This window comes from Furipterus horrens, unplaced genomic scaffold, assembly GCF_987537825.1.
Source record: "Furipterus horrens unplaced genomic scaffold, mFurHor1.1.pri manual_scaffold_17, whole genome shotgun sequence".
NCBI classification, from domain to species: domain Eukaryota; kingdom Metazoa; phylum Chordata; class Mammalia; order Chiroptera; family Furipteridae; genus Furipterus; species Furipterus horrens.
In genome coordinates this window covers 82,742,939-82,884,374 of record NW_028327187.1, presented here as the reverse complement: position 1 = coordinate 82,884,374, position 141,436 = coordinate 82,742,939, and the positions used below count along the sequence as shown (strand labels likewise).

Genomic DNA, 141,436 nt, shown 5'->3' with positions numbered 1-141,436 from the left:
GAGAAAAGGGAGATTTGGAGACAGATTCAAGGAGTTAGCCTGCGAATAGCTGCCACTGCTCATTGCTCCCCTGGTTGCAAGTCTTGTGGGGTTCTTTAGAGTTTAGTAGATGTGTGCCTGTGGGAGAAGAAGTAGGAGAAGTCAAGTGGAAAGGGAATGGCGCAGGCTGCTGGGAGATGCTGGGTCCTTGTCTTGAGACTTTTGTCTCTCTTTTGGAAGTGAGAATCTTAGGGGAGTTCTCAGGGGAGGATCTCAGCAGAATATTCATCAGTTTTCCAGGTGTGATCTTTCAAGGTTGTGGTCTCTACTGATGGGTCAGTGCCAGGGCAGTCAGTCACTGCAGCTGGTCCTAGCAGCACCTACCTGATTTTGCTGCTTTTCTGGGCCTGGGGCTGAAATACAACTGAAGCCTAGATGTTATCCCTCAGGAGGTTACCTTCTGTATCTGGCTATAAATTGCTCAGCCAGTTTGTTCAGCTATCTGTCTCAATTTCCTATTCCACTTGCCAAGGAATTTGCCTAGTTTCTTATCCTCACTCAGATTTAACAAACATCTATCTAACACCTACTGTATGCCAGGCCCTATTCTATGTGCCTGGCAGGTAGAAGTGAACAAGACAGAACAGAAATCTCAGTCTAGTGAAGCTTACATTTCTAAGGAATGATGAATCAATTGTTCAGTTCGTTGAATATTTCAGGGTCTTTGCACTTGGTGTTCCCTCTGCCAGGAATGCTCTTTCTCCAAATATTGGTAGGGTGCACTCCTCTTCAGGTCTCAGCTCAAATGTCACCTCCTCAGAGAAGACATCCCTGATGCATAACTGAAATAGCAACTCAATACCTCTCTTACTCTGCATCCCTTTCATCCTACCTTTTATTCTTCATAGTTTTTACACCACCTGATGTAACATTACATATTTACATATTTAATATTATATTGCCCTTGCTGGTGTGGCTCAGTTGGTTGAGCATCGTCATGCAAACCAAAGGTCTCAGGTTCAATTTCTGGTCAGGACACATGCCTGGGTTGTGGGTTTGGTCCCCAGTTGGGGCAGGTACAAGAGGCAACCGATCAAAGTTTCTCTCTCACATCGATGTTTCTCTCCCTGTCTTTCTCCCTCCCCTCCCTCTCTCTAGAATCAATAAAAGAAAAAAAAATTACATTTAGTACAGTTACTTTAGTAAGTAAATGTATATAGATACTAGCATGTTTATATATCAGCATATGTACTTATAGAAGATAACATATTTTATATATATACTACAAAATGCACAAATATATACTATTATATATTTTCTTATATTTATATATAATAGCACATTTATATTTATTATAATTGGTTAACAGTATGTAATTTATATACTAGTAAATATTATATATCACTATATTTCTATATAACCACATACATATTAAATAGCATATATGTTTATATACCTAATATATATATTTGAGGACAAGTGGTCCTCAAATAACATCCTTTTCTTCCTCTTTTTTTGTTTAATTTTTAGTGAGAGGGGAAGGGAGGGAGAAAAAGAGGGAGGGAAATATCAATGTGAGACAGAAACATCCATTGGTTGCCTCTTGTATGCACCCTGACTGGGGACCAAACCCACAACCTAGGTATGTGCCCTGACCAGGAATCGAACTGGTGACCTTTCACTTTGTGGGACTATAACCAACCAACTGAGCCACACCAGTAAGGGCTTAAACAGCATTCTTTTGTTCAAAGTTGTTTTGTTATACCATTGATGAGAAAAACAAATCAATTCCCAGCCAGGGCCATTGTGTGTAGTTCGCATGTTCTCCCCACATCTGCATGGGTTTTCTCCAGGGACTCCAGTGTCCTCCCATATCCCAAAGATATGTACACTCAGTAAATTAGCATGTCTAAATTGTCCCAATCTAAATGAGTAAGGGTATGTATGTGAGTGTGTCCTGTCATGGAAAGGCATCCTGTCCAGGGTTGGGTCCCACCTTCTACCCTGAGCTGTTGGGATAGGCTCTGGTCACCTGTGACCCTGAACTGGAATAAGTGGGTTAGAAAATAATTATCTTACTTATTTTTATTAATTTTCTCCCCTTCATTTAGAAATTAATTTAGTAATGTTTTTCTGACCAGAAATACGCTGTAGGAACTTAATTCTTGTTTATGTCAGCCCATGGTAAAATGTATTTCCTTTGTTATACGTCATTTTGCTTAAAGCTCCAGTTTCCAAAAACATATCTATGATGTTAAGTGAGAACTTATTGTATATCCTTCGTTGTCTGTTTCCTCATCTGTAAACTGGTGATAATTACAGTAACTACCTCATATGGTTGTTGTAAGGATTAAAATGAGCTCAAGGAAAGTATTGAGCAGTGTGCTGGAGCCTACTTGTACAGGTGTGCAGACTGGTTTACAATTATCAGGAATTTTGTGAACTGATTGTTAAACACAGCTAAAAAAATAAAATAAAATGACAAAGTTACAATTAAATAAATTAAATTTTTAAAAGATGATAAATACTCATCACTTCCTTACTTTATTATTACAATTCACTATTTTCTATGCTCTTGAGGCCATTTACCCCTATTTTAACTATATGGTAGAAATACAAGTTAATGGTGCAGTACTGCATCTCTTCTAAATTCTGTGTTCCATGACTACATATTGGTAACCTGAAATCTAACAGGATGACAGTGTGTAAACCATGGACATTGGCAAATGTTTGAAATAAGGCTTCCTCCCCCATTCCCCTCAAAGAGCTGGTTGTTAACCATTTACCAGCACGCCACTGAGAGCACTTAGAACAGTGCCTGGCACATGGTTAATTCTATATTTGCTTTTGCACTGGGTGGGGATGTATAGAGGGTTTTTTTGTTTGTTTGTTTGTTTGTTTGTTTTTTTGTCGGTTGGAGTTAAAAATGTTTGAAGAACATGGAATTAATCACACAAGGCCAGTTGGTAGTCATGCCCTAGGCCTTTAACCTTTTTAGTGAAAGGTTTTAAGCCAGCCTTGTCCATTATTTTTGTGCATCTAGGTTAACACAGCTTTGAAATATCAGAAGTAATATCCTTCAAAGGGGGTATTAGCCCTCAAGAGAGCACATAATCTTAACTATCCTGTAATCCAATCCCTGCCTTGCTTTCTCCAACCTTCCATGTATGTTTTCTCCTTAATATCAAATATATAAAAGAAGGTGCCGAACACTTATCCTCAGGAGCATTTGAGATCCTACACCCCAGCATGTTGTCATTTTGACTCAAAGTCATAAAATCCCCTACAGGTTTGGGTGTTTCTTACGTGGACACCTGTTTATTCCTCCCAATAACGCTGAAACCTGTAGTACTTATTATCCTCATTTCACAGATGAAGAAACTGAAGTTCTACAATGGTACAGTTCAGACAGCAATATCACTTTGAGGAAGGGAAATTCAAAATTGCAGCCTAGCGTGCTAATGCACTTTAACCCACATTCTTTCCTCTCACGTTCAAGACTCCAGTCGTAATTTCACTTCGTAGCACGCCTAAAATGAATGGGTGCTGTCGTGCTTGTTGTATTTTGGGAAATGTAGTCCACAAGCTCAATGAATACCGTCGTCCGAGAAGGGAGGAGCAGGGAAGTAAATCAACCTTAGCCTTGGAACAAAAGAACAGAGCCCGTTTATTGTGCCTCGCGCCGTTTTAACTACGCATGCGCGAGCTCCCCTAGTGTGGCAGTTGCTTACTGGGAACTGCAGTTCTCCCGGCCAGCTGCGTCCATACTAGGTAAGTGGACTCACGTTGTTAAGTTTGGGTCAGGTCCGGACCTCGCGCCAGCCTCCGCATTCCACGATGACAGGCTTGCCACGCTGCAGCGGCCCTTAGGAGTGCGCTATAAGCATTTGGATCAACTAAGAACAGAAACTGAAGCCCTAAGATTTCTCAACGGTTTGCGCTCTCGCCAAGGCTCGGGCTGCTGGCGGACCGGCCTTCATCGTCCGGCTTCTCCCTACTCCGAAAACTAAGGTAGGCCCTGGGGCTCGGAGGACGTGGGTCCAGGCCGAGACAGTTGAGGCACGACTGCACTGTCCTGCCAGCCAGGGAAGGAGGAAAGAGCTACGTAGTCTGGGCGGCTGACACCGTTGAGGCTGCAGACCCACGGTTTGTGTGTAAAATGGGATCACTATTGTGGGGTGGGCTGGGGAAGGCAGGGGTCCAGATATCAGTGGAGCCGCCTTGAGGGCGCTCTGAAGGCCCCAGTAGAGACACGATCTTTGCGTTAATGTCAAGGAGGGAACGAGGTTGTGGGCAGAGGGCTGTTAATGGAGGGGAAGGCGCATGAGTGTATGGATGTCTGGTGGAGCTTTATAGAGGAATCAATAGGGGCTAATAATGGTCGACATGATCATGGGGACCAGTGTGGGTCTGTTCATTGATTAATGAGGGGGTGGTAGAGTGGGCAACTAGAAGGTAATAGGCAGATGAGAGTGTAATCCCTGAGGGATTGATGGAGGTATGATTTCAGCAGGTTAATGAAGAGTGGTGGGGCATAGTAATCGAAAGGATAATCTTGAGGTTATGGAGGGAATAATAGAGGCCAGTGGAGGTCATGATCAAGGAAATAACGGAAACAGTAATCAAACAAGAGAGAATGAGAGGCAGAAGACATGTAGTCAAAGGCTTTTAATGAGTGATCTTGGCATGATCATCAAGGAATTAATGCTAACAGTGAGCAAAGAAAGGGTAATAGTAAGGAGTTGGGGTGTGATCATCAAGTGATTACTGGGAGTCAAGGTGGGCTTGAGGGTAGAATGGGAAACTGATCATTCAGGATTAACATGAATGTGTGGTAATGAAGGAATTTCAGGGTACTAATGGTGTGATCTATGAAGGATCAATGGGAGGGCTGAGTTAGTGGAGGCTGATAAATCATTGTAATTGAGAGCTTAATGGGAAGCTAATAGGCCATGATCCTCCAGACATTAATGGGAGTTGGTAACAATGTAGTAATAAAGGAATTACTGGGGGCCTAATCATTGAGCCCTGGCTGGTTTAGCTCAGTGGATTGAGCGTCGGCCTGCGAGCTAAGTGTCGCTGGTTCGATCTTCCAGTCAGGGCACATCAGAGAAGGAAAACTCTGACTCCAAAAAACCTCCGCTGCCTTGCGGCATACCTCTTCAGGGGAAAGGCTAAGGGAGTAAACCCCGACAGAAAATCCGGAGCCGGAGTCCCTAAGGCGGTTTGATGTTGTAGTCAACACCGGCAACTCCTGCGGCGCACCTGAACCCAAGCTGTATCGACTCCGTCTTTCCCTTGGACCCTTCAGCTGCGAAGAGAGGGGGGGTCTGCTGCATGGGCAACAGCAGACCCTCCATATTACCCTGCCCAGGCTCTGTAGCTTCAGTGTCATCGCAAGATGTCGATTCAACACGGGAGGAGACAAATACCGTGTCACTCCCGAGTCGGACTGCACAGCCATTCTCGGCGGTGCAGATAGACTCTTAAGAAGCTACACCATCGTCTCTCGAGACGGACGGCTGCCGACGAATCATTGCAGGGATTAATGGTGAATGGGGTAGGGAGAGAGAGATTAAGGGGGTGGGGAGTACAATGAGGTTGTATTAAGATAATGAGGATGAAAGCAAGGGATTAATGAGGAAGTTAATAGGGATATATGAATCTAGGGGCAATGAAGACAGGTGGGAAAACAGTGAGATGTTAATGGAGATAAGATGGGCAGAGAAGAGTTGATAGAGTCGCAGGGTTTAATATGCAGAGTGGGGGTGATAGCAGTGGAGTTTGACAGGGCCACTAATGTGTCATCTATGAGATGAGTGTTGGATTTGGGGGATCTGTGGGGTGAGTGATGGGTTCTGTGGGGGTTCTGGAGGGGTGAGTGGTGGAGCCTGAGAGTTCAGTGCTGGGGTCCTTCAGGCCATGTGAGTGGAGTCAGTGACTGGGTTCCAGTCTTCCGATCTTTTGTGTGAACTGTCATATGGGTCAGGTGAGCCCAGCTTGGTTTGTGTGTTTTTGGCTGCCCTGCACAGGTAGGTGGTGGCCCATTCTGCCAGTTACTGATACAGGGTGGCATCAGCTTACTGTTGGCAGGTCCCTGGGCAAACAGTGTGTGAGATGGGACGGACATCTAAGGACAAGCGGGATGTCTACTACCGCCTGGCCAAGGAGAATGGCTGGCGTGCCCGCAGTGCCTTCAAGCTGCTACAACTCAATGAAGAATTCCAACTCTTCCAAGGTCCCTACCTGGCTGGCGAGTCACTGGGGGGTGGGGCAGGCACAGGGAACAGAAAAGTGAGCTAGGTCTGCAAAATGACCTGTAGTGGGTGGGCTGACTTGGGGGTCTGTGGGGCAGGGGCCAGAGAGGAAGGTGTACAAATACTCAAGAGGAGTTGGGCCTCTGGGCAGCAGATAGATGTGGGTGCTCCCCAGGGGAAAGGAATGAATTTTGCAGAGTCCCAAGGTAGGAGAGGTGAGTGCAGCTGACATTACATCTTCCTGTGTGTGCTCAGGTGTGACACGGGCAGTTGACCTGTGTGCAGCCCCGGGCAGTTGGAGCCAGGTGCTGAGCCAGAAGATTGGGTGAGTGTAGAGTCCCAGATGAGGGCACCTGGGAGGGCAGGCTAGGTGGAGGGCAGACCAGGAGTGAAAACTGGGTTGACATGGGCCATGTTGTCCACAGGGGCCAGGGGTCCGGCCATGTGGTGGCCGTGGACCTTCAGGCTATGGCTCCACTACCAGGTGTGTTACAGATCCAAGGGGACATCACCCAGGTAAGAGCATGATTGGGGGTGTTGAGGTGTTTCCTGGGCAAAGATCCCCTGACCTGGGGCTACAGAAAGTGCAAGAGAAACAGTATAAAGACAGAAATAGAGTAACTGAGAGAACCCAAGAGAGTATAACAGAGAAGCAGAGAAACAGAGCCAACAGGTTGTCATCCCAGAGAGACAGCAACAAATTATGGGACTGGGAACCCAGAGACGGAGTGCGGGCTTAGGCCAATCCTGAGAATTTGGCTGACACAGGGCCTGCAGGCCAGGGCCATGGGCAAGTGGGGTTAGAGGGCCACAGCGGGGATAGGGACTTGGGGTCACTCACCCACCCTCTCTTCCATAGCTCTCCACTGCCAAGGAGATCATCCGGCACTTTGAGGGCTGCCCCGCGGATCTAGTGGTGTGCGATGGGGCTCCCGATGGTAAACATGGGTTGGGAGGCCAGGTGGGGAACCCCATGTGTGTCCTTTCTGTATCTTCCACGTTATTGGCTTCTTTCATCACTTCAGCTCCCTGCCTCTCCTCCTCTGTCATCTGTTTCCCACATCAGGCAACTTTTCCCTTCCCTGTTGCCTGCTCTCTGCCCCTGCCTTCTCCCTCCTCACTCTCTACCACTTCAGCTTTGTCTCTTGTCCACATTTCCCTCTTCTCATATTTCATCTCTATTCTCTCTGCAGCTCTTAAGTCCTTCTTACTGCCCATTCATTTTTGTCAGTCAGTCAGTCATCCACTTAACACATGATTACTGAGCACCTATCATGTGTCAGGCACTGTTCTACATGTTGGGGAAACATTTGTGAATAAAATTTCACTAATCTCTGACCTCATAGAGATGGTGTTCTAGTGGGAGCAGATGGAAAAGAAGCATGGTTGAGCTCTGTAGCATATCAAAAGGTAATAGGCACCACAGGGAAATCAATGAAAAGAGGAGGGAGATGGGGAATACCTATTGGAATGTTAAAGTGGATGGGGAAGGCCTCACTGATGTTAGCACAAAGACCAAAGGAATACCTGCAAGAAGAACAATCCAGGCAAAGGAACCAGCCTGTGCAAAGGCCCTGAGGTGGAAGGGTGCTTGGCATGTGTGAACACAAGCATGGAGATCAGTGTTGTTGGATCAGAGTGAGGGGGAGAGTGATAGGAAGTAAAGTCAGTGAGGTGACAAGGTACAGATCCTTGTGTGGATCCTTACAGGCTGCAGTGAGGACTTCGGCTTTTTCACTGAGATGAGAACTCAGAGAAAACCATGAGAGGGTCATGAGCAGTGGAGGGCCATGCCTGACTCTGGGTTGTGACAGGATCCCTCTGGCTGCTGTGAGCAGTGCAGGGGCAAGGGTGGAAGCTGGGGGGATGGGGAAGAGGAGGCCACTGCAGTAGTCCAGGTGAGTGATGACAGTAGTGATGAGTAGAGGGTCAGTTCATTAGATCTTTTGAAAGTAGAGCCAACAGGATTTGTTAATGTCTTGAATGTGGGTAGGAGGAGAGAATGGAGCTTGTCAAAAGTAGCTAAAGTTTTTGGCCTGAACAACTGGAAGGATCAGACAATATACATAAGATGGTAGGAAGAACAGGTTTGGACAGGAAGGTCAGGAGTTTGGTTTTGGACAGGTCAAGTCTGAGATGTCAAGTTGGATCTGAAAATCTGGACTGCAGGTAGAAATAATAATAAAGAGACTTGCAGATATGGTTGTTTTGAGCACTAAAATGAGCTCCTAGGAGTTAGGAGCTCCAAATAGCATCTAGTTGACAGATATTAATTTGCATGCAGAACTTTAGCAATAAAGGAGCCTGGGAAATGTTTTTAGCCTTCTAACCTCTCTGGGACAAGGAGATAGCTAGAACTGGATGGCTCCCCTAATTCCATTCCTCTTGCCGCAGTAACTGGCCTCCATGATGTTGATGAGTATATGCAGGCCCAGCTCCTCCTAGCTGTGAGTAACCCTGGCTGCCTCTGCCTCAATTTAGCCCCCTCCTGGTTATCTCCACTGAAGCCTTAGTTATCTGTCCTGCCCACAGGCTTTGAACATTGCTACACACGTTTTGAAGCCAGGGGGCTGCTTTGTAGCCAAGGTAAGCCTTGGGAAACCTGATGGGGGACAGAGATGGATCCCTGAGGGTCGCCCTCATGCCTCTATCTCTGCCTCCCCACCCTGCAGATCTTCCGAGGCCGGGATGTGACACTGATCTACAGCCAGCTGCGTGTCTTCTTCTCCAGTGTAGTCTGTGCCAAGCCTAGGAGCAGCCGGAACTCCAGCATTGGTCAGTAGGGTGGAAGGGCCAGTCAGGCAGTGTGAATCTCAGGGACCTGTCCAGCCCCAGAGTGGAGGTGATAGTCGCCCCTTACACCACCTTTCACCCACAGAGGCCTTCGCTGTTTGTCAGGGTTATGATCCCCCTGAGGGCTTCCTGCCGGACCTGACCAAACCCCTGCTGGACCACTCATACGGTGAGAGCCAGAGCCCTGGGCCCTGTCCCTAGAGAGACTCTGCCTCCTTGTGGGATTTATGTCTCAGCAGGGCTCTCAGCCCCACCCCCTGGTGGAGATTGTTCCTTGTGGAAATTCTGTCCCTAGAGGTTCCTTGCCCCACCCTCTGGTGGAAATTCACCTTGCCCTGCCCCATATGGATATTATATCCCAAGAGGATCTTCAGCCCAGTCCCCTAGTGGTAACTATACTTGGACCTGGTGAACTTCTGTCCCAGGACGGTCTTGAGTTCTGCCCCAGCAGAGACACCCGCCTAAGGAGATTATAACCTAGGGAGATTCGATCACACCCCCAGGTGAAAACCTTACCCATGTGGGAATTTTGCCTCATGAGATTCTTTCACCTGACTTTTAGTGGGAAAAGGTACAGTGCCTGCTTGTGTAGCGAGCATGGTTGAGACAAGGTCTAGGCTATATAGAAAGGAAGGTAGGCATAAAAGTGTGGTGTGATGCCCTGACTGGGTGTCTCAGTAGGTTGAAGTGTCAGCCTGTATACCAAAAGGTTGTGGTTCAATCCCCGGTCAGGGCACATTACCTAGGTTGCAGGTTCAACCCCCAATCTGGTTGCATATGGAAGGTAATTGATCAATGTTTCTCTCTCTCTTTCTCTAAAATCAAAAAATATATCTTTTGGTGAGGAATTTATTTTTTAATTTTTTAAATGTGGTGCGAAAAAAGCAAGGGGGGTGGTGATGTTTTAAAAGAAGGTGATTTGTACCAAATGAAGAATTTCCAGTGTAGGAGCATGAGAGTAGCTGGTGGATACATGGTGAGGCCTAGGTACCCATGCTCCAGCCTGAGTCATGACTGGGCCCAGGCATCCCAGCCCTGTCCTGTCTTATTTCTCCCTGTTTGTCAGATCCAGATTTCAACCAATTAGATGGTCCCACCCGCATCATTGTGCCATTTGTGACCTGTGGGGACCTGAGCTCCTATGATTCAGATCGCAGTTACCCACTGGATGTGAGTGCCTAGTCAATAGAGGCAGATTGGGGGAGGGGCTACCCTAGGTTCCCAGGTACTCACCATCTTCTTACCATGTGTTCCTGCAGCTGGAGGATGGCTCAGAGTACAAATACACTCCACCCACACAGCCCCCCATCTCACCACCATACCAGGAGGCCTGCACATTGAAGAAGAAGGGTCGGCTGGCCAAGGAGATCCGCCCCCAGGACTGCCCCATCACCACAATGGACACATTGCTCCAGCCCCTTGCTGCCCCACAGTGCCACACCCTGCTGGCCTCTGAGGTCTGGAAACATGTGGCCCAGGGCTTACAGTGCCCTTTCTCTGCACCCAGTGACCCCTCCAAGTACTCCTCTTTCTGCCCCCAAATCACATGGTTTCTGGGATCAAAATTCTGTTCCCTGCCTCCCATAACTATAAAAATCAATGGGTAAAACCAAGTATAGTGAATGGAAAAGCTTAACCAAGTATCTGAGTCCCTTTTCTTTTTCTTGAGTAGGTGGAAGACAGTGAAATGAATTGTTCAACTTAATACATTAAGGTAAATCTGCCTTTTTATCAAAGAGTTTGAGTAAAGGACACCTTTAAGAAAAAGATCAGTAAAATTTCACCTTTGACATTTTTACATCAACTGATAAGATTTCAGTCAGCAAACCTTTACTAAGCATCTGACATTGTGTATTAGGAACTACTTTAAGCATTTTACATATTACATATTATATATTGAGGTATTTGGTAAACATTTATTAAGTCCATACTGTGTGCTGGGCATTGGTTTAGGTTTAGAGGGAGAGTGGGGAAAACAGACAAATATCATGGCCTTCATAGATCTTCTAGATTGGGGAAGAGGTAATAAACAATAACACACTCTGAATGCAAGAGTTTCCCCACACACGCATACATACACAGATATACTCACACTTATAGCTTGCACTTCACTATGTATTTATATATTATATATAATATGTAAAGTAATATTGGACATGAAAATTTTTAAATAAAGCAGGGTAAAGAGAATCAGAAATTATGGGGGTGGCAGTGTGCACTTTTTAAAAGGGTTGTCATCTATTAGAAGGCCTCACTTGAGGTCATGTTTGAGCAGAGACTGGAAGGAGATGAAGGAGGGAATCCATATATTTACCTAGGGGAGAGCATTCTAGAGAGAAGAAATAGCAAATGCAAAGACCCTGAGGTAGAATTGTGCCTGGTGTGTGAAGGAGCAGTTGGGGGCCAGCTTACCTGTAGCAGAGTGGGCTAACCCTGGCAGTGCTGGAGGGCTTCTCATCCTCAGACCATCCCTTTCTGAAAATGGCTTATAAATGAGTACTAGAATACTCCTAGCTGGCACTATTTGTAGTACCCCAAATTAGAAACAGGCCAGACATTCTTCAACTGTAGAATGGATCATTTAATTGTGGTATATTCATGGTGGAGAATTTATCAGCAATAAGAATGAACGTCCTATATGAAATAACACCCTATTATTACTCATTAAATGGGACATATATATGTTATATGTATTTTTCCTGTATGTCAGTTTATAATAAAAGTAGGGGGAAAACTTCACAAAAATGTTAGTAGCCAAGTAAACAATGATTAAGTAGAAAGAAGTGGGAAAATTCATTTTTGTTTAAAACTTTTTCTTTGACCTTTTAATAGCAGGTAGTTTGAGACAGCTCGGAAGCTGCTTGCTGTCAGGAGAGCCAGAACTTGCACTGATGAACTTGTTTTTCAAATATGATCTCATTATTGGGTCCTGCACATGAGCTCCAAGTGGGAACCTGCAACAACCACCATGAACACAGCCAGGAAAGAAACATCAAGGAATGTTCGTTTCCACTGCAGAAGGGGTTCTTGAGTGAGATCTTGTCTCTTCTCTAAATGTTTCAAGGGCTGTCCTATGTCCAGAATTTACCCCAAAGTCTGGGGTTCTTAACCTGGACAGAAGTCAAGGGTATTCCCAAATACAAATTCTAGCAGTAAACCATGATTGTAAATGCAGTGCCTATGAATTTTCCACCAATACAAACCAGTTGTTTTTTTTTTTCATTTTTATGGTATGGTTGTTGCAGGCATCTTGAAAAACTCTTCACATTTGTCACTAATAAAAAAGTTCATATGTTACTGCATCCCAATGTTGTTTCATTTTCCTATAGATGGTCGTATTTTTTTTCCAGTTTCATTGAGATATAATTTATATAATATATGAATTTATTTTTTCTTCTTTTTTTCACTGTGTGATTGCCTCTCACTCGTGCCCCCAACTGGGGACCTGACGTGCAACCTAGTAATGTGCCCTGACTGGGAATCGAACCAACGACACTTGGCTCGCAGGCCAACAATCCACTGAGCCACAGCAGCCAGGGCCTATAATATATGAATTTAAAGTGCACAACATAATGATTTGATATGTGTATATACTGTGAAATGATCACTACATTAAGTTTAGTTAACATCCATCAGCTCACATAGTTGAAATTTTTTTCCTCTGATGGGAATTTTTAAAATCTACTCTCTTGGCAACTTTCAAATAAATAATGCGGTATTATTAACTATAGTCACCACACTATACATTACATCCCCATGACATTTGTAACTGGAAGTTTGTCCCTTTTGACCATTCACCCATTTCCCCCACCCCACGTCTGGCAGCCACCAATCTAGTCTCTGTTTCTCTGAGTTTATTTTCTTTAGATTCCACATATAAGTGAAATACTGTATTTGTCTTTCCCTATCTGACTTACCTCCCTAACCCTAACCCTCAAGGTCCATCCATATTGCCACAAATGGCAGGATTTCATTTTTTATGGCTGTACATTCTAGCTGTCCGTTCTTAGTAGAATTGGTATACATGCAGCTTTAACATTTCACTGTACGCCACATTCTCTGTATCCATCTGTTGACAAGACACTTATGTTGTTCCCGTATCGTGTCTGTTTTGCGTAATGGAGTGAACATAGTGGTACAGATTTCTCTTTGAGATAGTGATTTCATCTCCTTTGGATAAATACCTAGAAGTGGAACTGCTGTATCATATGGTAGTTCTAGTTAACTTTTTGAGTACCCTCTACTGTGTAATTGATTTTTGTAGTAACCCTCTGTATTTGAGTGTGTTTTTGCATATGCATGCGTTTAAAAATATTTTGTTAAGTCCTGGCTGGTGGGTCTGTGACTGAGGGCTAAGGTTCCTGAGCTGGGGGCCTAGCCAGAGGCTTTCCCAGTACACTTGACAGTACTCAGGACCTGCCTGTCCATGAGCGCAGCAGGTTTTGGGTAGGAGGGCAGGGGGGAGGCTCATCTGGCAAGTCCCTTGGCCCTTCCGCAGTTGGGAAGCTGAGGTGGCTGCCGTCTGTCCAAGGCCCAGACCAGTGTGGGCCTGCTGGCTATGGCCCCAGCACAGATTGGAGGCGGAGGGGGTGGGGTTAGGCCTGACCTGGACACTGCTGGTACCAGCACTATGCTTGTAAGAACAGGGTGGTGGGAGTGGGGAGAGGAGGCTTGGGACAAGCCCTGCGTGCCTCCCCCATGTGCAAAGCCACCCACCAGCCACCTGCATGCTCTTCTGGTGGAGGAGGGACATCAAGAAATCTGCTGTGTGTATATATATATATTTTTAAGATTTTATTTATTTTTAGAGAGAGGGGAAGCAGGGTAGAAAGAGAGGGAGAGAAACATCAATGTGTGGTTGCCTCTCATGTGCCCCCAGCTGGGTACCTGGTCCACAACCCAGGCATGTGCCCTGACTGGGAATCGAACCAGCGACCCTTTGGTTCTCAGGCCAGTGCTCAATCCACTGAGCCACACCAGCCAGGGCTGCTGTGTATATTTTTAAGTAAATAAAAACTTCCGTTTTCATTTCCACCATATAAATAAATAAATACAATATTCTGTTTAAGAGGTCCACAGGTTTAACCAGATGCCAAAGTGTTGCACAGAACAATTTTTTAAAAGATTTTATGTATTTATTTATATTTTAGAAAGTTTTTAAAAATGTTTTATTTATTTTTAGAGAGAGGGGAAGAGAGGGAGAGAAATATCAATGTGTGGTTGCCTCTCATGCACCTCCACCTGGGGGCCTGGCCCACAATCCAGGCATGTGCCCTGACTGAGATTCGAACCAGCAACCCCACTGAGTGACACCAGCTAGGGCACCACAGAACAATTTTTTATGTTAAAAGCTCTTCTCTGAGAGAAATGTCAGGAAGTCTGTCTTGACAACAGTCTTGAATTTCTACAGTTTAGCAAACAGGAGCTGACAAACTCAGCAACTACCCTGGCAGAACTAGTTTCTGCAGCTCACTGCCATATCTTTTAGAAACTCAACATTCTTTGCCTACATCCCAGCCCAGTAACCTCAGGACTCCCTACATCCCAGTTTGTGACCCTAGGTGATTCTGCACCAGACTATGTGATCCTAGGAGTGTCCATACCAAGTCTCTGTAACCCTGGGACTTGCCGGGGGGAGAGCACACCACAGCATATTAACCTAGGATTCTTACCACCCAAGTCATTGTGACCACAGGAATGTATGACAGAAGTGTTCACACAAAAGGCTCTGTGACCATGGAAGTATCCATGCCCAATACCAAGTGAATTCAGCAGTATTAACACTACAGTCTCTGAGGCCCCAGTAGTGTGTACACTCCAGTCTCTGTCACCACAGGAGTGTTCACATCTAAATTTCCAGGAATATAAACACAGCCTTTGGGACCCCGCAAGTGTACTCACCTTAGGTTATGTATTTCTAGTTGTTCCGTCCCAATTTTGTGTGACATCAGAAGTATACACATGCAGATCGCTGTGACAGGAGCAAGGTCTAATCCCCAGTTTGTGTGACCCAGTGGGTCTAGACCTCCAAGTGTGTGGCCCAGGCTGCCTCTGACCTCAGGAGTGCCCCTCTCCTTCTGTCTGGCTCTGGTAGTGGATGACCTAGTCTTGTGATTCCAGGAGTGTCCACACTTCTCTGTGCGACTCCAGAACTTTTCACACCAAAGTCAGTTTGTCCACAGAGGTATGTATATCTATGACCAAGTGTCCTCAGTGGAATACTTACTTTAGTCTGAGTGACTCCTGGAGGGCTTCCACCCCAGTCTGTGATGTCAGAAATATTTATTCTCCTGTGTATGACCCCAGGCTTTCCATAACCCAGCCTGTGTCACCCCAAAAGTATATGTGCCCCAGTCAATTTGACCACAGGTTTGCCATTTCTTTAAACTATATAAGAACAATGGGTATCCATCGCCCAGTCTTTGTGACCCAAGGGGTTACCACACCCCAGTCATTTATCACGCCAGGGGTATCTATAGCACAGTCAATGTCACCACAGGAGCTGTGATGTCTGTGTGTCACCGGAAGTATTCAAAACACAGTCTGATGACCCCATAAGTGTCCATATTCCAAAGTTTGTGACCACAGAGTTGTGAAAACTCCAGTCTATTTGACCCCAGGGATGCCAACTGCCAAATATGTCAGTGTGTAGTAGTACCCACACCCCAGTCTGGGTGACATCACCAATGGCTATATGTCAACCTTTGTCACCACAGGAGTGCCCACTCAGTCTGTGTGACCCCAGGAGTCTCCAGACCCCAATGTTTGTCCTCAGGGGAGCATATCCATAGTCTGTGTTACTGCAGAATTGGTCACATCCCAGTGTGTCACTGTGGGCTTTGCATCTCCCTGTCAGTGTCCCCTAGAAGTGACCATTCCTCAGACCATGAAATGCCAGGTGTGGCCATACCCCAGTCTATGTAACCCTAGGAGGGCCCACAGCCAAGCTTTGTCTCCAGAAGTGTCCACACAATAGTCTGTCTGCACAGCTCCAGAATGATCAATTTTCTATGTGATCACAAGGATGGCCACCACCCAGTCTGTGTGTCCCCAGAGTGATATAGCCTTGACTGTGTAACTTCCATGGTTTTACACCACAGGCTATGTGATCAAAGAAGTCTTCATGCCCCAGGCTCTGTGACCACCAGGGTGTCACTCCCCAGTCTGCAAATCCAGAATTTTCCACCTGGTGTGGGACCAAGTAGTGGCCACACTAGTCTCAGTGGCCCCAGACTCATTCACTACGTTGTGTGGCCACAGGAAAGTGGCCAAACTCCATTCTGTGTGATGCCAGGAGTGTCCACCTCCCAAACAATGTGTTTACACTCCAATACATGGGACCACAAATGTGTCCTCCCCGGTGTCCCTATGGCCCCAGATGGGTCCAGAAAGTTTTACCTTGGCTGTATCCACAGCCCAAAGTTTGAGAACAGAAACATCCACAGCCCAACCCGTGTGACCCCAGGAATGTCTGTCCCATGTTCAGTGAGAGTTCAGAAGTAACAACAGCTTGGTATGTGTGATTGCAGGAGTTTCCCCACCATAGTCTCAGTGTCACCATGAGAGTGTGCATCTCAAACTGTGTGATCACAGAGGTGTCCACACTTCAGTCTGGGTGACCCCTGCATGTGTCCGCTGCTCAGCCCATGGTGCTCCAGGAGTGGTTTTGCCCCAGTCCAGCCACCTCAGGAGTGTCCACTCCATGTCCTCTGGCCTGGTAGCTCAGTTGGTTAGAGCATCATCCCGGTATTCCAAGGTTGCAGGTTTGGTTCCTATCCCAGTCAGGACACATACAAGAATCAACCAATTAATATATAAATAAGTGGAACAACAAGTCTCTCTCTCTCTCTCTCTCTGTCTCTCTCTCTCTCTGTCTCTCTCTCTTTCCCCCCTCTTTCTTCATGTCTCCCTCAAATCAATATTAAAATATATATTTTTAAAAAGGACCCTCAGCCAAGATGGAGGTGTAAGTAGACATGCTTCACCTCCTTCCACAACCATAAGAAAGATTACATCTACCTCAAAACAAAAAAACAACCAGAACTACCAGAAAATCGAACTGCATGGAGGTCCAAGAAACAAAAAATTAAAGAAGTAATATTCATCTAGACAGGCAGGAGGGGCAGAGCCAGAGAGCTAGGGCAGAAATGATGTGATGCAGAGGTGGCAAGGCAGTGGCTGTGGCCAGCTGGTGGAACAAGCAGTCACATGTTATAAAATCTGGGAGGGACATCTAGGGAGCAATCCCAGTCCCAGGCCAGACCACGCAGCTCATGGTTCCAGCACTGGGGAAATAAAGCCTCAGTGTCTCTGGCTGTGAAAACCAGTAGCAGTTGGGGCAGCGGAAGAAACTGCCTGCCTCTCAGGAGAGTCCATTTAGAGGCTTCCACAGTCCTAGAACATATGCAAACCCACCCACTCTGGGAACCATCACCAGAGCAACAACTAGAGGGGTGCCAGTCGCATAGGGGAAGCAGGTGAAGTGACTGGAAAGGGCGAGTGCCCAGAAAGCAGCATTGTTCCCTCTCTGACCCCTCCCCCACATACAGTGCCATAACGTGGTGAAATGGGTGGCCCTGCACTGGTGAATCCTTAAGGCTCCACACTTTAAACATAACAGGTGAAATAACTCTACCTAAGACACAGAGGCAAACACAGGGGGCTGTCAAGTTAAGGAGACAGAGAAGTATGGCCCAAAAGAGGGAACAGATCAAGATTCCAGTGGGAGAACTAAGCGACAAGGAGGGAGCCAACCTAACAGATGCAGAGTTCAAAACACTGGTGATAACAACACTCAGAGAAATGATTGAGTACGGAAAGCGCATGAGGGAAAAAGTGAAGGTGACACAAAACGAAATGAAGAAAAATCCACATGAAACCAAAGATGAAGGGAGGGAATCCAGGGTTCAAATCAATAATTTGGAATATAAGGAAGAAATAAACAGTCAACCAGTACTGAATGAACAAACAAGAATTGGTAAAAACAAGGAGAGGCTTAAGAACCTCGGAGACAACTTTAAATGTTCCAACATCTGAATCATAAGGGTGCCAGAAGGAGAAGAGGAAGAGCAAGAATTGAAAACAATTTTAAAAAATGAAAAAAATTGAAAACTTATCAGAAAAAATTATGAAGGAAAACTTCCCTAATTTGGTGAAGGAACTAGACATACAAGTCCAAGAAGCACAGAGAGTCCCAAACAAGCTAGACCCAAGGAGGACCACACCAAAACACATCATAATTAAAATGCCAAAGTTTCAAGATAAAGAAAGAATCTTAAAAGCAGCAAGAGAAAAGCAGAGAGTTACCTACAAAGGGGTGCCTATAAGACTTTCAGCTGATTTCTCAAAAGAAACTTTTCAGGCAAGAAGGGACTGGCAGGAAGTATTCAAAGTGATGAAAAGCAAGTACTTACAACCAAGATTACTGGATCCAACAAAGCTATCATTTAGAATAGAAGGGCAGATAAAGTCCTTCCCAGACCAGGTAAAGCTAGAGTTCTTCATCACCAAGCTATTCTTATATGAAATGTTAAAGGGACACTTTTAAGAAAAAGAAACAGAAACTATGAATATTAAAATGACAACAAACTCACAACTATCAACAAATCAATCTAAAAAGAAAACAAACTAAGCAAACAACTAGAACAGAAACTGAACCATAGATATGGAAATTATCAGTGGGGAGAATGGGGGAAAAGGTGTAGGGATCAAGAAGCATAACTGGTAGGTACAAAATAGATGGGAATGTTAAGAATAGTAAAGGAAATGGAGAAGCGGAAGAACCTATATGGACATGAACTAAGGTGGGGGGTGGGAGATTGCTGGAGAGAAGGGAGGTACCAGGCAGAGAAGGGCAAAAGGGAAAAAAACTGGGACAACTGTAATAGCATAATCAGTAAAATATACTTTAAAAAAAAAGAATGTTAGGCTCTGGCTGGTGTAGCTCAGTGGATTGAGCGCCAGCTTGCAAACAAAAGGGTCACCTGTTCAATTCCCAGTCAGGGCACGTGCTTGGGTTGCGGGCCAGGTCCCCAGTTGAGAGTGTGCGAGAGGCAACAATACATTGATGTTTCTCTCCCTCTCTCCCTCTCTTTCTCCCTATCTTCCCCTCTCTCTAAAAATAAATAAACAAATCTTTAAAAAAATAAAAATATTTTAAAAAGAATGTTAACCCTGATCAGTGTGGCTCAGTTGGTTGGGCATCATCTCATAAAGTGAAAGATCGCTGGTTCGATTCCCAGTTGGGGCACATGCCTGGGTTGCAGGTTCAGTCCCCAGTTGGAATACATATGAGAGGCAACCAATCAATGTTTTTTTCTTTCATCAATGTTTCTCTCCTTCTCTTTCCCTTCTCCCTCCCTTTCCCTTTTCTAAAAAAAAAAAACAGTGTTAGGTGGGAGTATCTGAGACCTCCTTATTTGGCCCTGGCCAAATACCTCAGTTAGTTAGAGTATTATCCCAATATGCCAAGAATGCAGGTTCAATCCTTCATCAGGGCACATACAAGAATCAAACCAATTAATACATAAATGAGTGAAACAACGAATCAGTATTCTCTCTCTCTCCCTTCCTCTCTCTCTCTCTAAAAATAAAAATTAAAAAATATATTAAAAAATGAGTGTCCACTCCCCAGTCTCTGTGGCCCCAGGAGTGTCCAAACTTAAGTTTTTTTTTTGTTACAGAAGCAATGTCTATTCCCAAATATATGTGATTCCAGTAAAGTTCAAACTCACAGTCTCTGGCACAGTGTGTCTACATCCCAGTCTCTGTGGCCCCAGGAGAGTGTACCCTGTCAGTGTGACCACAGCTGTATGAATCTCCCATTCCTGTGACTACTGGCAGGTTCACACTTGAGTCCAGGTAGCCCAGGAGAGGAGACCACCCCATCTCTGATACCAAAGAAATCCTCATATCCCAGCATCTGTGACCACAAGGGTTGTGATCCCATTCGGTTTGGCTGGAAGAGTCCCCACACCAAATTCTACATGACCACAAGAGTGTCCAGCCCCATCTGCGTGTCCTGAGAGGCATCTCTGCTCCAGTTGGTGCGACTCCAACAGAGTCCACACCACAAGCAGTGTAACTATACGGTTGCCATAGTGGAGCCTATGATAATCCAGGAGCATTCACATCACAGTCATCTGACTGCAGCAATGTCTACTCCCCATTTTACATATCTCCAGTCATGTCCTTGTCCCAGCCTGTTACCCCAAGAGTGTGCAGACCCCAAAGTTTGTGACTCTGAGGTTGTCCAAAGTTGAGCCTGAAACCCAGGGGAAGCTGGACCCAGCCCCGGCCAGAAACCCAGTGCCGAAGCAGCAAGGATGTGAGCAGTGGACACCCAGCTCTCTCTGTCCATCGTTGCCCAGTCACCTTCCAGGGCCAGTCATTGGCCGACCTGGCTGAAAGCCACTTGGGTCAGAGCACGGCTGATAAATCCATATGGTCAATCTTCTGGGGCACAGACCAGGATAGGGAAGGAGCGAGAATGGATCAGGGGGACAAATAGAATATTTGACAGGTTAGCTTAGTGTTTTCCAGTGTCTATTGAATAATATCTTCCCCTGGCTGGTTTGGCTCAGTGGATTGAGCGTCGGCCTGCGAGCTAAGTGTCGCTGGTTCGATCTTCCAGTCAGGGCACATCAGAAAAGGAAAACTCTGACTCCAAAAAACCTCCACTGCCTTGCGGCATACCTCTTCAGGGGAAAGGCTAAGGGAGTAAACCCCGACAGAAAATCCGGAGCCGGAGTCCCTAAGGCGGTTTGACGTTGTAGTCAACACCGGCAACTCCTGCGGCGCACCTGAAACCAAGCTGTATTGACTCCGTCTTTCCCTTGGACCCTTCAGCTGCGAAGAGAGGGGGGGTCTGCTGCATGGGCAACAGCAGACCCTCCATATCACCCTGCCCAGGCTCTGTAGCTTCAGCTTCACTAGAGAGGACACTCCAGCGTCATCGCAAGATGTCGATTCAACACGGGAGGAGACAGATACCGTGTCACTCCCGAGTCGGACTGCACAACCATTCTCGGCAGTGCAGATAGACTCTTAAGAAGCTACACCATCGTCTCTCGAGACGGACGGCTGCCGATGATGATGACGATGACGATGATGATGATTGAATAATATCAAGTATAAGATGTACCAAAAGACAGGGGGACCTGTCTGTTGGGTTCTTTTCTGTGTTTTTAGTACCTAGAGCAGGGTCTGGCACACAGCAGGTTCTTTATAAATATTTGTTGAAACAATAAATGAAGCAAAATAATAGATATAAAAGTATAATACAAAAGTGAAAGGATAATCCACAGAATGGGAGAAAATATTTTCATAATGCATTATGTGGCAAAGAACCCATATCCAGAATATATAGAGAATTCCCACAATTTAATAATAATAAAACCAGCAACACAATTTAATAGATATTGCATCAAAGAGGAAATACAGATGGCAAATAAAACATGTGAAGAGATGCACAACATCTTTAGTCATCAGGGAAATGCAAATTAAAACCACATTATCATTTATGCTTATTAGAACGGCAAACTTAAAAAGACTGATCATGCTAAGTGTTGACAAAGATGGAACTTTCCCATGGTGCTGGTGGGAATGTTAAATGGTACAGTCACTTTGGGAAAAAGTTTGGCAGTTTCTCATAAAGTGAAACATGCACTTACCACATAAGCCAGCGATTCTAGATATTTCTCCTACAGGAGTGAAAACTCATGTTTACATAAAATCCTGTACACAAATATTCACAGCAGCTTTATTCGTAGTTGCCCCAAACTGTGGAAGCAACTCAAATGTCCTTCCACTGACAAATAAATAAACAAATGGATACATCCTTACTTATTACCTAACAATGACAAACAAACTACTGACGCAGAAAACATAGATGACTCTTAGATTCTCAATGCTGAGTGAGAGGAGCACGAGTAACAAGGCTACATACTATATGATTCCATTCTATGGCATTCTGGAAAAGGCCAAACGATGGGAATAGCACACAGATCAGTGGTTCCCAGTGGTAAGGGGTAGAGGGGAGGGGCTGACTTCAAAAGTGGCCATATAGCCCTGGCTGATGTGGCTCAGTAGACTGAGCATCAGCCTGAGAACTGAAGGTTGCCGGTGTGATTCCCAGTTGGAGTACGTGCCTGGGTTGTAGGCCAGATCCCCAGGTCGGGGCGTGCAAGAAGCAGCCGATCGATGTTTCTCTTGCACATCAATGTTTCTCTCCCTCTCTTTCTCCCTCCTTTCACCCCTCTCTAAATATAAATAAAATCTTTTTTTAAAGTGATCACACATAGAACTATCTTGAAGTGAGAGAACTGTTCTGCGTCCTAATTGTGGTGGAAGTTAACCAACTGTTTTTGTCAAGCTTCAGAGAACTGTACACTATAAACATGACCTTTTTTAAGTGCAATACTTTGCAAGTAATAAAGAATTCTCCATCTACGAGAGGGTTGTGATCATGCCTGTTGTTACTGCTCCTCTCCATGTGGTGCCTGCACAGGCCTGTCTCAGGAATGCACCTGAAAAAAAAGGAGGTGCCATGAGCATCCTGAAGCTGTTCAAGGTAGTGTTTTGTTTGTTGACTGTAAGGACCTAAACTATGTCATCTCAAAACTCATATGTTAAGCTCCTAACTTTCAATGTGACTGAATTTAGAGATAGGCCTTTAAGAAGTTAATAAAGGTTAAATTATGTCATAAGGGTATACCCTACTCTGAGAGGACTGGTGACATTATAAGGAGAGGAAGAGACACCAGTGTCCTCTTTCCTCACACACATGCACAGAGGAAAGGCTATGTGAGGACACAGTGAGAAGACAGCTATCAACAAGCCAGGAAGACAAGCCAACCCCAATGGCACCCTGATCTTGGACTTCCAGACTCCAGAACTATGAGGAAATAAATGTCTGTTGTTTAAGCCACTCAGTCTGTGGTATTTTGTTATGGCAGCCTGAGAAGACTAACATATTGCCTCCCAGTTTCAGATCTGAATTCAGGAGACTCATCTTGACCATGTGTGAAGGCAGCAGGAGTACAAGTGAACAAAGAGAAAATTCGGCACATCTCCCTTGTCTAGTTGAAGGCGGCTCTGGGAGCCCGAAGAGACTGTGCAGCCCTGGGAAACTCAGGAATGAAATCCACAGCACTCCCAGGGATTAGGTTCTGGGACTTTGTCCACAGAACATCGTGGACTGTGGACCACACTGCAAGGTGAGTTAGAATTGTTTGTGAAGCTTTCAGAATGAGTCTGCCTTTAAAGCCTCACTCAAACTTGGTTCCTGCCAGGTCATGTTCCCATGGAACACGTATGTAACTTTAGAGCCATCAATGCCTCGGTACAGGAGAGTAGCTGTAATGGTGTTATCTCAGGTCTGGTGGCAGCCCAAAAGAAGAAGCAAATGTCTGAGTGTCTCTAGATGACAGGTGTTGGGGAAAGCTGGGGTGAATCGTGGGCCCACAGCTGCATTGCACAGGAAAGTTTTGCCAGATGCAGAACCTGGGAGTAATCACCAATCAGGCAGTGTTAGCGAATGAGAACCTCAAAAGGTAATTGGATGTGCATAGCTGCATGGGAATGGTGGTGTGCACACATGTGTGCATCCCAGATTGTATGACTTAGGCGTATGGTGTCCTTATGCCTGTGTGTGTGCACATTTATGATGCATTCATACATGCATGCATATGTGGTCTGTGTGTGCATTCCAGCTTTGCTGGTCCGCATGCAGTGTCACTCTCGTGGAGATGCTAGGGTGCATATCTGTACCCTGACAAGAGTGCTTGTGAAAAGCAACTGTGCATATGCACGAGGATGCGCTTATGCATCAGATTCTGTGTTCAAACTCCTATGGCCAAGGGTGCAAGCCTGAGTGTTTGCGTGTGTACATGTGTACCCCAAGGTGCACATGTATGCTGTATGTTAGTGCACAGGTGCATGGGGAGCCCGTTGGCCCACGCTTGGGTGTCTAGTGTTCATGCACATATATCCTGGGTGCCCATGCATGTGCAAGTGTGAGTGAACAGGTACATACATGGGGCTGGGCATGGGTATTGGTACATGTGGACTCCTGAGAGCCTGTGCCTGGGCATGTGTGTTGTGTGGGTACAGGTATTTCCGTGGGCTCAGGCTTGGATGTCTGTGCTAATGTACCCTGGGGGGGCTCATGACTGCATAAGCACCCTGTAGCCTGGACTATGGTTCTGTGCACAGGGACCTCTGGGCAGCCATGAATGTGTATGTGCATGAATGCGGGTGTGTCCATGGGCTCAGGCCTGGACAGCTTTGTACATGTCCCCCTAGGTGCTCATAAAAGTGTGTGTGTGTGCACAAGTGCAAATTTGTCCATGGGCCTGGGGCCAGGATCTGGGTCCTTGTGCACATAGACCCTGTATGAATGTACATGTATGTGTGGACTGGTGCAGTTGTGCACATGGGCCTGGGCCTCAATATCTGTGCATGTGTAACTCTGGATGCCCGTGCATGTATGTGCATGGTTTCAGGTGTAGCCATGGTCTTGGGCCAGGGCATATCTCCAGGGACCCATGCATGGGTGTGCTCATGTATTCAGATGTGTCTATTTGTGGGCTTGGTGTCTGTGCAAATGTCTTCTTGGGAGTCCACATATGGCATCTGTGCATGCATGTGTGGTTGTGTGAGGGGATGGATATGCAGCTTCACTTCTACCTAGCTGAGACTGTAAGGAAATGCAAGGAGTACACTTCCTCTGGGAATCCAGGTTTCAACAGAGCCAGGGGAGTGGAACCACTTTGGTTTTCTCAAACTTGTTACTTGGGACAAAGCTGGAGCTTGGAAAACTCCCCTCCCTTCATTCAGCCCCATGCTCCCAACTTGAGCACTGTGCTGGGCTCTGCAGCAACCCAAAGATAATGTGACCAGACTCCAGACTCCAGGAAAGATGAGCAATGTTTATAAGCCACCACAATATGAAGGAGGAGTGCCAGGAAACCACTCAGAGCAGGGATAAGAGCCTCAGGTAAGGCTTCAGGGGTGGGGGACAGAGAGGTAGGAAGGTGCAGGGAAAGGAGCCGACAGCAATGGGGTAGGGAGCCTGGACGTGCAGGTATGGGAGTAGGGAGACCGAAATCAAGGCAAAGAACTCTCAGAAGGCGAAGGCCTGGAAGTGGAACAGCAGTTTGTTTGGTCAGGAATCTGCTGGTGGCCCTCTCATCACTTGGCCTGGGAGGAGCTCAACAATGGAGGAGGGTTGATGGCAGGGGGAGTTGTCTCTCTGTCCCTGGAGCAGGCAGCCTACACTTAAGATGTTTAAGGTTCCATGGACCACAGGGACCTAGGGTAAGCCACCTGTCCTTTCTAGGCCTCAGTATTCCTTGCTGCCAAACAACTCACCTGTCTGTGGCCCAGGCCCAAGGGAGCATTTAGCCTAAAAGAGCAGCTCACAGGTAATGAGCAGGCAGGTGACTTTTCCCCAAGACTGGGCCTCCCTCCTGCTCTGCCACCTCCGAGTCCTCACACCCTGCACCCGGGGGGCAAGACTTAGAAATTAGCTGCAGAAGGCATGCCCACTGGCCTGTCAGCAGCAAGTAAGCCAGACCTGGTGGGGGGCACAACCCTGGGCTAAGAGGGGGCACCTTCACCACTAGTCCCAGTCCCCCACCAATCCACTCAGGCATGACAGGGGAGGCACAGGGAACCCAACTCTCCTCCTGGCTCTGGTTGAACAAAGGATGACTGCTGCTCCTGAATGCCAAGTCTGACCCAGATATAAAGCAGGTCTGGGGAAGGGAGAGGGGTGTCCCCTTCCCATCTCAACACCCCAGCCCTGCCCAGCTTCACCCCCAAAAGCCCCTCAGGTGCAGAGTCTGGACCTTTCTGTGCCCACGCCTCAACCCCAAGGTGATGACTTTTTTTTTAGATACTCCCGGGGACCACCACTACTGACTGTGACTATCAGGCCACGTCAGTCCACTGTGCACAATTGCACAAGCTGTACCCTGACAAAGGATGACTGGCCAAAGAGAAGAGTGGGGACAGAAATGCAGCTTGGGCTTCTCTTGCATTCTGGGTCCAGACTTAGGGCTGCATTCCTCAGGAGGAAGGGGACTCTTTTTCTGAAGTTCACAAAAGCATTATGTGAGCCAGCTAGTGGCACTCCTCAGTATCCAGGTCTTTAAAGGCAAAGAAGTCAAGAGGTGAGTCTAACAGTAGACATAGCCCCAGGGCTGGGCACCGCCTTAGCCCAGGATGCTTCTGAGCCAAAAAAGTCTCAGCCATTGTTTAGTTCAGCCCTAGGAATTGTCAGGAAAGACTCTGAAAGGCTTTTTTAATGGGCAGACCTGTCCCCAAGTGTCCTTTCAATGGGATGCTGGTGTCTTTCCAGCTTATCTGATTCTATAGCAGACCACATCTTTGTCTCGGGCCTGTACAAACAAAAGTTGACTTGTGGGGTTTGACAATTCCCATTCATAAACATGCAAATGCAATTGGTCTTTCAGAGATGTAGCTGATTTCTGCCTTGTAGAAAAGATTATTACAAATATTCTAGTCATCTATTGGCAAATTAATTGGATGTTATGGTAGCCTATATGTGTCTATTCTTCGGATTCTCCTTTGAGAAATAGTAACATCTTTCCAGTTCTTTCTTTAATAAAAGACCTAAGTAAGATCATTGATGTGTATCATTTTATATTTGTATATAGAGATATTACCATTTTGGAAATTATCCTTTAACTGAACCCACCAGCTCACAGTACAGCTGAGGAGGGAGGGAGACTTACTTCAAGTGACTCTCAGGGGCTGGGACTGGGAGACAGAGTTTAATCCAGGCCATTCTGGGCTCTGCCCTGCTCCTGGAGGCAGGGTGCTGTACTTTGTGCAGGATGTGGAATGAGGGGCTGTGCCTCATCCCCACTCTGAAGATGTGGAATGAACCCTTTGGGGTGAGGGCAACCCGTTGATTCCCACTCTTTGTTCTGTACCTTAATTCAGATCCAAGTCACAGTCAGCTCCCCATCCCCAGTGGTAGTTTGGGTGGGTTTATTCAGGATATGCAGCTGCTGAAATGTCCTCATTGCCATCCTAGATGCTATGCCGGTGTCACCTATGGAAGGGGCTTTATTCTTGGGTGGGTTGTTTCAACTACTGTGCCTCCTCAGTTCCCTTACAAATACTATGCAGATTGTTATGGTTCCTGCCTTCCAGTGGTGTGGGGAAAAGTAAGTGAGATGGTGGACATGAAGCTCTTTAAAGAGCTTGGTATAGAGTAAGTGCTCAATAAATACAGCTGTCAGTCATTAGGTCTGTTTGCTTTGCAGAACTTCAGTGGCAGACATTTGGGAAAGGATGCTTGGGACTCCTTCCAGATTCTGACCTAGTGGGACCCAGCTGCTCTATCCTTGGCTAAGACACCCAGCAAGTGCTTCCTGGATGATGAATCAGTGAGTCAGATTGTTACAGAATGGGGGTCTCCAAAAATCCCCAGAGCCTAAGAGTTGGGGGATGGGGAAAGGAAATAGCTTTTAGGATGCCTTCACATGCCTGTGGCTAGTGGCTAGTGTCTTTGTTACGCAAATGGCTTTGGTTCTTCCAAGGCCCCAAGAAGATGGGAGGGGTTTTGGACCATGGAATGGTGCAGAAAGAGCACACAGCCTGTGTAAGCTTCTGTGAATGGTCAGAACTGGTTACCATGCCCACTGCATCACAGGACGCAGTCAGGGATTTAAAAATAAGGAGCAGACACTTTAGGGGGAGAATACCATGTGGCTTTGAAAGGAAAGGTGGAACACCTTTGCAGTTTTGGAAAGAAAAGGGAGAACTCCATGCCGTTTACAAGGAGGCTGGGAACTCCACGCGGTTCTGCATTAAGAGCTGGAGGGCACCGCAACACAGGCAAAACCTCCCCAGTCGGGATCGAATGATTGGCAGCTGCCAGTAAAACTGAACTGTGTCTGGGAAGTAGGAAGACTGTATCTCTGACTTCTCTAAAACTAGCCTGGTTTGGTAGGGGGAGGCAGAACTATGTGTTTGTGGGTGTTTTAAAGAAAATAAGACTTAACGGCAAAAATCCGCAAATAATCTAAATCTATATAACCATTAAATAAACAATTCTTTTTCTTTTCACCAAACTCTGGTATCTGGAGTTATGCTTCTGGCGGCGGGCAATCGGACCCCTAATAACTGAAGACCCATGGGTTCTGTTTCAATCGGAGCAGCCCATGGGTTCTGTTACAAGATCTCTGGCCAGTGAGGATATGCCTGGCCTGCTGTCTCTAGCACTCCCCATGTTCCCATCCAGGGCATCCTGGGACCTGTAGGATAAAGGAGGAAGAGCATAAGGAAAGGTGAATTCCTTACAGGTAACTGTGTGGTGCCCTGGGGGAAGTAATTTCTAAGGGCCTTGGTTTCTCCATCTGCACAATAGGTACTTTGGAGGTGGGAATTGCTGAGGACTTTGCAGCCGCCTTTGAGGAAAGAAAAGATGGTCTTCAAGAGCATAATAGCTGGAAGCTGAAGCTCTCCCAGGCCAGGCATTGCTTCTGGAGACAAAGCACAGCAGACAAAAAGGGGAAAGGCACTCCCCTCTCTTAGGCATAAGACCTGGGTTCTGGGAATTCGGGTCAAATTTTAGCAAGCCCCAACAAATCTGCCGCCCCCACACTAACTGCTGACGCCAGTGACTGCCTGTGTCCTTCAGAAATATCTTAGGCTGCTGGCAAGACCTGTGTCCTTCAAAGATATCTTAGTCTGCTGGCAAGAATTTAGTAACTTTTCCGTTTTAGTAACTTCTCTGTTCTCAGAGACAGCTCCCCCAGAGCCATCTGCACAGAGTCCCTCCAACCCCCACTCCTAATCAACTCCCTACTCCCCTTTATAAAACCCCTGCCTTACTATTGTTTGGGGCTGACGCCATTTTTAGTCTCAGCCCGCCTATTGCAGCTGGCCAAATAAACCTTCTAAACTCATGGCCTAGTCTCCTGTCATTTATCCTCTTGCTCTTCTGAAAATAACACCCTCCATAATGCAGGAAGTCACCTAGCTGGTTGCAAGGCAGAGTTGGTCAAGAGCTCAGGCGCCCAAGTTTCTTGGCTAGTAAGGAAGACAGTTTGGTTCAAGCCTGCCTGAAGAACCTGTAGGGCCCAGAAGGATAGACTCAAGGCCTGAAGGGTACCTGACTCCTGGCTGTGGCATTGCTCTGACCTCAGAGGACCAACCTTAAAAATGAGCAAATAACTCCACCAGAGCATCAAAAGCTGGGAAAGTAGATGTATTCTTCAGGGATCTGAGGGTTGTGAGAGTACAAGTAAAACCAGCTGAAGGAAAAGAAGACTTAGGTAACTGAAGAGATCAAGGTAGAGTGAGCATGGGGCATGCACCTCACGTCTAAGGACCTTACTTCTCACTGGAAGTGAGCTCTACTTTTTCTTTGGCAGCTTCACCCTCAGCGGGCTCTTCTTACATGATAACCACCCCTCATGTGGGGCCACCTCACATCCACGTCAGTAGCTAGGAGCCCCAAGGTAGAGAAACAGCTCCTTCCCTGTAGTCCTAGCTTTAGGTCATGTGGTTGGGCTTGGATCACATACCCACTCCTGACTCAGTGGTCAGGATGACAGGTTGCTCTGATGGACTGTGTTAGTCATAGGTGTACTCCTAGAGCTTTGGGAAGGGCCCAGGGGAGTTAGCTCCATAAAGACTGCATGCACTGGGGCAGGGTGTAGTGTGTCGCCAAAAGAAAATGGTGGGTGGTGTTTAAGAGAAGAGAAAAGAGGTGCTTAGTTGACAAAAAGAATGCCTGCCTACTACAGTAGGCCACCACTGTATCCTTAAATGAAATCACTGAGCCTTGGTCTCTTTCTGCTTCACCATTTGGAGGTCCTCAAGTTTATGCAGTAAAGTTACCTCAACCCTCTCAGCCACCGGAAATTCTACCTCCTGTGCCAGATTAAAAGGTGTGTGTGTGTGTGTGTGATTGTCCATGTAAAATGTCAATGTCTCCCAGAAGTGGTTAAACATGTTTCTAAAATAAGGCAATGGCTCACTGGAAATAGTGGAATTAATCTAATCTAGTGGTGGAATTTAGGGCAGTGTGACAAAAGGTCCCAGGAGGTCTCTGGGGAGACTTCCAGGTACACAGTGGACCTAATGGCACAAAAGCTGCCCAGGAAGAAAGAAAAAGCTCCTTCCCATCTTAGGTCTCCATTCAAGGGATATGGCCCTGCCAGGCATGTCAGGCACTAGGCTCTTCTGCTCCATTCCTCTGAGGGATCTGTCTAGCTCTGAGTCTGTCACTGTAGCTCTGCTCCAAAGCTGTTGTGTAGTTGTGTATACATCAAGCATCAATTTCTAACACTAAGGAAAGATCTTTCTAAAGAGGGAGGTTTATTCTTCCGGACTATTACAGATAATTCTATGTGGAAGGGTCAAAGTGTCATTTGTGTGACTTGGGCAATGCTCACGCTCTGTCTGTATTCAGATGTGATCATGGAGTGGTCTTATTTTTGTCTCAATATATCCCAGTGGCAGAGTGACCTTGTCTGAAGCTGATGGTCTATGAAATTGTTCATGTTTAACAGGAGGACACCAAGATCTGGCTGTGAGTGCAAGGCCAGCTACTGGATGTGGGGGCTGCTTTTCTCTTTCTCAGTACATTCCTAAGGAGAGGACTTTGATCAGATTTTCTGGGAAGCCTGGGACCCCACAAAGAAACACATATTACCCTGGCTGGGTGGCTGAGTTGATTGAAGCATTGTCTCATACATCAAAAGGTTGCAGGTTTGTTCCCTGGTCAAGGCATATACCTAAGTTGTGGGTTCAATCCCCGGTCAGGGCACGTATGGAGGCAATCTATTCATGATGTTTCTCTCTCCCTCTCTTCCTCTCTCCCTCTCTCTCTAAAGTCAATAAAAACATATCCTCAGGCCCTGACTGGTGTGGCTCAATATGTTGAGTGTCATCCCACAAACTGAGAGCATCCTGGTTGGATTCTTGGTCAGAGTGTATGCCTGGGCTGTGAACTAAGTCCCCAGTTGAGGGCATGTGAGGGGCAACCAATCGATGTTTCTCTTGCATGTCGATGCTTTTCTCCCTCTTTCTCCCTCCCTTCTCCTTGCTCTAAAAATAAATAAATAAACAAACAAAAAAAATCTAAACAAACAAAAGCCCTATCCTCAGATGAGGATTAAAAAAAGAAACAAACAAATGCTAACTCTTTAAAAATCACCTGTAGCCCAAGTAGACAGGGTTTGAATCACAGATATCTCTCCATAGGTGGCCCCTCATGTTGCTTATTACATGTGACCTCAGATTCTGCCTCTGTGAAATGGGCAGCTCTGATGGCAGCATCAGGTTGGGGAGGAGGGTGTAACCACTGGCACAGGCTCCAACAATGTTGGTGAAAATTAATCATCCTGTAAAAGCCAGTCTTTGCGAAGTTAAATCTCTTAATTTTAAAACCAACATGGACTATTGAATGGTAGCAAGAAAGACTGTTTGGTTTTTCTTGTGAATAGCAGGTTTTCTTCTTTGTGCTTCCTTATTTTATTTTGTTTTTTATTTCTTATATATATTTTATTGTTTATGCTATTACAGTTGTCCAAGTTTTTTCCTCTTTGCCCCCATCCTCCCAGCACCCCTCCCACTCCCTCAGGCAATCCCCACACTGTTGTCCATTTTCATGGGCCATGCAATATGTTCTTTAGCTACTCTATTCCCTATGGTGTGCTTTACATCCCATGACTATTCTGTAACTACCAATTTGTGCTTCTTAACCCCTTCACCTTTTTCACCCATCTGCCTGACCTGCCTCCCATCTGGCAACCATCAAAACATTCTCTGAACCCTGGCTGCTGTGGTTCAGTGGATTGAGTGTTGGCCTGTGAACCAAGTGTCGCTGGTTCGATTACCAGTCAGGGCACATAACTAGGTTGCAGGCCAGGTCTCCAGTTGGGGGCCTGTAAGAGGCAACCGCACATTCATGTTTCTCTCCCTCTCTTTCTCCTTTCCCTCTCTCTAAAAACAGATAAATAAAATAAAATTAAAATTAAATAAAATAAAGAAACCTTGTTAAAATATTAATTAATTAATTAATTTAAAAAATTCTCTGATTCAACATAGTGTTGGAAGTCCTAGCCACAGCAATCAAACAAGAAAAAGAAATAAAAGGCATCCAAATTGAGAAAGAAGAAGTAAAGCTATCACTATATGCAGATAACATGATAGCATACATAGAACACCCTACAAACTCCACTAAAAGACTACTCGATATAATAAGTGAATTTGGCAAAATAGCAGGGTACAAAGTAAGTATACAGAAATCTAAGGCATTTCTGTACACCAACAATAAAATATCAGAGACAGAAACAAAAAATAAAATACCATTTACTATAGCAAAAAGAAAAATAAAATACCTAGGAGTAAACTTAACCAAAGAGATAGAAGACCTGTACTCTGAAAACTACGTAACATTGAAGAAAGAAATTAAGGAAGACACAAATAAATAGAAGCAAATACCATGTTCTTGGATGGGAAGAATCAACATCATCAAAATGGCCATACTACCCAAAGCAATTTACAGATTCAACGCAATCCCTATTAAAATACCAACGATGTATTTCACAGACCTAGAACAAATACTCCAAAAATTCACATGGAACCAAAAAAGACCCCGAATAGAAAAAGCAATCTTGAGACAGAAGAACACAGCAGGAGGAATCACAACACCAGATATCAAACAATACTTCAAAGCCACTGTGATCAAAACGGTCTGGTACTGGCATGAGAACAGACATATAGATCAGTGGAACAGAATAGAGAGTCCAGAAATAAACCCAGGCCTCTATGGTCAACTAATATTTGATAAAGGAGGAAGGAACAAAAAATGGAGTGAGAAGAGCCTCTTTAACAAATGGTGCTGGGAGAACTGGATAGGAACTTGCAAAAAAATGAAACTAGACCACCAACTTACACCACACATGAGTATAAACTCAAGATGGATCAAAGACTTAAGTGTAAGCCATGACACCGTTAAAGTCCTAGAGGGAAACATAGGCAGGAATATTTCAGATATCTCACATACCCAAAAAATCCTAAAACCCTAATTCAAAAGAACTTATGCACCCTTATGTTCATAGCAGCACTGTTTACAATAGCTAAGTGCTGGAAACAGCCTAAATGCCCATCTGTAGATGAGTGGATCAAAAAACTGTGGTACATTTATACAATGGAATATTATGTAACAGAAAGAAAGAAGGAACTCCTGCCATTTGCAACAACATGGATGGAACTAGAGAGAATTATGCTTAGTGAAATAAGCCAGGCAAAGAAAGAAAAATACCATATGATATCACCTAATACAGGAAACTAAAGAACAACACAAACAAACGAACTAAATAGGACAAAGAGCAGAATAGCAGTCAATAGGGGGGAGGGGGGAAGGAGAGAAGGGGGATAAGTAAGGGAAGGGTTTAGTCAAAGAACGTGTATAAATGACTCATGGACATGGACAAAGGGGAGGGATATGATTGTGGGAGAAGGAGTGGGCTGGATGGGGGAGAGAAATGGGGGGAAAATGGGACAACTGTAATTGAAAAACCAAAAAATAAAAATAAAAAATTCTCTGTATCTATGGTTCTGTTTCTGTTCTTCTTGTTTGTTTATTTGGTTTTTTAGAATCAATTTTTGATAAAAATGTATTTATCGCTATTTTATTGTTTATATTTTTGATCTTCTTCTTAAAGAAGACCCTTTAACATTTCATATAATACTAGTTTGGTGGTGCTCAGTAAAAGAAACAAAACGCAACACAAAAGATGACATATTGTATGATTTTATTTATATGAAATGTCCAGAACAAGCATATCAGTCTATAAAGACGGAAAGAGATTAGTGATTGCCTAGGTCTGTGAGAGGTAAATGCGGAGTAACTGCTCATTGGCACAAGGTTTCTTTTTGGAATAATTGAAATGTCCTAAAATTAGACTATGGTAACTTTTACACAAATCTATAAAGTATAGTAACTACCATTGCATTGTACAACTAAAAAAGGTGAATTTTACTTCAATTGATCTACTTTTATAAATATATATAGAAACTGACTTTAGCATGTAGATTAAAAGAAGACTCTATAAGTCTCATACTGATACAAATAAACAAATGTATAAATAAGTATGTGGGGAAGAAAGGAAAGCTCTTCCTTACAGTAAAATCCCAGCTGTACATGTAAAAGAAAATCATCATTTGGCCACCATAATAGTAGTAATTACTTCAGGCAAGAATCACCAATGGATGCTAAACTAGTGAATGGAAGTTTGAAGAAAAACAGGAGAGTTACATAGTCTGAAATAATGTTCTTACAAGATGTTTATTAATTACAAAGGGAAATAGTACATTTACAGTGGAGAAACCTGGAAAACCTTAATCAAATGATCAAAGCTAATAACAATTTGAGAAGTAATCAATACTTTGTGCTTCTGGTTACACTAAGAAAAACACAGATCGCTTCTGTGGAATTCCTGCCAAAAATACAGAATCCAAATCTAATTGTAAGGAAATATCAGATAACCCCAAATCAAAAGACATCTTTCCAAATAACTGGCCTGTGGTTTTTTGAAAATATCAAGATCAGCGCTGACTGGTGTGGCTCAGTGAGTTGGGCACCATCTTGCAAACCAAAAGGCTGCTGGTTCGATTCCCAGTCAGGGCACATGCCTGGGTTATGGGCCAGGTCCCCAGCTGGGGGCATGTGAGAGGCAACCTATCTATGTTTCTCTTTCATGTGGATATTTCTCTCCCTCTCTTTCTCCCTCCCTTCCCCTCTCTCTAAAAATAAAACCTTTACCAAAAAAAAAAAAAAAAGAAAAGAAAACACCAAGATCAGGATAGTTAAGGGAGGACTGCAGCATTGTTCAGACTGAAGGAGACTGAAAAGACCTGATAACAGAATGCAGCTCGTGATCCTGGATTTCCTTTTTGGCACACCAACTAGGATGGCTAGAATCAAAAAGTCAGATAACAAGTGTAGATGAGAATGTGGAGACATTGGAACTCTCATACACTGATGGTAGGAATGTAAGAAAATGTCCTTGTTTTTAGTGTTAGGTCCAGTGAGGAGGAGGCATCAGCCCTGAACCAAAGTAAACCAGGGGTTTTCAAAGGGGATAAGGGAGAAGGGAGTTGAAGGGACTTTCTGCAGATGGCTCTAGGGGAGTTGGCTCTGAGAACAATGAAGTTACTAAATTCTTGCCAGCAGACTAAGATATCTTTGAAGGACACAGGTCATACCAGCAGGCTAAGATACCTTTGAAGGACACAGTCAGTCACTGGTGTCAGCAGTTACTTGGGGCGGGGTGGGGGGGCAGCTGATTTATTGGGGCTTGCTAAAATTATACCAGAATTCCCGGTACCCAGATCTTATGCCTAAGACTTAGAAAATTCATACTTAACTATTTTGTTGTTGAAAGGGCATCATGTTTGCAACTACTATCAAACAGTTTAGAAATATAAATAGAAATACAGATAAATATATAGATAAAATATTATGAGGCTTGGCAATTTTTGCCAACCTAATAAGTGAAAAGGTGACCTTATTGTATTAATTTACATCTTTTTAATTATGGAGAGACCACTTAAAATGCTCCAGAAACCATAATGCAGAATGACCACAAAGGCTATAAAATATGACAGATGTTTATTGAGTGCCCACTGTCTCCTAAGCTCCAGTAATAAAAATATGAAACACCATACCTAGTAGATATGAAATGTATCTGTTATTTTAATTTTGCATTTCCCTGATAACAAAAGAAATTGGTTTATCTTTTCATAGGTTATACATATTCGCCATTTCAGGGGACTTCTACTGTGAATTACCTATTCATGCCCACTGTCCATTTTCTACTGTATTGTTTGTCCTTTTCTTATTGCTTTGTAGATGTCCTTTATACGTCCTGGAATCTAGATGCTAGTTCTTTATCACATACATCAAAAGACTAGATGGAAACAATTACGTGAAGCTCAGTGTGGTGCATAGAGAGGATCTTTCAGTTCTAAATGCCAAGTCTTGCAATTAAGGGAAATATTTCTGACATGGGCTGTGGATCATTGTTGACTCTAGTTAACAAAAAAAAAAAAATGAGAATGAAGTCTAACTCATAAAATTTATAGCCTGTATTCTGCTGTTAAGAAAAGAAATTATCAAAAAGAACAAAAATATAAGCCCTGGCTGCGTGGCTCAGTGGATTGAGCATCGGCCTGTGAACCAAGTGTCGCTGGTTCGATTCCCAGTCAGGGCACATTACTAGGTTGCACGTCAGGTCCCCAGTTGTGGGCACGAGTGAGAGGCAACCACACAGTAAAAAAAAAAAAAAAAGAACAAAAAAATAAATAAAAAGAAGAAAAGGATTTAGCGTTCATGTATCTGGTCTGTGTAAAATATATTCATTATATATATTCTTACTGGGTTCAATATTTTTCTCTGTTATTGATCTTAGAGTGAGAGAGAGAAATATCGACTTATGCACTCATTGGCTGCCTCTTGTATGTGCCCTAACAGGGGATCAATCTGCAACCTTGGGCCATCCGGATGACGCTCTAACCAATTGAGCTACCTGGCCAGGGAATATTTTTCACTTACAGTATATGAATATTAATTTATGAGCTAAAACTCCATTTAAGCTCATGTTAACATTTTTTTAAAGAGAGGAGACTTACATATTTCTCTTCAATTGCCACAGGTATTTCCAAGTAAAGAACTGCTAATCCCATTCTTTTAGAAGAAAGGGACACTAAAGCCCCGTGAGTGGGCATGACTTGCCCAGCTTCATATAGGCATGTACTAATCTAATTAGAACCTGTTTTCCTTACCTCCTTAGATCATGGTGAGGTCCCAGCTTTGCCTGGACTTCCTTCTCCCTTGCACATCATAGCTAACCATGCAGTATGTGTGCAACAAATGGTCCTTTGGAAAAATAGGCCTTTCATCAGCCTAAGGACAGAGTGGAGTGTCCAGACACTGCACGGTAGGGGAGGCAAACAGCAGGTGTAATATAAATCCTCAGTGTTGGTGCGTATGTAGCCCAATACAAACCATTGTTGGGGACGCTGTAAAAGCTTTATAAATGCTCTGGAACAGTCGGTGCTCCATACCAGCCTCCTGGTTCACAGGGAATAGTGACTAATTGCTGGGTTCACCCTCAATGCGGGTGAATAATTAAGGGATGGGAAATTAAGCAAGCAATCCGTTCTCAACGACCAGCAAAGTGCTCACAAGGAGTTCCTAGGGGAAGCACAGGCGCCTAATTGGTGCTTCTCAGTTACACCGTCAATACTTACAAATATTTCTAACCTGCCCCTGAGGCTGAGGGGGATTGAAAATTCCTTTAGTTCTTTCAAAGGATTGGGAAGGAGAAACCCCGGTTTATTTTCCCATTTGTGAAACGGGGACACAACAGTGTCGAAAGGCCGTGCGCGGGTGAGCTGTCAAGGTGAGCGGACTTTCCCTCCTCCCTACCCCATCTTTCCCCGTCAGCTTCCAAGGATTAGGAATCTGACGATTGAAAAGTTTGTTCTTGGACAGTCAGAAGACCTTCGGACGCGAATGTTCAGGGGTCGCAACACTCAGGGTTGGAAAGGTGCGGGTGCAAACGTGATATGCGGAAAGGTCCCCGAGCGTGCGGCTCCTCTCAACCTCCAGCTCCCCCTTCCCTCCACCCTCCAGCTTCCCTCCTCCTCCGCCAGGCCCGCCCCGCTCCTGCCTTCTCATTGGCCGAGCTAGCAAGCCGGGCCTCCCCAGGATTTAAAGGGCCCGCTCGCCGCGCTGCCCTGAGAGCTGCAGCTGGTCCTGGCCTTGCGGCCTGCAGGGGAGGCTGCCGGGAGGAGGTGGCGACGGTGGCGGCAGCGGTGCGTCCTCGGACCCCGGGACCGCAGCTTCCTTCCTGCTAGGTAGGTCATGGGAATGCGCACTCGGCTTCTCCGCTTCCATCCTGAGCCGGCCTCCCCGCACTGCTCTGCAGCGCGTGTTCTGGGGACCCCTCTCCATCACCTTTCAGACTCCCCCTCTTCCTCTGCCCCCAACCACCATCACCACCTCCCTGAACCCTGGGGCCTGGGCAGGGCTTTGTTGGTGGCCAGGGGTGGCCGGGTGGGAGTGAGATGGGGCATGAGGGTGATACAGGACACCCCCCACATCCGTACAGGGGGAGATGCACATGGCCCCCAAGTGTCACAGGATCTTCCTCTCTGTCCTCCACACAGAGTAACTATTCCTTGGAAACCAGAGACCACCCCCCATTTGACATACAGGCCCGGAATGTACACCATTCATTCCCTATTGGACCCTGATTCCTCATCACATAGGAGAGACACAGGTCCTTCATTCACCACAGGTCATGGGCTGTGTGTGTGCACCCAAGAGACCCCACACACACATAGATGGAGGCTCACTCTTGATGTATCTGACACTTACACCCTCCCCCAACCCTGCAGTATCCTGTGTCTACATGGGTTGGACAGCCCCACACTGAAATTTGAGTGCTCAAGTCTATTCCTTGAGCATGGTCTGCCCCATGGACATCCCGACTCTGTGTCCCCACTTTCACAGGTCTATCCATCTGTCCAGCCATCCGTGGAGAGCCACAATGGCCACCTTCAGCCGCCAGGAATTTTTCCAGCAGCTGCTGCAGGGCTGTCTCCTACCTACTGCCCAGCAGGGCCTTGACCAGATCTGGCTGCTCCTTGCCATCTGCCTCACCTGCCGCCTCTTCTGGAGTTTCGGTAAGTGCCTACCACACCATGTACCACCATGCCAGTCCATATCACACCTGCCACATTCATCCATACCAGGCCACATATTATCCTGCCACATCTTGTCATGCCAAGTCAGGTGCCAACATGTCCAGTCCACCACATCCCACAAGGCGAAGCACCATTTTACCACACCACATCCTACTACGCCCAGTCACCCCATCCCACACCACAACAAGGCATGTCCAGCCATGCCAAGCCATGCCTTTCAGTGTTCCTGAGTACTAGGATTCTGGAAAGTTGAGGTTCTTGGATTTGGGGATCCTGAAATGTCTACATACCAAGGTTATAAGATTCTGGAATGCTGGTGTCAAAGGGTTTATGGAATCCCGAAGTACCATGTTACAGGGTCTGGGGATCCGACAAGTTGAAATTTTCACATTCCAGGCTTCCAAAATGCTGTCATTCTGGATTTCTAGGATCAGGGCATGATGAGATTTCTGGATGATAAGATTCTGGAATGTTTCCACAATCACAGCAAGCCTATTTCCAAATGATAAGATTCCAAGTTCCCAAGGTCCCTGTAGGAGGCTGAGAATTTTGGAAATATGAAATTCAAAGGTTCTACACTTTTATATTTTTGTTTTATTTTAAATGGATGTTTTATTTTTCTTAGGTTTATCATTTTTTAATATTTCAGTTACTAAAGTTAAGTTGAAAGAATAGTACAATGAACACCCATATATGTATGCATTACCAGATTCTCCCTAAAGTGTCGATTCAACACGGGAGGAGACAGATACCGTGTCACTCCCGAGTCAGACTGCACAGCCATTCTCGGCGGTGCAGATAGACTCTTAAGAAGCTACACCATCGTCTCTCGAGACGGACGGCTGCCGACGACGACGACGACCAGATTCTCCAGCTGTCAATATCTTCTCACTAATGCCCACTCCATCTATCTGTCTATCATCTTCCTAAATTACTTGAATAACCTGCTGACACTTAACCCCAAATCCATCAATATGTCCCCAAAGAATAAGGACATCTTCCCCCAACAATCACAGCCTCAACCATCACCCCTCAAGAGATTTAATTTGGATGCAATAATATACCCAATATAAGTTGATACATTTCTCCCAGGGTTTCCAAATGTCCTTTATAGATATTCCTTTCCTTTAAACGCAGGCCTTGCCGCCTCTCCAGCTCCACAGCACCTGCTTTGGGCCCCTTGCAATCCCACCACATTCTAACTAGGCCTTTGCCCAGGCAGTGCTCTCTGCTCAGGTTGCCCTCCTTTCCTGCCAGACCACCCAACTTCCCTTTCTCGTTTTCTCTTTCTCTCTCACCTGAAGGATTACCATCCTACGTGAAGCATGCAAGCACTGTGGCAGGCGGATTCTTCAGCCTCTACCACTTCTTCCAGCTACACATGGTTTGGGTTGTGCTGCTCAGCCTCCTGTGCTACCTTGTGCTGTTCCTCTGCCGACATTCCTCCCATCGTGGCGTCTTCCTCTCCGTCACCATCCTCATCTACCTGCTCATGGGGTATGGGTGTGAACCCTCATTCCCACACTGTTGGCAGAAGGGCAGGGGTCCCTGGCTGCTCCTCGTGAGGTTTTCCAGGACAGGAAAGCGGTGAAGTGTTCCTGGAGGAGGGAATGCGGGAGACTAATTCTTTCTAAAAACTGTACAGAACAAGGCTGGGCTTTGAGCTCCCTCTGGAGGAGGGAGTCCTGGAGAATTTTTCTTCCATGAGGTTGTGCAGGACAGAAGGTGTAACCCTCTCTGAACCTGGGTCCGCACTTTGTGGTCTCTGAGGCCATGGGAGTCATGGGCCCAAGACCACCACCTTTTTTCCTCAGTGAGATGCACATGGTGGACACTGTGACATGGCACAAGATGCGAGGTAGGAAGCCCTGGTTCCCTCACCTGCCCCAGCCCCCTGCCCCATTCTACACCTCCTAACTCCCCAACCCTGTCTTTCCTTCCCTGCTTTTATCCCCCATCTGCCCACCCCACTGGACATGCAGGCTTCAGGTTCTTTTACATATGTGTCTCTCTCTACCATGCTTCCCCCACACCTGTCTTTCCCATCCCATGTATGTGCCTGACTTTTGAAAAAGGGCATCTGCCAGTCCTGGGCCCACCTGCTCATCTGCCCATCTGACTCCATGCCTACCTGTCCACCCTTAAACTCCTCTTTCCCTACCACTCCTCGCCTGGTGCTGACCATCCCCCATGCTGACCTGCTCTGTGTCCATTCACTTGACCATGGGCACCATGCATAGGAGCCCAGATGATCGTGGCCATGAAGGCGGTGTCTCTGGGCTTCGACCTGGACCGGGGCAAGGTGGGTGCAGTGCCCTCACCCATGGAGTTCATGGGCTACCTCTACTTCGTGGGAACCATCGTCTTTGGGCCCTGGATATCCTTCCACAGCTACCTACAGGCTGTCCAAGGTCGCCCGCTGGTGAGGTTCTGGGTCGACAAGTGGGTAGGGACTATGGGAGCCCCCACGGGGCAATCTTCATGGAGCCTTGATCCCCACAGAGTTGCCAATGGCTGCAGAAGGCGGCCCGGAGCCTGGTGCTGGCCCTGCTGTGCCTTGTGCTGTCCACCTGTGTGGGCCCTTACCTCTTCCCGTATTTCATCCCTCTTGATGGTGACCGCCTTCTTCGAAAGTGAGCACCGCTTTTGAGGCCTCTGCCCTGCAGTGAGGGGGTTGGGTAGGGACCTGGGGTCTTCCCCAGCTCTGAGCCTGTCTCTTAATGCTTCTGTCTGTCTTCTGTTACTACAGCAAGAAACGCAAAGCCAGGTAAATGAGGGCAGGTGCTGAGGGCGAGTGGGCTAACTGGGGGATGGGGGCACAGTCTGTGACCTCTTGGTTCTGTTAAGTCTGAGACCATTTGACCATCTGCCCCATGACTGGACAGAGACTGAATCTCTGTCTGTGGCTGTTGTTTGGCCAATATTGGCTCTGTGACTCTGTATATGACTGACACTCTGACACATACTGTGTATGAACGTCCATCTGTTCTGTTTCACCATTAGAAGCAAATTACATGACTGTAACAGGGAGTGACAAGTATGTGTTGGTTGGTGATGCTGACCTGTCTGTGACTCTGGCTAAGCATGTGTATGGGTTGTTTGTCTCTCAGCCACTGACTCCCTATGTGGGACTGGAGTTCTGGCTGTCTGGCTGTGCCATTGTCAATGATGGGGTGTGTGGCTGACATTGGGTAAGTCTGGCTTGTCTGTAACTTTGGCTGGGAATGGGTCTGACTGTAGCATGTTACATGCCTGTCTGTGATGGATTCTGCCTTTGGGTCTACCTTCTCTGGCTGCATGGTGTTGTCTGGCTGAGGAATTGTGACCCACTGTGTGCCTGTGTGCAGGACTGACCATTGGCCTCTGGTATGGCTGTAGGATTTCATCTGCCTGTTTGATTGTATGACCCCCCCCTTCCTGCCCCACTCACTGTCCACTAATTGGATCTGATGCTGAATGAGGCTCTGGAAGGTGGATTGACTTGCCCAATATCATGCAGTTAAGTGGTCAGGCATTAATAATCCTAGGCCTGATTCCAGAAGTGAACCTTTTTCCAATTCAGGACTCTGCCTGATTTTTACTGTATCTATTGTATGACTGACAGGATGATTATCTTGAGTGTTAACTTATCTATGTGGTCATAGCAGGGTGCTTGATGATCTCTGTGCCTAACTACAGGACTTTCGTGTGTCTTACGGTCACCGAGTCAAGTTTGAGAGCTACAAGGCTGGGAGTCTGATAGTATTTGTGTTTGGCCACATAGCTGAGTCACAGTGTGGGGCTGTTAGGTCAGGCCCCTGACAGTGGCTGGCTCTGGATGTCTGACCATGTGAGACTGCAAGATTGTGTCATATTATAGGGTAGCTCACACATTCATTAGAGCCCCATGAAACTGACAGCATATGTATGTGTGTGACTATCACGCTGCACCTCTTTTTGCCACTATGCTTCTGTCTTGTCTACAAACAATTCAGGCCAGCCTCTTGGGCCTCTGACTCTCTTTCCTTTCTTCTCTGCTGCCTTCCTGACCCCTGCGGGCCTTAGGGGCACCATGGTAAGGTGAGTCTACAGAGTGGGGCTGGAGATGATGACATATGGCAGAGTGTCATGCTGGCCCCTGGGCATGATGCCTCTCATCCCTGTTCCTTTCTCCCCAGGTGGCTGCGAGCCTATGAGAGTGCTGTCTCCTTCCACTTCAGCAACTATTTTGTGGGCTTCTTGTCCGAAGCCACAGCCACGTTGGCAGGAGCTGGCTTCACCGAAAAGAAGGATCACCTGGAATGGTGGGGAGGGCAGAGGGGCCGTCCTCTCCCACAGGGTGCTACCTGGAGAAGCTGCAGGGAGGGGTTGTTCCCGTGGGAGGAAATAGCCAAGACAAAAGTGTGGCAGTCAGATAGGTTGAGGTCCCAGATGAATTTGTATTTCTTTTGCCCACAGGGACCTGACGGTGTCTAAGCCACTGAATGTGGAGCTGCCTCGGTCCATGGTGGAAGTTGTCACAAGCTGGAACCTGCCCATGTCTTACTGGCTAAATAACTGTGAGTCACCAAGTCACCACTCCAAGAGTGGGAAGTCCTTACCTCAGGCCCTTTCACATATCCATACAACAAACACTTACTGAGAACCTATTGTGTGCTAGGTACTGAAGGTACTGTAGGGACCAAAAAACCCCACAAAAACCCAACAACACTGCCCAAATCCCTGCCCTTGTGGAGCTGGCATTTTTGTGGGAGGAGCAGATCATAAGAGAAAAAAATGCACAATAGTTCAGATGGTGATAAGTGCTATGGTAAGAAAAAATATTAAAGCAGAAAAAAATGATTTGGGAGTGTTGCCAGTGAGGGTAGGAGGTTGCCATTTTACATACATTAGCCAGAGCAAGTCCTGTAGGAGGTGACATTTGAGAAAAGACCTGAAAAAGGTGAGAGTGCAAGTAATGTGACTATGTGGGGGAGGAGTGTAACCGATGGAGGGAACAGCCAGTGCAAAGACTCTGAAAGAGAGTCAAGGGGGTCAATGGTAGGAGATTAGGTTGGAGAGGTAACAGGAGCCTGGTCCTGTAGGGCCTCACTGGCCATGGGGAGGACTTTGGCTCTTTATCTGAAACAGCTGGAGCCATAACATGGGTCTGAGCAGAAGAGGGCCTTGGGCTGACTTGGGCTGTAACAGGACCCACTGGCTGCTGTGAGGACAGATGGGGAGGGGGCGGAGACAGAGCACTGAGGCCACTGCAGGTAGCCCAGGCTGGGGGTGGTAGTAAGCAGCAGTGGGTGTGGAAAGGAGGAGTTGGATTCGGGATAAATTCTGATGGTGAAACTGACAGGATTTGCTGCGTTTGGTTGTGGGAGTGGGGAGAGGGCAGATCAAAGGAAATTCTCAGGTTTTCGCTCCGAGGAACTGGAAGGGTGGAGTTGACTTTGGCTAAACTTGGGGAGACTGTGGGAGAAACACGTTGGGAGAGAAGTTAAGGAATTGAGTTTTGGACATAGAAAGTATGAGACCATTATAAAGAATTTATCCTGGGGCTTCCAACATGTTGTGTGTATCCTCACCCTGCCTTACGCCACCCCCCACTTCAGGAAGGGCGAGAGGGAATCTTGCCAGACTCCTGACCCGCATCTCCCCCTTCCAGATGTTTTCAAGAATGCTCTCCGCCTGGGGACCTTTTCAGCTGTGCTGGTCACCTATGCAGCTAGTGCCCTCCTGCATGTGAGCAGGGTGAAGTGGGATCAGGGTGGAAACTGGGCGGGGGTTAGCAGTGCCTCCTCTTCACTCACCTCATTGGCCCCTGCGGCCCCACCAGGGCTTCAGCTTCCACCTGGCTGCGGTGCTGCTGTCCCTGGCATTTATCACTTATGTGGAGCATGGTGAGTACAGAGCCAGCCTAGCAAACAGGATGGAAGATTGGTAGGGGGCTGTAACCACTGCCCCCTGAGGCTAACCTGACCCCCTTACCATCCCCCCATCTATCCCAGTCCTGCGGAAGCGCCTGGCTCGGATCCTCAGTGCCTGCGTCTTGTCGAAACGGTGCCCACCAGACTGTTCACACCAGCATCGCTTGGTGAGAGTTCAGCCTGGGCAGCCTCAAGCCCAACACTCCTCCTAAAAATGTCACTTCTGTCTCCATTTTATATCTGTCTCAGGGTGCCCAGATTCTTCTTCTGGTGCCTGAGCCATCCCCAGAACCTCATCTTTGTTCACTGCCACCTGTCTCTCTAACAAACATTTATCAAGCACCTGCTGTATACATACCAGGCATTCATGTCACGAGTGAACATTTATTGAGCACCTGCTGGTACCAAGCACTGTTTTAGATGCTGGAGACACTGTGGTGAACAAAACAGACTGTAATGTTCCAGCCCTCTGGGACAAACATTTTAACAGGGGCGAGAGTAAATAAAAAATAAGTCAGTAAAGTATAATAGTTTGTTAGACTGTGGTTAGTGCCAGGGAGGAAATACATAAGGGAAAGGAGAAGCAAAGTATCAGGGGGTGAGTGGATTCAGTTTTAAATAGGGAGGTGCCTTTTGAGTTCTTTAACTGAAGGAGATGAGGAACAGAAGCATTACAGGCAAAGGGAAGAACCAGTATAAACGCCCTGAGATGAGAGAGGGCCTGAAATATTTGAGACAAAGTGAGGAAGCCAGTGTGGCTTGAGCAAAGTGAGCAAGAGGGAGAATGGTGGGACTTTTAGGACGTGGTGGGGATTTTCTTTTGTTTTATTCTGTTTGCAGTAAGAAGTACGGATAATCTCAGATTTGCCTCCCATCTGACAACTGTTGTTTATTACCATAAAACCCCGACTCATAGCTCTACCATTCTGCCTCCTCTGCCTGAATACTCGCATCTCCCTCAACTTGGATGCCCTCAATGCTAATAGTATCCTCATCCCTGGATACCTCTTGAGCTCCCATAAGAGGATCTGAACCACCTCTCCTTTCCTACCTCTGGGGTGCTGTGGACATCCTCACTCTTGGAACCCACTGCACTTTGTGCATCTCCCTGAGCTCCCCTGTCCAGTGGTACTGAGAGAAAGTGAGCAGGTCCAGCTGCCAAGCAAATCCATCTGTCCCCTAACAGGGCCTGGGGGTACGAGCCTTAAACTTGCTCTTCGGGGCCCTGGCCATCTTCCACCTGGCCTACCTGGGCTCCCTGTTCGATGTCGACGTGGATGATACCACAGAGGAGCAGGTGAGGTGGGGCCCTGGGTTGGGGGTACCCAGGGATGTGCCACCTGCTCATGGGAACCATGAGGACAAAGGGGAGCGGGGAGGGTGAGGCATGAGGACACTGTGTTTGTGTCTCTAGTTTGTGTATCCAGTGTTCCTCGGTCCTTCTTTTCCATTGTCCCTCTGGTTGATTCCCACTGCTGGGTCTTTTATCTGGGTGAAGTGTGCAAAATATGTTTATTTCACTTGTAAGATTTATTTTATAGAAATGGAGTGTAAAATTCAGATTTTTTTTTTCCAGTCATTTCATCATATTTTTGTTTAGGTAGAATTTGCAAGGTTTCTTTCTTATTTAATTTTTGAAAAATCTTTACTCACTTTGAATGTACAAACTCCGGATTCTACTTTTAAAATGTATATACTATTTTATGCCCTGGCTGGTGTGGCTCAGTGGTTGAGTGCCAGCCTGCAAATCAAAGGGTCGCTAGTTCAATTCCCAGTCAGGGCACGTGCCTGGGTTGCAGGCTGGGCCCCCATTAGGGGGCGTGCAAGAGGCAACCAATCAATGTATCTCTTGCATGTGGATGTTTCCCTCTCTCCCATCTCCTTCTCTCTCCCTCCCCCTCTTTCTAAAAATAAAGAAATGAAATCTTTAAAATGTATATACTATTTTTATTTTTATTCATATGGAGTATACACATTCCAGATTTTACTCCTTTTTAAATGAAAAACAATTTTAAAAATAATATTTATTCATATGGCTCTTGCAGGATCCAGGCTTTGTTTCTTTTTGTTATTGTTGTTTCTCTTTTAAATTTTTAATTAAAAATAAAACTTATTTTATATTACTTTTATCACTAAAAACAATTTTTTAAAGATTTTATTTATTTCTTACAGGGGGGAAAGGAGGGAGAAAGAGAGGAAAACAACAATGTGCAAGAAATATCGATCAGTTGCCTCTCACATGCCCCCAACCGGGGACCCAGCCTGCAGCCCAGGCATGTGTCCTGACGGGGAACTGAACTGGCGACCACTTGGTTCACAGGCAGGTGCCCAACCCACTCAGCCACACCAGCCAGGGCTCATTAAAAACAATTTTTTTATTCTTATTCAGGTTAAATGTGAAAAATCTTGGTTTTGCTTCCTTTTAAATAAAAAGTTTTTATCTTATTTTAATTAAAACATTTAAAATAGTTCATGTATATCACAAGGTTCAAAACCCCAAACAGTATTCAAGATATTCAGGGGAAAGTCTTGCTCCTACCACCTACCCACTGCTCTCTTACAGGTAACCAATTTCATTCATTTTATTAAAATACCCTTCAAGCCCTGGCTGGTGTGGCTCAGTGCATTGAGTGCCAGCCTGTGAACTGAGAGGTCACTGGTTTGATTCCCAGTCAGGGCACATGCCTGGGTTGTGGCCCAAGTCCCCGACTGAGGGCATGCGAGAGGCAACCAACCAATTGATGTTTCTCTCCCTCTCTTTCTCCCTCCCTTCCACTCTCTCTAAAAATAAATAAAATCTTTAAAAATAAAAATAAGTATCCTTGAAAAATTTAAGTATAATAAGCAAATATAAAAATATAGTTTAATCCCCCCAACCCCCAGTTTTTACGCTAGAGGTAACTCATGAATGACACTGTGCTACATGTTGCTTTGCTACATAAATCCTTGAACATCTACCACATTAGGACATAAAGTGTCCTCACTCATTTTTTCCATTTTTAGAATATGACTCAGTGTAGTTTGTCCCTTATCAGTGGACACCCAGGTAATTTCCAATCCTTTCCTACTGCAAATGGCAGTGCAGCAATTAATATCCTCGTATCCATGTGGATTCACACAGGTGAAGACAGAGCTGTAGGATCTATCCTTGGCAGTCAAAATGGAGAAGTTACCTTTTGCCCTCCCACCAGCAGTGTGTGAATGTGTGTGTCACCCCACCAACAGAGTGCCTCTCAGACTTCCTGGATGTGTTCGCCAGTTTGAGAGGAGGAAGATAATGAGTGAGGCCATATGTTTAAGAGCCATTTGGTTTTTTTCCTTTACTGAGAATGGCCTACTTATCTCTTTTGCCAATTTTTGTCTTTTTAAAAAATCAATTTCTAGGAGCTCTTTACATATAAGGGAGAATATTGGTCACAGAGTGAGGTTGTCTTGTCTAGTTTTTAAAATGATTGTTAAGAAGAAAACAAAAAGACTAAATCTACTTATGTTTTATATGTACCCAGTCGCTTCTCTGGGACCTCACCTAGGGTTACCGTGGAGTCACAGAAATGGCCTTCAGCAAAGAATGGGTTTTTCCTGAGGCCTTCTTTGTTCTTTCTGAGTGGGACCATCACCTCTTTCTCTCCCACAGGGATATGGCATGGCATATACTGTCCACAAGTGGTCAGAGCTCAGCTGGGCCAGTCACTGGGTCACTTTTGGATGCTGGATCTTCTACCGTCTCATAGCCTGAGGCACATCTGTGGACCCTCCAGCTCCTTCAAGACCCCTCTTCAGGGTGCCAGCTCTGATGGAGGATGAGGGAAGGCCTTCTCTCTAACTCTTGACCCCTCTCCATCATAGACCCCCCCCAACACCTCTACACACACGCACGCACGCACAATTTCCATGCCTGCTGATCCCCACCCCATCACAAGGTGGATAGGGGGTAGTCCCTGCTGGTGTCTAGGGGTGGGGGATGCTTGGAGAAGCAGAGTGGAGATCCATGGCCTCCCCGCCTTCCTACTCCTTTTTTATATAGTTTGTTATAGTCAAATAAAAGCAGAAGATATACAAAAGACTCTTTCTTCACTGCTCAGTGGTTAATAGAAGTGAGAGAGGAATTGGGCACAGCATGGATAAAGGTTTGGAAGCTGGAAACCATGAAGAGGGAGTAGGTTGTGATTAGATTAGCTCATGAGTGGATGATGAGCCTAAGATGGCACTGCTTGATTTGAGTGGGGCCCAAACAAATTGGGTAGTTGCATATGGGGAAGGCCTGATACCAATTGGCTGGAAAACTGAAGGATCCCCATTCTGATTGGTTGCTCTGAGATAAAAAGAATGGAAAGCAAGGCAGTTGTTTACTGACCCTTAGTACTGAGGGTTGTGAGTTGTAATTTGAATAGGAGGTCTGGGATGAGTCTGAATTCTGACTGATTGTGTAATCTGGGTGTCCACTGGCTTAGAATTGTGGAGCTCTGATTGGTTCTTTAGAGCTGGCACAGGGAGTTTGGTGGTCTCCAAGGCAACTGGCCCTGAAGGAGTTTTAATGGGTTTTTCTGACTTAAAGTCGAGGAAGGCGAGGATGGTCGCTAAGGAGTCCTGAACGCTAATACAGAGGATGGAGGCGTAGTGTACAGGATGTGATCTGTCTTACTATTGTTTTCTTGCGCATTCGGGCATTATGATTGAAGGTTCGTCTGGAAAGTGACTGGTCTGCTTAGATAATGAGGGCAAAGATGAAAGGACGCAATGCAATGCTGATTTAACAACAGATGGTAAGGATGACTACTCACTTTCCGAGATGACTGACTGATAACAGAGTATAGAAAATTGAAGCAAAGACTAGCTGCCAGTCGGCTTCCAGCAAAAACCGCCTACCAACCTCTGCAGTTCCTGACTTAACCCACCTCCTGACTCTGGCTCAGCCAATAGCGAAAATGGCACCATGCTCTAGGGCGGGGCCAGTAGCATACAGAGAGTTCCTATTGGTTGGGCGGTGACACTGGCTGCCTTCCCAGTCCCTCCATTGGCCAACTCCACAAGACGAGAGAACTGTAAGGGAATGGGTCTGAACTAGAGCTGTAAGGGAGCCTGCAAGACAGTCTCAAAAAGCCGGGAACCTATTGGAGAGACCGCTGCAACAGCACCGCTGTGTGAGTACCTCTGCGCCTGGCCTGCCACTCCATCCCCTAGTTCTCTGCTAAACGGCCGGCTTTAGGCGTGCCTGCGCAAGACTCTTCCCCTCCACCCTGCCACTCTTCCACCCACGGCGACGCGCCTGCGCGATACCCCCGCTGCTGCATGGTTGTCGGGACTACATAAGGTCCTCTTTCTCATTGGACAGCTGGACTGGAGGGTTCTAGTTCTGATTGGTGGTCTCTGTATTTAATCCTCTTTTCCCTCTATAAGCGTGACTCCCTCTACACCTGTGCCTTCCACTTTTTCTTGTGGGTTGAAGATGGTGTGTGCTTTTCCGGGAAGCGTCTGACTTTCCACACATTGAACCTGAGGGTTGTAGTTCTCATTAGGCTTCTCTCTTCTGCTACAGAGGGAATAGCTCTCCGCTGAACGATCCAAGACACTGATCCCTGCAAGGGGACCCAACCTGGTGTCTGTGTCTCCCCCAGCACTGTAACCGCTGAGGGCAGGGAACTGGTCTGGTTACTGTGACTACCACATCATATGGCTCCCAAAGGGCAGGAACAAGCATTCAGTCTTTCTGCGGGCTTATAGTCACGTTTTTAAAACAGCATATAATTATATTTTGTTTTTAGTCCAGTTTTACAAGTCTATTAACTGACGAATTTAGCCTATTTGCATTTCTTGTGATAATAAACCAGTTGGATTTGATTTTATGATCTCATTCTGTGCTTTCTATTCAAGTTTTTCTTTTCTTTTCTTTTTTCTCTCTACCTATCCACACACAGCCATCAGCCTACAAAGATATGGCCAACAATGCTAGCCCCTTGCACCCATACTGGCCTCGGCACCTGCGACTGGACAACTTTGTGCCTAATGACTGCCCTACCTGGCATATACTGGCTGGCCTCTTCTCTGTCTCTGGGGTCTTAGTTGTGACCACATGGCTGTTATCAGGACGTGCTGCCGTCATCCCACTGGGGACCTGGAGGCGACTGTCTCTGTGCTGGTTTGCAGTGTGTGGGTTCATTCATATGGTGATTGAGGGCTGGTTCAGTCTCTACCATGAGGACCTTCTTGGAGACCAAGCCTTCTTGTCCCAACTCTGTGAGTCCTGAGTTCTTTTGTGCCTTATGGGAGAGAATTTTCCTTGCAGGGATTGGCTTAATTGTTAAGCTGCCTACCAACTCTTCTTTACTGATTTGTTTAAAACTTTAACTTTATTTTTGCATATATATTCACATGGATCAATAAACAAAACATTTAAAGAGGTATGTAATGAAAATCTACCTCCTGTCCATCAAGTTTCGCCAATTATTAACCACTGTTAATGATTGCTTGTTTTCTTCCAGGGTTTATTTACACACAAGTTACACACAGAAGCCTCAGTTTGCTCAATTGTAAAAGAGGGATAGTAGTAATACCCAAATATATGTAAGACACTTAGAACAGTGTTTGGCAAACAATAGATGCTATATAACTTTATTATTATCATTATTGTTATTATTATTTGGCAGACAATAGGTGCTCTATAACTTTATTGTCATCATCATTGTTTTTATTTTTCCCTTTTGCATAAACAAATGATAACACGCTATATACACTTCTGAACTTTGCTCTTTTAAACCAGGTCACTCCTCATCCGTTCATAAAGAGCTTTCAAAGCATAGATGTTACAGAATTATTTGACTTCTCTAGTATTGGTGGGCATTTCTCCCAGTGTTTTTGCTGTTATAAGCAATACTCCTTTTTGGCCTCATGAAGAAAACTTCTATGAACATTGTTATACAAGTCTTTGTGCAGAAATCTGCTTTCATTTCTCTTGGGTAAATATGGAGGAGTGACTAGGTATGGTAGATGTGTACTTAACTTTATGAAAAACTGCCAAACTGTTTACAAAAAATGGCTGCATCATTTTATATTGTCGCCAGTGGTATATGAGAGTTCTATATCATCATTGACACTAGGTATAGTCAGGTGTTCCTTAAATTGTAGTCCTTCTAGTAGATGTGAGTGATAGCTCATTATGTGGTTTTAATTTGCTTTTATTTAATGAACATTTGGAAATCCTCTTTAGTGAGGAATGTACTCCAGTCTCCTGCCTATTTTTATATTGTGTGATCTGCCTTTTTCTTACTGATTTTCTGCTCACTCTTTCATTCATTCATCTGTTCACCTTCACTTTCTCTCTCTCCCTCTCTCCCTCCCTCTTTCCCTCTCCCTCTTCCCCCCTCTTTCTCACTGGCTACTTCATTCACTCCATCATCTCTACCTGCCTCTTTTTATTCTACAGATATTTATTGAATACCAGAAAATCACAGGAACACTTACTGTTCTGTGTCAGGTTTGCACACATTATCTTGTATGCATATATTAACTCTAAAATCCAAACAGCTACCCCATTTCAGATGAGGAAAGGGAGGCATGGAAAGGTTATAAAGCCTGCCTTATTATATGGGCCCTCAGTTCCTTTTCCTACCTTTTCTCTTCATGTATGTCTCTTGTCTTCTTTAGGGAAAGAGTATGCCAAGGGAGACAGCCGATACATCCTGTAAGTGTTTGCCTCTATTAAGGGAGACTTGAATTGGTCTGGGGGGTGGTGAATCAGGGAGCACTAATGGGGTGCCCTGTGGTTAGAGTACAGTGATGCCAGTGTTGCCCCATCCTTTTCTCCCACAGGAATGACAACTTCACGATATGCATGGAGACTATCACAGCTTGCCTGTGGGGACCGCTCAGCGTTTGGGTGGTGGTCGCCTTTCTCCGCCAGCAGCCTCTCCGCTTTGTCCTACAGCTCGTGGTCTCTGTGGGTGAGAAGAGGGCCCATGTTCAGTGCTGGAGGGATTATCGGGGATGCACAGACATGGGGCATCCGCGTTGGTGGGATCTCTCAGTTGTGCCCATTCAGGGCTGAGTCAGACTGCATGATACACTCCTTGAGGTTCCAGAACAGCCATGCCCCTCTCTGCCTGTCTTCTCAAGCAGCAAGTATTCATTTCTCCTCTTCCTCCATCACAAAGTCTCCTGTGAAGTTTACATGAGGTGACCCATGCTGACAGGAAGCCCTTTGGTCCTCTGGACTTAGGATTTTGAGCTTCTTTCATCTGAGATTCAATCCTCTTGTGTTCTTACATTGTTAGCTTTCTTTAGTTCTAAAAATGTGAGTTCTCTTTAGCCCTGGAATCCTGAGCTGTCTTGAATTAAAGGATTTTGAGTTTCCTTAAATTCTGGAAATAGGAACTCTCCTGGATTCTGAAATTCTCAGCTTCCAATTTCTGGAATCCTCGTTTTTCTGATTTTTCAACATTGCAACTATATGATTTCAGAATTCTTAGCTCTCTGAATTTGGGAATCCTAAGCGCTGAGACCCCGAATGATGACCTGGAAAATGCTTTGGAATACCTCCTCCTCCTCACAGGGTTTACCCCTTTCCCTTCCACCTCCCACAGGTCAGATCTATGGGGATGTGCTTTACTTCCTGACGGAGCACCGCGATGGATTCAAGCATGGGGAGCTGGGCCACCCGCTTTACTTCTGGTTCTACTTTGTCTTCATGAATGCCCTGTGGCTGGTGCTGCCCGGAATCCTCGTGCTTGATTCTGTGAAGCAGCTCACCCGTGCCCAGAGCCTGCTGGACACCAAAGCCACAAAAGCCAAGAGCAAGCAGAACTAATGAGGGATGGACTAGGCTTGAATGCCGGCTGATGACAAACTCTCCACCTGCCAGAGAGTTCAATCCTTGCTCCCACAGGTTGAAAGAACAAAGCAAATTGATCTGTCAAACTCATGCTGATGGGCAGGCACTAAAATGGCTAGAAATGGGGAAGAAAGGCGCTGTGTAGAGCTACTGCCAGGAGCTGTTGGGACAAAAGTCCAAGAGAACCCAGGAGGTTTGCAGTGGTGGCAATTTTTAAAACCAAGAAATAAAAGGTCTTGACCCTAACACTGAGAGATTTTTAATTACTGACCTCACAGATCCCTCCATCACTCACTCATTTCACATACCACCATTCTCTCAGCCATAGATCCCATCCCCATCAATCGCATAGACCTCACAAACCCTCATCACTAACCCCAGAGATTCCCATGACGCCTGATTAGATTCATGAGTCACACTCCTACAATCTCTTTAAATGAATGGTCTTCTACCTACTTCCTTGGTGTTCTCTCCAGAACACACTTTCTTGTTTTTTTGCAATAGGGACAAGCTGAGAATTTTTCAAATCTTTAAGTTCTTCAGTCTACTCAGCCTCTTGTCTCCTGATTAGGCACCCCACAGACACCCCATCATTTATCTCACAGACATCCTGGTAACTCCAAAGACCCTCATCACTGACCCCACAGACTCATCCATCACTACCCTAAAGATCCCCATCATTTACCCGAGACCCCACAGAACCTCCCATCACTCACCCCACATACCCTATCATTAACACTTTTTAAAATTTAAGTTTAGAGAAAGAGAGAAACCTGTGAGAGGAACATCAATCAGTTGCCTCTCACACGCCACCAGCTGGGGACCTGGCCTGAAACCCAGGCATGTGCCCTAACTGAGAATCAAACCAGTGATATATTGGTTTACAGGCTGGTGCGCAAGCCACTGGGCCACACCAGCCAAGGCCCATCATTAACACTTAAAACACCTATTACTCTCTCCACAACAGCCTTTCATTTGCTCTATAGACTGCTCATAATTCACCTCACAGACCTCTATAATTCACACCACAGATTCCAATTACCCTGTAGATCTTCCATCACTCACCTCACATCCTATCACTTAATCCGCAGATACCCCTCATCATTCATCTCATAGTTTCTGTCATTAACCTTATAGACCTTCAGTCATAAAACAAATGGGTACTTGAGGAATTTTGAGGAGGTGACAAAGAATGAACCCTGGCTGGTGTGGCTCAGTGGATTGAGCGCCGCCCTGCGAACTGAAGGGTCGCCAGTTGGATTCCTGGTCAGGGCACATGCCTGCGTTCCAGGCTGGGTCCCTGGTTGGGGGTGCGTTTCTCTCCCTCTCTTTTTTTCTCTCTCCCTTACCCTCTCTCTAAAAATAAATTTTAAAAAACTACAGATACCTGTAGACTGACTCCAGATGACCTGCACAGAGCAGGACTTAAGTTCTAATCTTGGTTTTGCTTAAGCCTACGACATAGCTTTTGAGAAATGCCTCACTATTAATGCCAAAGCTGTGAGTTACTACTACCTCACCTTGTATCCATCACTTACTTCATTACTTAAGGCATGCTGGCCTTCTTGCTCTTCCTCAAACTCTCTATGCCACTTATTGTCCCTTTGACCTTGAGCATGTTTCTTCCTGAACTTCAGCATTCTCATCTGTAAAATGCTGGTAATAATAGTACCTACCTTAAACGGTTTTTATGCAGATTAAGTGAATTAATCGTCGGCAGCCGTCCGTCTCGAGAGACGATGGTGTAGCTTCTTAAGAGTCTATCTGCACCGCCGAGAATGGCTGTGCAGTCCAACTCGGGAGTGACACGGTATATGTCTCCTCCCATGTTGAATCGACATCTTGCGATGACGCTGGAGTGTCCTCTCCAGTGAAGCTGAAGCTACAGAGCCTGGGCAGGGTGATATGGAGGATCTGCTGTTGCCCATGCAGCAGACCCCCCCTCTCTTCGCAGCTGAAGGATCCAAGGGAAAGACGGAGTCAATACAGCTTGGGTTCAGGTGCGCCGCAGGAGTTGCCGGTGTTGACTACAACGTCAAACCGCCTTAGGGACTCCGGCTCTGGATTTTCTGTCGGGGTTTACTCCCTTAGCCTTTCCCCTGAAGAGGTATGCCGCAAGGCAGCGGAGGTTTTTTGGAATCAGAGTTTTCCTTCTCTGAAGTGAATTAATATATGTAGACTATCTGGCATACAATATGTATTTATTGAATGGAAGAATAAATAAATGACAGAAAAAGTTCTCGCAAGGACATGGTAAGAACCTCCTTTCTGATCTCCTGGATCCCATTATCTTTCCACCCAAGGCTCTCTCTGCAACCAAGACAGAGGCTTCTGACCACATCATACCCACATCTAAAACCTGTGCTCCGGGGCTCTCACAATAAATTCCAAACTCCAGACTAATATTTTACTTATCCCACCCTGTAATAATTTTAATCCCACCCTGTAATAATTTTAATGAAAAGCAGACTCTCAAACTCCTCGTTTCCATCAAAAAAATCCAGCAGCGCCATAAGAAGTATTTTTTACTCCAGCACATGGAGGAAGAGAAATGTGCCAGTGACCCTCTTCTGGTTTTCAAAAAAATTCCCAATTATTTACACATTCCAGAAAATAGATGTCAATGTAATATGAACATCAAGGCAACAATGTATTTTAAAGATACCAATATAGAATTGCAATTTTCTTTAAAAAGTTAATGTTAAAGGTGTCATCCATACAACACTGCAATCATACAACACTGCAACAATAGCTGAAGTCCAGGCATCACACAGGACTCCTTTGTTAGAAATTACATTTGAAGAAAAAGAAAAATATATACAAAAAAGAGAGAAAACTACAATAAAAAGAAATTACATTTGCAAGGGCAGTCTGTAATTTCCCAAACCATATAGATGTCCACAGAAGTAAGGAGAAGGCCATTTTGCATTTTTCCATATGTAAAGTTTCTCAGAGGAGTCTAAGATATGTTCAGTCATTCAGACAATATTTAGTGGACACACACCATTTAATAAGAGGACCAATCTCAACATGCTGTCCTCAAGGATTAAATAAAACAAAGGCAAACTTTAAAAAGCTAGGATCTACAACCCTGGCCGGTGTGGCTCAGTTGGTTGAGCAACACCCTGCAAAGCAAAAGGTCACCAGTTCGATTCCTAGTCATGGCACATGCCTGGGTTGTGGGTTCAGTCCCCCAGCCCCCCAGTCAGGGTGCATGAGAGAAACAATCTCAATTAATGTTTCTTTCCCTCCCTTCCCCTCTCTCTAATAAATAGGTAAACATGTATTTTTAAAAGCTAGGACATCCAGAGAGCATAAAAGTGGTTTCTTTGGTAAATTATTTATTAAAGTATAACATGCAAATTACAAAAATTTTGAATGTACAGCTCCATAAAGTTTTACAATGTGTAAACTACTTTTTAAAAGATTCTAGAAAAGGGCCCTGGCTGGTGTGGCTCAGAGGATTGAGCACTGGCCTGCAAACTTAAACTTCGTCGGTTCGATTCCCGGTCAGGGCACATGCCTGGTTCGCAGGCCAGGTCCCTGGTTGGGGGTGTGCAAGAGGCAACCTATCGATGTTTCTCTCCTCTTTCGCCCTCCTTTCCCTTCTCTCTAAAAGTAAATAAAATCTTTTTAAAATTATTCTACAGATTCTGAAAAAAGGGTTCTTTTTCCGTTCAGCAGATTCATTTCAAGAGAGGGCCACAGCATTTGAAATAGATGACATCATCTGTAACTCTGGCACGAGGCAACTCGGCGCCGATTGTGGAAGGACTTGACGTCATCGCGCAGCAGCTTACTTCCTCCCTGCCCTTCCTCATATCACTAGCTCCAATAGGGCATCGCTTTGATACTAACTAGGAGAATCCGGAAGTAAACTGCCCAAACAACCAAACCGCGACAAAGGAAGGCGGGGCCTCAATCGGCTTCTGCGCACTGGTTGAAGTGAGGCAAAATGCCCGGCGTTGGGAGGGTCAGGGCTTCGGGCAACAATACTCTTTGCGCAAGCGCAGAGGCGATCTCCACTTTGCCAGGTGGGAGGGGCGGTGGTAGGAGTTGCTAGGGTCTCGGAGCGCCCATTGCGCCTGCGCCGGGGCGCAAGGTGGGGCTGTGGGCGCTGCGCACTGGAGTGGGCGCAGGGGTAGGGGGCAGCTGTCACCTGTCACCCTAAGGGGGGGTGGCTACGGGATAGCGATGGCCTCTGGGTCCTTGGACTTGGCCGGCTCCGGAGCGCCCCCACCTGGCGGGGCAGTCCAAGCGGCGGCGGCGGCTGAGGAGGAGGAGCGAGAGGTGGTACGGGTCCGGGTCAAGGTGAGGTTTGCTGACACTGAACCAGACTACCCCGGGCTCCCAGGGGAGGAGAAGGTAGTGACTGTCCTAGGATGGAGGGCGGGACATGAGATTTCAGGTGTTACCTGAGGGGCAAGGCTTGAGGGTCTAGGGACTGTGGCAGGGGTTGGAATGGGCTGGACCTGGGAATGTGGGGCAGGGCTGGAAGGCATGGAGATGAAAATGGAGTGGTGGGGCCTATGGAATGGATAAATGGAGACTATGGGTAGAGAAGAGAGGCTATAGGGATAGAGTAGAGGCCTTAATAGTTGAGGAGTGTGGGGGGGGGTGCTGTCTGAAAAGGAGGCACCGAAGTCAGTTAACAGGTGTTGAGAGTGCACTTTTGTGCAAGTCCCCACCTGGACGAGCTGACAGTTCATGGGGGAGACAAACAGCTAAATAAATGGGGTGCTTTGAACACTGGTGAATGTCTTGAGGAAGTAATGAAAAAGGTTCTCAACTAGAGCATTACGTTAGCCAAGGTTGTACAGGGAAATCCCCAGAGGCATTGAAGGAGCAGAGACCCAAATTAAAAGGAGTCAGCATGTGCCTATGGGGGAGTGAGTGTTCTAGGCAGAGGGAATAGCAAGGGCAAAGGCTGGGAGCTGTGGATGAGCTTGGCATGTGCCCTTAGGTTCCCTTATTGCTGGAGCCAAGAAAGTGAGGGGAAGAGTGGATGAAGGTGAATCACAGAGGTGAGAGAGAGGCAGATTGTGAAGGGCCTTTGCTGCATACTCTGAGTAAGAAAGCTGTTGCACTAGTTCCGGCAAGCACTGATGGTGGCTTGGACTAGAGTGGTGGTACTGGTGGTGATAAGGGTAGATTCTGGAGAGAAGTAAACGGATCACTTTGGCATACTAGAGGAATCTCTAAGGTATAGGTTTGGACTTTCAGAAAAGAGAGGATACCTGAGCTGTGTGTGAACCATTTGAAGAATGTGGGAAGGACCTTCCGACAGCAGAATCAGCATAAGCAAAGGCTTGAAGCCAGGGTGTGTTCTAAGTAACTTACAGCAGTTTAGTAGTACCAGTATGTAAAGTTAAAAAAAAGCCAACAGAAGACAAGTTGGCTGGGGTCCTGTAGGCCCACTTGGTGGGGACTCTTTCAAGATACTTAAGCAGGGGAGTGTTGTAGCTTGATGTACTAGATTGGTTGCAGCATGGAGGACTGACTTACAAAGGTCAGACTGTACATGATGATCCTGAAAACCATCATTGAGAGGATATAGGAGGATTGAGTGCCTGGACTATTGCAGTAGCCCCCTCCTCACTACACTGCTGCTTTCTCCCTTGCCCTCCACTCTGTTCTAGGCAGAGCAGCCAGAATGATCCTGTAAATCATAAGTCAGAGCACATCCTTCCTTGCTCAGAACCCTCCCAATGCTCCCGCCTAACTCAGAGCAAAAACCAAAGTCCTCACCATTGTCTAGAATGCCCACCTTGATCTGGCCCCCGTCACTCCTCTGACCTTGCCTCCTATTGTTCACTCCACCTCAGCATGGTGATATGGCCCCTGATGGTGTACCCCATGTCTTCTTTCCCCAGAAATGTGAGAGTTTCTTGCCACCTGAGTTCCGCTCTTTTGCTGTTGACCCCCAGATCACCTCACTTGATGTATTGCAGCACATCCTCATCCGAGCGTTTGACTTGAATGGGTGAGTAACAGGATGCTGGTGACCGACCAGTGGGCTACCCACCTCAACAGCGGTTGTTTGGCTTTTTTGTTGTTGTTTGGTAGGTTATTAGTTTGTTTTATTATTGTAAATAAACCCACAGTGAACAGCCACATATGCATATCTTGGAGTATTTGAGGAAATCTAACCATGGATTAAAGGGCGTGTGCTTTTTAAAATTTCAGCGGATAGTTCCAAAGTGCTCTCTGGACAGGTTTTACCAATTTACAATCTCACCAACAGCATATAAAATATCTATTTCCCTCACACCTTCACAAACATTGGTTACTAGAAAACACTGGAGATTTTACCAACCTGACAGATGAAAAGTGGTATCTCTTGGAGGCAGGTGTGATGGTTATTTTGTTGTGGTCATTATTTTGGAGAAATACATGCATGTGGTAACAAAACTCAAGAGTACAAAAGTGATGGGTATTTAGAATGTTTCCATGGTTACGGTAGTCATCACATGACATACTTCTTTGCATATTTACACAAGTGTATCTGAAGAACAAATTCCTAGTTGTTATTTGACCTTTTTTCTTAAACATCTTTTGTTGTGAAAAATGACAATCATACAGATTGCTTTGTTATGCAGTAAGAAGACTGCTTTCTACTTCTTTCTAACTTCTGTCCTTCAACTACCCTGTTACCCTCCCTACAAGGTACCAACATTTTACCAGTTTTCAACGTGCCTTCCAGATATAAGCAGATGTGTGTCTGTTTCTTTGTTTGTGTAACAAAGTAAAGATGAGTGATCTGCCTGCAATCCTTAGCATACTACCTAGCACATAGTAGAAAGTTGTTGTCAATACCATCTACCATCCCTTGATTCTTTTGGAAACTGTCCCTGAGGCTTCCAGGGCACTGGGGCAACTGGGGCACTGAGCTACCGCACCTTTCATGGTCAGGAAGAAGAACTTTGGCATCAGCTACCTGGGCCGGGATCGACTGGGGCAGGAAGCTTACCTCTCACTCCTGTCTGACTGGGACCTCAGTATGGCTTTCGCCACTGCCTCCAAACCTTACCTGCAGCTGCGTGTGGACATTCGGCCCACTGAGGACAGTGAGTACCGAGTGTCCTTTGGGAAATTGCTCTGGGACCTACCATGTCCCCATAGGATGATTCCACCTCTTGCAATGCACTCCCTCACAGTGGGCTGGGGAGCAAAGTAGGCTAGTTCCAAGTCCTGGCCTGGCCACTGGGCCTCAATTTCTTTAACTGCAGAGATAATGGTATCTTAGGGCTACTGGGAGGATTAAACAGGGGAAATGCATGTAAAATACGTGTAATGACCCTAGCTGGGGTGGTTCAGTGGATTGAGTGCCGGCCTGTGAACCTAAAGGTCTCTGGTTTGATTCCCGGTCAAGTCACATGCCTGGGTTGTGGGCTAGTTCCTCAGCTGCGGGCATGTGAGAGGAAAGCAATTGATGTTTCTCTGTCATGTAGATGTTTCTCTCTCACATAGATGTTTCTCTCCCTCTCTTTCTCCCTTTCTTCCCCTCTCTCTAAAAATAAATAAAATATTAAAATGCCTGTAATGATGCATGGCTACATAGTGAATGCTCAAAAAGTATTAGCTTTAATAACAATAAGTATCATTTTATATTTACTATTGTAGTATATAATCTAGTAATATACAGTTATATAATGCAATATAACAATAGACCTATAGATTGTATGTTTCAATTATAATATGTAAATATAACAGTGCTGATAATAATGGTAGTTATATTTATTCATTCACTCATCTTGCACTCATCCATTTGTTTGTATTCTTGCTCCCTCATTCATTTGTTCCCTTGATCTCTCAGCTTGTTCTCTTCTCATATTTATTCCCCCACTCTTGGCCTATGCTGGTCTCTCAGTGCACACAGATTCACCCCAAAATAATATGTATATGCACAGAGAGAGTGAAATGAAGCAAATGTAGCAAAATTGTAAATAGCAGAGCAAGATGAAGGATGTATGGATGTTCAATATATTCATCTTTTTAACTTTATTGTAGATTTGAAATTTTTTAAATAAAACGTTGTGGAGTGAAAGACATGGTTCCTATCCTCAGGGAACTCCTGTGGCCATTTGGGGTGACTGAAGCATTTTATTGACATCATAATAACATATAAATAGCTGATATGTTGAACACTTGGGACCATTTTACACACAATATTTATTCATTGGATTGTCAAAACAGTCCTATAGGGTAGGGCCCATTGTTATCCCCATATTACAGATGAGGAAACTGAGGCTCAGGAAAGGGACAAAACTCATCCATGTCACACAGACAGTAAGTGAGGGAGCAGGGTTTGAACTCAGGTGGTAGTTGAAATGACTCCCCAGTCTTTGCTCTTAACCATTTGACTCTATAAAATGTTGGCCTTGTTAAGATTGATAGCCTTGAAAAAAAGAGATAGGAGAAAGAGAGAGAAAGAGAGTAAAACAAGGGTCAGAGAGAAAGATGGTGACAAAGACAGGCAGAGAGACAAATGGAAAAAGACAAGTAGCCAGAGTACAGGAAACTGTGCCCCTGAATAGCCCTATGTGCTTAGCTCAGTCACTTAACTCATTCTCCAAGCCTCGCTTTCCTCACCTATAAAATAGACACAGTAGCACTATTTCAGTAAAGAAATCAAATCTGCTTGGCTAATAAATACATGAAGAAAACCGCAACTGCATAAGAACTGAGAGGAATGCAAATAAAGCAGGGAGAGAGACATTTCAAAATTTTTTTTTAATATTTTATATATTTATTTTTTGACAGAGTGGAGGGGAGAGAGAAAGAGAGGGAGAGAAATATCAGTGTGTCGTTGGGTCTTGCGTGCCCCCAACTGGGGACCTGGCCTGCAACCCAGGCATGTGCCCTGACTGGGAATCAAACCGGTGACCCTTTGGTTTGCAGGCTGGTGCTCAGTCCATTGAGCCACACCAGTCAGGGCTCAAAGTTTTGTGGGGTTTTTTTTTTTTTTTTTTAAGAGAATCAACTTTCCAGTTATTGATGAATCCGTTCTCTTCCTGTTGTCTTATTTACCAAATTCCTGCATCTACACGGGTTTGTTTCTAAATTCCTGATTCTCCAACATGGATCTCTGTTAAATCCTAAGCCAGTTCCATGTTGTTTTAATCACATAGCTATATGGTATATTTAATTATTTCCTCCTTTAAAAAATTTACTGTTCTTTTCATTTAATAGAATTAGCTTATGATTCCATTAAAATCCTGATGGGAATTTGATTGGAGTTGCACTTTTAAAATAAACTAAATTTTAATTACCCAGTAAATACATTCTCCTTATTAAAAATGAAGGCATTTCAAATGCTGAAGTCTTCTGGAACCACTATGCCTAATCACAGTCCTCTACACTTTTGCCCTGCAGAACCACTTTGATTGATTTGAATGTAACCTTTCAGATCCTTTATTTATTCATGCTTGTACATACATCACACAGACAGACAGAAATTTATCCACATATAGAGATACTTAGGTATATTCATATTTGTGTGTGTGTAGACACAAATTGTATGTATGTAACATAAATAGTAGTATATTATTAAGTATCCATTTGATGGAATTTGCATTATAAATATATTTTTTAAATATTTATTTACTTTTAGAGAGGGGAAGAAGGGGAGAAAGAGAGGGAGAGAAACAGCAATGTGCAAGGCATACACTGATTGGTTGCCTCTTGCACAACCCCAATGGGGGACCTGGCCTGCAACCCAGGCATGTACCCTGACCTGGAATCCAACCAGTGACTCTTCAGCTCATGGCACTCAATCTACTGAGTCACACCAGCCAGGGCAATATTATTATTTTAAAAGATTTTTAAATTTATTTTTTAGAGAGAGGGGAAGGGAGGGAGAAAGAGAGGGAGAGAAAAATTGATGTGCGAGAGATACATCAATCTGTTGCCTATCGCATACCCCCAGCTCGGAACTGGGCACGCAACCCAGGCATGTGCCCTGACTGGACATTGAACCAGTGACCCTTCAGTTCACAGGCTGGTGCTCAATCCACTGAGCCACACCAGCCAGGGCCTTTATAGATGTTATTAATGGCATTCTTGTGATTGTGTTTATGATGGTGAAAGCAACAAGCATGTTGTGACCACTTGGATGGCCCAGTCGCTCTTTCTAGGAAGTCAATTTCTGTCATCTCTACAATCGGGAGATGACCAAGCCTAGACCTTCAACCAGCTGTGTATGTGTGATGTGAATCCTCTTTCTATTAGATGTATTGCAAATGTTTTTTTCCCAGCTTACCTTTTGTTTTATGGCTTTGTTTATGGTGTCTTTTTTTGTCCTATCAAAAATTAAAATTTCTAGGCAATCTATACATATACCTATCTTTTTCTTTATGATTTTTGAGTTTCTCTGCTTACTTTGGAACATCTTCCTCATCCACAAGCTTTTTAAAGTATTCTCCTACATCTCTGAATATGCTAATTATTTTATTTTTTACATATAAATCTCTACTCTATCAACATTGTGGTAAGTAGATGTAGCTTTTTTAAAAAAAATTCCAGATAGTTATGCTGGCATCATTTTTTATTGTTATTCTCTTACAGTTGTCCCAATTTTGCCCCCTCTGCCCTCCTCTGCCCAGGTGGCCCCCACTCCCACAGTCAATCCCCACACCTTTGTCCATATTCATGGGTTATTCATACATGTTTTTGACTAGTCCCTTCCCCTTCTTTCCACCATTATCCCTCTTCCTGCTCCCATCTGGCCACTGTCAGTGTGTTTCACGTTTGCATGCCTCTGGTTCTATTTTGTTTGTTAGTTTATTTTGTTCATTAAGTTTATCTTATAAATAAGACCACATAGTATTTGTCTTTCACTGATTGGCTTGTTTCATTTTGCATAATAGTTCCAATTCCATCCATGCTGTTGCAAAAGGTAAGAGTTCCTTCTTTCTTTCTGCTGGGTATTATTCCATTGTGTAAATGTACCACAGTTTTTTGATCCACTCATCTACAGATGGGTGCTTAGGTTGTTTCCAGCACTTGGCTATTGTAAACAGCGCTGCTATGAACATAGGGGTGCATAAGTGCTTTCGAATTGGTGTTCCAGTATTCTTAGGGTATAGTCCCAGCAGTGGGATCACTGGGTCAAAAGGCAGTTTCATTCATAGTTTTTTTAGAAAATTCCATACTGTTTTCCATAGTGGTTGCACCAGTCTACATTCCCACCAACAGTGCAGTAGGGTTCCCTTTACTCCGCATCCTCACCAGCACTTGTTTGTTGATTTGTTGATGATGGCCATTCTGACAAGTATGAACTGATTATCTCAATGTGGTTTTAATTTGCATCTCTCTGGTGGCTAGTGATGTTGAGCATTCTTTCATATGCCTATGAGCCCTCTGTATGTCCTCCTTGTTGAAGTGTCTATTCAGATCCTTTGCCCATTTTTTAATTGGATTGTTTGTCTTCTTTGTGTTGAGTATTATGAATTCTTTATATATTTTGGAGATTAAACCCTTGTCCTATGTATCATTGGCAAATATGTTCTTCCATATGGCCATTCCCTTTTCATTTTTATGATCCTTTCTTTAGCTGTGCAGAAGCTTTTTAATTTGATGTAGTTCCATTTCTTTATTTTTTCCTTTATTTTACTTGCCCTAGGAGATACATTGGCAAAAATATTGCTACGTGGGATATTTGAAATTTTACTGCCTATGATTTCCACTAGGACTTTTATGGTATCATGACTTATATTTAAATCTATTATACATTTTGAGTTGATTCTGGTGTATGGTGTAAGTTGGTGGTCTAATTTCTTTTTTTTTTGCATGTACCTGTCCAGATCTCCCAACACCATTTATTGAAGATACTGTTTTTACTCCATTGTATGCTGGTGCCCCTTTTGTCAAAAAAATTTTTTAAGATTTTATTTTTTTACTTTTTTTTATAACTTATTTGTTTATTTTAGGGGGGGGGGAGAAGAAGAGGGAGAGAAACATCACTGTGTGGTTGCCTCTCACTCACGCCCCCAACTGGGGATCTGACGTGCAACCTAGTCATGTGCCCTGACTGGGAATTGAACCAGTGACACTTGGCTCACAGGCCGACACTCAATCCACTGAGCCACAGCAGCCAGGGCTTATTTTTTTTACTTTTAGGGAGAGGGAAAGGAAGGGAAAGAGGGAGAGAAACATTGGTGTGCAATTGGTTGCCTCCCACTTGCCCCCAAACAGGGACCTAGCCTGCAACCCAGACATGTGCTGCAACCAGGAATTGAACCAGTGACCCCTCAATCGCCAGGTCAGCGCTCAGTCCACTGAGCCACACCAGCCAGGGCTTTTGTCTTGTTCTTGATCTTAAGGGAAAAGCTTTTAGTTTTTGCCCATTGAGTATGATGTTGGCAGTAGATTTCTCATATATGACCTTTATTATGTTGAGGTGTGCTCCCTCTATTCCCATTTTGCTGAGTATATTTATCATAAGTGGGTGCTGGATTTTATCAAATGCTTTTTCAGTATCTATTCATATGATCATGTCGTTTTTGTCCTTCATTTTATTTATGTGATGTATTATGTTTATTGATTTGTGAATATTGTACATCCTTGCATCCTATGAATAAATTCCACTTGATCATGGTGTATGATCTTTTTAATGCATTGCTGGATTCAAGTTGCCAATATTTTGTTGAGGATTTTAGGATCTGTGTTCATCAGTGATATTGGCCTGTAATTTTATTTACTTTTTGTATCTTTACCTGGTTTTGAAATTAGGATAATGCTGGCTCATAGAAAGAGTTTGGGATTCTTCCCTCTTGTTGAATTTTTTGAAATAGTTTGAGAAGGATAAGAGTTAGTTCTTCTTTGAATGTTTGGCAAAATTTGCTTGTGAAGCCATCCATTCCAGGGCTTATGTGTGCTGGAGTTTTTTTTATTACTGCTTCGATTTTGCTAGTTGTTATTGGCCTATTCAGGTTTTCTGCTTCTTGATTCAGTTGTGAAAGATCATATTTTTTTTGGCGTACAGTTGTTCATAGTAATTTCTTACAATCCTTTGTATTTCTGTGGTATCGGTTGTTACTTTTCTTTACTGTCTGATTTTATTTAGGCCCTCTCTTTTTCTGTTCTTGATGAGTCTGCTTAGAAGTTTGTCAAGTTTCTTTATCTTTTCAAAGGACCAGCTCCTGGATTCATTGATTGTTTGAATTTTTTATTTTTTATTTTTATTTTTATTTTTTTAGTCTCTATGTCATTTAATTCTGCTCTGATCTTGGTTATTTCCTTCCTTCTACTCACTCTGGGCTTTGTTTGTTGTTGTTCCTCTAGTTCTTGTAGCTGTAGGGTTAGGTTTTTTATTTGAGATTCTTCTATCCTTTTTAGTTAGGCCTGTATTGCTATGAACTTCCTCCTCAGCACTGCCTTCTCATAGGTTTGGGGCTCTTCTGTGTTCATTTTCATTTGTTTGCAGGTACTTTTTGATTTCTTCCTTGATCTTGTTGTTAACCTATTCATTATTTAATAACATATTATTCAGTCTCCATGTATTTGAATTTTTTTAGTTTTTTCATTGAGGTTGGTTTCTAGTTTCAAGCGATTATGATCCAAGAAGATGCTTTTTTAAAACTTATTATTTATTTTTTGAGAGAGAGAAGAAAGGAGAGAAATTGATTTATTGTACCAATTATTTATGCATTCATTGGTTGATTCTTGTATGTGCCCTGACCAGGGATTGAACCCACAACCTTGGGGTATTGGGACAGCACTCTAATGTATTGAGCTACCTGGCCAGAGCTAAAGATGCTTGATATGATTTCAATTTTCTTGAATTTGTTGAGGCTTGTATTGTGTCCTACCATGTGGTCTGTCTTTGAAAATGATCCATGTGCATTTGAAAAGAATATATATTTTGCTTCTTTGGGGTGAAATGCTCTGTAAGTATCCATTAAGTCCATTTGATCTAAGGTGTCATTCAATGCCTCAATATCCTTGTTGATTTTTTTGTTTGGATGATCTGTCCATTGTTGACAGTGGGGTGTTAAAATCCCTTACAATGAGAGTACTGCTATCTATCTCTTTCTTGAAGTCCTCCAAGATTTTTCTTATGTATTTAGGTGCTCCTCTGTTGGGTGTATATGTGTGTACACAGGCTATATCCTCTTATTGGATAATTCCCTTAAGTATTATGTAGTCTCTTGTTATGGCCTTTGTTTTGAAGTCTGTTTTGTCTGATATAAGTATTGCTACCCCAGCTTGTTTTTCATGTCCATTTGCTTGAAATAGTTCTTTTCTATCCCTTCACTTTCAGCCTGTATAGATCTTTTGTTCTGAGGTGTGTCTCTTGTAGATAGCACGTATGCAGGTTATGTTTTCATATCCATTCTGCTACCCTATGTCTTTTATTTGGAGCATTTAATCCATTTACATTTAAGGTTATTATTGATAGGTATTCTGAATAATTGCTGCCAGCATCATTTTTTAAATTGATTTGAGAGAGAGAGAGAAAGAGAAACATTGATTTGTTGTTCTTATTTATTCATTCATTCATTGCTGCTTATATGTGCCCTGACCAGAGATCAAACCTGCAACCTTGGCTTATCAGGATGATGCTCTAACCAACTGACCTACCTGGCCAAGGTATGCTAGCATCTTTTAAAAATATATATATGTTTATTGATCTTAGAGAGGAAGGGAAAGACAGGGAGAGAAACATCAATTGGTTGCTTCCCATACGTGCCCTGACCAGTGCTCAAACCCACACCCTGGCATGTGCCCTGATCAGGGATCAAATCCCCAACCTTTTGGTGTACAGGACAATTTTCCAAGCAACTAAGACACACCAGCATCTTTTTAAAATAACCACCTTTTCATCATGGCTGGTGTGGCTCAGTGGATTGAGTGCTGGCCTGCTAACCAAAGGGTTGCCAGTTCGATTCCCAGTCAGGGCATGTGCCTGGGTTGCAGGCCAGGTCCTCATTTGGGGGCAGGGGGCATGTGAGAGGTAACCACACACTGATGTTTCTCTCCCTCTTTTTCTCCCTCCCTTCCCCTCTCTCTAAATATAAAAATAAATAAAATGTTTAAAAATATAAAATAAAATAACCACCTTTTCTACGCTGATTTGAAATGCTACTTTTGTGAATAATAAGTTTCCATGTGTACTTGGAATTACACATATTCTGGGCCTTCTATTGCATTCCACCAATTGGCTCTCTATTGCTATGCTAACGTCATGTTTTTTTTAATTTATAAAAGGTTTTTATTTATATGTTTTTAGAGAGAGGGGAAAGGAGGGAGAGAGAGAGAGAGAGAAACATTATGTGTGAGGGAAACATTGATCAGTTGCCTCTCTCATGCCCCCAACTGGGGGCCTGGCCCACAACTCAGGCATGTGCCCTGACTGGGGATTGAACTGGCAACCTTTCGGTCTGCAGGCCGATACTCAGTCCACTGAGCCACACCAGCCAGGCCAACTGCCAGGGCTAGCATCATATTTTTATCACAGTGCTTTTGTGGTAAATTTTAATAAGGCAAGCATTGCCATCCTCTCACTGTTGTTTTCCTTGACTCCTTTTCCTTAACTATTCTTAAATTTGAATTCTTTCATATGAACATTAAAATAATTTTACCCATGTTTAGGAAGAACTCCATTAGATTTCTGATTGGCATTGCTCAGCATTTATATATTAATTTAGGGTTTGGGAAGCTTGATAATTTTATGATGGGGAAATGTAGTACATACAACATATATTATGTAATACCGCAAACAGGGCCGGCAGTCACACCCCATAATGAAAGACTTGGGTGTTTCTTCAGGAAAATGTGTGCATATTCACTCTTAGTGGGTTACATAAAGACTATGTATAGTCTCAAGTCAGTTCAGATCAGGTTTTGCCACTAGATGAGTTTGTGCTTGTAGAAATCCTTTACCCATTTTATTAATGTGTTCTTTCTTTTTAAAATCAATATAGATTTTCCTGTCATGTTTTTGGCCTTGAGTGGTGCTTTTTTTCTGACATTCATATTGCTATTCTTATTCTGTTTGAGTTGCCAGGTATACCTTCAGGTTTCTTTGATTTTCATCTTTTCTTTGTCACCTAGTTTTAGGTATATCTCTCATAAAAATCCCATAGCTGGCCCTAGCTAGTGTGGCTCAGTGGTTTGAGCACTGGCCTGTGAACCAGAGGGTCGTCGGTTCTATCCTCAGTCAGGGCACAGGCCTGGGTTGTGGACCAGGCCCCCAGTTGGGGGTCACATGAGAGGCAGCCACACATTGATGTTTCTCTCCCTCTCTTTCTCCTCCCTCCTTTCCCCTTGCTCTAAAAATAAATAAAATCTTACAAAATAAAAAATATATATTTAAAAAATAAGAAAAAATATCCCATAGCTGGATTTATGCTTTTTTACACAATTGGCAGTGAAATCTTTAGACCACTTTTCCCCTCCAGTGTTTCCCACCATCCCTAGCCCTTGAAATGGAAACTTTGGAACACTTCTAATTCTAATTCTTCCTCTGATCTCCAACCCTTTACTCCTGGGTTCTGCTGAGACGGCAATTTTTGTTTCTTTTTAAATTCCAGGCTATCATTATCTTTTCTTTATAGTAGGTTGCTCATGTTTCAGGAATGCTAAAGTAACACTTAAGATTACAAACTCCCAATCACAGTGTCTGTCATTTTATGTTTAACTATATATGTTGCAAACTTGTGGCCTGTCACCATTTACCCTTCCTTGAGCCCTTGTACTCATTCAGTAGTTGTTTCCTTCAAGAACTTCTTTGTTCTCTTCCGATAAGGTACCTGGGTTAGATGTACTCTAGTGACCAAAAATGTCTTTCCTTGGCCGCCATAGACACATACTGTTTTGGCTGGGCATGGAGCCCTTGGGTCTTAGGCCTTTCTTCTCAGTGATCCATAGGTACCACGAGCTACTGTCTTCTTGCTTCCAGACTTGTGGAACAGAAGTCCTTCTTTCTGTTGTAAGCAGTCTGTTCTTTGTCTTTGGAAGCTGACAACAGTTTTTCTTCCTTCTTGGAATTTGGGCACTTCATCAGCATCTGGATAGAGTTGGAGAGGCCTGTTGTATGTGTTGCTTGTTAAATAACCCTCTATAAGACTTGGTGAGCCATTTCTTCATCCCAGGGACATTCTTCTTCATGGCTGTGTGATTACACTGTCTCCACCTGATTCCCCCTTTCCCCCTGCATTTCCTAGTATTTGTGTATTAGGTCTCCAGGTCTCTCTACTTTTTCACTCAAATCATCAAGCTTCAGCTCTGTGCCTTGAAAGGGGTTCATCTTGGTCTTTCAGACCATTAGTTTGACTGTCGTCATTTTACATGTTCAGTAGTGTGCCCTCCATTTCACCTGTTGTGTTTTAAACACTCTGATGAATGTTTTAGAAAGACCAGTCTGGCAGCTGTTGAGAGAGAGTGGAGAGGGGCAAAGAGGAAGCAGGGACCGCTTAGGCAGCAGTTTCAGGTGAGAGATGTGGTGGCTCAGACAGGGTGACAAGGTACAAATGAAAGAAGAGCTGGAATTAAAGTATGTTCTGCATGCAGAAGCCATGGGGCTTAGCAATGGTTTGGCCCTGGGAGTTGAGAAAGTGGGAGGCAGCAAGGATGTCTCTCAAGTTTCTGGCTTCAGCAACGGAATAGATAGAGACACTGTTCACTCACATGAGGAACAGAGGAGGAGATCATGTCTAGAGTGGCTCTCAGGCTCCCCTTTTGGACCCCTTACATTTACAGTGCACTGTGAGACATCCAAGGAGGGGCAGCAACATCCAAATGCAGCCTAGGGTTTGCTTTCCCCTCAGCTCTGAGGGAGAAAGTACAGTGAACTCTGTGGAAATGCTTCTTAGGGATGGTGCTTGTCTGCAAATGACAACACATTATATGAATCCAAGTCGATTTGTTTCATGTAACAGAGTTTGAAAGCCACTGGATCTTACTGTTGCTTTGGCCACCACATCACATTCGAGGCAGGAAGAAGGGATGCGAGGGGGTTTAAAGAAGAGAGAGAAGGGAACATCTGATGATGTTCCAAGGGCCAGAACTGGAGAAACTCAAACATCGCATTGTTTCCTCTGTCTAACATACACAACACACCTATTCCACAAAATTTTTTTTCTAAAATCTATCTGGGCTCTAGAGTAAGATAAATGAGGTTCAGATCCCAGCCCTTCCATTTCTTAGCTGTAGAATCCTGGCCATTTACTAATTGTCCTAACCCTTTTCTTGTTGTCGGTAAAAATGAGAATGATCGTGGTAATCTATACTGATTGTGGAAGGAAAACTAGCATGAATATACATATTTCCTCACTTATTGCCGGTATTACGTTCTACACACACACACACACACACACACACACCCCGCGAAGTAGGAACCTTACATTTATTCTACACTCTTAAACCTATGTAACTTGAACAACATATGTATACAGTACCGCAAAATCCCGCGATATGGTGAAAAATCCGCAATAAATAATTAAATATAATATTTTTTAAAATCCCATGATACAGTGAGGCCGCGATAAGTGACCTGTGATATAGAGGGGCATTACTGTAGATTAAGAGTTTGGGCACTCCAGCTTTGGGCCTTAGCCTCAAATTTTGGTTTGTTCACTCACTAGCTGTGAGGCCTTGTGCAACTATGTAATCCTGTGCCTGTTTCCTCATAGAAAGAGTGGCAATAATAATAATGCCTGCCCTGGCTGATGTGGCTCAGTGGATTGAGTACCGGCCTGCGAACCAAAAGGTCGCTGGTTTGCTTCCCAGTCAGGGCACATGCCTGGGTTGCAGACTAGGTTCCCAATTGGGGGTGCACAAGAGCCAACCACACATTCGTGTTCCTCTCCCTCTTCTTCCCTTCCCCTCTTTCTAAAAATAAATAAATAAATTCTTTTTAAAAATAATAGTGCCTAACTTATAGTATGGATGTGAATATTAAATCAGCTAATATTTGCAAAGGGCTCAGAACACCTCCTGGCACTTAGTACTATGGAAATATTGCCTCATGTTCTTATTATTTATATTAAAAGCTAAGACCTTGTCACAGTACCTAGCACATAGTAAATATTACATTATATTGTTAAAATATTACTTTTAGAGTCTACCCAGCAATTGTATGATAGTTACCTAACATAAAAGACAGTCTAATAGAAAAAGAATTATTTATGGCTCTACTTTTTGCATGATTTAGATGACATAGAAAGAGAGAGAAAGTGGGAGTCACTCATTGTCTTGTGGTTGCCTGGCTTTGGCAGGAGAGGAACCTGGCCGGAGCTCTGGAGTTCTCATCCCCACTCCATGTTGTCTTGTTCTGTGTGTCCAGGCCCGCTGCTGGAAGACTGGGACATAATCAGCCCCAAGGATGTCATTGGCTCCGACGTGCTGCTGGCTGAGAAACGCTCATCACTGACAACGGCTGCCCTGCCCTTCACACAGTCTATCCTCTCTCAGGTGGTTTCAGGGACCCCTGGGCCCTCCTGTGGTTATAGGGCAAGGACTACCTGACTCCCCTGATTCTGGGAATGCTGGTTGGCACCTGCCCCTAGCCTTCCCAGCTGACCAGTGGCCTCCCTCCCTCCCTCCTTCACAGGTGGGCCGCACCTTGTCTAAGGTCCAGCAGGTACTGAGCTGGTCATATGGGGAGGATGTCAAGCCCTTCAAGCCACCCCTGAGTGATGCCGAGTTCCACACATACCTGAACCATGAGGGCCAGCTCTCCCGCCCTGAAGAGTTGCGCCTGCGGATCTATCATGGAGGTGTTGAGCCCTCCCTGCGAAAGGTCAGTCTCCTTGGCCACTCATTGGACCCATCACTCCTAGAGTCATGAGTAACTCATGTGACACTTGTAGTAGACCACACTGTCATGGGATGGTGTGGTGATGTTCCAGGGCAGCAAGCTCTCCTTTACAAAGGGCTAGAGTGAAAGGGGAAAGGCAAGCTTTTCTGAGGGAGGAAAGAGGTCCAGGGCAGGTGGGTAGGTGGTGATAGATATACCCTGGGATGTGGTGGCTTATCTGTAGACCCTCAGCCTCATCCTTTTTGTTCCTGGCCAGGTGGTGTGGCGGTACCTGCTGAATGTGTACCCAGATGGGCTCACAGGCCGTGAACGGATGGACTACATGAAACGCAAGAGTCGGGAGTATGAGCAGCTTAAGAGTGAGTGGGCTCAGCGAGCAAGCCCTGAGGACCTGGAATTCATCCGCAGCACCGTCCTCAAGGATGTACTACGTACCGACCGGGCCCACCCCTACTATGCAGGGCCTGAGGATGGTCCACACCTGCAGGCACTGCACGACCTGCTCACCACCTATGCCGTTACCCACCCACAGGTGTCCTACTGCCAGGGCATGAGTGACCTTGCCTCACCCATCCTTGCTGTCATGGACCATGAAGGCCATGCCTTTGTCTGCTTTTGTGGCATCATGAAGCGCCTAGCCGCGAACTTTCATCCTGATGGCCGTGCCATGGCCACCAAGTTTGCCCACCTCAAACTGCTGCTGCGACATGCTGACCCTGACTTCTACCAGTATCTGCAAGAAGCTGGTGCTGATGATCTCTTCTTCTGTTACCGCTGGCTGCTGCTCGAGCTCAAGCGCGAGTTCGCCTTTGATGATGCCCTCCGCATGCTTGAGGTCACCTGGAGTTCACTGCCCCCCGATCCTCCTGATTATGAGGTAGAGCTCGTTGGACCCCCTAGCCAAGGGGCAGACACTGGCTTCGGTAGCCACAGGGGCCGGCCCATGCGACAGAGGCACATGTTGAGGCCTGTTGGTGGGGGAGGCAGTGCTTTTGAAGATGCAGTTGACCACTTGGCCATGACCAGCCAGGGGCCTGGTGGCGGGGGGCGTCTCCTGAGACAGGCCAGTCTGGATGACCTCCAGCAACTCAGGGATAACACCAGACCCAGGAGGGACCCTCTGGTCCAATTGCCCCATCCAGCTGCCCTCATCAGCTTGAAGTCCCTCTCCGAGCCTTTGCTGAACTCCTCAGACCCACTATTCTCCTCCTCTTCCCACCCTGATTCCCCATCCTCCTCATCTCCACCATCTTCCCAGGAGGCCTCTCCTGCTGGTGATGTGGCTACAGGATCCCCCTTGATGCCTGAGGTGGGCTCTGCCCAAGACTCTGGGAAGTCTCTGCCACCCCAACACCCACTGGGCTTGCCCCCACCCCAGGAGTTCGGCCGGGGAAACCCGTTCATGCTATTCCTCTGCCTCGCCATTCTGCTGGAGCACCGTGACCACATCATGCGCAATGGGCTAGATTACAATGAGCTGGCCATGCACTTTGACCGCCTTGTGCGAAAACACCACCTGGGGCGCGTGCTGCGCAGGGCCAAGGCTCTCTTCGCTGATTACCTGCAGTCTGAGGTGTGGGACTCAGAGGAGGGAGCTGAGGCCACAGCCTCATCTTGATTAGGGTCCCTCCAACCCACCATCAGCCCCACCACATCTCCATTCTTTGCCATGAGGGCCTCCACATGAGACCCTACCTCCCTGCCTTCAGCTCTAGACCTGTTGGAACATGGGACCCTCTTCTCTCTGCAGGTCTGAGAGTACAGGGCTCTACTTCAGCATTGTCCTATTGAGACTACAACCTCTTTTCGGTTTTCATTGCTTTGTTTTTAACAACTGTAATTTGCACACATGAAGGTCACTGTGGTCTGTTTATTTCTCTGCCCTCTTTCTGGTTTTTGTTGTAAGTGGAGTCCTCAGGGGCATTGTACCTGATGGAGCAGAAATGCTTTACTTGGTGGAGGGTGCATAATGCAGTGCCTTCTTCCCAATGGTGGGAGAGTGGATGCTGAGAATTGGTTTTAAAAGGTGAGCTCAGGTTGAGGACTGCTTGAGGAAGCCTTGAGGATATTGTGTAGTATATCTGTCTCCCTCTAAGGGTCTGGATTATGGCTGTGAATGTATGTTTTCAGGACAGGCCCCTGAATGAGGAGTGAGACAGTTCCTGGCTCAAAAAGGGCAAGATTCATCACAAAGACTGGGAAGTATGGCTTACTTAAGAGAGAAACATGGGGCCAGCCACCTCTAGCTTTTCACATGTCACCAGTTCTAGGATCCAGACCCTTCCCTGTGAGTCTTCTGCAGTAACGCTGGCAATCCTAGACAGGGGTCTAAGGTTCCTATTCTTGTCACTTGCTTTAGGGCTAGCTTGAGCGACTATGGCCTTGCCATGCCTAGGGCTCTAAGCCCTAAACTGCGTTTCCAGTTCACAGTTATCTGTCTTAACTGTTTCACCAACAGATACCTTTTATTTGTCTTCTCCATCCCACTTCTGTGGACAAACAAATCAAGCACTGATAAAGCTCAGGCTCTAAAAGAAGTCACCTACTTATTTAGAAGTTAATGACCAAAAGAAAGTCCTCTATCCCATTTGTGTTCTCAGAAGGCAGATTGTGTCACAGGTCAGGTGCTGTCCTCAAGAATGTGGCAGACAACGGGCAGGGTAACTGTGGTCCTAAGGTGGTGGCTTTGCTGTGCCAGATTCTGGCCAGAAATTGCTGCACAAGGCAATGCTAACAGAGATGAGGGGCATTGGGGCAGTCATCATCTCATCTGTCTCCCCAAGAATGCCATGTAAAGCTGGAGATAACCCTTAAAAGGTGTCCATCACACCCTAATATTGGAGGGGAAGCTGACCATTTCTCAGATAAGGGCTCAGTCACTGGAAGAGCAGGACAAGACCATTCTGTTTCTGGGGTGCTCCAAGACTGTGGATCTAATAAGTACATGTAAGGAGCTCAGACACACACACACCAAGAACCATCCAAGAGATTGAGGTATCTGGCCCTCTGAGGACCTGAAATGCCCCCCATTTGTCAGTAACCAGCTGACACCTTCCTAGGTGCATTCTATGATTAATAAGCTCATATATTTGAGGGGCCATACAAGTCAATTCTGTGTATGGCAGCTTGGGACCTCTGAGAACCAGAGGAGTCCTTTCTGTGAATAGGAGGCTGAGATAACCCTGAAGGGCAGAAAACTATTCTGAGAATACCTGGCTGGGGCATTTGGTTCCTGCCAAGATTGCATACAGCCCAAGCCACCAATTCCCTTGCCTGAAAGGAACCCTGGATAAACTACAGAGGGAAATATAACTTCCAGAAACTAGCACAGCTGTAAAGACCTATAGGAAAATGGAAGGCTGTCTTTAACTGGCCAGTATTTTGAGTGGTGAATGGCTGGAGGTAGCAAATACAAGATAGGTTAGAGATTTAAATTCTGGCTCTTACCTCTCCCCGTGTTGCCTTGGCAAGGCCCTTGTCTGCCTCATCACTGCAGAAATCATCCCAACCACTAGGGCAGGTATCTGGGGGACTAGTGTCAGGACACCAAACACCCTGCTGGTGGTGACACCTAGGGAGATGGCCTCATCTGAGGGTTTAAAGATGAAACCCCTGCTATAGGAATTGTCAGGTGATGTGATAGCAGATGGGACTGAGAGCTCTGTTTCTGTGGTACCTGGGACTGTCCACCCTCTGGCTTATCTCCCTACACATCTTTTTTTTTTTTTTTTTTTAGAAACAATTTAAATTTTACTTATTAACATTTTTGCATTCAAAATAAAATTATACTGCAGTTGATTATAAGCTTTTATGTTATAAGTATAGAATCATTCTTTGTTTTAGGAAGGCTTTTTTTATAATTTTTTAAAATTTTAATTTTTATTTTTTTAATTTTTATTTTTATTACATTTTATAGATTATATTGTCACAATAGTTCCATTTTTTCTCCTTTGCTCCCCCCCACCCAGCACCACCCTCCCCCAGCAATCCCTCCCTTCCCCAGTCCATGTCTATGCGTCATGCATGTAATCTCTCCTGTTTCTCCCTTTCCTATGTTATTATTTTAGAATTAATTCATTAATTGATTTCTTTTTATAACAATAAAAAAGTAACATTTGCCCCCCCTCAGACTTTAGACCCTTTATAATCTTATAGAGGACAGTGGGCGACGTCTCCTGCTCTTCTAGCTGCTTAAAGCTGGGCGTGGTTGTTGTCCTACCTACCCTGGGGTCCAGTATTCCCTAATATCTTCTTATCCCTTGAAGTCCAGGTGATTGAGCAGAATTGAGTCTAGCCTTCAGCCTTCCCTCAATATGTTACCAGCCAGAACAGCTGCTCCCATCAGGGCAGTATGAGCTCAGCAACAAAATAACTAAACACTAGGGCAGTGTAACTACCTCCAGAGAAAAATAAACTGGATGTATTATCTATTACTACATAACAAATTACGCCCCCCCCTGACTTCGTAGCTTAAAACAATAAATCAATTTTCTCAGTTTCTGAGGGTGAGGAATTTGGGGGCAGTCTAGCCAAGTGGCTCAGGTTCTCTTCTGAGGTTTCAGTCAAGTTGTCAGCCAGGACCACAGTTGGCTGAAGGTATGACTTGACTGAAGGACCAACTTTGAACATGGCACACTCATGGCGCTGTTGGCAGGAGGCCTGAGCCTCTCCACTGGACCTCCTTACAATATGTGGTCCCAGCAAACAGACGAGAGACTGTAACCAAAACAGAACCACAGTGTCTATTATAACAACCTCAGAAATGACATTGCATCACTTCTGCTGTATTTTCTTGGTCATGTAGACCAATCCTAGTACAACATGGAAGGGAACTACACAGGATGTGAATACCAGGAAGCAGGAATCATTGGGGGTGATATCAGAGGCTGGCTACCACACTGGGTGACATATAATATCCAAAGCAGAAGTATTGGAACAGCTGAGTAATTATAAATAAGTATAATATATAACACTAGAAAGAGAAACAGATATAAAAAAAGACCCAAAGAAAATACTAGGTATGAGTTTGATGGTAGAAAAAAAGGAACAAAAACAGTAAATGAAGAATATGAAAGATGTCAGAAGTTTCTATAGTAATTACAAAACAACAGAGACCCCTCACTGGATTTTTTAAAAAGGTCCAGCAGTATATACACACGAAGACTTTGAAATGCTGAAAATAAAAAGATGAAGAAAGGCTATGGCAAAAGATTTGTAATTGGACTGAGGGGCCCCTGAAAATCAACAAGAAGAGAAATATGGGAATATGGAAATTGGCCTAATAGGAATACAGATATGAGCAAGCAATTTACATGAGGAAACCCAAAATCAAACAAGCACATGAAGAGTACTCAAATCATTATTAATCATTTTGAAATACATGTTAAAAAAACTAATGAAATTTGACTGCACCAGATAGACTGGAAAATTTTCAAAACCTGGATAATGCTAAGTGTTGACAGAGATGGGAACGCAGGCACTTTCATACGTTGTTCCATCCGTTCCAGATAACAATCTGGCACTGCTTACAAAAATTAAATATGTACATCCTTTATGTCCTAGCTTATGCTTCTCTGAGTGCACATCCTAAAGAAATTTTCACACTGGCCCATAAGGGAGCATTTATAAGGCATTATTTATTGAAATGGGGCTGTTGGAGGCAGTGTCTCTTGCTGGGAGCACCTAGGGATAAGATGATGCAGTAGTTGTACACACTGGAGTTTATTGCAACCATTAGAAGCAACAGATGGATTAGATGCACCCATAACAACACATATGAATCTTAACATAATGCTGGTTGGGGGGGGGGAAACAATGTAACTATCACTTATTTTAATTAAAAGTATAGACAAAATGTATATTTTATATGAAATAACACAAAAAGATACACTTTAAGCCCAATAAAATGGTCAACTATGGGAGGAAGAAAATGATATTTGGGTGCAGGAATAAAATAAAATGAGATTTGCATGGAACAACAATGATGTTGTGTGATGAACTGTGGAAGAGGATCAGAGGGGTAGACATTTTGAAAGGCAAACAAATACCCCCCCCCCTTTTTTTTTTTTTGCATGTGTCTCAGATTCTCTGAGGGCTATCTAAGATCAGTATACATGTGGACAGAGCAAGATTTGTTCACGTCCATCCTGAGCACAGAAGGTCTGAATATGACAAAAGCCAGACAAGTTCATTTTGTGGATGTATATGATACTGTACTCTGAAAGTTAACAAAGCTAATCTGTCTATGGGTGAGAAATTTAGTCTCTGAGGGCAAACTAACCCATTCCTCCTGGATGGAGAGCTCAGAAATGAAGTCAAATCCATTCACTGCAAAGGTAGCTCAGACACTCTGAAGGCTGCACAAGACCAAATTGTGGGTAGTGGACTTTGGATAAGTCCACTGTGTATGTCGAAGTTCTTTTTGTGGATCAAGGGATCAGCAGCCCTGAGTGACAGCAAAAACTGTGTGGACTGGGATTTACTTCCTCTGAAGATTGGAGCATCCAGTTTTGTGGAAGGCACCTCAGGCAGTCTACTGGCCAAAAAATCAAGTCTGTCTTCTGGAGGCTGTCAGATAAAGATAAGGACTGAAGTCAGAAATGAGAAGGAATGATGGCAGGGAAAGGGGTCCCATGACAGGCGGCTAGATGTTAGGCACAGAGAAGAAAACGTAGAGGTCTCGATCAGACACTGAGAAAACGTAAGGTCTGATGTTAAGAACTGTGAAGGGTCAGGAAAAGTGGGGGATTAAATATCGGGCCCCTGAGGTATAAAACATAGGGCCCTCGAGGGATATGAGATTAGAGGGCTAGAAGGTGAAGGAGGTTATCAGAGGACAGTAATAATGTGATCAGGGACCTGGAAAAAGGCGACTGAAATCATGAGAAAGCCGTCGGAACCAATAGGAAAATGACGTCACGTGAGTGAGGGCGGGGACGAAAAGGGATGTGAGAAAGAAAAGGTTCATGCGCAAAAGCGATGAAGATGGCTGGGGCCCGAGGGAGGCTTACGTCATAGTGCACCGACCACACAAAGCTCGCCTCCGTTCCCGGAAGCATGATGGGCACTTCACTTCCTTTGCTCTCCCGGCCCTTCCTCCCACCCCTCGCTGGCCTCAGCGAATCAGCGCGCGCGGGGGACGTTCATGACGTGTACGCTACGTACACTTTATTAAGCGTCTTCTCGCGCCAGAATCTCCCCAGTCGCTCTGCTCGTCGACCGTAGCTGTGTATTCGGCTGTTTTACTTAATTTGTAGGTAAGCGCTGTCTGATTTAAGGAGCCTGTCCTCTGCCCACTGGTGTACGCCGTGCCGTTCTAGAGCAAAGCGCGCGAGTGGGAAGAGTAGCGGCTTCGGACACGTAGGCTTGGGCTTCTCGGGGTGGGGGGGCGGGCGGGTCTCGTGATGCGAGGTCAAACTTTTGGTTTGGGGGGAAGCTGGCGCACTGTGTTGAAGTACCAGGAGTTTCGGTAGGGCCTGGCGGCATTGGCGGGAGTGACCACGCGGTGGCCAAGACGTGCGGGGCGGCGGCAGCGGCGGGGGGGGGGGGGCGCTTTTCCCACGTGACTACCGCCATCTTGTTCTGCGGGAGCGGAGTGAACGCATGGATGTTCTGGGCCTGCGCGGCATTACAAAATGACGGGCGTGGTGGCAGGAGATGTGGGCCTGCGCGAGAGCAGCCCCTAAATAGCTACTTTTCTGAGCCTGCCCCACAGAAAGCAGGCCTTTTGCTTTCTCCTTTTCCATTTAGTTACGCGTTTGTTTTCTCCTTTCCTATCTTATCCTTTCTGCTCCAATCTCTTTCTCCCACTTCTGCTGTTTTCCCACCTTTTTCCGTATTCTCACAGGACCCAAATTCAAAGCCATGTCCTCTGAAGAAGGGAAGCTCTTTGTTGGCGGGCTCAACTTCAACACCGATGAGCAAGCTCTGGAAGATCACTTCAGTAGTTTCGGGCCAATTTCTGAAGGTGAGACGTGGACCAGACCCATAATGGGTGGGTACGATTAGAGGAAGTCTGGGGTTGCCAGACCTTTATATAGTCCTTTCCTTGCTTTGTTTTTTGGTCTAAGGTGTATAGTTTAGGTTTAGTAGAATCTGATAACTTTTAATTGAAGCTTAGTGACAGGGGTCCATTCTCTACCTGACACTTACCACTTTTCCTCTTACTCATCTTCTCTTTCTCTTTCCCAGTGGTCGTCGTCAAGGACCGGGAGACTCAGCGATCCCGGGGTTTTGGATTCATTACCTTCACCAATCCAGAGCATGCCTCAGATGCAATGAGAGCCATGAATGGAGAGGTGAGGCCTTCTACCTGCATCAGGGCCCTGCCCCCATCTCTGCCACTTCCACTGTTCTTTCTGTTTTTCCCTCTGTGTCTGCTAGGGGCAGCGCGGCCACCAAACCCCACGGTGCCCACTCACAGGAGCGTGACTGCCTTCTGTTCTAGGGGGTGGAGGGCAGCGTCAGACAGAGCCGGGCTGCCTGGGAGGCGACGACTGGTCCTGCATGAGGCCGAGAAGCCACCCGTGGATGGTTGACCTTGACCTGCCCTGGGCTTAGGTAGTAGAGTCTGCAGACCTGCGGGCCTGGCCCAGAGAGGACCTCGTGAGTCTCCTGGGATGGACTCTGAAGCCTCAAACCAAGAGAGGTGTCTCTCTAACCCTTATAGTTGGGCAGCTTAGAGCAATGGGGAGGAGAACTCACCTGAGATCAGTCGAGATGTAAGTAGTAGCAGGGGAACGTGGTGGATTCAGGTCATTTGTGGGATTCTATAGTTTCTGATAAGGCCATTCTGGTCAAAGGAGGTTGTTGTGGAACACGGAATCCAGAATCTGGTGCCCATCAGGAGTTTCTGGGCTCTTTTGCCCACCTGCCCTGCCCACTCTTTCCTCACCGCTTCCCTGGGTGACCATAAAGCCATATCCTCTTTGTGTCTTCTCATACCTAGTCTCTGGATGGTCGTCAGATCCGTGTGGACCACGCAGGCAAGTCAGCCCGTGGAACCAGAGGAGGTGCCTTTGGAGCCCGTGGGCGTGGTCGCAGCTACTCTAGAGGTAAGTTTTATCATGAGGTGTGAGGGAGAACCAACTGTTAGTGGTCTGTGTCTGGAAAATGGCAATTTAAAGATTTCTTTGTCATAGGTGGTGGAGACCAGGGTTATGGGAGTGGCAGGTATGACAGTCGACCTGGAGGATATGGATATGGATATGGAAGGTCCAGAGACTATGGTGGCAGGTGGGTAACCAAGGGCTTGGGGCACTCTGGTGGTACTGCTTTTCTCTTTTAAGAGCTGAGTTGCTTGGGTGTTCATACGTATTTCACTGTGGTGTTACTGATGCTTGTTTTACAAATTGTAACGAAGCTATGAAACAAGTATGGAGTATGTTTTGAGTTATGTGTAATGCATTAACAAATTATAAGATACTGTAATTGCAGTATGTGATAGTGTGTTGGTTGTCTATTGCAGTAACATTTAATGATTTAACATGCAATGTAAATCATTCCATGTAACTGATTTTTACATAATGTTTTATGCTTAATATATCCTGTTTTGCACATAATTAAATTTTATAATGTGATAGAATATGTGAATATGGTTTTTAATATCCTTTGGGGGTGTCTGTACATTTCTGTAACGCTGTGCTTTTTCCCCAGAAGCCAGGGTGGTTATGACCGCTATTCAGGGGGAAATTACAGAGACAATTACGACAACTGAGATGAGGCATGCACACCTAATGTAGGTGAGACTTGTAGGTTGCCACCAAACAGACTCTGTGCAGCAACCCTGTTGTGTTCCTTATCATAACCTTTATGCTGCCTGCATATACCTCACCTGGCCCACCTAACACCATTCCTAAGCCTCCCTTGATCTTGAGTGCTTGTCTGGGCTAGTCTGTTTGCCCCAGGGTATGGGGGGTATCTGAATACCTGTTTTCCCTATAATCTGGGCATGGAAATGCGGTCGTATGCTTGTTGTGAAGTTCTCAGTGTCCTTATCAATCCTAGGGGGTGAGTGTGTCAACCTGTTCCTTCCTGGCATCACAGTTCTTCCCCTTCTTATTGTTCTCAGATACACAAGGAATAAAACTTCTGATCCAGGATCGTCCTTCCAAATGGCTGTATTTATAAAGAGTTTTGGAGCTGCACTGAAACATCTGTTTTAGTACATAAATGTATTTTTGAATTGAGCTCCCAAGGTAGCTTGTTAAAGACCTTTTAGAAAGTTCCGTGTGTTGTTGTTGTTTTTTTTTTTTTTTCCCTCCCATTCAAAGACAAAATCTGGGACATTATTTGGTTTAGGCTCAGGATTCTTGGCCACACACACACACACGAATGTTTGACCAGACTTTTTTTTTTCCCACCCCCCAGAAATAATGTGCATCTAGGGACATTTTCAAAACTTATACAGTGTTTACCATGGTTAGGAAGCAATTTCCAAATGTAACTACAGGAAATCAAGAACATGATTACTTTAGAGGTGTTTTTTACTGAAGATCACTGCCCTGATTATGTAGATGTTTCTTAAAATACTTGTGAATGTCATATTTTTTTAATACTGGAAGAAAAATATTCTGTTGTGTTTTCATGTAGCATTTAGGATGTCCTTCATGGAGCTGATTAAAAAGATGAAACCTAAAAAATTGATATTGATGGTGCTTTTTCTTTACTCAACCCAGTTTGTAATTTAAAATAGAGGAAGATCATTGGGAAAGAAGTCTTGGAGCAAAGAATTTTGTTAGGGGGTTGGGCAGGGACTACCAAAAGATTTAAGTTCATGACTGATTTAGGTATGCAAGCACACCTTGGACATGCTGTGGGTTCATTTCCACACCACAGCGGTACTGGAACAAGTTAAAGTGAGTCAACCTTTTTGCTGCTGGAGGGTCTTGCCTTCAATTTGTAAAACACAAGGTCTGTGAAGTGCAGTAAAATGAGGTATGTTTGCACATGGAACCTTGAGGTGAAATCTAATGACTGGAATTAGGTTTCTTGAGATGATCCCATTGTCTTGGGTCAGCATTTTCTGTTAAGGGTAAAGTATGTTTAATAGGCATATATAGCCATTGATGACAGTTGGCTAAATCCTCTGTTATAGGGATTCATTAAGTAGTAAGGTGGTGGCAGTGGTCTGCTCTGGTTTTGTACCTCTAGCTGGTGTGAGTTCCTCAGTTCTCCCTTTAGTTAGGATTCTGGTGGCCGCTGGAGTTCCATAGGCTTTAGCCCTTCATCTGGAATTTCTGGTCAGTTGTGTTCATGGGCTTCTACCTAGCTGATGTTGAGCTAAGTACCAACAGATTGCAAGTTCCAGGACAACCTAAATTGCCTTATTTCCTCATCACTGAGACGTAACATTAATGGACTGATTATGTCCCCTCAAAATAATGTTGGAGCCCTCCCCAATATATTAGGAAGAGAGGCCTCGGGGGGGGGGGGGGATAACTTGGATTAAATTAGGTCATGAGGGTGGTACCCTCATCATGATAGAGACAGCCTGCTTCCCTGCTCTGCTCCCTCGTGAAGACCCAAAGCACTCTGGAAGAGGGTTCTCACCAGAGCTGAAACACACTGGTATCTTCATCTTTAACTTCTGTCCTTCAGAACAGAAGTTTGTACATAAGCCAGCACACATAGTGTGTGGTGCTGTTCTAAGCAACCAGACTGACAGCATGGGTCCATGTATTGTGAGTGCTGGTGTTGACAGCCTGCTTCCCAGATCTACCAGCTAGTTGGGACAGGCCCCAAGGACCATCCTGCCTAGCCCACTGATTACCCTCACCAGTTGGATACTAGGTCTGCGTAGGCATTCTGTGCTGGACCTTAAGGTAGCCATGGCAGTGGACCACTGTTACTGCCTTGTGAGGGGGTGAGGAGGGCCTTCTCTGCTCCCTGCACCTGAGGGAGTAAAATGTCCTCACCACCAGTGTGGCCTGAGACAATCCCATAATCAACTACAAAGTTCCTGCAACAAAACGATCCCCTAAGTGACATCAATAAAGGCCATAAGTAGCCTCCTTTATCTGAATCAACCTGTTAAGGGACGCCCAAGCTCACTCTTGTTCTAGGAAGGGGGCCCAGAGAACTAACAGTTGGTTTTCTCTGGCACTGAAACTGCTGATCAATAAAATTTCCAGACAAAAATGCCTATTGGTACTGTTTCAGTTTAACCAGGATCTCACCAATGTTCATGTTTCCCAAGAATACACTGAAACCAGAAACTCCCGAACACTCAAAAGTGCCTTGAAGAATCTGTTTCAAGGCCTGTGAAGACTAGCCCCCTGGCCTGCAAATACTTTGTTTTAAAAATATGTTTATTGATTTGAGAGAGAGAGAAACATTGCTTGCCACCCATACCCACCCTGTTTGGGAATTGAACCTCCAACATTTTGGTGTATGGGACCACGCTCCAATCAACTGGGCTACGCTGGTAAGGGCTGCAAATACTTTCCAAGCCCTGGATGGTGCTTATACCAAAGGCTATCTACAAACATCCCATAGACAGCCCCACGCACACACTTCAAGGTTCAGAATAAATTCCAAGCCCTGCCCCTCCCACCCCATGTGAGCTGAATCACTGTTTTCAGACCCTGCTCCCTAGCTTAATTTTTTTTACCTCATGTTCAATGTGTATAAAAGGAACAGTGCCCACTTGGTGGGGTTAAGGGTATGAAATGCAACATGTATACAAAGGTTAAGTCCCTGATAGCCCCACACCCCTTCCCTCGTTGTAGATGTAGGGGTGTAGAAAAGTTTCAAATGGCATTTTAAAATAAGAGGCTGTGAGTACTTTAGGTATGTAAAAAAAAAAAAAAAAAAAAGGATAAGGATCAGTAGCCAGCGTTCCTATCACTCCTGCCTATCAGGACAAAACATGCCAGGATACCTGCCCAGCTGCATACCTCTTCTATCTCCCACCTGCCCCGGGCTAACATAAGAACCATGATCCCTTGTAATTCATCATGCCCCATGATCTGAAAAACCAGAAGGGATTTTTGTTCTTTTTTTCAGATTTGGTGACAGGCCTGATCTGAAGCTTTCCATAATCTATTTTTCCCACTTAGTTGAGTATATACTGGAGAAATGTTAGTGGTTATGGAGCGTCTCCCTAGATCCTACAGTGAATGCACAAAGAAAATTAAGAATTCTAAATTGTTATAAACAGATACACGGACAATCCGTGGAGCCCTGACCAGTGTGGCTCAGTTCAGCGTGTCTTCCTTCCTGCAAAGTGAAAAGTCGCCGGTTTGATTCCTGGTCAGGGCACATGCCTAGATTGTGGGTTCAGTGGTGCACGTATGAGAGGCAACCAATTGATGTTCCTCTCCCTCTCTTTTTCCCTCCCTCCTCAATCTCTGGAAATAAAATCTTTTAAAAAATGAAAAGATCTTGCCCTGGCTGGTGTGGCTCAGTGGATTGGACGCCGGCCTGCAAACCAAAGGGTTGCTGACTCAATTCCCAGTGAGGGCACATGCCTGGGTTGTGGGCCAGGTCCCCAATTGGGGGCTCGCGAGAGGCACACATTGATGTTTCTCTCCGTCTCTTTCTCCCTCCTTCCTCCCTTCCCCTCTGTCTAAAAATAACAAAAAATTTTTTCAAAAAATGAAAAAATCTTAAGACACATAAAAAAGAAAACAATCCTTGGCATTGTTCTGTGCAGACATTTCTAATATGCCATCAAGACAGATTTTTTAAACTTAATTTTAACCTTTCTTTAAGCAAAACTCATCTCTGAAAGTTTTCTTTACTGTCTAGTTCTTAATAGTTTTCCAAGCACAGAATTCACAATCTAATTTAAACTTTATGACTGCAGTCCATGCAAAGAAGTGCCATTTTCATCATTGGGGTCCACTCCACCAATTTGTGTAAGTGGAAGAACGATTTAATTAATGAAATATGCAAAGTTCCCTCATGTTTCTTAGTTTATTGTATTTCAACAAAGTCAGCTGGACTGAAACCACTCAAATGCTTATGGAGTCTGCACTTTTGAAAAATGTTCTGTTAATAATGTTGAATCTGGGTGATTGGTACACGAAAGTTCATTCTATAAATACTAGTGTAAGTTTGAGATTTTGCATACTAAAAAGTTAAAAACTGTTAGAGGTGTGATTTTTTGGTCATCAACATTGGCATGGGAGGTAGGTAGCCGTCATCTGTTTACTTCAGGCCTGCCCTGTCTCCCAAAGTGCTCTACATAGTTGCAGGCATTTCTATTCTAAGGGCCTCAAGACACCCTGGTCTATAAATGCTAGCTTCTGTTTCTTGACATCTGATATTCCATAAGTTACTATTTTCCAGACAATGACCGTAGAACCCCTTCCTGCTTCCCCATCCCTCACGACCCTTCAGGCTTCTCCAAACAGAGGACCATCTGTTTGCCCAGCACCAGAGGTCCTGCCTTCCCTCCTCCAGAACCCAGGGCCTCTAAAAACCTGTCTCTTCATCTGTGACATAGGTAATAGTGCCCATTAAATGAGTAAGACATGGGGAACATCTAGAACAGTGTCTGGTAGTTAGATGTCGTCAGTAAATGTTATGTGTGCCAAATAGTAGGGACACAGCAAAGAATGTGACACATTTGTTTCCCTCAGGAATCATGCATGTATTGGATGGGTCCACGGACAATAAAGTAGTAAGTTGGTGCTTAACATAACATTAATAAGGGTCAAGCATTAAGGGAAACAAGATGGGGAATGAAGAGTGACGGGATGGGGTATTTTACACAGGGTGGTCAGGGAAGGCAACTCAGAGAAGGGGACTTTACAATAGAGACCTGAAGATAGAGGGGGAGCAAACAAGGAAGAGAATATCTGGCGTAGGACAATTGTTCCACCATGGTGCTCTGGCTGCTTTGCACGTCTCCACATAAGTCAGGTAGGCAAGCTGATCTAAGTATTGGCAGAACACTCTGTGATCTTCAGAACACAGTACTGGAGGCTTGTGAGGAAATGCTTTGAGGCCAGATCTCATTAACCTCCCTATCTATCAAAGAAGCTGTCCTGAGGCAGTTTCTCATTGCCTGAGGTTCTGATGAGGTCAGAGATGTTCTTTCCCTCTCCTCTCCCCGCCCCTGACTTAGAGCTATAGAACTGCTTAGTTGGAATTAGTTCCTCTGTAGCAGGGTGTCTTACCACTCCTGCTGTAGTCATCTGGCCCCTTGCGTTTCAGTGATACCCAGACAAGGAACATGAGCTGGCATCTGTGGCCATTCTTGCTTTTTCTGTCTATGTAAGTAGCAAACACCTGAATCAAAGAAGGGCTCGTCTCTTCACTGGCTAAATCTGTCAGCCTTGCCCAAATCTGGGAAAGGAGAATTACAGGCAGAAAGAAAAGCAAGCAAGTATGAAGGCCCTGAGGTGGGAGCTTGATTGGTGTTTATGAGGGAGCAAGGGCAGGGGGCTGGGGGACAGGAAGTGAGGTCAGAGAGGTAACAGGGGCCTGGTCCTATGGTGCTTCACTGGCCATAGGGAGGACTTTGACTTTTTTTCCTGAGAGAGCTGGAGCCACAGCAGGGGTGTGAGCAGAGGAGGACCTTAGGCTCACTTGAGTTGTAACAGGACCCACTGGCTACTGTGAGGACACATGAGGGCGGTGAGTGCGGAAGCAGTGAGGAGGCCACTGCAGTAGTCCAGGCAGCAGAGGCGGTGGACATAGAGAGGAGAGGTCAGAGTCTTGATAAATTCTGAAGGTGGAACTGTATTTACTGACTGATCAAGTGAGGAAAGTGGGGGGGAGAGAAAGTACTTGTTATGAATCCACACTAGAGAAGCTCCCACAAAATAATTTGGCAGTTGGTGTCAAATAGTGTAGTGATGCTCTGGCCGGGTGGCTCAGTTAGAGCGTCGTCTCGTACACCAAAAAGGTTGTGAGTTTGATTCCCTGTCAGGGCACATACCTAGGTTTCAGGTTCAATCCCCCCAGTTGGGGCGCATACAGGAGGCAACCGATCAATGTTTCTCTCTCCCTTTCTTTCTCTAAAATCAATAAAAACAGATCCTCTGGTGAGGGTTAAAACTATACAGATAATGTAGTGCTTAAGAACAAGGATTCTGGAATCAGGCAATCTGGGTGCAAGTCCAACTCTATTGCTACTATGTGACCTTGGGCAGATAACTCTTTGCCTCCACTTTCCCACCTGTGACATAGGATAGTAATTGTACCAACTTCATAGGGTTGTTGTGAGGATTAAATAAGGTTTTCTATGTCTGTAAAGTGCTTAGAACAATACCTGGCACATTGTGTTTGGTGTTAGTAATATTACTATGGGACGAGTTGACATGTTCACTACATGAGTACACAGAAGAGATTGTTCCAGATCCCAGGAACAGTTTGTGCAGTTTTCAAAAGATGTGCAATTAAGTCCTGAGGTGGAACATGCTCTGATTGAGGAAGAGCAACAAGGGATGAAGTTGGAGAGGGGTCCTAAGAGAGCAGCTGGGAGCCATTGTGAATTTCAGGGTGGATCTACCAGTGCAGGAGGTTGGAAGAGAGACAGGAGAGGAAATATATTTGGGACTTGATACAGGGGGATGTACACAGAGAGGAGAGAAAGTAATGGGGCACTATTGTCAACACTGCTGGCTGGTTACCAAGTGGTTTCTGGTGTCCTGGATAAGAAATTCCAATTCTACTTCCTACCTGGGTCCAACTGCTAGTCCTAAAATTTCCTACTTCTCTGACTATGGGAAGTAAAACCCTTTAGGGATCACTTTCCTCATCCTCAAAGTGGGGCTCAATGTTGCACCTACCTCATTAGGGTGGCTATGATAATTACCTAGATGGATGTACTAAGAGCTCAGTAAATGCAGGTTGTTACCAAAAGCAGGCAGGGCTTATCCCAGGAAAGCAAGGGTGGCTTAATATTTGAAAAGCAATGACATGTAATTCAGTGTATTAACAGAAAAAAAAAAATGGAAAGAACCAGGGGCTGTACCCATTTAGCTATATTGTCTGGGACTGAGGTACCAAACCTAGCTAGGATCCAGTCTTTCCCAGGCCTGCAGTCTGGTCCAGAACCCCTCACTGAATCAAAGGAATTGTGAACTCAAGAGCAGAGAAGCCCTAGTTCTATCCCTGCAAAGTGATTTCTCCCCATCTGAGAACTGGTCACTGACTGGTTTCACTGGCCTCATCTGCACATTCAGCATCCAGAGCTATGTGTCTCTGGCTCCTTTTTATTCAGGTTTCAGCTTAAATTTATTTCTTATCCCTCCCCTCTATTCCACAGCTCAGCAACACTAAGGGAACTATTTCGATGATAGTAAGTAGCAATTTCTAAATGATCTTCGCTATTATCTTTTCAGCTAGAATGGCAGCTCCATGAGTGTGAGGACCATTTATTTGTCTGAGTTACTGCTATTGCCCGAGTGCCTGTAACCCAGTAGGGGCTTGATCAATATGTGTTGGAAGGCTGGCTTCCTGTTTTATCTTTCTGGAGGTGTTCAAGTGGTTTGTGAGGCTTTTCCCAACTGCAAGAATCTTGTTTATGTGTCAGGCTATGGAGACTTATCACCATTCAGACTTTGGGGATTGTGAGAAGTTTGGCTTCAGATGCAAATGTTTTCCTATCAGGAAATGGTCAAATTTTAAGTTATGACCTTATGCCCCAATCCCCAATTGTCACATATAGGAAGAAACTTCAGGGATGAGATAAGTGAATAAGGACTTAGCATCTGCACTCCAGTTATACCTCAGCTCCATGTCTCCCACAATTTCACTCCCTTGCTCTTGATTCTTGTCACCCCCAAGCTATCCAGGCTTTCCCTCAGATTATGCTCCTGTTTGTTCCTGAGGATGGGGCCCAACTTCAGGTTTCATTTTAGCCTGTGTTAGTAATGAAAAGTGGACATAGCCCATGTGGTTTAGTGCTTGTCTTTGCATTTCTAAACTCTCGGGGCCAAATAGGCAGGAGGTACATGAAGGAAGGAGGAGTCCAGAACAGACAAAGCTCCTGCCTGTTTCTGTCACCATTTGAGTAGCTATTGTGATGTGGTGTTATCTTCAAACAACTCTGGCTTACTCGTCTTTTCTGTCCATATCTGTTTTAGCTTGTTCATTTGACTAGGACCCTTAACTGTCATTCTGACAGTGAAATAACCCTAATCCTGTTAAAGTGAATAGGACTTGTGGTCCCCTATGGGCTTGAGCTTCTTCTCTTGAGGTCATGAGATGGTAACCAAGGTCACTCAAAACCTCCAGGAACTGATTCTCATGACTTGTTACCCGCAGGCCTGAGACCCTTCTTTCCTCACCCACTGACCTGCCATTCATGCTGATAAATTCCGCCCCTTTCTCCCCAAACTCCCAACGAAGTGAAAGTGACTTCTATCATCAGTTTGTTCTTCCAAACCTATTTGTTTAATCCTCACCCAAGGATGTTTGTTGATTTTAGAGAAAGGAAGGGGGGAGGGAGGGAGGGACACACACACATAAGTGACTTGCCCAAATACAGTGCTCCTAGTTGGCACAGCCTGTGGTAGTGACCAACTTATACTGCCTTGTGCAAATTACTGTACCACTTCTCAGAATAGCAAATTATCCTATGAACACATTTTTTTAATCTTCACCCAAGGGCATGCTTATTGATTTTAGAGAGAGGGGAAGGGAGGGAGAAAGAGAGGGAGGGAAATATCAATGAGAGAGAAATACCAACTGGTTGCTTCTTGTATAGGTCCCAACTGGGGACCAGACCGAACCCGAAACCTAGGCATGTGCCCTGACTGGGAATTGAACCAAACCTGCAACCTTTTGGTTTACAGGCTGATGCTCCAACCAACTGAGCCACACCAGCTAGGACATGAACACATTTTATGCGTTAGTTAATTTATAACAACCCTGTAATTGGGTTGTTTTATCTGATATCTTATAGCCTTACAGGAATGAGGTTTTAAAAATAATTTTTGATATAATAAAAAAAAATAATAATTTTTGAAATTAACATATGAATATTGTAAAAACAACAAAAGAATCAATTCTGGTAGTGAGAGAGTAAATTTCCCTGGCATCTCTGACTTTCCTGTGACTTCTTCCCATCATGTTTCTTTGGAAGGTGAGTGGTGGGGTGAAGAACAAGGCTCTGTCCAGGGAGGATCAAGATGAATGGGAAAGGCATTGATCACAACACCCTTTATGGCAAAATGAACAAGGAAAAACACCCAATGTTTGTCACAAATAGGGAACCAGTTCAATAAAAATGTCACCCTTGAACTCTCTGGGCTTCAAATTTCATCATCTGTAAAGTGGGGATAGTAATAGGACTCACAACATTATTAGGATTCGGTGTATTAATACTTATAAATCACCTTGAACAGTGTCCAGCACATTGCCCAATAAATGTTAGTGGTTATACATTTGTGCAATGGAATAGTTCGTTCTTCATCAATCATGAAATAGAAGGATATTGAATATTCTAGAAAGACACCGGTAGCTTAGTTACATGGCAAGGAAGGCGCCAAATGCATACAATAAATATAGTATGGTCTATTAGGACACACAAAAAAGGGCAATACATTTTTGGATGTGTCTCGTTTCACGTGGTTTTAGAACGTTTTTCAGATTATAGTATTTGTGATTTTTAAAAGTGTAAAAAATAACAGGAAGCTACTAAACCTTGTATTTCAACTTGGTAAATTGTATATCCTGACCACGTTAAGATGCATAGAGATGCGGTTTCTTGTTTAAGTCGAAATAAGGATGATTCAGATAGGCTCCTGGGATTGCTTTGCCTAATTATTTAGGGATTCACGCCCATACCAAGTTTCCTCGGAGCACCAAGCCCAACGCCACACACACACCAGACACACACATACACACCACCACACACACACCAGGCACACACCAGACACACACCAGACACACACATACACACCACCACCACCACCCCGCCCCCTTCACAGAACAGACTCTTCCCGTCCTGGGGGTGTCCGGAGGCCCATCAGTTACTTCATAGAAAGTGGTGAATTTTGCGAGGCCCTCGGCACGCGTGATTGTTTTATCCTATGCTTCAAATATTGCTTGGCCAAGATTGTGCTACTAAAAAGCCGCTTATACACCACTCCTTTAACAGAAAATCATGTTTCTTTTTTTTAAAGTCATATATCTGATTTTTAGTGAGTGATTCGCATACCCGCCCCTGTTCCTGTGGCTGCTGGACATTATTCTTGTGTATACAAAGAGCGCCATTAGGGATAGGGTGGATTGGAATTTAAGGGGCGGAGCCCCTTGCGCTGGTAGTTAGTGTCCTTTAGTGCGCCTGCGTGGTTCTCCCACGCTCTGGGGAAGATTCCCATCCATTCGCTCTACGCTTGGCAGCTCTTCCTCGTAGCAGGCGGCCATCTTGCCGGGAGCCTGAGAGAGGGAGAACAGAGAGAAGGAAAGGGCGACATTGGTCTCAGGGCCGCCCCGGGGTCCTCAAGAGCCGGAGGCAGCCCCGGAGGTGGTCCCTGATCCCGGGCCCTGTTCTGGGACCCGAAGAGGGAAGGCGGGGGTGCGGTGGGGTCAAGATGGGTGGGGAAGGCCAAGAATTGCTAGGCTGGGGGAGGGTCGTTGCCATGGCGACCGGGGCGGGGCGAAGTCAGGTCGAAATCTCTGCTGTGAGTCTTCGGGAGCTGCCGGAGCGGGGCTGGGGTGTTGACCATGCTAACAGCCGGGTGGGAGTTGACATCTGAAAGTGGAGGGACTCAATGTCTGTGGAAACGGTCACCTGGCAGAAGGGCGGAACTAGACCCCTTTACTTGAGACGCTGACATTCCAGGCCCTTGTCCTGCAGGCGCCCGCGGGCGGACACGGCGGAAGAAGAGGCCGGGTAATGGCCGCGGTGTGGCAGCAGGTCTTAGCAGTAGACGCGAGGTGAGGCGTGGGGTCAGATCCCACGGGAGCGGAAGTTACTGTGGTGCATGCGCAATGGCGATAAGTGAGGCTGGGTGGGGGAACTGACTTTATGCGGTTGCGTGGGCATGCTGGGGCTGAGCATGCGCAGTATCAGTGAGAAGAGCTGGCCAGAGAGGATCCTAAAGAGCATGCTGGGAAAATGCAGTCAGATATGGGCATGCGCAAAAGGTGCGTTATTATAACCTTTGGGGGTGGGGTGATGGAAGTCCGGTTGGTGACATCATATTTTCCACCATTGCTCACCAGACTTAGTACCATCATTTCCATGGTATGCCCCATCTCTGTCCCATACTGACACCCGCCATTGCCACATACTAACCGCCATCACCATGTCAGATTGACCCGTGCTATTGTGTACACTCAGTCACCCCATGCCAACTTAAGCTAAGGTGCATACTCCTTCCATTGTCCCCACACTGATCTCATCTCCATGTCGATTATTAATGTAGACTCACACTCATCACATTACCAGAGGAACCCCCATCACCACTGCTGATCACTTGCCATCCTGACCCCTACCTGCCACACACCTCATTTTCCTTCCCTATCCCCTGAGCTGATTGATTCCCTCTGTCCTGTGCCTGCTGCTCGCCTGCCTTCTGCCATCGCAGGTACAACGCGTACCGCACACCAACGTTTCCACAGTTTCGGACACAGTATATCCGACGGCGCAGCCAGCTACTGCGGGAGAATGCCAAGGCTGGGCACCCCCCAGCACTGCGTCGGCAGTACCTGAGGCTGCGTGGGCAGCTGTTGGGCCAGCGCTACGGGCCCCTCTCCGAGCCAGGCAGTGCTCGTGCCTACAGCAACAGCATCGTCCGCAGCAGCCGCACTACTCTTGACCGCATGGAGGTGAGCTCCCTCCAGGCTGCTTGCCGTGCACACTACCTGCGTCCATGTATATTCACTTAACAGACTTGTCAAGTACCTGCTGTGTGCAAGGTATTGTTCCAGGCTCTTAGGAAGAGCAGAAGGCAAAAAGAGATAATATATTTGATAAGTCAATAAACAGACAATAAACAAGATAAACAGGTTGGTAAGTAGGCAATAAAGATAAATACGTCAATAAACATAGCAAACCAAATAAATCAATGATAACATGGCTTATAGTGAGGCATGCTAAGATACAAAAATAAAGCAGACCAGGGTAATAAAACAGGACTGGTGTCGGGGACAAAGGGAAGCTATTGATGAGAGAGAAGAAGGAAGTCCTCTTTGAGGAGTTGAAAGTTGAGCTGAGACTTGAATGAAGCAAGAGGCTGAGCTGAGTGGTTTCTGGGAGGCATTCATTCTTTATTCAGAGAACATTTATTATCTACTGAGTGGGAGAAGGGTAACTAATACAGAGGTCACCACAGTATAAGTGATGGTGGTGGTACTGGATGGGGTAAAAAGGGCTCCGGTTCTGGGAATATTTTGAAGGCTTCAGACCTCAGGTTCTTGGGGGCTATTTTCAAGATGCATCCATGCTGACCATCTCTGTTCACAGGACTTTGAGGATGATCCTCGGGCCTTGGGGGCCCGTGGACACCGCCGTTCTGTCAGCCGAGGCTCCTACCAGCTGCAGGCACAGATGAACCGTGCTGTCTATGAGGACAGGTATGCACCAGGGACAACTCAGGGCTGGGGGTTTGTGAGGACGAGAGGGGCCATGTGGCAATAGCATGCTGAACACTAGTGCCTACCTCTTAACTCCTACTCCTGTTGGGGTGCAGGCCTCCCGGCAGCGTGGTGCCCACATCAGCAGCAGAAGCAAGTCGAGCCATGGCTGGAGACACATCGCTTAGTGAGAACTATGCCTTTGCAGGCATGTACCATGTTTTTGACCAGCACGTGGATGAAGCAGGTGAGCCAGTAGATGGCAGGTCACATCACCACGAATTTGCCCAAATTGTGACAACTACCCAGTGTATCCTCTTCTGGAATGCAGTCTCTGGCCCACCTCTGAAGGAGGAATTGCCATCCATTAAATCTTTCACAAACCTAAAAGCACTCTACAAAGTGGTCTACAAAATCTCAGATATTTTGTATACCATAAAGGGGCTCAGCAGCTTTAAAAAGCCCTTTGCAGAGAGGCCTTCTGGGATTGTGAGTCACTTGAACAAGTTCAAAGCTTTTGCTGTAGAGAAATCCTCTTGCAAAGGACAGAGTGGGTCTTACAAACTGCTAAGACCTTGGTAATTGTAAAGCGCTTGCTGAGATGTGAAGGACTTTTCATGTTGCAGAACTCTTGTAACCCATAAAGCACCTGCTAAGATGTAGGGAGCTTTTGGCAGAGGGCTTTCTGGGGTTCCAGCTCCCTTTCTCAGTCCAGGAAAGCCCTTTGCTCAGACCACTGTGCCTGGTGCAGTGGGTTCCTCCCCTCAGCTCACACATCAGAACCTTCTATAAACAAAAAGCATCTGGTGAGGGTACTGACTTACAAGTGGCTCCTTGGCATTGCAGTCCCAAGGGTGCGCTTCGCCAATGATGACCGGCACCGCCTGGCCTGCTGTTCACTTGATGGCAGCATCTCACTGTGCCAGCTGGTGCCCGCTCCGCCGACTGTGCTCCGCGTGCTGCGGGGCCACACCCGCGGTGTCTCTGATTTCGCCTGGTCCCTCTCCAATGACATCCTCGTGTCCACCTCACTCGATGCTACCATGCGCATCTGGGCCTCTGAGGATGGCCGATGCATCCGGGAGATCCCTGACCCTGATGGCGCCGAATTGCTCTGCTGTACCTTCCAGCCAGTGAACAACAACCTCACTGTGGTCAGGTTCCAGGGCGCCTACTCACAGACGGCGGGGATGCTGGGCTGGGAGAGCTGTTCTAGGGCATCAGTATGTGGGGGAGGGTCCCCTCTAGTCCCTTGCCCCTGATGGTCAGACTCAGAGGGAAACAAGTCAGAATGAGGACATGCAGTTTTTAGTTTGGGATGGCCTCACCATGGTAGACTACAGGGGCGAATAGTTGGGGGTAGGGTCATAGGTCTGCAGTAGTTCTACTGTTTTCCAACTGCAGGGACTGCTGGTTGGGGAGCAGGATTACTAGTTAGAAACCTCATCTCATCTCAGTGGAAGTTCCATTGTGGTCTGACCCCTGGATAGAGTCAGAGGGTGGGCAAGGGGCGAAGGAAATGAAGAGTCTGGCCTGGCCCTGAGCGGGAAGTAGAGGGGAACTGGCCGAGGGAGCCTGTGCTCTGGAATCCTTTTGGTTGTAGCAGCAGCAGCCCCAGTGATTACACTGGGCTCCAGGAAGGACCAGCCAGGGAGTGGACAAGTTGTTATCATGGGCCTAGGATGGCCCTGTGCTTTGCTGAGCACAGGGAGCATCGGCTGAGGGGCAACACCGTGGATCTGTGACCCCTGTAGTCCTGGCATCAGCTGTCCACTCTGGTCAGATTGCAAGAAGAGCTGACTCAAGAGGATTATATGCCTGGGTCACCTCTAGATTACCCACCACGGCCCACTGTGATTAAACTTCAGTAGGGAGAAACAGGTCCCATTAATAGCAGCCCCACTGTGGTCAGACTCAAAGAGGGACTGGAGAATGGGAGCAGGATGATGGTGTGCAGGTCTCACTGACAGGTGGGGAATGCCAAGCACAACGTGCATGTCGTGAACATCTCCACGGGAAAGAAAGTGAAGGGTGGCTCCAGTAAGCTGACAGGCCGCGTCCTCGCTCTGTCCTTTGACGCCCCTGGCCGGCTGCTCTGGGCGGGCGATGACCGAGGCAGTGTTTTCTCCTTCCTCTTCGACATGGCCACAGGTAGGCAGGCCCCAGGCCTTCATCTGAGTGCTTGCACTCCTTCCCTCCTGGTACACAGCCCTCACCCTTACTTGTGCCTCCTTTCCCCTCCACTGTTGCAGGGAAGCTGACCAAAGCCAAGCGTCTGGTGGTGCATGAGGGTAGCCCTGTGACTAGTATCTCCGCCCGTTCCTGGGTCAGCCGCGAGGCCCGGGACCCCTCACTGCTCATAAACGCTTGTCTCAGCAAGCTGCTGCTCTACAGGTGGGTGTCCCCTATCCAGCCACTTGGAGATATAGGGCCTCCCACCTCCATCAGACTGGGAGAGGAGGCCCATCTCCTTCATCAGGTTAATTTCGTTGAGTAATGAGGTCATCTCCTCCCCCTCCTCCTCCTCCTCCTTCTCATCGTGTTATAATGATGAGCTCAATAGTAGCAGTAATAGTAACAGCAGTAGCTAGCTGTTAGGTAGCAGTTGCTGGCACCAGGTCGTATTCATAGCTTCTCATACATATTACCTCATTTAATTCTCATAACAACCCTGTGGTGTGGGTGCTGTTATCATGTCCATTTTACAGATGAGCAAACTGAGGTATAAATGGACTAGGACCCCTTAGAATGTGACCTACTTTCTTTCTTTCTTTCTTTCTTTTTTTTGAGGTGGGGAGTTTACTGTCCTCACTCACGTCATGTTACCCAAATGCAGTTCTTAGCCTGGGCCACGTGTTGGAATGACCTAAGGGGCTTCAAAACTCATAGCCAGGCCCCAATCCAGGTCAGGGATTTCAGAAGCTCTGGGGCAGGCTGGGCACTGGTATATCAAAAACTTCCCCAGGTGTTGTCCCGCCAGGTCTGAAAACAACTGCCTGACAGGATGCTTACCATTTGACTATTTTATTTTTCTTCTTTTAAAAATTTTATACACATACACTTACAATTTTTAATTTGTGTTCTCCTACGTTTCTTGCCTCTTCCCTCCATCCTCTGCCTTCTCTCTTCCTCGTTCCTGCTACTTTGTCTGCCCAGTGCCATAGTTAAGCATATGTACTGTTCCACACTTTGTTCCCTCCCCCATAGTCCTCAGCGTGCACACACGCACACATTTCTGAGGGAGGGTCATCATTTTCTAGAGGCAGGTTCCTTTCACACCCTTTTCCACATCTCACTTTTCTCACTAGATGTTGCCTATGGCCATGCTGCAGGACACCCAGAGTAGCCTCGGTTCATGCCTTTGAATGGCTATGTGGTATCTGCAGTCCGGGGTGCCAAAGTTTGGCCAACCACTTCTTCTCTGTGTACATCCAAGCACCAGAGCTCTCACAGACCTTTAGGGAGAGAAACTAGTGAATTACACTGCAGAGGCTCACTATTTATATCAACAGGTAGAGCATCTAAAATGTCACTAACCCACATGCCAGCCCATGCTTTAAAGATTTATGCCATCGTCTCAAAACTGAATTTCATGAACCTTGAAATCAGGCATAGGGTTGGGGACACAGACTAGCACACCATGAGTCCTCTTCTGGGGCTGAGGCTGTGCCCTGACCTGCTGTCATTCTCCCCTCAGGGTGGTGGACAACGAGGGGACTCTGCAGCTGAAGAGAAGCTTCCCCATTGAGCAGAGCTCACACCCTGTGCGCAGCATCTTCTGTCCCCTCATGTCCTTCCGCCAGGGAGCCTGTGTGGGTAAGTCCCGTAAGGTCGGGGTGTCTGGGGCACCAGGGAGGGGCAGGCACTAGGGCTGGTGCTGGTCTGGCTCAGATATCATGACATCTCAATGCCCTGACTTCCTGGGCCTTGAGACCTCTCCCACCGTAACAGCCTTCCACTGTGAACACAGAGCTCCAAGCAGTCCAGAAACCTCACAACTTAAGAAACAGACCTCCCAAGGAGCCCAGAGACCTCACTTTCTAGACACAGAACCAAAACAGCTAGTTAACCTTCCATCTAGATAGGGTCCCCCTAGACCTCCCCACGCATGCTGGGACCTCACACCTGGGACATGATTCCCTCAACACCTGAGTCACCTCAGAGACTTCACATCTGGGTCACCCCACCACCACTGCCACACCTGATGGCCTCTCCTTCTCACCTGGGCAGTGACCGGCAGCGAAGATATGTGTGTGCACTTCTTTGATGTGGAGCGGGCAGCCAAAGCTGCAGTCAACAAGTTGCAGGGCCACAGCGCCCCTGTGCTGGACGTCAGTTTCAACTGTGATGAGAGCCTCTTGGCTTCCAGTGACGCCAGTGGCATGGTCATCGTCTGGAGGCGGGAGCAGAAATAGGAGCCTCCCAGCCCTGACATTCTTGTGCTTGTGCCGATGGCTGGCTCCTAGGGCTGCTGGGGGCAGGATGGGGAGAGGGCAGCTCCAGGACCCAGGATGGGATGGGGTTCACTTATTCATTCAATCATGCATGTGTTGATTTATTCCTTCATTCCACAGCTGTGTACTGAATGGCTGCCATGTCACAGGCACCACTTTAAGTGTTTTATAGTCATGTGTTGGACAGACATTACTGAGTATCTACTGTGTGCCAGGAACTATTCTAGACTCTGGGGGTACAGCTGTGACCTAAAGTGAGAGAAATCCCTGCCCTCCTGGGGCTCACTTTCTAATGAAAGCAGGTATGTAACAGAAATATTTAATTGGTTAGCTACAGATCAGTGTTGTGAGGAAAAGTAAAGTAAGGACAAGAGGTACAGTTGCAGGCGTGGGAGGTTGGGCTCGTTTTGGTGCTGTGATCAGGGAAGACATTCCTGACTGTGAAATTTAAACAAAGACCTGAATGAAGTGAGAGAGGGAGCTATAGTGCATGGGGGAGAACAACATTCCGGGCAGAGAGAAAAGGCAGTGCAAAGGTACTGAGGCTGGAGTGTGCTGGAAGGGTGTTGTAGAAGCTGATATGGGAGGTGAATAGATTGGCCAAGCCTGATCTTGAAGGGCTTTGTGGGCCATGGTGAGAACTTAGGCGTTTTTGTCTGTTAGTGACCAGACAGTTTTGAGCAGAGGATCCCTCTGGGTGCTGTGAAGAGAACACACTGGGGGGCAATGGTGGAAGCAGGAGGACCAGTTATGAGACCTGCAGTAGTTGAAGCAAGGACGATGGGGACTTGCACCAGGGTGGGGGCAGTGGAGGAACTGAAGTGGCGAATGTCCGCTTCTACCACAGGGTTTAATCCTGTGAGTTTGCAGGGCTCTGCTGCCTCAGGGAGACCCAGGCTACCCCCTAGCCCCAGGGCAGCTGCTGCTTGGGTCCCACACCTGTTATCGGATTGTTGCCCACAAACATGGAGCAGAGGATTTGGAGTACCTGCCCATGTGGAATCGACCATGGACCCAAAGGCTGAGCTAGTGGCTTCTGCTAGGAATGGAGGGGATGAGGCTTTTCTCTACCCCCAGAGGAACCCCAAACCACCCATACCTGTCATGCCCACTCAGGGCTCAAAGTCAAAGCCTAGAACTGCTCAGAGGCTATCAAGTGATGTTTAGTATTTTAGGGGGGAGTCATGAATGAGGAGAGAAAGCTTGGGGTATAGACAGGGGGATAGATAACCAAAATCTCTTGTCAATGACCTGAGTCACCAGGAAATGTCAAAGTTGCCAGAAATGTCAAAGAGGCTCCTGGTCCGGCTGCCCCCTTCCCTTCACCTCCATAGGCTGCCATGTCCAGGTGCATCAGTGCAAAGTGTGGCTACCACCTTGAGACCTCAGGGTCAGTCCACAGAGTCACAGAGACTCCAACCTGGCCCCACATTGAGCTGCTGAACTAACAGTAGCAGTCTTGCTGAGGTAGGAAAATAACCTTCTGTTTGTTCAAGCCACTGTTATTTGACCGTGTGTTTATTTGCATCCAGAAGCATTTATACTTGGTACAGCGGATCCTTGAATAATAGTTTGTTCAAGTCATTTTGTTACAATGTTGATGAAATGCCACAGCAACTGAACTCATTTCTGTCAATTAACTTATGGTAAAATTGGTTTTATTGTATATCATTTCGCTTAAAGTGCAGAACCTATCAGTGATGTTAAGTGAAGACTTACTGTACTTCCATCTTGGAGACCTTAAGGTAAATGGTGATGAGATGGGTACATCAGAGAGCTGGACCATCCATGGTCAAGATCCTGTATGCATGTTTGTTGGAGGTTTTCAAGACCACCCAGACTCAATGATGTGCTAGACGAGAAGGACTCTGTCTCAGCATATACACAGCAATGATTTCTTCCAGCAAAAAAGATACAGAGATCAGTCAGCTAGGGGAAAACGCCCATGGGGTGAATTCCAGGGGAGACCAGGCACAGATTTCCAGGGGTCTTCTCACGGTGGAGCTGCACAGGACACACTTGATTTGCCTGGGTTGTGACAACACATGTGAAACATCACCATCTAGGGAAGCTTCTTAAAGAGACTCAGCATGCAGGGTTTCTACTGGTGGCTGGTCACCTAGGCAGCCCCTTCCTGGCACATACTTAACTTCCAAACTCCTGGAAGGGAAGCAGGTGTTCAGCATAAAGTACAGAACTTGTATGAATAGTGAGGGAATGGTGGGAATCCTTCTGAAGTCCAGGTTTCCAGATGGCAGCTAAGGGCCAACCTTGAAGCAGACCTTCCCAAGGACAGCAGTTCAGGCCTGCTCTGTTAACTTTTCTGCCCAGTATGCAACACCAAAAAGATGCTCGGTTTCAACGAAGGTCAGTGTATGGGCAAGATCATTTGCGAGAAACTTCATTTTAACACTTTCTTTTCTTCACACTCTTCATGTTCTTCATTGAGTCTGGATTCAAGATGGTTGATGATGACTTTGGGGGGGTTTCTCATTGTGAAATTAATTCTGAGGTGGCATAGTTGACATTCCTGTTTTTAAGTCACCTTCATGATACCTTTTCTTGATTTACAACCGAAGAGGAAATAAATAATGAGCATATAGTAAAAATAATCTTACTGGTCATATTTGGGCCACTTATTTTGCCTGTTGTTTCTGTGCCTCTGGTTTAACATGAGATTTAGAACTCTTAGCCATTCTGCCATCAGTGCCACTTCAATCTTGCCTTAAATCCAGGCCTCCATTAACTTCCACCTTTTTTGTCTGACTTGGAGTCTGTGTTTTTACTCTTATCAAGAGCCTCTCTAGCCCTGGCTGGTGTGGCTCAGTGGGTTGAGCGCTGGCCTGCAAACCAAAGGGTCGCTGGTTTGATTCCCAGTCAGGGCACATGCCTGTGTTGCAGGCCAGGTCCCCAGGTGGGGGCGCACGAGATGCAACCACACATTGATGTTTCCCTCCCTTCCCTTCTTTCTAAAAATAAATAAATAAAATCTTTTTCAAATGTATTTTTCAAAAAGAACCTCTCTGGTCTAAGTTTGAAGCTGGGCCTCAGGTAACTGTTACGCCATCAGTGTATCATTGGTCAGTTCCCACACCAGGACCTCTATGATGTTCTACCAGCTATAGTCTTCTGACCTGACCTTGAAGTTTGGGGTTCTGTTCATTGTGATCAGGGCCCTTTTTCTCCTTTCCAACCTTGAGGACCCTTAGGCCTGACCTTAAGTCTGAGCCTCTGTTAATTATTTTATCATGAATACCCTTATAGTGTTAATTCCACATCCAGATCCAGATCCAAGTCTCTGTTACCCCAAGTGGGGAACAGTTAAACTGTGATGCAGGCCCCAGGAAGCTTTGGTGACCTAGCCACTCAGCTCTGAAGCAAGCATTGCCAGTCTGAGCACAGGCCTGTTGGGAGGAAATGCCCAGCTTTGTACCTCCGCCCAGCTCAGTCACCATGTGGACTGGCTTGGGCAGGGCATAACCTTGGGAAAGGCAGCTTTCCAAAGCTGAGGCCAAACCTGTGGAGCTGACTGATGCCCAGCAAGTGCTTCCTTGAAAGGAGTCTAGGTGGTGCCAGGAAAGGCATGAGGAAAGGGAACAAACCACTTGGTAAGTAACTGCGGACTCAGGTAAAATCCTGGCCCCTCCGTCACTCAACCCATGCTCCTGAGCCAGTCACCTCACAATTTGGTGCCTCAGTTTCTTCCAGACTCGGTTGAGGATGTGGGAGTCATTTTATTTACTCTTCTGACATATATTGACTGAGTCTCTACAGTGTGCCAGGTACTGTGTCAGGAAATAATAGTGAACAAAACAGGCAAAACCTCTGCCCTCAGGAAAGCAACGTCCCCAGTGATCCCTGAAATCTACCCAGTGATACAGAGGTCACCCCTGGCCTTGCTTGTGATGATTGACACACAGTAAGCACCATGGTTTCAATGCATATTCAGACAGATGACAGGCTGGCATAGAAGCTGAGGAAATAATCAGCTGGATCCATATGGTAAGAGAACGGAGGGACCCACAGTGGGTTCTTTAGCAGGAGCACAAAGAAATAAGTGTGGAGTTCTAGAAAAGTTATTCCACCAGCAGTCTATAACCAAAGTGGAGAAAAAGAACTTTTTACTGCATATCACCCTTCTCCTCACATGGGTCAAATAAGGGAAAATAGCGGAGGCCAGGCCACACTGCCAGTCTAGCTGTGTGTTAAATGTTAATTTTTGGTTGGTTTGTAGCCAAGTTATTGCCCATCGGTGGCAGCAATGATTGGGGTTTTGGTTTATGATCTGACCATTTGGTGAGCTCTGTGAATGAATAAATGGATAGATGGTTGGGCAACAGACACAGGGCAACTGGTTTGTTAGTCTGCACCTCTTGCAGCTCTTGCCCTGGGAGTAACAGTATAGAATCGAAGCTTGAAGCTCTCTGTATCTGTCATTCAGTATGATGTGTGAGTGTGTAATGTTTTCCTGTCCCCAGAAGGCTTTAACAAATTATTTTGTGAAGTCTTTTCAGTTAAAGGCACATAGAAAGAAATAAGCACCTATACAAATATTCCTAACATTCCAGGAAAATGAGGAAATTGAACTTCTAATACCTTACATGTGCTAGAATTGAAAAGATTCTTCTTTCAGAAACTCTTAAGAGAGTTTTCAAGAATCCAGGTTCAGGCCCTGGCCGAGTAGCTCAGTTTGTTAGTGTCGTTCTGATATGGCAAGGTTGTGGGTTTGATCCCCAGTCAAGGCACATACAAGAATCAACCAATGAAAGCGTACATAAGCAGAGCAACAGATTGGTCTCTCTCTTTATCTCTCCCCACCCTTCTCCCTCTATCTCTCACTGTCATTTTCACAGTGATAAGAAGTTAAGACTGTGGTGTGATCACACTGTAAGCAATGTAAATGTCAAATTGTTGCATTGTACACTGAAAGTAATATGCTATTGTATACCAAATGTACTTAGAAAAAATTTTAAAAATTAAAAAGTTTTAACATTCATTTACTCCCTGCCCCCCAAACCCCTTTCCCGCCAAGCACCGCCACTGCTATCCCCTTCCTCCCCGCTCTGTTTGGAATTTTATAGCATAAATGTAAAATAAACACATCTTCTAACTGTGTCTTCTCTTGATTTAAACAATAATCACTGTGTTCCTAGAATTGAGAGCTTGACTACCCTTGCTTTCCACGCACCACCACCAGTGGGAGGAAAGCAAGGGGCCCCTGGCAAAATGAGAAGAGAATGTACAAAGAAAGCCTGTTCCTCATCTGGCATAGGTTGAGACTGACCAGGAGGGGGAGCATGATACCCTTACATTGAGGAACCAAGAGACCCCATTGGGGTTGTTGAGCAATAGTCTCAAAAGCGCTTAGAGGAGGTAGACAGCCCAGAGGCTGCCTGATACCTGATGCAGAGCCTATGGAGGGAATGACTTGCCCTGGGTGCTAGTGGCAAAGGACACACAAAAGCACCTGCCACCACCTCTGCCAGCATTGGGTGTTCTAAACTGTAGGTGGCCCCACAGTTGGAACACTGACAAGTGAGAACTGATACATGGGTCTATGCATTGCAGTGCAAGCCCAAGGGTTGGCAGTGGATTGTTCAGACCCAGGGTTTTAAACATGGCCTATAAACAACATGAATGAGGGTCATTGAAAATCAGCATGTCACCACCGCACTGATGACCCAATCTCATGAGATCCTGTGAAAGAAAGCCACACTAGCCAGCAAAAGTGATCCATTTGCTAGGTCAGATCTCCTGGAGCTTCCACAGAGCCCTGGGACAGCCCCATAGGGATAATAAGTACCAGAGTTCACCAGGGAATCTGTCTGACCACCCCACATAGGGTAAGGGTAAGAGAAAACAACTTTAAGAAACAAAAACGGGGGACCAGGGCCCCCTTGGTCTTGGTCCAGACTCAAGGCACCTCACTCAAATGGAATTTCTTGCCCCAGCCCGTTCCAGCCGCTAGAGGGGGTTTTAGACCACTCTGAAGAAGGCAAGCCAAAGCGTGGGGTCCCCGCGGCTCAGGACCCAGACAGGAATCCTATTGTTTGCTTGTGGCTTGGTACCAGGTATACTAGCTTCCATATCATCTTTCTTTAAGAAATGATTGAAGAGCATTAGTTTGCAATATATTAGTGTGCTGGGCTTAAAATATGTCTATAAATTCTTTGGTACTCCTCCATTCAAGAGATGGTGCTTAATTCTCCTCCCCTTGAGAGTGGATTAGAGTTAGACTCACGTATAACAAACAGAAATTGGGGACATGACAACCTGTAACTTAAAAGGCATCGAAGCTTCCTTCTCTCCCTCTCTCAAAAAAAATAAATAATAATAATATGTATGTATATATATAGTGTCTGTAATGGAGAGAGAGTCGCATGAGGTAATGCACATAAAGTACTTAGCATAGCGCTTGCAACATGGTAAGTGCTCAGTGAAAATTAGAAGTTATTGTCAATAATCATTTTTGAACAATGAGGCATCTTGGTACAGCTGAGACAAGGTGTTGTGGGTTGAATTATGTTCCCTCAAAAATATATATTCAAGTCTTAACCCCTGGTACCTGTGAATGTGACCTTATTTGGAAATCAGGTTTTTGCAGATGTAATTAAAATATAAGTTAAAATGATCATGGTGGGCTCTAAATCCACTCACTAGTATCCTTATGCGAAGAAACAGAGACACACACAGGGTGAATGCCATGTGACTATGGAGGCAGAACTTAGAGTGATGCATCTGCAAGCTATCTATGGACTACCAAGGATTGCTGGCAACCACCTAAAGCTGGAAGAGGCAAGAAAGGATCCTCCCCACCCTGGCAGGAATGGCTCAGTGGACTGAGCACCAGCCTGCAAACTGAAAGGTCATGGGTTTGATTCCCGGTTGGGGCACATGCCTGGGTTGCAGGCCAGGTCCCCAGTTGGGGGTGTGCAAGAGGCAACTGATCAATGTTTCTCTCACACATCAGTGTTTCTATCCCTTTTTCTCCTTCCCTTCCCCTGTCTGTAAAAATAATACAGTCAGAAAGAAAGAAAGAAAAAGAAAGAAAGAAAGGGAGGGAGGAAGGAAGGAAGGAAGGAAGGAAGGAAGGAAAGAAAAAAGGAAGGAAGGAAAGAAAAAAGGAAGGAAGGAAGGAAGAGGGAGAGAGAGAGAGAGAAAGAGGAAAGAAAAAGAAAGAAAGAAAGAAAAAGAAAGAAAGAAAGAAAGAAGAAAGAAAAGGATCCTCTCATAGGTCCTTCAGAGGAAGCATGGCACTGCAGACAGGACACCTTGATTTCAGACTTCCTCAAGACCACCCCAGTTTTGATGCCTTGCTTTGAAGACTCCAGGACTCCGTGTAGTCGTACTTACAGCCATGACTTATTACAGTGAAAGGACACAAAGCACAATCACCAAAGGGAAAAGGCCCATGGGTGAAGTCTGGAGGGAACCAGGAACAAACTTTTAGGACTCCTCTCCCAGGGGAGTCACACAGGACATGCTTGTTTCCTCCAGCAGTGAACTGTAGCAACACATCAGAAAAGGAAAAATCACCTGAGCCAAAGAGTCCAATATTTTTACCAGAGGCCAGTCACATAGGCACCCTCTGGCAAGCATGTACCAAATTCCCAGATTCCCAGAAGGAAGGCAGGTGCTCAGCCTAAACCGCAGTGTTTGTATAGTTTAGGCACAGTGAACCACACATTATTTAGAGAGTGGTGGGAATCTCTCCCAAAATCTGAGCTCCTAGATGCTCAGGCTGCCATACAAGATACCACAGACTGGGTGGCTTAAACAACACACATTTCTCATAGTTCTGGAGGTTAGAAGTCCAAGATCAAGGTGCCACCAGGGTTGGTTCTGGTGAGGACTGTCTTTCTGGTTCGTAGATGGCTGCCTTCTTACTATATCCTCACATGGCCTTTCCTCTGTGCGTGCAGGAAGAAAGATCTCTGGGTTCTCCATATCAGGACACCACTCCTATCGGATTAGGGCCTCATATTTGTGACCTTATTTAACCTTAATTACCTCCTGAAAGGCCCCATATTCACATATAGTTGCTCTGGGGGGTTAGGGCTTTAACATACACATTTGGGGTGTGGGGGAACACAGTTCAGTCCATAGCAATAACCAAGGGCCAACCTTGCAAGCAGGCCTTTCTAAGGACAAGTCTCAGGCCTGCTAGTTCTTTCCTGCACAAGCTCTAGTACCAAGGTTCAGAAGCCTTGAAATGGCTGCCAATTACATAGCTCTTTGGGAGGAAGGGGTTCCAATGTGATGCTTATGGCCCAGATTACATTGGCTCTTTCCCTGTGGGCTGAGAACCTTCCTGCCACCTTGGCCACAGCTGATGAGACCAGAGGTTTGATGTGTGAGCAGAAGGCAACTCCACATGGAAAGAGCTTAACAACTCATGCCAACAGAGGCACCCATATTTGGTGGCTGTGATCAAAGCCTCTCTTTGGGAAGTGACATGAAAGGGAGGCATGTTGGACATAGTTCAGTACATGGGCTTTGGAGTAAGGCAGTTTGAACTTCATGCTGGATTCAATTTATGGTTCTGAAACTCTTATTGGCACAACCTATGTTGCTCTTTAATAAGTATTCGAAGACTGCTTGAACTGAATGTTTACCCTTGGTGAAATTCATTCTCTAAGTCTTGGTTTTATCATCTGGAAAAATTATGATGATAATTATTCAGTAGATTCAATAATTTAATGTAATTACAGTACTTTTTCACAATTCTTGGCTCAGAGTAAGTGCTGAAAAAAGGACAAAGGGTCGTATGAATGAAGGTGATTTCCCAATGTTGCTGCGCTAAGCCATCAGCTTTGGAAGTGACAGAATTTCAAATGACTGGTGGTTGATGAAACAATAAGAATACTTCTGATCTTATCACATAGTCTCATGCATCCTTGCAAGAAACCTCCAGCATTAATACGAGTATAGTCACAGTAGTTGGATTCTTGGAAGCCTAAAGAAAAGAAACACAGAAATAAACACGAACTGAAAAAATGCCGAACAGTCAGAACATAAATTATGACATTGTTCAAAATTCAGCATGGGAGATCCAGGATGACTCCATGAGCACTTACAGTGCTCAAGAGAATAGTTCATAATAACACTATAACTGTCATAAACCTGAATGTACTAAATAATAGAGTGGCAAGATGCAAAAGGTTTAACCTCCAGGAAATGCAAGAGATAGATAATGGAAACACAGCAGCAGCAGACTTACTTCTGTCAGCCTAAGATAGACCTAGTAGATACAGCACAAATAGTAAAATGAATAAAGCTCTAACAAGCTTATTCTCTTATAACCATGAATGCATCTTTTAGTCAGTAACCATAGAACATTAATAATCATTGACCCTAATATTAGGCCACAAAGAAAATTTCAATAAATTCCAAAATGAAGAATGTATACACTTTATGTTCTCTGGCCATGAGGTAATGAACTTGGATTTTAAAAACAAAACCAAATCACCAAACTCCAACAGCTTTGAAAAAAATTTTAATGTCTTTCCTAAGCAACTCTCTTGCATCAGCGTATAAATAACTCAAAATCTGCAGAACTTCTAGAGTAATAATATTGAAATTTCTTTCTGTTATGAAAACATTATGTATCAAAACGTATAATATTTAGCTAAATCTTACCTCAGAGCATAGCTCAGATATACAAGATTTAGTTGAAAAACACTAAAGAACTAAATATACCCGAAACAAATTCAAATAGGCAAATGATAAACTAGGGGAAATAGTTGCAACTCAGGAAAGACAAAAGGTGTGATATTGTGATTTATATTTATATTTGGTCTTTGTCCACAGTTCCTGACTCACAGTTCCCAAAACCCTTGGAATTTCCGAAGCGATGGGAGTGATAAAGGTGTCTCTTATTATGTTAATGAGGTTACTTTGCAAGTCACCTAAGGATTGGGGCTGGTTGCCAGGGAAACTAACCAAGTGATTAAAGGATTACAATTTTCAGTTACCACCCCCTGGCCTCTGGGAAAGGAAGAGGGGCTGGAGATGGAATTCAATCACGGAAGGCCATGATTTAATCAGCCAGGCCTCCATAATGAAGCCTCCATTAAAAAACAGAAAAACGAAAAAACAAAGGATGGGGCTTGGGGAGTTTCTGTTGGTGAACACGAGGAGATCTGGGGAGAGTGGAGTGTTAAAAGAGAACAGGGAAGCTCAGTACCCTTTGTCTAAACCTTGCCCTAAGCGTGTCTTCCATCTGGCTGTTCCTGAGTTACATCCTTTCATTATAAAGCTGTGATCCAGTTAGCTAAACTGTTTCTCTGAGTTTTTTCACCCACTTTAGCAAATTAATCAAACCCAAGCTGGGGTTGTGGGAACCTCTTATTTATAGCCATCGGTGAGAAACATGGTTGATAACCTGGCCTTGATACTGGTGTCTGAAGTTGATGGGAGACAGTTTGTGGGTCTGAGCCCTCAAACTGGGGATCTGATGCTTTCTCTGGGTAGATAGTGTCAGAATTGAGCTGAATGGTAGGATACCCAACTGGTGTCAGAAAATCTCTTGTTGGATGGTATGGGGAAACCACCCCCTCCCCACAATGGAATTGGGTCCAGAACTCAAAAGAAAGGGCTAACTTCTTTAATTTATAAATCAAAAAAAGACAAAAACTGAAAAGAAAATGGACAAAAGATATGAATGGCACATTCACATAAAGGAGGACAAATAGTCAATAAACATGTGCAAATGTGCTCAATTTCATTCATAAATGAAGAAATTCTAACCAAACAAATATTCTTTTCACTTTTCAGATTGATAAAGATGTATTATGTTTTCTAGTACACGGTGTAGACAAGAATATGAGGAAATGTGATAATACACAGTAGGTGGAAGTGTAAAATTGAACAAGAGTTTTGGAGGAAGTTGGGCAATAATTATCAGTTTTCAATTTTTAAACATTTTTTGAGAGTATGTTTATTAAAGCTGGGACCATGAAACAAAGGAAAGGCTTAGGGTAGAAAAAGCTACAGGAGATGCCTGGGTTGCAGGCCAGGTCCTCAGTTGGGGGCACACGAGAGGCAACCACACACTGATGTTTCTCTTCCTCTCTTTCTCCCTCCCTTCCCCTCTCTCTGAAAATAAATCAATAAAATATTTTTTAAAAGGAAAGGGGGAAAAAAGCAACAGGAGAGAGCCTAGGAGATGCTTTGCTTTGACTCTCTTAAAGACATTACAGGAAAGAAGTGAGCCACGATAGAGTTGCTGTTAGCTCACTGAAATGTCAGAGAAAATGGGGCCTTGCAGACAGCTCCAGGGACGAGCTGCCCATGGCTCACCTGGTTGCAAGTATCCTGGGGACACTTAGAGTTTAGGAGAGAAAAGTAAGGATGCACACTTGAGAGGGAAGAAAGGTGTGGGTATGCTCCACAGAGAGCCGACCCAATTTATACACTTTTTGATCCAAGAATTCCATTGCCAAGAAGTTGCTTTTTAAATTTATTTTAAAAATATCTAGCTGTCTACGTATTTTCAATGGAAGGATAACCAAAAAATGTATAAATAGCTGTTTTTAAGAGAGTCAATTTAAAAAGGAAGATAAATTATTTCCTATGGGAGGAGCGAAGGAGGGGGGAAAAGGGAAGGAGACAGGGAGAGAAGCTAGATTTCTCTGACTATAACATACTATTATTGTATTTGGAACCATGTAGAAATAATTATGTTACAGAATTATGTTCTATTTCAAAAGCCTTGTCATACTCCAAAGCAAGAATGTTCTTAGATATTACTGGGATCCCATCAACAAAATTTCAAAGGCTTCCACTAGCCAAAGATGGAGCGATTTGAGCATCAAAAGAATAACTTCAGGCCCTGGCCTGGTGATTCAGTTGGTTAGAGCATCTTCGCAATACAACAAAATTGTAGGTTCAATTCCCCTGTCAGGGAACATACAAGAATCAATCAATGAATGCATAAATGAGTAGAACGACAAATCAATGTCTTTTTCTCTTCCTTCCTCTTTCTTTCTAAAATAAATCAATAAAAAAATTTTTAAAAAGAATAACTTTAATGAATTGAAATACATCAGCTAGCCATGAGATCATGATGAGGCTAAAAATATATCATTGGCTGCTTTGGGGGGACGCTAGTGAACCAGCACATTATTCTGAAAACTGGAAAATGGAGAAAAAGTAACTGACTACATAATTGATGATATTAAAGAATTGTTTTTGAATTTTTGAGATATAATAATTATGTATAGCTAACTTGTTTAAAGGTTATTGTTTACAGGAACATCTTGAAATATTTATGGATAAAATGTTATGATATCTGGTCTGCTTCAGAATAATCCAGTGGAGGTGGGGGAAAGGTGGAGGTTATAAATGAAACAAGATTGGATGTGAATTGAGAACTGTTGCCAATGGATTAATGAATACATGGAGATTTATTGTATTATTCTTTCCCCTCTCCTATATGTTTGATATTTTCCATAGTAGAAATATAATTTTGTGGGCACAAAGTTATATTGAGAGCCTGACTTGGGCCCACACTGCTAACCATGATGTCTTAAATCATTTGTTTGTTTTGGTTTGTCTTGCTTTGTTTTAGAAAACAAAAAGAGGGAAGAACCAGAACTGCTATAGAGAGAAGGGACACCAAAGCAATGTCTTTTTTTAAAAAGAGTAATTTTTGGCTACAATTCCTAATCAGATATGAAGTGTGGCCAAATGCATGATGACTGAGAATTCTATGTCATTTTTGGAAGAACTGAAAAGAGCTTCTGGAGCCAAATAGCCTAGGTTCAGATCTCGATTCTGCCACTTATTCCCTGTGTGATTCTGAGCAAGTTACTCAACCTCTCTGTGCATCCGTTTCTTCATCTGTAAAATGGGGATGATAGTACTATCTCATGGGTTGTTGCAAGGATTAATATGTGGAAAGTATTTAGTGTTCAGTGCCTTGCTCATAATAAGCACTTGATAAGTGTTGGCGATTGTGATTGCAGTTGTTGGAGTGTATAGTACAAGGAAAAAGCGATGAGAGATGAGACTGAAGAAAGTAGGTAGCTTTGCAGGTTAAAGGAAAGTGTGTCTTCTATTTGGCAGAAATTCACTGAAAGGTTTTGAGCAACATTAATGGTACTGCTGACTGAGTACAGAAGCTTCATTTCTCACAAGTGGTTGATGAAACATGAACTCCTTTTTCTTAAATCCTCACCCGAGGACATGCTTATTGATTTTAGAGAAAGGAGAAGGGAGGGAGAGAAACATGGTTGTGAGAGAGGAACATCAATTTTTGCATCTCTTACGCACCCTGACCAGGGATCGAACCCGCAACCTAGGCATGTGCCCTGACCAGGAGTCAAACCCACAAATTTTCAGTTTATGGGATGATGCTGCAGCCAACTGAGCCACACAGGGCAGGGCAATATGAATTTTTTACATATATAATTAACTATGAAATGGTTCAGGGCGAGTTGAGAACCTCTGATTGTGTTTACCGGAACCCTATAAATAAAACCTAATTCCAAATATATACAAAATGCAGCACCACACTAATCCAAGTCCATCTTAACTAGAAAAAGAAAAGCTAAACATGGACTGAACTGCTATTTTCTTAACAGTAAGTAGGTGCCATGGCTTTGGGAAATGACTCATAAGTGGTGACATGACTCAAGATTGAATGAAATGAGGACATCTAAAACTTAAAGGCACATTTCACGAAAGCTCTATGTATGTTACAGAGCGAAAGGAGGTTCTTTCACATGGTGCCTTGGTGTAAAACCTAACAATTAGTGTTGAGGAAAACAGGTCTTTATTCACAATATTCCAACCTGGAGAGGAAAGTGAGCACTTCAGCTCAGAGCCCTGTTCTCCCACGGGACCCAGCACTTCCCTTGCTCCCCAAAAGGCTATAAGCCAAAACCATGCCCAGAAGTACCCTATCTCTTATCTGTCAGCTGTCTCCTTCAGGATCTGGGGTACAATGTCATCAGCCCCTGTATAACAGTCCAGGAAAGCATGTGGTGTGTTGCACTGGATCATGCTTGGATCTCTCTCTGCCCTTTCGAAACCACATGGTTCTTCTCTCTCCAAATGCCTGCCGCCTTATTTTTAAAACCCCTGACTGTGGCCTGTGACACAGTAGGCAGGGTGACTAATTGCGACCACTTGTAAAATTTTACACAGGCCCCTAAGTTTTCATTACCATTCTATGGTCAAAGTCCCTCCTATCCCCTGGGGGACCCCGCTCTGTAACATATATACAAATTATAGAATTGGAGTATTTTCTAAATGTGTGTTTCAAGGTTAGCTCTGAATTAAGGGCACTGTACTTATAAAAGGTGTAATTCCAGTAATCAAATTTTGTTTTCACTTTTTATTATGGCAAATTAGAAACACAAAAATTGAGAGAACAGCAAAATCAGCATTCCACACTGATCACCCAGCTCCAACATTTATGAACTTGTGGCCAATTTCATTTCACCCACATTCTACCCACTAGGCACCTCTCAGCTATCTTGAAGCAAATCCCAACATCATATTATTTTCATCTAGCGCATGTAAGTATACATTTCTGAAAGATAAAAACTTGTTAGAAAATCTAACTTTAATATAATTTTTTCAACTAAAACATAATAATTCCTAAATGTTGTCAAACATCCATTCAACTTCTCCTTACCCTGATTTTGAATATAATTAGGAGCATACGGTTGGTTGTCTCCCTCTCAGTGATGCCATCAGTCATTGGTGAGCAGTGCTGGGATACCTTTATTCACAAGGGGGGTGACAAAATGGAATGCTCTGATCTCTCCTTCTGTTTTCATTTCTTAGCCCTAATATATTCATAAAGAACTTACCCTGGCCAACTCTTTAGCTTGTATAAGAAAAACAGGATAAATGCTTGATCTTTCACTGTATTTACCAGTTTTCAATATAAAGAGTTGTTTTCCAAGGTACCAATGAGCTACCTTTATTTGTATCATCCTGAACTTGTGAATTGTAAGCATGTTTATATTTAATGTGTTTCAACCATTGCAATTGTAATCCTTGTCGATGCTCCAATTGTCTATCTAGAATCAGTGGGATCATCTTCAACTTAACTTCTGGAGCCTTTTCTCAAGATTTCTGGATTTTCAGCTGTAACAAAGCATGCCTTTCTTTCGGTATCAGGCTCATTCTGTTTGCCCACATGGCTTGCTGCTTTGTCAGAAGTTCCTCTTGGTGACAGTGTTGCTCTATAAATGCCTAGAAACCCACATTTCCTCACCCCACCCCCATCTACATGGTTTCTTTTCCCGCCCTTGGAATTTGGGGGGAAAATGCCCCTAAGCCAAAAGCTTCTGAAAAGGAGACTGCCTGCTGCAGGGTTTGCAGGTTTGCCGGAAATTTGCTCACTGCTGCAGCACTTGCCTTTCTTCTTTGAATCAGAAATCAATCTGAGGTCTAAACTGCCAACTCTCATCAGACATCAGTTCTAGAATTCCATTTCTACTTAACCTAGGCTTTGTGAGTTAACCCTAGCTAACTCCACATTAGATCCCGCAATTTTCCTGTGTTGTCAGGAACTGCTGGAAACTGAAGGTCTAGAGGAGGGCAACCCACAGGCACCAAGCTGTAGAGGGGCAGCGCCTCACACACCTTCTGGGCTAAGAGTGGCCTTAAGTGTCCTGGAATGCATCTGCAACACTGGGAATTTTTTAGAAATGCAAATGCTGAGACCCTCACTCCAGACACACTGTAGGGATGGGCACCCCAGCCTATGTTTTAACAAGCCCTCCAGTGGATTCTGAGAACCGGTGCCTAAGGCTAGCTGTGCTAAGTGAGAAGTAACTTTGTGGCAAGTCCTCGGAGGACCAGTCAAAAGGTCCCCATCAGTCCATCAGTGTGCCCCATGCTATGCTCACCCAGAGGGCACACAAACGGTTCCTGTTTCTTATACTTTCATTTCGGAAATAGAGTTCTCACGTGCCTTTAGAAAAGTCATCCACACTGCAAATTTTTCAGAAAAGAAGGAACTGTGTTGTAGAAATAAATAGCTAACATAAACCCAGCATCCTAGCAATAATTTCTCATTTCTTTACTTCTATATATTTCTAAATATCAACGTGTGAAAGATACATTGAGCAGCTGCCTCTCATAAAATTGGTTGCCTCTCACATGGCCCCAACTGGGGATCTGGCCTGCGACCCAGGCATGTGCCCTGACCTGGAATCAAACCGGCGACCTTTCTGTTCACAGGCTGGTGCTCAATCCACCGAGCCACATCAGCCAGAGTTCCATGTTTATATGTACATAAATATATTTCTATAAAATTGTGTTCGCTTGTACATATCATTTTGAATCATACTTTTCCACTCTGGCACGTACTATTACATAATATGAAGTTTTCCCAGCAACAATAACTTATGAATGCGTATTTTACCAATTTAAAATAGAAATGTAATACTTGATAATAGTGAAAAATTCAGGAATACAAAAGCAAAATAAATATTTCAAATTATAATACCTTTCTAGAAATATATCCAATATTATTGGCTTGATTTGTATAATTTCAGACTCTATTTACATACAATCAATTATATCTAATACCTATGAGCATGGATACAGAAAGCCCCATGGTCATCAGCACAATCCATATAATATTCATCACTCATTTTATTAGATATATTTAAATACATATGTAAGCAAATTTATACATAATACATATTTTTTTCCATTTATACAATTGAAATCATATCACATACGCTGTTTCATTGCCTCAATTCATTATTTACCCTTCATATTATAAAAATGTCCCATATAGTTATTCTCAAAGTTCCAGCCTATTTCTATATATTTTTTATAGATTTTTTTTTAAATAAGGTTTATTCTGATTGGAGAGTCAACACATCATTCATTTGCAAAGTTCAGAAAAATGTAAAATAATAGATAAAATTATTTACTTAATTCCCCATATAAAATTGCACATTTAAGAATTTAGGTGCCATGGAAGTCAGAATCTGCTAAGGAATGTGTAACAACTCACCTGCTGGAAAAAAATGTTTTTTAAAATTTAGGTGCCCTTCATTTTATGAATATATAATATTTATATTTCACATAAAAGTGAAATTATTTTCTACATAGTTTTATATAGTATTTCTGCATGCATCATGTTGTGATCATTACAAGCTTTTATTCCAGAACTTATCAAAAAATAAAGGCCTAATGACCTTTTAATCTAACTAGCAGAATGATTTAATCTAATTAGTAGTATAACCTCTAATTTTAGATATAAATTTATTTAGAACAAAGTATCAATATATATTGTGGGCAAAAAAGAGTCCACATACTAAACCTGAGAAGCTCAGGGAGGCCACCATGGTGGTCCTTACAAACTCAGAGACAGAAAGTAGCCACATAGGATGGTCTGATATTAAAACTTCCTAACTAAAGGTAGTTTATGGCAGGAAATCATGTCCCAGGGCAGTATTTTTTCCTAACAAAGGTCAATATTCATGTTAACTGAGCCAGTGGTCTTTTTGCATCTAGGATAATATACCTTTGGAATAACAAAGTAATTTTCTTTTCCCACCCCCTCCCCCAAACCACAAACGCCACAGGGGAGGGGAGACCACAAATCCCCTCATTGTTATTGTTATTGTGTTAGTTGTTTACTGTTAACTATCCTGTACCCACCATGTAAAAGAAGTATGCGTCTATTTATTTAACTTGTTTTGTGTTTAATAGGTTTTATTCTTGGTAGTCACGACCACTTTTTATCCAGAGGTTTTTCCGCTTCTCTTTCTCCCATCTCCTTAATCTATCACCAGTGGATTTCATGTAACTGCCTTACATATTCCCCTTTGATTCTGATGTATAAAATAAGTGGTAAAATTGTTATTTTCTGGAGCATTTCCTCAATTTGTTGAGATTTTGCTTCCTAGCAATTGTCTCAATTTGTTTGGCTCAATTAAACTAAAAAATTCTTACAAATTTGGACGTTTCTTACATTGACAGTATGTACATTTATTTCACTTCCAGGATTGGTTTAGGGGTTTTTGTTCCTTCCCCCCCCCTCAATGCCTTGAAAGTTATATTTTCTATTCCTGTTATTTTAATGTTTATGTAGAATTCTTAACAAACTGAAAGCTACACTTTTCCTGTGGATAACTAGTTTATCAGTATCTCTGCTTTTTAAAAGTTCCATGTATCACTTTACTAACAAGAACAGATATGTTAGCATCACAGGACACTTCTCCCTCCTATCGTTCATGTTGATATTTTTAGTAATTTAATTTCTAGTTTATTATCAGAAGTTATCAGAAGAGTAAACTATATAATTACTGTTATCTTTTTTGATAGTCAATGTTTGTTTGTGTATACACCAGCATTCTACACCAATTTCTTTGCTCATTTTTCTCCTTGCATCTCACTGCTTCCTTTTGCTATTTTTCTGTCAGCTGGAGTACATTCTTTAGTATATTTTCACCTAGGGCCTATGGACATTGATCATTGATTCCTTATTTGTCTGATCATAACTCTATTTTGTTCTCACTCTTAAAAGTTACTGGGCAGTGATATAGATTTAAGTTTAAAGTTATTTTTAAAGATGCCATTCCACTCACATAACAAGTACTTACTGAGTGTACTATGTGCTGGGCACTGTTTTGAGGACTTGCATACATCAGAGGAAAAACAGTGCACAAAAAAAGCTCTTTTGTTCTCTTATCCAAGCGAATGAGATATCACTTTGATCCTTATTCTTATGAATTCAATTTTTTTTCTCTTACCTTTTCAGAATTTTCTTTTGATCTTTATACTTGCAAAGTTTCACTGCCATCTGTGAAGCTTGAAGAAAGCATCATGCTGAGTGAACTAAAAATGTCAGGACTATAGGAACAGATAGTAAAAGAATGGTCAAGATTTGGGCATGCTGGAGTGGATATACATGTGAAGCTAGAAAGACCCCAGAAAAACCCACTGGATGACTGTGTCCTCACTAAGAGGGTGCGTGGAGGTGCTCTTCTGTCGGTCATTGCCAGTGGGAGCCATTCAGGGAAGAGGGTGAGTGATGGCGTGGAGGTAAGGAAAGTGGGGTGAACAAGAAGGGCCTTGGGGTCAGCCTAGGGTGCTCCACCTATCCTTCAGGTCACCCAACATGAGTTCACGATCTATGGGGACTTCAAGATCAACAAAAATATCTACCCTTTTTCTTTCTCAAAAATAAAATTGCTTTTATCACAAAATTTACAGCAAACAAAAATAGGAGGGAAATAACTTGAAAATATATGGAAATAAAAGCCAAAGAGTTAATACCCTTAATACAGGAAGAGTTTGTAAGAGTTTGGTTCTTACAAAAGACACAAATTTTTTAGTGGGAAAATTTTTTTTTTTTAAATCCTCACAGGAGAATTTGTTTATTAATTTTTTTTTAGAGAGAGAGAAATCAATGTGAGAGGGAAACATCGATGGGTTGCTGCCCATATGTGCTCAGACCAGGGATCAAACTTGCAACCTAAGTATGTGCCCTAACTGGGAATTGAAACCCCAACATTTTGGTGCACGGACGACACTCCAGCCAACTGAGCCACACCAGCAATGGCACAAAATGGACTTTTTAAATTTTATTGTACAATTCCATGACTTTCACCACATAAGTATAGATATTTTTGTGAGCACCACCACAGTCAGGGTACAGAAGAGTTCCATTACCCCCAAAAACCTCCTTTCTAGGTACAACCTGCCCTCACTGCTACCTGCTATAAATCACTGAGCTGTTCCCATTTCTAGAGTTTTGCCTTTTCCAGGCTATCATATAAATGGAATCATATAGGATGTGACCTTTTCAGACAGGTTTCTATAACTCAACATAATGACATCGTGGTGGTAATCTACATATCCTAATGGCTAATAATGTTGAACATCTTCATATGTGCTTATTTGCCATTCTTATATTCTCTTTGGTGGCATGTCTAGTCATATCTTCTTCCTATTTAAAAAATTGGGCTTCTTTCCTTACTACTGAGTTTCAAGAGTTCTTTACATATTCTGGATACAAGGCATTTGTCTGATATGTGATTTGTAAACATTTTCTTCTAGTGTCCTAGTTGCTGAGCTGATCGCTGCCTGCAGTGGCGCTGAAAGGACTGGAGACACTGACAGACAAGAGCCTCCGCAGCCTGGCACCCCCATATTTCCTGCTGAATCTCACTTATTTCTAGCCACAGCTTCCAAACCGGCACCGTTTCAAGGGGCATCGACACAGTAGCCAAGTTCATTGGGGCTGCCACAGCAGGGGCGACTGGCTCTGGAGCTGGAATTGGGACTGTGTTTGGGAGCCTCGTCATTGGTGATGCCAGGAACCTTTCTCTGAAGCAACAGCTCTTCTCCTACCCGTTCTGGGCTTTGCCCTCACAGAGGCCATAGGGCTCTTTTGCCTGACGGTGGCCTTTCTCACCCTCTTTGCCATGTGAAGGAGCAGTCTCCACCTCTTATAGCTCTTTCTCCTATGTCTCCTCTGCTTCTATGTTCCTATTCCTAAACCTTCCCAGGCAGCTTGGGGAAGTGGTTGGCTCAGGGTTTGACAGAGGGAGTACAAATAAATACTGTATCAATAAGATGTTTTTAAAAATACTTAAGAATACCCACTAAAGGACTTATAGAAATATTTTACATGAAAAATAAAACATTTACTGCTTCAGTTTCACAATGACCTCAGGATAACCACTGTTGAAGTCTTGATACGTAATCTTCCAGTATTTTTTCAATGAATATTATTTAATATTTTTTTTCTCAAAAAAAGACAAACCATAGACTCGGAGAAAATATTTTCCAATCACATATGTGTTAAAGGTCTTGTATCCAGAAAGAAAATACAAAGAACTCTTAAAACTCAATAAGAAGATAAACAACCTAATTTTAAAATGGCAAAAGATTTGACTACACATTTCACCAAAGAATATATAAGAATGGCTAATAAGTACGTGAAAAGATACTCAGCATAACCGTTAAGAAAATTCAAGTTAAAACCACAATAAGATACCACTACACACCATTTATAATGACTATAATAAGGAAGACAGATAATACCAAGGTTTAGTGAGGATGTGGGGAAACGAATTCTTTAAATTGTTGGCGGCAATTAAAAATGGTGGGGCCATTTGGAAAGGAGTTTGACAGGTTTCTTGAAAATCTGTGCATAAACTGACCATATGATAGGACCCAGCAATTTCACTTCTAGGAATCTAGCCCAGAGAATAAAAACATGTCCACACAGAGACTTTTATGCATATATTTATAGTAGCATTATTTATAATAATTAAATTCTAGAAATTATCCAATGTCCATTACCAGTGAGTGGATAAACAAAATGTGATATTATCTATATAATGGATTACTATCAGCGTTAAAAAATAACAAAATATTGATATATTATACAACATGAATAAACCTTAGAAACAACTAAGTGAAAGAAGCCAGATATAAAGGCCTACACAATGTATAATTTCATTTATATAAAATTTTGAGGAAAGGCAAATCCATAGAGACAGAAAGGTCAGTGGTTGCCTGGGACTGGGGGCAGGGGGTTGGGAGTGGGGAGTGACTGTAAGTGAGGGGCTTAAGCGAAATTTTGGAGGTGACAAAAAGTTCTGAAACTAGATTGTGATGATGGTTACACAATTCTATAAATTTACTAAAAATTATTAAATTGTACACTTACAGCAGGTAAATTTTATGGTATATAAATTATACTCAGAATGTGCCCACAACCAATCAATTTGATGGGTTTTATCTTGCCCCAGCAACCATGGCAATACCACCCAGAGTTTGCGACCTGAAGATAAGCCCACAGTTCACCCTCATGCCAGAGATGAGAAACGAGGACTGGGCGATGCTGCCGCCGCCACCGTGTTACCGACCGAATACTGCTGACTTCCTTGAGGACCCGTTATTAGAGTTATGAGAAACTTCCTTAGGAGTCTTCACAAAGATAGTTATTTCATTTTCTTGGGTTGAAATCAGATTTTTCCAGGCTTTCACAAATAGACCAAGGTTTCTGTCTCTCTCCGTCTTTCCCCCAACAAATCATCACCAATAACAAGTGAGGTGCAGCCACACCAACTTCTTTCTTGTTCTTTTTTAAAGATTTTATTTCTTTATTTTTAAAGAGACGGGAAGGGAGAAAGAGAGGAAGAGAAACATCAATGTGTGGTTGCCTCTTACATGCCCCCAACTGGGTACTTGGTCCACAACCCAGGCATGTGCCCTGACTGGAAATCGAACCAGTGACCCTTTGGTTTGCAGGCCAGCACTCAATCCACTGAGCCACACCAGCCAGGGCCCAACTTATTTTTATTATTATTTTTTAATTGTTTTTCTATATCACAGTTGTCCCACTTTTTCCCCCAGGGCCCAATTTCTTAAATCAAGAAGGGATCACAAGTGATCCTAGGCTTTAGCACCATGAAAGATACCTTTGTTTGCTACTTTCCTTGAAATATCTTCCAAAGTTTTACCAGTACCTACAAGTTTATTTCCTTATCCCTTCAGCAGATGTCCCATATTACATGATTTGGAAAAGTAAAAGTTTTCTTACCTTTCGTCTCTCCTTCCTGTTCAGTCTTTAACATTTTCATACCCATTCTTGCTTCCTTCTCTGGCGCGTTAGAGGACGATGTGGCTGTATTCTGAAATAATGTCCTTCATATTTTTTATGTGAAAAGAAATTTTCTTTTGTAAAATGATGGTGAGAATAGTTAGAAGTTGAAACTTTGTTTGTTAGTGTCCTTAGTTGGCAAAATTGAAAGTTGACCAACCTCTGCCCTCTTCCACACATATATGGCTATATCTGCTTGTGTGTATATGACTCATTAGTCCATAAAAAATTTGACTAGTGTCCATATTATGCATTTAAATTTCCTTATACTTTAGCTCTGACTGGTGTGGCTCAGTGGACTGAGCGCTGGCCTGCGAGCTAAAAGGTTGTCAATGTATCTCTTGTGTATTGATGGTTCTCTCCCTCCCCCCTCTAAAAATAAATAAAATATTTAAAAATTTTTCTTACACTTTAAAAATCTAGGTAATATCATAAATTAATAATTTATAATAAAGTCAACAATATTCTCCATATTGTCTCTAAAAAAAGGCAACTTTTACAGAAGGGTAGATCTTCTAAAGCAGTGGTTCTCAACCTTCCTAATGCCGCGACCCTTTAATACAGTTCCTCATGTTGTGGTGACCCCCAACCATAACTACAGCATAGTGATTATTCACAAAAACAATATGTAATTATATGTTTTCCGATGGTCTTAGGTGACCCCTGTGATAGGGTCGTTCGACCCCCAAAGGGGTCACGACCCACAGGTTGAGAACCGCTGTTCTAAAGGAACATAATATAATAGTAGGAAAAAAAAACATAATACTAGCTAAAAATTGGGTCCTGTAACAGGCACTGTCTCAAGGAAGTGACCAGAGACAATCTTAGAGGAATGAGGGGAAGAAGAAATGTGGAGCCTGGTACCCAGCCCCACAGGGTGTCCTGGGGGCAGCAGGAACTGAGAGGACATTTAAGAAAGTGAATGTCCTGTATTTAATGTTACATTTTCTGCTGTATGGCTCAGGGTTATCATCTTTTTCCTGTGGTCCCGCAAACATTGGAAACAGAAAAGCACAAGAATTTTGGAGATAGTGATATGAGCTGCCAATAAGTAAATAATATGTAATGCAACTGTGAAAAAAATGATAATGATAATCATCATCGGCAGCCGTCCGTCTCGAGAGACGATGGTGTAGCTTCTTAAGAGTCTATCTGCACCGCCGAGAATGGCTGTGCAGTCTGACTCGGGAGTGACACGGTATTTGTCTCCTCCCGTGTTGAATCGACATCTTGCGATGACGCTGAAGCTACAGAGCCTGGGCAGGGTGATATGGAGGGTCTGCTGTTGCCCATGCAGCAGACCCCCCCTCTCTTCGCAGCTGAAGGGTCCAAGGGAAAGACGGAGTCAATACAGCTTGGCTTCAGGTGCGCCGCAGGAGTTGCCGGTATTGACTACAACGTCAAACCGCCTTAGGGACTCCGGCTCCGGATTTTCTGTCGGGGTTTACTCCCTTAGCCTTTCCCCTGAAGAGGTATGCCGCAAGGCAGCGGAGGTTTTTTGGAGTCAGAGTTTTCCTTCTCTGATGTGCCCTGACTGGAAGATCGAACCAGCGACACTTAGCTCGCAGGCCGACGCTCAATCCACTGAGCCAAACCAGCCAGGGACGATAATGATAATGAAGACAGAAAAAATACAATGTAGGAAAACTTGAACTCTTGGCTAAGGGGCCTTGTTTAATTAACCACATGGAATTTAATGGCAAGTGCCTCTGTCAAAATTCTGTTTTCCAGTGTTCCCTGTTCTTTGCACGCTAACTTTTCTTTTGATTTCTTTTTATTTTTCTCTAGTTTTCTTTTAATTTTTTCAATTACAGTTAGCCATAATGATTTCACTTATATGTGGGATCTAAAGAACAAAACGAACGAACAAACAGAAACAGACTCAGACACAGAGACGGACTGATGGTTGCCAGAGGAGAGGGGGTTGGGGGCTGGGGAAAAAAGCTGAAGGGGTTAATAAGTACAGATTGGCAGTTACAAAACAGTCATGGGGATGTAAAGTACAGCACAGGGAATATAGTCAATAATACTGTAGTAGCTATGTATGGTGCCATGTGGGTACTAGACTTATTGGGAGAATCACTTCATACATTATATAAATGCATTCTACCCTCTCTTAACTCTGTTTCCAAAATATATACGTCTCTGGTCAGAGTTATGTTCAGGGAAATGGCTTCCCATACTTGTATTGGATCACCCTGATTCTGCTCTTCCTCTTGCACCCCTGAGCCCTTCTTTAGTGATAATTTTCTGGAGACGAGAAGCCAAGCCTGTTTCATTACCCTTACACATTGCCTGGCAAATTGCCTCATGCAACAAGGTAGTTAATAAATTAATAAATAAAAATATACTTTCTAATCCCTTTGGAATCATTGGAGAAGTGCAGCCAAGCAAAGCTGGCTGATTAAGGCCTAATAGGTAAGTTATTTTTCTACTGTGAAGATTTCAAACACATGCCAACTGCTTAGTAAAGGATTTAATAAAAAGGATGAATCTTCAGCAAGATCCGCTGTTTTGCCCTTTGACTGTAATCAAACATTGACTTTGGTTACTCACTTTCCCACAAGGTGGCAGCAAGAATCTCTTCTTAGCCCAGAGTTGCCAAGAGGGGAGAAGAGGAACAGCGGGGAGCAGGGGGCAGGGGCAGCAGGTGGAGCAACAGGGAGCAGAGGGAAACAAGGGAAACAAAGGGGGGCAGGGGGGCAGGGAAACAAGGGGGCAGGGGGAGGCAGGTGAAGTAGCAGGGAGCGGGTGGGGGGCAGGTAAAGCAGCAGGAAGGGGGCAGAAGGAGCAGCGGGGAGCAGGGGGGGCAGGTGAAGCAGCAGGAAGGGGGCAGGGGGAGCAGCGGGGGGCAGGGGGGCAGGCGAAGCAGGGGGCCTCTTCCCCACCTGTGGCCCAATTAGGAAGCCAGGGATGTAATAGAAGGCCAAGAAGACTCACAGGGCCAGGCCTGGGGTTCTCTTTGTTCTACCCCTTTTCTCATGCAGAGAACTGAAAGAGAAAAAATGCTGAATGACAAGAATTAATGGTGTCTCACAAATACCATCAAAGACAATTTAAGAATCTCTCTTCTCTGTCCCAAATGAATGAAGCAAACAGAAGAGCGGTGGCTCCTTTTTCACCATTAACTACTCTATATTTGGAAAGAACAGATGAATAGTGTTTTTTACTGCATTGCCATTCAGCTTGATTAACACTCACAAATTTACAGTTCAGAGATTTTTTTTCTGAGGGAAGTTTGCTACAAATCATATAGTTTGAATGATCATAACCATAACCTTATTTTTAATCATAACCTTGTTTGTAATCTCAGAATGCCAGAAAGCCAAAAACGAATATAAAATTGTTGTTTCGAATCTTTTTTAAAATAGGCCTTTTTAGAGCAGTTTTAGGTACACAGCAAAATTGAGCAGAAATTGTAGAGGGTTTCCATATACCCTCTGTACTCACACACATACAGCCTCACCCACTATCAACATGTACACCAGGCTGGTATATTTGTTATCTACATTGACAGAACATTATCACCCAAAGTCCATTGTTTACATTAAGGTTCACTCTTGGTGTATATTCTATGGATTTGGACATGTACATCATGACATGTATATGTAATTTATTTTCATTATATCATACAGATGATCTTCACTGCCTTAAAAATCCCTTGTGTGTGCTTTGCCTCTTCATCCCTCTCTTCTCTTGAACCCCTGGCAATCACTGATGTTTTTACTGTCTGCATAGTTTTGCTTTTTGCATAATGTCTTATTGTTGGAATCATACAGTAGGTAGCCTTTTCAGATAGGCTTCTTTCACTTAGTAATGTGCATTTAAGTTTCCTCCCTATCTTTTCTTAGCTTGATGGTCATTTACTTTTACCACGGAACAATGTTCTATTGTCTCGTTGTATCACAGTTTATCCATTCACTTACTGAAGGACATCTTGGTTGCTTCCAAGTTTTGGCAATTATGAACAAAGCTGCTATAAACATCCATTTGCATGAAGACAAAAGGTTTTAGCTCCTTCGGGTAAATACCAAGAAGCATGATTACTGGATCATATGGTAAGAGTATGTTTAGTTTTGTAAGAAACAGCCAAACTGTCTTTCAGCGTGGCTGTACCATATTCGATTCCCACCCACAATAAGTGAGGGTTCCTGTTGCTTCACACCCTTGCCAGCATTTGTTGCTGCCAGTGTTCTGGATTTTGGCCATTTTAGTAGGTGTGTAGTGGCATCTCATTATTGCTTTAATATGCATTTCCATGATGACATATGATGTAGAGCATCTTTTCATATGCCTAAGTCGCCACCCGTGTATCTTCTTTGGTGAAAATATCTTTTCAGGTCTTTGGCCCATTTTTAAATCAGGTTGTAAAAAGCTTATTTTTATATTTCAGCTGAGATGTAATTGACACCTATCTATTAGTTTTAGGTATACAAAGTAATAATTTGATATATATATCGCAAAATGATCACCACCATAAGTTTAGTTAACTTGTTTTCTTATTGTTGAGTTTAAAGAATTCTTTGTAATTTGGAATAACAGCCCTTTATCAGGTATGTCCATTGCAAATATTTTCTCCCGGTCTGTGGTTTGTCTTCTAATTTTTTATCATCTTTTTTTTAAAGGAAATAAATTAAAGAACATTAGCTGCTTCTAAACATTTCTTTGCAGGCAGAACAAAATTCCTGCAGAGGTAGTGTGTGGCGTTAAAGGGTAAGGGGTGGGGAAAATCAGTCAGCTTGGGCTTGAATATCACAGTCCTGCCACTTACTAGCTATGCAGTTTACCTCAAGTCTTGGTGCTGCACTTTCATCATCTTTAAAATGGGGATTATAATAGTGCTTACTTCACAGGGTTGCTGGGAAGATTAAATCAATTAATATGACAAATATGAGATTTAAAGCAGGTCTTGAAACACATTATAAAATTGTTTAATAATAATTTCAGTAGTTAAATTATTTGATTAGAACAAAAGTTGTAGCCTGTAGAGTTTCAGAGACATGAATGAAAAGCAACAGTGGAAATCTCTAAGTTGAAGGGTATGCCGGTTGAGATCATTCTCCACTGAGCAGCACCAGTTGTGTTTTGGATGCTGCATCAAAGCTACTTTGGTTTTTGCAAAGCAATTTACATCCATTTTGCACAGAATGCTAACTTGCTGTGGGAAAAGTGACAATGAGTTACACTAAATTGAGACATCTAGAGGTCTCTGCACAAATCACTTTACTCTTCTATGATGAAGTTAAGTATTAATTACTTTTTAAAAATTTTCTGTACTTTTTTGTTTTTATGGTTTATGTATTTTATGGTTTGACATTTTGGAGCCTTGCTAATCCTGGTGAGACTTCCCCTCCCAAGGCTAGCTAATTCCTAGAGATAGCAAACAACTTGACCTTGAGAACCAACTTCCATATGCAAACCAACCAATCCCAAATCCAGACCCTCAACCCCTACTTTATCTGACTTTCATGCATTTAAGAACAACTACAGATAGTAAATATGTATCAATGCTTATCTATATCTATAAACCCTAAGAATGTTGTAACTGATTCAAAGGGGATTTTCTCCTTTTCCTTTATATTTTGGGTTTTGAGTTGCAATGTTGAAGCAATGTGTCAAAATTGCTTTTATTTTCACTAATTAAAAGCATGATAATATCTATTCTTATTAGTAAAGAAAAAAGATACATTAGAAAAGGAAAAGTAAAATAAAAATAGCATAATCCATTTCTTTTCAGGATTACAAAAAGAATTTAAAGAATTAAATTCCAGCCCTGGCTGGTGTGGCTCAGTGGATTGAGCACCCGCCTGCGAACCAACAGGTTGACGGTTTGGTTCCCAGTCAGGGCACATGCCTGGGTTGCGGGCCAGGTCCCCAGTAGGGGGCGTGCGAGAGGCAGACAACTGATGTTTCTCTCATCGATGTTTCCCTCTCTCCCTACCATCCCCCTTCTCTGAAAATAAGTGAATGAATAACTTTTACAAAAAAAATAAAGGAAGAATTAAGCTCCATACATTTCCCAAATCCTGAGACACAGAAACCTCTCATCAAAGTTCTAAGTCTACTGCCTCTAAACATTTCTTTGGTTCATCGACCTGCCCTCACACTGGCAAACCGATGATGATTGCCCCACTGAAATCTGAAACCATTAGAGCAGGAAATTCTGAATTAGGGCCTGAGGGACAAACAGATTGCTGTACACATTTATAAGAAAACGGTACATTATCTATCACACACATGTATACCTTTCTCCGGCTTTTGGTCTGGTCTAACTGAGCACTGCGGAGGGAGCACAGAAATATGAGTCACTCACTACTCTTGTCCTTAAACTGCTTCCAGCCTTCTTGGGAGCTCAGCCCTGTACTATCCAGAGAACTTGCCGAGCGAGGATGGGAGCTGGGAGTCTGGAGGGGAGGGAAGGTGTGACTGAGTAGGGCAGGCTCCGTAAAGGACCGAGGCTTGAGAAGACGAAAGCAGTGAGAAGGGGACAAAAGGCGAGGAAAATGTACTGGAATTACTGACAAAAAGTAATTTACTTGTAATAATATCCACTTGTATAATAACTCACAGCTATAAGTGTGAGTTTTTATCCTATTCGTCAGCATCTGGCTCTAAATGTTCGATTCTCCCGTTCATAATTATATTCATGTTATTTTTCTCAAACGTATTTGAACTGAGAAACTAGTTTGGACAAACCAAAGTTATTTGCTTCATCTCCCATGACTTCGGTTTATTTTCCCTCTTCATCAGCCCTCCCTCCACCCCACTGTTTTCTCCCGCCCAGGGCACACTGCATTACCCTCAATTGTTTTCTGGATTGTCTCCCTAATTAGCAGCTAACGCACCAGGTGGGACTCATTCATTTCTGTTTCTGTCCCTCGCCCCAGGGGGCTCAGCCCCGGGTCAGCCCTAAGTTTGGAGGCATTCTGTGTCTGATGGGAAACTCTCGGGGGTTGTGGAAACCCTTAGAGGGCATCAGTGACGCATTCATTTATTCAGTCATGCAACTGCTATTTTTTCTTTGTTTGTTTAATATCTTTTATTATTGAGGTAACGTTAATAACATTATATAAATTTCAGGTGTGCAACACTGTAATTCGATATCTGTATACACTCTAGTGCGCTCTCCACGAGAAGTCTAGTTTCTGTTCCTTAACATACATTTGATCCCCTTTATCCATTTTGCCCTCCCCACCTTTCTTTCCCTCTGGTAACCACCTGTTTTCTGTATCTATGAGTTTGTTTATGTTTCGTTTTGTTTGTTCATTTCTTTCTTCCTTTTCTTTCTTTCTTTTCTTTTTCCTTCTTTGTTTCTTTGTTTCTTTCTTTGCTTCTTTCTTTCTTTCTTTCTTTTCTTTCTTTCTTTCTTTCTTTCTTTCTTTCTTTCTTTTCTTTCTTTCTTTCTTTCTTTCTTTCTTTCTTTCTTTCTTTCTTTCTTTCTTTCTTTCTTTCTTTCTTTCTTTCTTTCTTTCTTTCTTTCTTTCTTTCTCTCTCTCTTTCTTTCTCTCTTTCTTTCTCCCTTTCTTTGTTCTATAGTTCACATATGAGTGAAGTCATAAGATTTCTGTACTTTTTCACTGGACTTATTTCACCTCGAGTTCCATGCATGTTGTCGCAAATAGCAGTATTTCATCCTTTCTTAAGGCCAAGTGGTGTTCCATTGTGTATATGCACCACTTCTTTATCCCTTCATGTATGGACAGTTGCTTCTATATCTTGGCTCTTGTAAATGCTGCTGCAATGAACATAGGAGTGCATGTATCTTTTCAAATTAGTGTTTTCATAGTCTTTGGATAAATACCCAGAAGTCAATTGCTGGACCATATGATTGTTCTATTTTTAATTTTCAGAGGAATCTCCATACTGTTTTTCATAGTGGTTGCACCAATTTACATTCCTACCAAGAGTGTATGTGTTCCTTTTTTTCTCCACATCCTCTCCAAAACTGATTTCTTGTCTTTTTGGGGGGGAAATAAAGCCAACAATTTAGCAATTACAGAGGAGTAGTACATGAGTGTAGTAAGTGTGATGGGGGCCGCGTGGAGCATGCATGAGAGGCAAAGAACCTGAACTCAGGGTGTCAGAGGACAAATGCCAGGGAAAGTGAGGTCTCAGGTAAGATCCAAAGCATGAATAGGAGTTTGATAGATGAATGAGATGAGGATATAGGGGAGCTTGGGCCAGATTTTTATTTATTTTTATTCTTACTCAAGGATATTTTCTCATTGCTTTTAGAGAGACCAAAAGGGAGAGAAACATCACTGTGAGAGAGAAGTATCAATTGGTTGCCTCCCATAGGTACCCAGACCAGGGACCAAACCCGAAACCTAGGTATGTGTCCTGACCCGGAATCAAACCGGCAACCTTTTGGGGATGACACTCCGACCAACTGAGCCACATTGACCAGGGCGGGGCCTGATGTTAGAGGACACAGCTCATTCTCAGCTTTATTTGTGGTGACTCTGTGGCCTTGATCAAACAAGTAACCTAAATTCTTTGAATTTCAATTTCCTCAGTAGTAAAATGGAGGGGGAAGTAGCTAATTCATGTATTTGTTCTGTCTAGAATTGGGTCCCTCCTTGCATGCTGAGCTGTAAGGATAGAGTCCTAATACCCTAGACCCTGAACTGAAATAAGTGGATTGGAAAAGAATGATCTTCCCTGTTTCTATGATTCTTTTTTTTGTTAAATCCTCACCTGAGGACATGTACTTTTTTTCAAAGATTTTATTTATTTTTAGAGCTAGAGGAAGGGAGGAAGAAAGAGGGGGAGAGAAACATGGATGTATGAGAGAAACATAAATCTGCTGCCTCTCACATGCCCCCAACTGGGGACCTGGCCCGCAACCCGAGCATGTGCCCTGACAGGGAATCAAACCAGCACAGCAACCTTTTAGTTTGCAGCTTGGTGCTCAACTCACTGAGCCACACCATCCAGGACTGTTTATTGATTTTAAAGAGAAGGGAGGAGAGAGAGAGAGACGGAAACATCAATGTGAGAGAAAAACATTGATCAGTCCCCTTCGGTACGCGCTGCGACCAGGGATCAAACCCACAAGCTAGGTATGTACCCTGACCAGGATGAAACCTGCACCCTTCTGGTGTATGGGATACTACAACCAACTCAGCCATTGGGCCAGGGCCTTGTTTTGATGATTTTTTCTTAGATGTATATATAGTTCACATTTATGTCAATGTTTAATACTAGAAGTATTTTGGGTCTTTTTAGAAGTTTGGTGATTTCATTTTTTTTTTTTTTTTTTTTTACCAGAGATATGCTGCAGGAACTTAACTCTTATTTATATCAATTAACCTACGGTAAAATTGATTTTGTTATAGGTTGTTTTTCTTTTTCTTTTTTTTAAAAACCTAACCTGAGGAGAGAGGAAGGAAGAGAAAGAAACATCAATCAGCCGCCTCTGCCATGCGCCTCAACCTTCAACCTTTGCAAACAACCTGCCCAAATGCATTTAGTTATAAACCAATTATAAGATGTTTTACTCCATTTACTTGTTTTGATTTCAGAAACATGGTTTATTTCTTCTGGGAAAATAAATCCTTGGGATGAGGTTCAGAAGCTTTCTGGCCAATAACTGCACAGTAGCCTGGAATTTGTTTTTACTCATTGTAAAACTCATTATAAAACTCAAATGGCTAGGGTGTTCATGGGTATCATAAGCAGATATGCAGAATGTTGTGGAGGGAGCAGAGATTCTCTTTGGTATTTGACTCCATTCATTGCCAAATACCTGGCAGTGCTATAATTCTTTTTAATTCAAATTTTACATGACGATTATCTATCTTTGCTAAGACTATTACTAATCAATCAGAAAAAAAAGCTTGGAAAGGATAAATATTTTTTTCTTTTTTTAATCCTTGCTTCTAGGAATGCTCCAGGACTGTGCAGCCAAGATCTGCTCCCACTCTCCCCTCCATTGTGTAGCCCCCATGCCTAGGCACCTGAATATTCTTAAATAGTGACAAAATAGCTTTCAGTCATTAATAAAAGTTAAAAAGTGAGGCAAAATCACCCTGACTAGTGTGGCTCAGTGGGTTGAGTACTGGCCTGCGAACCCAAGGGTCATCGGTCAGGGCACATACTTGGGTTGCGGGCCAGGTCTGCGGTTGGGGGTGCTTGAGAGGCAACCACACGTTGGTGTTTCTCTCCCTCTCTTTCTCCTTTCCTTCCCCTCTTTCTAAAAATAAATAGAGAAAACCTTTTTTTAAAAAGTGAAAAAAATCTTTTAAAAGATTTGCTTCAATTTTATTTTATTTTAATTAATTAATTAATTAATTAATTTTAGAGAGAGGAGAAGGACAGGAGAAAGAGAGGGAGAGAAACATCAATGTGTGCTTGCCTCTCGCACACCCCCAAGTGGGGTCCTGGCCCATGTAGTGTGCAGTACTACCGAAAGGGATTCAAAAACAAAAGCACAGGCACTCTGGATAGTGATAAAGGAAAAAAAATGCTTTATTAGGGGAAGAGTATAAATCAATAGTAAGACACAGGGAAAGACAGGGGGTATTTTTAGGGGCAATGCATCACCAAGTGAGCTAACAGTGTCCAAAGTCACAGAGCAACATGCCTGGAAGCCCCAGGGTGGTGGTCCTCCAGAGCCTCGTTGGGAACACGAGGGGTCCCAGGCAATGTGTAGCCTCCACAGGTGAGGCTTCAGAGGACTGATCCCCACTCCCTATCTTATATAGATTTTACTAACAATAATTATATTAAGATAATTTCTCTCTACGTAAAAAGAAATACCTGGTGGGTCCTTGGTCCCTGGGAACTGGCCAGATTCCCAGAATACACAGAGCCATCCCCCACCCCCTTGCTAGCATTCAAGGTTGGTACAGTCTTGTTTTGGGGGATGCTTATATAATAGCTCTTGGCATCTTTCCCTTCTGGGGCCATGTCCGAAACCATGTCCCTGTTTCACTTTTTATGCCTCAGTAGTACAGCCCTCAACCCAGGCATGTGCCCTGACTGGGAATCGAACCAGCCATCTTTCAATACCCAGGCTGACATGCAATCCACTGAGCAACAGCAGCCAGGGATGGAAATTTTTAAAATTGATGAGAGAGAGAGAGAGATGGGAAAGAGACATTGATTTGTTGTAACACTTATTTATGCATTCTTTTATGTGACCTGACTGGGAATTGAACTCACAACCTTGGCATATTGGGATGATACTCTAACCAACTAAGCTACCAACCAGGGCATATTGTTGGAAGTTTTTTTAAAAAGCATTTTATTTTATTCAGATAGGCTCATCCTTTTATTCATAAGGTAAAGATTTTCTTTTGTTTCCCTCTGTCTTTTTTATTTGTATCACTTTTGGGTGGATTTTTATAGCTTATTGCATGTTGAGTTATACCATATTGTAACCACTAGGCCAAGATCCCAAACAAAACAATGCACCCCTCACCAATTATGGCCCTTGAGTGGAGATACTGAACTGAAATACATGTTACAAACCCAACACCACCAGAAATATTCAGGGATGACACTTTAACTGCACCTTCCATTTGTTTTACCCAGCACCCAAGTGCCCATACACTTAAAGTAACAATCTTCCTCAGGATTAGAGCTGATACAAAGGCTGGCTTTGTGTTTTTAGCAGTGGAGCCAGCCTGGGCATAAACTTGAAGTTTTCGAGCAAATTATGGAACATTTGCCCTGCCTGCTGAAAGCAGGGGGCTCAGGACTTAGGCTTTCCTAAAAGAGGGGGCACCTTGTTGAATTATCAATAGTCCTCTCCCTTTCAGCATGTGACTGATCCAAGGCAGTTAAATGGGATCCCACTGCTCTATTTATATCATCTATATTTATATCCCTACAAATAACGTGTTTATCTATAACATTTGTTTTATATGTAATGTAAAAATTGCAAACTTTAAAATAGGTAACTGGCTATATCACTATGATGTATAGTAAATAACACATGCAGGAACTCTGAAACATCTGACCAGTCCTAATGTTCCTTAACCATCACTTTGTGCACTGAAAACAGGGGCAAGCATTTACTCTCTTAAACAGTCAAAAGCCTCACAGTTAGGGCTTTAAACTGCTGTAAACTTTGTAATCAGGAGTAAAAGAAATAATTTTAGTATATTGAATCCAAAGACCACAAGATGTCCACTTTGAGATTTATGGTATTAGGAAAGCCAGACACCCCACAGCAGGATTTAATTTTATTATTACAGTATAGTTTATGAGAGTTTTTCTAAAACACAAACACAAAGTAAACCAGAGGGTAAACGAATGCAGGAACCACCCAGTGCAGGGACAGAAACCCCTGGTTTTTGTTGGAGTTTATGATTGGATCACGTGCCACGTACTTGTGTGTGATCTCACTATCTCCGAGCAGTAAGCACTTTCTACAGGCGATATTTTTTAAAAATAAATTTTTAAAGGTTTTGTTTATTTCTAGAGAGAGGGGAAGGGAGGAGGAAAAACAGTGAGAGGAACACTGACGTATTGTCTCATGCACCCTCAACTGGGGACCTGGCCAATAACCCAGAAATGTGCCCTTATTGGGAACGGAACCAGCAACCTCTTGGTTCACAGGCCAGTGCTCAATCCACTGAGCCATACCAGCCAGAGTTATGGGTAACGTTTGAACTCATGACCCCACATCCTGAAAGTCCTCGCTTCAGCCGCCCGCCTACTACACAGGTCTTACATCCAATGCTCATGCTCAGAACCCTTGACCAATGGGAGCCTGGCGCATGAGAGCGGAGGCGGTGCTGTGTTATTCTCAGTGGCCAGGTAGCTTCAAAGAATAGCAATTACGATAATATGACCTTTGACCAATCAGAGCCCACGATGGCCCCGACCACCCTTGAACCAATGACCTGCTCTGGTGCTTGAGAGCAATTGCGCCGGGGGAGCGGCGAGAACAACGAAGATGGCGGATGTGAGAGAGACCCGGGGTGCGACCAGAGATTGAGGCCCGCCGGGGCGCGTGGGAGTCAGGAGGTTGGGATGCGCGTCGTGGGACAATCGAGATTGTGACATTCCCCTCTCTATTAGGGAATGAGGCAGCCGTCGCGTTCCTTCCCCGCAAACAAAAGGGTCTTGCAATATGGGAGCTTCTTCCGCAGTGGTGCGATCCTCCGCGGACTGTTCCATTTTTCGTCTCTCCCCACGCCCGCTGTGGTCCATTCCAGGCTGCAGTGTTAACACTCCTGGGATCACGTAGTTGAGGGTGTGGGCTCCCCCTGGGGCCTACAGACTGGGAAATGGACACTCCTTGAGCCATACACACAAGGATGTGGGCACTCGTGTGGTCATGCCTCTGGGGTCACACTCTTGGGTGTGAACACCTGGTGTCACAGACTGGGGAATGGACACTTGGGGACACATAGACTAGGGTGCAAGAATGTAGAGAACACCCATCTAGGGAGAGTTGGTTGTGACCTAGGGGGTGTGGGTAGTGTAGGGACTAGGAGGGGACCTTTGGCTCCATGACTAGCAGCCACTAACCTAGAAGGGAAGGACAGGGCTGGCTGGCACAAGTGATTTCCTGTGCAGGTGGGGGGGAATAGAGTGGGAATCATGATGGATGAGACCTCTAAGGTTGGCAGGTAGGGCTCCAGGAACATGTCACAGCCCTGGAAGAGTAGATGGGCAGGCCCACAAAATAGGTCTCTTGAGATGGGCTTTGTGACAGGGGGAAGTAGAGAAAGGGCAGTGGTGGTCATGTGTTCTGGTCTCTGACCATCTGCCAACGGTGGTGGGACCTGGAAGTCCCATGGAAGAGGATGAGGAAAGGATGAGAGGAACAGGGAGAATGCTAGGCTGAAGGGATGATAGTTCATTTATCCAACTTACTTGGTTGTTCCGTAAAACAACAACAATACATAACGTGGTAAGCTTTGCACTGATCACTAAACATGAACTATTTCATTTATTCTCAACAACCTTAACTGCTATTACTACCTTCACTTTAAGATTTTATTTATTTATTTATATTTTAGAGAGAGGGGAAAGGAGGGAGAAAGAGGGAGAGAAATATCGATATGTGAGAGATACATCAATCACCCCCAACTGGGGACCAGGCCTGCAACCCAGGCATGTGCCCTTAACCAGGAATCCAACCAGCCACCCTTCCGTTCACAGTTTCCACGCCAGCAATCAATCCACTGAGCCACACCAGCCAGGGCTATTACTACCTTCACTTTAGAGATGAGAGAACTGAGGCACTGAGAGGTTACCAGGCTTTAAGCAGCTGGTAAGTGCCAAATCTGGGCTGTTGGGCTCCGGAATCTGTGATTCTAACCATTGAGCCATTGTTATTTCTACAAGTGTCTCTTTTTCTGTGCATACCCTGTTCTCACTCCACATCCCACCAGGACTAGAAATCAGCACCTCCCCTAAGAGCCCCTAAAGTGCCCATTTGCCTGTAGCAATGTAAACATCTCTGTGGGAGGAGCTGGCCCCTGCACACTCTTGAGTTTTTCTTTCTCCTTTTCCCACACATGGGGGTGAAGAGATGACGGGGAAAGCCGTGTGGGAAGAGGACAGTAAACCACAGTAGAGAAATCTAAACGGTACAATGATTATTTAACAAATACTGGTTGAGCTTCTGAATGCAGGGTCCTATGCCAGGGTGGTGGGGATACAGCAATGAACAAGACAGGCAAGGGTCCTGCTCCTTCCTACCTTGGGTGTGTGTTTTGGGAATGCCTAGTAGGCAGACTTTGGTTGTCAGAGTGATGGGGGTGCCTTGTCATTGAATGAGCAGGGGCCGGAGATGCTGGGGGAGAGCTGCACACCACTAAGACTTGTAAGGTACATGAATGTTATTCCAGGATGGCACAATAAAAGGAGGCCTCCCAGCATGTTCCTTATGAGAAGGGAGCATTGGGTTGGAGGGTTGAGAACTGCTGTTTCCTTAGGCAGGGCCTGTTCCCAGGAAGCACCCCTCAGTCAGGGTACAGGGGACCATGAGGGGCAGGAAGGTAAGAGGTGGAGAAGGATGGCGTGGCAATGAAAATTCTGCCGTCTTGGCCTCAGTCTGGTCTTAGCAGACAGCAGTAGGACCCTGCCTGTGCCTACGTCTCCTTCATGGACTCAATCACATGGTGATGACCACAATATGGAAGGCACCCCCCCCATGTCTTTCTCATGAACTGTGTCTTCTTACCTATTCAGGGCTTGAGGCGTGGTAATCTGTCTTGTAGACAACATCCTTTCAAAATAAGGCAAAATAAGCACAAGATAAAAGCAAGAAGTGACTTCCCATCTGGTGACTCCTGGGGGGCTAGCAGAAGGAGGTGGTGAGAGAGGAGGTGGGTATAAGTTACTGGGCATATCCTAATCCTTGGGGTTCCTGGGCATTCACTGGATTACAGTGCTAAGAATTAAGTTAGAACTGCTCACAGCTGTGGTGGACTGACTTGTATTCTACCCACGCTCCTGCCGAGGACAACTGGAAAGGCTGAATTAAGGTTTTGTTCTTTTTCAATCTATTTGAAGGCCTAGGAGAGCAAAGTACCTTTGAGATCATCAGCTCCCCAAATACTGTCATTCAGTGTGGAAAAGCAAGAGTGGATGGGGCACATAGAAGTAAAATAAACCAGCTCCAAGTTATTAATGTAGGTCAACAGTAATTCAATAATGTGAATATGAAAAATGGTATTAAGATGATTAATAAATCACTATATTCCAAAATGGAGAAACTCATTCTATTAGGGACAGAAATAACAAAAATCTACTTTAGGTTTTTTTTTATTTAGAGAAAAATACAAATTTTAAACCCGTCTGCTACTTAGAAGAACATAAAATATACTTTTAAATGTTAATTTAAAAAAGAACCAGCAAATGTAGCAGAGATTTAAGGCCCCCTGATGTAGATTAAAGGGGACAGATGTAGGGGCAGAGAATGGACTGGGAAGGTGGGGAACAAAAGATCCAGAGAAGGAGCAGGAGAATTTTAGCTCAGCCCCCATTCGGCATGTAACAGTTTAGGAATTCACATAATCAGCCTCAGCTCCACAAGCTATGTGATTTCAGGCACATTAGCTAAGTTCTGGGCCTCAGCTTCCCTATCAGTGAAATGGAGGTGACAGTTGTGCTTATCTCCTGGCGCAGTCTGTGAACATGAAATGAATTAATAAAGTAAGGCACTTAGAAAAACTCGGAAAACACTAAATCAGATGTTAATCCCTCATTCATTCCTTCATTTATCGACTGTGTAGTTGGTGCCAGATACTGGAGATATGCTTTGCACACAATGACAGCTCAACGAGCAGTGTTGAAATGAATGAATGCAATGACCTTTTAAGGAAAAGCAGTGGCTTGCCCCAAAGGACAGGCTGGAAGGCAGCCTAAGCCTGGAGGTAGGAAATTGCCTGGTGAGTTGGAGCCATCCTAAACTGAGTTGTGAGGGTGGGGGAGAAGTGGGAGGGAGATTGGAATTGCCACACCAGAAGGGGCTTTGAGCCCAGGCTTAGAAAAGAAGCTTTGAACCTACAGGCATGGGGAGCCAACTGGGTTTTCAGGCAGCACTGTGGGTCTCACCCTGAGATGTGCTATTTCCCTTCAGGTACCCAAGAATCTCAGTCACACTTCAGACATGCTCAGCTCCCCTAAACTGCTCTATGTGTGCTTGAGAGTTTTGTGTTCCCAAACTGGAGACCTAAGCCCAGGGAAGAGGTGGGACTGAGCTAGCATTCACTTGGGAAAACAATCCCGCATTATCTGGTACAGTTAGAGATATGCAAACCTTACAACCCCTTGACTCCCCTCCTGAGAGTATGCACACCTGTGTGGACCAGTTAATGTGTACAGGAGTGAGCACAGCAGTATCACTCCCAGCAGCAGCAGCAGCCGGAAACAGCTGTTAGCAGGAGAATATGAATAAACAAGTTGCACAGTCACCCAATAGAACACTATAGAGCTGTTAAAATTAGCGACCATTATAGGCAAATACAAACCTTGGTAACAGGCAAAGAGAAGGTGCGGAGCATAGTGATGAAAAGTGTGCCATCTGCACCTAGCCAGCCTGACATGCAATCTGGGCTCTTTCACTTGTTAACTGGGAGCTAATGGAAAGATCACTCAACCGCTATCTATGCCTCAGTTCCTTCATTTCCCTCTGTCAAACAGACATGGTAATTGTGTGTATCCCACCAGCTGTTACGAGGATCTAAGTGAGTCAGTATTTACAAAGGGATCAGAACAGTGCCTGGCACACATACTCAGTGCTACATGAATGTTTGTTAGATAAAAATAGAATGCTGAGTGGGGAAAAAGCAAGTCTCTGAAGATTACAGACTTTAAAAGTTCAAAAGCATTGAAAATGAAACAAGATGTTGTTTATGCATTCCTTTCTTGAAAAAAGGAGTTGATAAGCAGAAAGTAATTTGGGAGCTGTAGGGAGGCAGGGGTAAAGGATGGGGAAGTGAGCCGGATTGTTGGAGTCTCAGGAGAGCAGTGGGATCCCAGGCACTCACCATTCACTGTGTACTTAGAGGAAAAGTTTTAACACAGTAATTCTTCAGCACTAGGGGTTTTGGACTGCAGGCCCAGACTAACTGGATACTTTGGGGAGGAAGGAGGCCTCTCAGCCCCACGACTGTTCCCAACCATGGCAGAGTGCCCTACAGAAGTGCTGTAGTAGCCTAACTCTTGCTGCCAAACAGAGGGAGGCGGATCTCAACCAGTCAGAGGGATGTGGGCCCCAGAGAGTAAAGAAGAAGGAACAGGACACGAGCTAGTCCAAAAGATGGGCCTAACCAGTCAAATGGAGGATGACCCCAGTCTGAGGGCTGAGGGTCCAAGCCTGTCGTAGGAAGGAGGAGCCCGGGTCCACTGAGGGGCCTCTGGAGGACTTGTTTCTCTTGTGGTTTTTTGCACTTCCTGTTCCCCTGCTCACTGCGGAAGTTCCTCTTCTTACCCTGCACCCAGAGACTAGCTGGAGAGGACGAGGGCAGGAGGCACCATGAGTGGGGGCCCTGTGGGAGGCAGGCCTGGGGGCCGCGGAGCACCAGCAGTTCAGCAGAACATACCCTCCACCCTCCTCCATGACCAGGAGAACCAGCGACTCTTCGAGATGCTGGGAAGGAAATGCTGGGTGAGCTGGGGACCTCCTGCCCCTCCCTGTCTTTCTTTCCTCCTCTTCCTCTCCTCTTCCTCTTCCTCCTTTTTCGAATCCTCCTCCTCTGCTCCCTTCCTCCCCTTCCTCTCTCCTCATCGTCCCCATTCTCCTCCTCCTCTTTCTTCCCCTCCTCTTTTCCCTCTCCATCATCTCCTCTCCTAGAATCCACTTACCCCATTCACCAATCCAGGAAGAGCTTCATGTCTATTCACTGTCTCTGTTTGTGGCTCTTCCTTCGGGGTCACAACAGCCATGGGCAAGGAAGGACCAAGTCTAGCTCCCAGACCCTCTGGTTGCTCCGAGCAGACTCCACTGAGCCCCACTGTCCCCTCCCAGACACTGGCCACTGCAGTTGTTCAGCTGTACCTGGCGCTGCCCCCTGGAGCCGAGCGCTGGACCAAGGAGCATTGTGGGGCTGTGTGCTTCGTGAAGGATAACCCCCAGAAGTCCTACTTCATCCGCCTTTACAGCCTTCAGGTGATCCCTGCCCCCCGCTGCATATGCAAACCCATGTTCAGCCTG

The 141,436-nt window shown here is 44.6% G+C and overlaps 7 protein-coding genes, 1 long non-coding RNA gene and 1 pseudogene across 16 annotated transcripts in view; 8 read left to right on the top strand and 1 right to left on the bottom strand.

The window, feature by feature from the left end:
* The first annotated feature begins 3,693 nt into the window (after positions 1–3,693).
* On the top strand, positions 3,694–12,097 carry FTSJ1 (FtsJ RNA 2'-O-methyltransferase 1). 2 transcript variants are annotated; one of them, XM_090264835.1, is made up of 13 exons: positions 3,694–3,990; positions 6,059–6,217; positions 6,492–6,561; positions 6,662–6,752; positions 7,096–7,174; positions 8,631–8,683; positions 8,769–8,822; positions 8,909–9,011; positions 9,115–9,198; positions 10,102–10,199; positions 10,289–10,486; positions 10,702–10,743; positions 11,862–12,097. In XM_090264835.1, the coding sequence occupies exons 2-12, from the start codon at positions 6,097–6,099 to the stop codon at positions 10,732–10,734; spliced, it is 984 nt and encodes a 327-aa protein (XP_090120961.1). In that variant the 5' UTR covers positions 3,694–3,990; positions 6,059–6,096; the 3' UTR covers positions 10,735–10,743; positions 11,862–12,097. The 2 variants fall into 2 exon arrangements, with proteins under 2 accessions (XP_090120961.1, XP_090120960.1); XM_090264834.1 differs by having other exon boundaries at positions 3,695–3,990; positions 10,096–10,199.
* A 25,731-nt stretch (positions 12,098–37,828) lies between these two features.
* Positions 37,829–48,750, top strand: PORCN (porcupine O-acyltransferase). 3 transcript variants are annotated; one of them, XM_090264709.1, is made up of 15 exons: positions 37,829–37,943; positions 38,602–38,774; positions 40,100–40,292; positions 40,610–40,653; positions 41,036–41,217; positions 41,298–41,428; positions 41,545–41,562; positions 42,840–42,854; positions 42,953–43,078; positions 43,233–43,333; positions 44,428–44,504; positions 44,599–44,662; positions 44,771–44,856; positions 45,876–45,986; positions 48,324–48,750. In XM_090264709.1, the coding sequence occupies exons 2-15, from the start codon at positions 38,639–38,641 to the stop codon at positions 48,423–48,425; spliced, it is 1,386 nt and encodes a 461-aa protein (XP_090120835.1). In that variant the 5' UTR covers positions 37,829–37,943; positions 38,602–38,638; the 3' UTR covers positions 48,426–48,750. The 3 variants fall into 3 exon arrangements, with proteins under 3 accessions (XP_090120835.1, XP_090120836.1, XP_090120837.1); XM_090264710.1 differs by lacking the exon at positions 42,840–42,854; XM_090264711.1 differs by lacking the exons at positions 41,545–41,562; positions 42,840–42,854.
* A 943-nt stretch (positions 48,751–49,693) lies between these two features.
* EBP (EBP cholestenol delta-isomerase) lies at positions 49,694–53,759 on the top strand. Its single transcript, XM_090265106.1, has 5 exons — positions 49,694–49,830; positions 50,605–50,923; positions 52,331–52,367; positions 52,496–52,626; positions 53,266–53,759. Exons 2-5 carry the CDS (start codon positions 50,623–50,625, stop codon positions 53,487–53,489), a joined length of 693 nt encoding a protein of 230 aa, XP_090121232.1. The 5' UTR covers positions 49,694–49,830; positions 50,605–50,622; the 3' UTR covers positions 53,490–53,759.
* Positions 53,760–57,625: 3,866 nt separating this feature from the next.
* On the top strand, positions 57,626–77,109 carry TBC1D25 (TBC1 domain family member 25). Its single transcript, XM_090265035.1, has 6 exons — positions 57,626–57,824; positions 59,387–59,496; positions 60,426–60,580; positions 72,802–72,929; positions 73,069–73,257; positions 73,532–77,109. Exons 1-6 carry the CDS (start codon positions 57,708–57,710, stop codon positions 74,891–74,893), a joined length of 2,061 nt encoding a protein of 686 aa, XP_090121161.1. The 5' UTR covers positions 57,626–57,707; the 3' UTR covers positions 74,894–77,109.
* A 3,336-nt stretch (positions 77,110–80,445) lies between these two features.
* RBM3 (RNA binding motif protein 3) lies at positions 80,446–83,528 on the top strand. 3 transcript variants are annotated; one of them, XM_090264927.1, is made up of 7 exons: positions 80,446–80,531; positions 81,122–81,241; positions 81,466–81,572; positions 82,223–82,328; positions 82,416–82,509; positions 82,933–83,015; positions 83,345–83,528. In XM_090264927.1, exons 2-6 carry the CDS (start codon positions 81,139–81,141, stop codon positions 82,988–82,990), a joined length of 468 nt encoding a protein of 155 aa, XP_090121053.1. In that variant the 5' UTR covers positions 80,446–80,531; positions 81,122–81,138; the 3' UTR covers positions 82,991–83,015; positions 83,345–83,528. The 3 variants fall into 3 exon arrangements, with proteins under 3 accessions (XP_090121053.1, XP_090121052.1, XP_090121051.1); XM_090264926.1 differs by having other exon boundaries at positions 82,930–83,011; XM_090264925.1 differs by having other exon boundaries at positions 82,930–83,015.
* Positions 83,529–93,326: 9,798 nt separating this feature from the next.
* On the bottom strand, positions 93,327–94,220 carry LOC149991457 (uncharacterized). The gene is made up of 2 exons (XR_016508577.1): positions 93,971–94,220; positions 93,327–93,615 (listed from the first exon to the last, which is right to left on the bottom strand). It is a non-coding gene; the product is annotated as an uncharacterized LOC149991457 (long non-coding RNA).
* On the top strand, positions 93,531–102,823 carry WDR13 (WD repeat domain 13). Of its 4 annotated transcripts, none has more exons than XM_090264470.1 (10): positions 93,531–93,703; positions 94,037–94,116; positions 94,770–95,010; positions 95,648–95,757; positions 95,874–96,004; positions 96,604–96,911; positions 97,728–97,908; positions 98,010–98,151; positions 99,455–99,573; positions 99,988–102,823. In XM_090264470.1, the coding sequence occupies exons 2-10, from the start codon at positions 94,076–94,078 to the stop codon at positions 100,170–100,172; spliced, it is 1,458 nt and encodes a 485-aa protein (XP_090120596.1). In that variant the 5' UTR covers positions 93,531–93,703; positions 94,037–94,075; the 3' UTR covers positions 100,173–102,823. The 4 variants fall into 4 exon arrangements, with proteins under 4 accessions (XP_090120596.1, XP_090120598.1, XP_090120595.1 ...); XM_090264472.1 differs by having other exon boundaries at positions 93,633–93,754; XM_090264469.1 differs by lacking the exon at positions 93,531–93,703 and adding an exon at positions 93,826–93,860.
* A 14,710-nt stretch (positions 102,824–117,533) lies between these two features.
* Positions 117,534–120,781, top strand: LOC149991455 (ATP synthase F(0) complex subunit C2, mitochondrial pseudogene; annotated as a pseudogene).
* Positions 120,782–140,724: 19,943 nt separating this feature from the next.
* Positions 140,725–141,436, top strand: part of WAS (WASP actin nucleation promoting factor) — a 7,290-nt gene continuing 6,578 nt past the window's right edge. Inside the window, exons 1-2 of the mRNA XM_090264833.1 lie at positions 140,725–140,890; positions 141,251–141,391. Of these exons, the coding sequence (XP_090120959.1) occupies positions 140,759–140,890; positions 141,251–141,391 (273 nt within the window). The 5' untranslated portion in view covers positions 140,725–140,758. The remainder of the gene's footprint in view (positions 140,891–141,250; positions 141,392–141,436) is intronic.

Coding starts and splice junctions, on each gene's coding strand:
- RBM3 (XM_090264926.1), top strand. CDS start 81,139: ATGTCCTCTGAAGAAGGGAAGCTCTTTGTTGGCGGGCTCAACTTCAAC. Junction 81,242..81,465: donor TTTCGGGCCAATTTCTGAAG/GTGAGACGTGGA, acceptor TCTCTTTCCCAG/TGGTCGTCGTCAAGGACCGG. Junction 81,573..82,222: donor TGAGAGCCATGAATGGAGAG/GTGAGGCCTTCT, acceptor TCTCATACCTAG/TCTCTGGATGGTCGTCAGAT.
- WDR13 (XM_090264470.1), top strand. CDS start 94,076: ATGGCCGCGGTGTGGCAGCAGGTCTTAGCAGTAGACGCGAG. Junction 95,758..95,873: donor CGTGCTGTCTATGAGGACAG/GTATGCACCAGG, acceptor GTTGGGGTGCAG/GCCTCCCGGCAGCGTGGTGC. Junction 96,005..96,603: donor CCAGCACGTGGATGAAGCAG/GTGAGCCAGTAG, acceptor TTGGCATTGCAG/TCCCAAGGGTGCGCTTCGCC.
- TBC1D25 (XM_090265035.1), top strand. CDS start 57,708: ATGGCCTCTGGGTCCTTGGACTTGGCCGGCTCCGGAGCGCCCCCACCT. Junction 57,825..59,386: donor TGGTACGGGTCCGGGTCAAG/GTGAGGTTTGCT, acceptor TTCTTTCCCCAG/AAATGTGAGAGTTTCTTGCC. Junction 59,497..60,425: donor CGAGCGTTTGACTTGAATGG/GTGAGTAACAGG, acceptor TTTCATGGTCAG/GAAGAAGAACTTTGGCATCA.
- PORCN (XM_090264709.1), top strand. CDS start 38,639: ATGGCCACCTTCAGCCGCCAGGAATTTTTCCAGCAGCTGCTGCAGGGC. Junction 43,334..44,427: donor GTCTTACTGGCTAAATAACT/GTGAGTCACCAA, acceptor TCCCCCTTCCAG/ATGTTTTCAAGAATGCTCTC. Junction 44,505..44,598: donor CAGCTAGTGCCCTCCTGCAT/GTGAGCAGGGTG, acceptor CGGCCCCACCAG/GGCTTCAGCTTCCACCTGGC.
- EBP (XM_090265106.1), top strand. CDS start 50,623: ATGGCCAACAATGCTAGCCCCTTGCACCCATACTGGCCTCGGCACCTG. Junction 50,924..52,330: donor AGCCTTCTTGTCCCAACTCT/GTGAGTCCTGAG, acceptor TGTCTTCTTTAG/GGAAAGAGTATGCCAAGGGA. Junction 52,368..52,495: donor GGAGACAGCCGATACATCCT/GTAAGTGTTTGC, acceptor TTTCTCCCACAG/GAATGACAACTTCACGATAT.
- FTSJ1 (XM_090264834.1), top strand. CDS start 6,097: ATGGGACGGACATCTAAGGACAAGCGGGATGTCTACTACCGCCTGGCC. Junction 6,753..7,095: donor TCCAAGGGGACATCACCCAG/GTAAGAGCATGA, acceptor TCTCTTCCATAG/CTCTCCACTGCCAAGGAGAT. Junction 8,823..8,908: donor GGGGCTGCTTTGTAGCCAAG/GTAAGCCTTGGG, acceptor CCCACCCTGCAG/ATCTTCCGAGGCCGGGATGT.